This window comes from Gopherus flavomarginatus, chromosome 1 (assembly GCF_025201925.1).
Source record: "Gopherus flavomarginatus isolate rGopFla2 chromosome 1, rGopFla2.mat.asm, whole genome shotgun sequence".
Lineage (NCBI taxonomy): Eukaryota > Metazoa > Chordata > Testudines > Testudinidae > Gopherus > Gopherus flavomarginatus.
The window spans coordinates 317,452,013-317,583,213 of NC_066617.1; the positions used below are offsets into that span (position 1 = coordinate 317,452,013).

A 131,201-nucleotide genomic window follows, 5' to 3' on the forward strand; every position below is an offset into this window, starting at 1 on the left:
CCCTGATTCATGACAACACTTAAGCACATAGCATTGGAAGTGACCCCCCCTTGGTCACTGAATCCAGTCCCCCGCTATCACAGGCAATTCGAACATATAATTCTGCTGATAAACTTATCAAGCTCCATCTTAAACTAGTTAGTGGGGTTGCCCCCACTACTCCTATTGGGAAGCTGTTCCAGAACCTCACTCTCTGGTTGTCAGAAACTTTCTTCTCATTTCTAGCCTAAATTTACTCATGGCCACTTTATGCCCATTTGTTCTTGTGCCAACATTGACCTTTTGCTTAAATAGATTTTCTCCCACACACCTTACATTTAAGCACACGTTTAAATCTCAGTAAAATCAACAGGACTTAAGTATAAGTTTTAGTGCTCTGCTGAATTAGGGACATTTTGATGAATTGGCCATATGGGGCACGTATACTCTGCAGCTGGGACTGAGTCTCCCAGCCTCAGTAGACAGACTTGCGCTAGCTCGGCTGGAGCCGGAGCACTAAGAATAGCCATGTGGATGTTGCAGTTCTTGCGGAGACTTGAGTGAGCCACCCAAGATCGGAGCTAGGAGATTGGGTAGGCTTGAGAACCCATGCTGCCCCCTGAGCCACCACAGCCACACGGCTAGTTTTAGTGCACTAGCTGGAGCTGAGCTAGCGTGAGTCTGTCTGCTAGGGCTGAAAGGCACACTTCCAGCTGCAGTGTAGACATATTCACATAGGCCACATGCCATGGGGTGCTGAGCTCGAGTGGCAACTATTACAAAGAAGCAGATTTGTAGTGGAGGGTCAGAAAGAATCTATTAAAAGTTATGGTCTACGCAACTCTACTCCTTTTTATTCCGTAGTCTCCAGCATTGCTTATAGTTTGAGGCTGTAGAATTTTTTTGAAAATTTCAGGCCTTTTTATTTGTGATATTCCTGCTGTTACGACTCTATAGTGAATCAGAGCAAATATTTAATGTTGTTCCCTTATCCATAGCATATATTGTTGTGGAACCTAATGAACCCTTTTACTTCATTAGCATCAGCTTATTCAATGTTCCAGACTAATTGAGTGTGATTTTCCAAGAAGAAAAAGAACATGTTCTGCACCACAGAAATCCCACCTGTTTACTTTACCCATGGCATTTTTTGGGTGCACTTACTGGTAGGCAAAATACTGCATCTGACTTCTGCTATTTTGTCAATCCACATTTGTTCCCTTAACTAAGAGCCATGTCATTTGGTGTTTAAGGTGTTTTGCTTGTATTTTTTTATTTAATTTTTTCATGAATTGTTTGAGCAAAATTCTGCTCTCACATTTGCGCTGAAACTTTCATTTCCTATATTTTTATTTTCTAATCAGCAGGTAGTTACACACACAGGAGCTGAGCTTTTTGCCCTCTGCTTGCACTGACAGTAAATGCAGAAGTACATGATTGGCCACAGTGGAAGACAGAACCAAGGGAGACAAGCAAAAGGCTGTGGTGATGGTGAGGGGCCTGTCATCCCAATTCCTCATCATGATGGAGACTGCAGAAACTATCGTTCTCCCTCACCAGCCCAGTCTCCACAGGTCTATACAAGCAGTGCTGGCACTTTGTTTGCTGATTGCCTCATTCTCTCTTGCTGTCAACACACAAACCTACTGCCTGCCACTCGGCAGCCTCATTGCTGCTGACTCCCCTTTCCCAACTTTATTCTTACGTTGATACCCTAATTGAGCTCAGAGGCCCATTGTGAGGGGCAGTGTATAAAGAGAGGCAAAATACACAGCTCCATCTTCAAAGAGTGAAGAGTCTGAACAAGGACAAAGACATAGCAGCTGGGTATAGAACATAAGAGGTTGAGGGTGTGGGGCTACCAAAGGGGTGATGACAGGAAATAAAGGTTACTCACCTGTACCTAGAGTTCTTTGAGGTGGACTCTGCATGTTCACACTCCTGGGATGTACCAGCAGCACAACTCTGAAGGTGAAACAGTTTGTAGTAGAGTTCATCGGAGTGCTCTTGTGTCCTCTCCTCCTACACCTCTTCTCCCTGTGCCTGCATGTTCTGAGGATGAGGCTATACACGAAGTGTGGTGCTTGGATTGCCTCCATTCCAAGATTAGAATCAAGATTCAGAATAAAATGGTGAAAAAAAAATCCTTCCATCTTGCTTTTTACACAAAAATCTGTCCCTTCGGTGGGGTGACTCTGGACTCTCATGTTGGCAGAACCTTCCTTCCACCAGAAAGATTCCTGAACATTCAGTCAGCTGTGCTCAGACTTCAGAAGAACTCCAACCAGACAGTCATGTTCTTCCTCAGACCAATAGGCCTCTTGGCCTCAGCTGCATACATAACCCCCTATACTTGACTCAGAGTGAGGACTCAGCAACACTGGCTAGCCAAACACTATCAGCCATGTTCAGACAGCATGGTCTTGAAAGTGACTCTCCCCAGAGAAGTGCTCCAGTCCCTTCATGGTGGATATGGTGTCTAAACATCCTGAAAGAAGTAATATTAACCCCCCCGCCATCTCCATCAGCAACTACCACCTCTAACACTTCCAACATGGAACAGGGCCCACTTCAGTGACCTAACAATTCACGGTCACTGGAATCACAGGGCAAAGAAGCCACATAAGCAACATAGCAGACCACTCACTGGGTTCTCAGATCTTTCCTTCCTCACTTGAAAAGCAAGGTACTCTAAGTAGTTATGGACAACAAAACACCACTCTACAACATGAAAGGGCATCTACTGTCATAACAGAAGTTGGCAGCACCAAGGACTTGGACTGACATCAGGAATTAGTAGACTTGTTACAGTATGACCTGTGATGCCAAGAAACTCTTGATGCCAACTGGAAAAGGGTTCACTGTCTTGTGACAGCAACTCTTACCATGCCTGACAAACTCACCTGTCAGTCATAGTATTGATCTATTAAGAATGTTGTGTGAGATGTTAAATGATAGCTAGGATCATGCTGGTCATTAATACCATTATGAAATGTATGCATTGATTATATTTAAAACATTAGGTCTTTAAATTGAAAATACGTCCTTATAGTTTGTATGAAGGTGTTACTCCCCAACAGAGGTAAAAAACTGGTGTTGCCAGACAGGAGGATGTATTTTCAGATGCCTGCCTAGGGTCATATGTAGATTAAGCATTGTAAAGCCAACACAGTGGAAGCCCTATTTACATGTGAAACTCAACATGAAAAACAGATTGATGGGGGGATTTGAAACAAACAGTATGGGATGACACCTTTGAGCCCAGAAGGGGAACGACAGTGGTCATCCTGTCTTTGGGAGAGAAAACAATTAGTTTTGGAAATATGAGAAGCAAAAAGACATTTTTCCATCCTTCACAGAGAAAGCAAGTTTTTTGCATTAATGAAAGTTGTATCCTGGCCTCATGGGGTAATGATGCTGAGATATTGCTTGAGGTGAGAAGTTGCTTTAGACCAGGATTTTAGTCTGTTAAGGTTAGACTCTAAGAAGCATGTTATACCTTTTGTTTTACATGTAACCTGTTGGTCTTCTTATCTTTGCACATTATGAAATGGTTACTTACTGGAATGGTGGTTCTTCAAGATGTGATGCAGACCTGTATTCCACTTTGGTGTGCATGCACCCAGTGCACTGGAGCTGGATAATTTTGCCTATCAGGACCCATGAGAACAGTGCTCAAACCTCATGGCCATAGCCCCTCCACTGGCTATATGAGGTGGTGCCTTGACCCCCCCCCCCCAGTACTTTTGCACCAAATGTCAAAGAGTGAAGACTCCAATGCAGAGGCGACGAAGGGTGGGTAGTGGAATTCACATCTGCATCACATCTCAAAAAGTCTACAGTTACAGTAAGGAACTGTTTCTTCTTTCAGTAGATGCAGCCGTGTATTCCACATAGGTGATCAACAAGCAGTACCCGCAGGAGGAGGTGCCTGGAGTCTACTTCAACAAGAATTGCAGGACTGCTCTACCAAAGTTTGCATCTTCTCTGGATGCCACGGTAACAGGCTGGACTTGCCCCTCAGTAACCAATTGTGCAGGTCTGGGAAGATATGAATTCCCCTCTTTCTGAGGTACGCTGTCAATACAACCACACATTTAGTAAAAACCTAGAGAGCAGAGAACAGATACTGATAATATCAGTGTACCATGATAAAGCGGAGAAACACTCTGTGGCTTTGGAGAATTGTTACATGAAAATAAGTGTCCAGAAGGTCCAGAGAAGCATATCAGTCATTCTGATTTAATGTATTTTATATTTTTGCTGAGGTTTCAGAGATCAAGAAGAGGTCTCACCCCTCATGTAGATTTGGGAAACTGAAAGCACTGAGAATAAATTCCTTAGCCTCAGTGGGAATAGAAGCCATCAAAAGGTGCATAATATACATGCATAAGTACAACATAGGGATTATCTGAGTGCTTTGCTGTGGGTGGCACTGAAGCTGGAGTACTCGAAAGAACCTTTACAGGCTCCAAAAATGCACAGTTAATAAGAAGAGCTACTGTTCCCATGACAGACAGCTGGAGAATATCCAGTAGTTTGTGAATATTCTCCTGCAGGAGCTCTTCCTGGATGCCTAAGGTAACAGCCATGTGCCACAAAAGGTTCTGGTAGGCCTTGAAGTCCCCTGGCACCGGGGGTGAAGAGGAGCCTGTTACTGTTGAATCATCAGGGGATGACAATGAAGTGATCAACTGCACTAGCGATGGGTCCTGGCCCTGAACGGTTAGACCTGGATGGGACAACTCCAGAAGTCCAAAGAGGGGAAGCTCCTGAACTTGTGGTGGATCAACAGCCACAGCCACTGATGTGCCTGGTGATCTTGATCTGGAACAGGATGATGAGTGAGATGGAGGAGCATGCCACTGATTCCAGGGAGGCCACTGGGGATACAAGTAGGACATTGATGGCCACTAGGCCCAGGGCACCTTGGCACCAATTGGGCAATGAAGAGCAGGAGGAGGACCCCAGCCTGGATCCCAAGGAGCCTCGGGTCTCTGGGGGAAGTGGTGGAGCTAGATCCAATGGCACAACCAACTGGTCTGACTCACCTGCTATTCAGTAGGAAAGAGGTACTGGTGCCAATGATGGAACTTGCACCTTCAGTGCCAAATACACCACAGTTGTATCTGGTGCCAGGAGTGGGGCTGGTACCAAGGTCAGTGGTGGTGCCACCGCAGCAGATGGTGCTGAGGTAGAAGACGGGATCTGCCACCATGACAGCATCAGTGCCCAGGAGTGTTCTGATGCCAAGGAGGTCCTCAGTGCTGGGCCTGGCAGCACTCTCAACTCTGCAGTCTGTGGCAGGGGGAACCAGGCTGTGTTGCCAATGGATCCTGAGATTCTGTGACATGCCCAGACAGTGCCAGTGAGATCATGGATGCCGTAACCCCAGCAAAGTCCTGGATGAATGGGGAGTCCAGAATCAAGGGATAGAGTAGATCTGTTGCTGCCTGGTATGATGCTGGCATGGAGACAGCTGGTGGCAGCATCAATGTTGTCAGTACCGGATTCAACAGACACTCCAAGGCCGGAACCGGAGTCAACAGTATGGGCTCCTGAATGTTTCTATGCCAGGAGTAGGCAACTTGCGGCACGTGACCTGAATTTCAGTGGCACTCATGCTGCCTGGGTCTTGGCACCATTGCATTTTAATTTAATTTTAAATGAAGCTTCTAAAACATTAAAAAAAACTTATTTACTTTACATACAACAATAGTTTAGTTATATTTTATAGACTTATAGAAAGAGACCTTCTAAAAACGTTAAAATGTATTACTGATGTGTGAAACCCTAAATTAGTTCTGCTAACAGAGACAGACACCTGTGTGGTTCCATTGTCTCTGGAACTAGGATCCAATGGCTTAGAATCTCTCGGTACTGAAGGTTTTGTTTTTACTCCAGGAGTGGATGACAGTACCTTCTGCAAACTTCCATTTCAAGTTTACCAGCTTCTGCAGTGCCAAATGTAGCCTCTAGGGGTTCCCACTAAGGGACTACAACTATATTTGGTACCAGAGCCCTCTGACACCATTTCTCACTTCCCAGCATGGTTGGAGTCAGGAGTGGGGACAGAATTGACTATTAGAAATTCCTGCAACGGCCAATAGGAAGGCTTCTGCATGGGGTGATCTGGAAAAACAATTGCTGGGCCAATAATGAAACAGGGCTGCTCAGCACCGTAGTGGGAGGGGACAGGCTGACTCAGAGACAGGAGTCTCTGATTAATTCCCCCTACCTCTCCACAGAGGGCATCTTGGAACTGCTGTAGGATCTAGTTCCTGGGCCCGTTTGTTCCAGCACTGCAGAGACCAGGGTCAAGAGGGGCAGAGATCCAACACCGTGCCAGTGACTGAGAGCCAGCTGAGACTCCAGGACTCCAGACTAGGAATCCAAGAGAGGATCCTACCTCACTCAAGGGCAAAGACATACTCAGGGGACCCTTTTTGTTTAAGCTGGCCAATGTTCACTGAAGCACTCAACTCAACCTCAGAGTACCATCTGCCTGCCTGGAAAGGTGCCAGGGAGGGAGCTGGGGGTTGCAAAGTTTTGTGAGAATGTTGGGAGGTGTGTAACTGGTAAATTTGTTAATGTTTAGTACTTATTAGTTAACCCTACCCTTTTCCTTCCCTAGATCCTATTTTCATGCTCCTAGTAAAGTCCTCCTTGTTGTACTGTTATGTTGGGTGCGGTATTCCTTTGGTGAGTTTGTTTCATGTACTATATTGTGCCCTATTGTACTGGGCTTTATACGCCTTGTCAGTAGCAGTGACATTAATGTTCCCCAGGGGCAGCACCCCCGTGTCTCAGGCAGAGTGAGGAATCATTGTACAAGGAGCACCACATGACAGGAAAAGGAATCAGGACTCAACCCGCACAAGGAGAGGGGAGAAGCCACTTCGACTAGCAGACAACAGGGAGGAGGCTTGAGAGGGGCTGCGTTCAATTTCCTGTGGGAATAGGGGCTGACGCTGGCCTCCCAGTACAAACAGAGCTGGTGGGGTTTGGCTGCTAGAGAATCCTGTGGTACTAAGGCTTGGGGGTGGGTTTTGACACTTGTTACAAGCTCTTTGGGAAAAGATGCTGCAGATCATTCACCATAAGGAGTGCCCGCTTCCCCCAAGCAAGTTAGCCGCTGCCTAGGAGCATCTTAAGTGGGGAACACAGCAGAAGAGCCACACCTCTTAAATCCTGGCTTTTTCCTGCACCACAGGATCCATCAGCCCATGCCAAGATGAGGGAACTAATAAAATAAATCATTTATTTTACACAAAATGAAAAATCTAAAATAATCCAAAGTAATGGAAAGTACTGAGGTTTTGAAGAGGTTGGATTGACCCCAGAATGTCTGCTACCCTGGCTGGAAAGCACTGAGACAGCCGGAGCACCCTGCCCCGTGAGGAGGGATAGGAAGGGATAGGAAGGGGAATGGCACCACTCCAACTGGCACTGCTACAAACAGTTCCACCATCAGAGCTGCACTGCCAGTGCCTTCCTGGAGTGAGAATGTGTAGCAGCTACTTGAAACAGAGTGTAGAAATGTAAGTGTAAGAAAAAGGGCAAGGTATGTTTGGAGTACCAACGTCTTGGAGAGTGATTTCCCGGTCTTAAAACTAGGGTCTGAGGGAAATAAATCTCTAGGAGCCACAAAAGAAGAAACGGGAGGAGAGATCTCAGCCAGAACAGGGACTAAAAATCAAACTGAAAAAACAAAATAAAACAAAACCCAAAACTACTTATATCCTCTTCTGATTCTTCTTTTCCCACTTTGACTCCTCTGATCCCAGAAAGTGAGCTCATTTCCTACTTATCCCGCCAGTTGATTGTACTTCTGTAGAGTCAAGGATCTGTGCAGCTTCAGCTGGAGAAGTTGCTCCACCTCCCATTGTGAGCAGGACCTGCTCCTGTTGAGGGCTGAATATGCTGGCAGCAAAGGACTGAGGAAGCACTGAGACTGTGCTCTTTTTTCCTCCTTTTGCCTTCTCCATGACTCCTGGAATTTGTCTGCATGTAGTGGGGCAAAAAATCAAATAGGGAGGAGAAACCAGGGTCCACCTAGCTGCTGATCAAACCAGAAAAAAGGTGTAGTTTTAAAATAATACAGCTCAGGAACTAAGGACATGAAAATAGATCTGCCTTGTCTGTATGATTTAAATTGACATAAGGCTGCATTTAAGTGCAGAAAATGTTTGGAGCTGAATACTGATTTGCAAAGCACAATGAATATCCTTCACAAACTTTAAAACCCCCGTATTTTCCATTCATGAGCATCTTTTATTCTATTCTAAACCCCAGAAACAGACTAATTGGCTTAACAAGTGCAACAAATGGCTTTCTGTCGACAAAAAGAATCCTGTGAAATGCACATTACAGTCAAAAAGAATTAAATTACACTATTTTACTGAAAATGGATAAAGATTACTTTGATAAATCACGACTAATGTTATCTTTGGCAGATTAAGAACTTTGTGCATATCTGTGTGGGTTCTATAAATAGCGTGTTCTGAATGTCTTCTCCCTAAATATAGTTAGTGATCCTGCCTAGAGGCATTTTCCTCTAATTTGACAATACCACATCTGTGAACTAGCTAGCAATGAAAACTTTACTGACTGCACGTTAAACACGCACCAGATTAATGGTGTTTTTACTCAACCACTTTACATTAATGACACCTCATGTCTTCCAACCATACCTTGCTTGATCATTTAAGTTTCCTTTAAAACTTCAACAAAGCAGCTAAAAATAAAATGTATTTGAGAGAGGTTCACCTCCCAAATGCACATTAAATTCCTGTATGGGGTCTGTATTGTTCATGGGTCAGACCCTGAGCTGTGGCCAAGGAACACTTCCTGCAGCTCAGAGAGTGTATGCACAAGCATGTGCAAAGGTGCTCTTTGTATATCCTACCTACCTTTGGGAGGCTCGGCACCAGTCTGCTCCCCTAGTCCTGGAAAACTGCATCTTTGCTGCTGGCCCCACTGGGGCTGTTCAACTATCTGAGGATCACCAAGGTACAGGGGAGGCCCTGGCCATACTACCCCAGCCAAACCTCTGGTGTGAGGGGCCACTAAACTGGCTCCATCCCTGCAGGGATGCAACGGTAATCTTCAAATAGCTGGACAAACCAACTGAAGGGAAGATTTTCATGCTAGAGCTGCGCTAAACTGCTGTACCTAGGCTGAGTACCTGACCCAATGTATTGGTTTAGCACCAATCTGCTCCTGCATAATAAATAAGCAATGAGGTGAAAATTCTAATTACAAAGTGGACACTGAGGTCCAACTGAGAAAGCATTTAAGCCTGTGCTTCATATTAAAATATATTTTTCAGTCCCACTGATTTCAATGGGATTTATGCACATGCTGAAGTTCTATCTTGAATGGGGCACATAAAAGGAGAAATTTGATTGCCATAAAGGATCCAACATAGATCTGGTTGGAGAAATTCCAAAACTTTTTTTTGCATTGACATTTGCTGATTCATTGAAATCTAAATTTTTTGCAGAGACTGATTTTGATGAAGTGCTGACACAACTCAGGCACAGATTCTAAATTTGAATGAAACTAAACGTCCACTGTTGGGGTTCGCCCCTCTCTGAGGCGGCTGGGAGCCAGGCCGCCTCACTACGAGTCCAGTGTACCGGCAAATTAGCCTGGTGGGGTAGGGAACAGCCAGGAGCTCAGGCCCTCAGGCAGGGGCTGAGCAAACAGTTCAGTAAATTAAGCCCAGGCCCTAGGTCAGGGCGGGGCAGAAAACCAGGGCTGAGCAATCAGTTCAGTAGTTTAAGAAGCCCAGGCTCCTGGGCTTGAGTGCCGGGGTGAGGGGGACACTGCAACCCATGAGTGGGGTGGCAGGGGGGGCGCAGGCCCGCCCACTCCTCTGTGTCCCAGCCTGGGGCCCTAACAGCGGCAGGCAGCCTGCTGCTGTGTCAGTGGGGATCCTGGCCGCAACACACTGACATTGGCTCTGGGTGTGCTGCAGCCAGACTAGGGTTGACTGCCCCCAGGCTACTTCCGACTTCCCCCTGTACCAGGACCTGTATCTCAGCGGCGTCTTCCACAGCGTCCCACACCATGGGCTCCTCAGGATACTGAGCGAGGGGTAAACTGGGCAGCTTCTCGGGTCCCTTTGTACCGGTCGGCGTCCAGTCTCCGCAGGTATGGCCAGTCCTCGGGTCAGTCTCCCCAGCAGGAGCTAGGACATCAGCGTCTGGCCTCTCCGGCAGCCAGGCAGCTTCTGAGCCCTGGGGCTGGGCTTTTATACTTCCTGCCCTGTGCCTTGACCTCTGAGGGGTGGGCGCAGCTCCAGTGACTCGGCTCACTTTGGCATCCATAAGGGCTTGTCCCTCTCTGGGGTGGCTGGGAGCCAGGCTGCCTCACTACAGAAACCAAATTTCAAAGTATCAAAATCCTTTGTGAAATGGAATTACCTTTCTCCACCCAGCTGTAATCCATCAGTACATGCTTCCAGTTCAAACATCCTGCTCAAGATTCATTCATTAATTACAACACGAAAAGTTTTCTAAGTATCTCAACAGTCAAAGGGGTCCCATTGCCAGCTCTGCCACTGACTTACTGTGTGAGCTTGTGCAAATCATTTAACCCTTCTATACTTTACTTACCCATACACAGAAAGGGTATGACCTGCTCTGACATTTATTTATGACTTGCCTTTATGTTGCTGTATGACAAGGCTAAGAAAGTTGGGGTTTGTTCATTTGTTAACCAGTAAAAGCAACACTGGAAGAATTACAGTTATACAATGCAACTGGATAGTCTTTTATATTAGTGTTTTATAATATGGGCTCTGAAAATCCTTTTGATTAGCTAAACACAGTGTATCTGTGATGGTATTCAGCCCACTGTCGTCACTAGTTAGAATTGCTGTATTTCTACAAAACAAATGCTTCTTGGGCAGCGATTTCCCTCATTACAAGTGGGGGACAGTAGCTTTCAAACAGCTCCACACCCATGTCTGCACCATCTTTTAGTCATAAAAATAAGTTTTACCCCTTTATTTATTCTCAAAATGTTCCACCTTTTTTCTCACAGGAAAAATGACTCAGCAAGGCAAGCAGAGAGGTTAAAAAAGGCAGTAATTTTTAAATTGGAAAAGATGAGCGGTCCTGAAAGTCTTTTTTTATTTTTTAAAAATTAAGCTTTTGAAATAACAATTAAGCATTCTTTTGAGAGCAAATGCAGGGATAGAATCATAAATTGCATAGAAGTAGAGCTGGTCAGGAAATTTTTACCCAAAGGCTTTTTCATTGGAAAATGTCAATTTATCAAAACAAAAACTTTTTATTGAAAGTAACACATTCAACAAAACTTTCTTCAGGAAGAAATGGACAGAATTTCTAGTCAGGGAGCCCCATTCCTCCCAGCAGCCCACTGGTTAGATCACACAGCTGTGATGCAAGAGAGTCAGGTTCAAGTCCCTGCTCTGCCTGATTCAAGACCAGTGACTTCAACCTGTCTCTCCCACATCCCAGGTGAGTATTCTATTCAATGAGTTATTGCCTAGTCTGGGGTGGGTTTCTTGCTCTCATTTTGACCTAAAATTCTATCATGGTCCAGTGCTGGGACTTGAACCTGAGGCTCTCACATCCCAAGTGAGTGAGTGCACCTCTTCCTTTCCCATTCCCCCTGGCCGACAAGATCTAAAGCTCCCGATTTAGTTCTGGAACTGAAATAAACATCAAGACCATGACATTTTTAATGAAATGGAATTTTTGTTTTCTGACCAGTCCTACACAGAACAGAACATTAAAAAAAATTAGATCCTGCTCAAAAAGTCCACAAAAACATGCACCATAGGGGTGTGTGTGTGTGTGTGTGTGTGTGGAAAATAGATCTCTTTTAGCTAGTGTTTATAAATAAAAAGGAGTGTATTTTACATATTTTTGGCATAATACAAAAAAAATCTTAGAAAGATATAGGAAAAAAAACCATCACAAGACATAAAAGATGTCAAAGAATCAGAGAATCAAAGTTACATCAGAAATGTCAACTCCTTGAATGTGAAGAACTGATTCAGAAATTCTATTGCAGGGGACTGTCATAGTACAACAGGAAAAACAGAACTTTAAAAATTGGGGAGGAGGGAGCTAAGGGGAGAGGAGACAACTTCTCTTCTGTCCTTTGGGGAGGAGGGGGAAGGTGACAACAGCCAGCTAAAGCAGGACAGGATAGAAACTGCCTGAACCTGAAGCACTGAAAGCATTTCTACTGAACTTTCATGTTTTTCTCTAGTCTTTTATCCCTGACTCCGAAGGTGAGGACTGGCTGGCACAGCTGGGTGGCGCGGGGTGAAACACTGCGGTGAGGATTCCATTAAGCTTACGTTATATTTGTTGTTGTTGCTGGGGTACTGTGATGTAGGAGTAAACAAAATGAGTCTTCATTTCTGAGTGTACTTTTTAATAGATCGTCCAGGGCTCCCAGAGTTTGGGATAGTAGCGAGGTTGTGGTAGATAATTTAAAAAAAAAATTCTTGGTGGGAAATCAGAAATTAAAATCACATTGCTATTTTGTTTGTTCTCCTGTCTACATAGCACCATATACCACACCAATATGGGCCCATATATAAAGATAAGATCTTAAGACAAGATTTTCCATAGAGGACTCTACTATTTACCACTTAGTGTAGCACCGAAGTGATAGGTCCAATATCACATCATCTTAGACCTTAAAAATCACATCCTAAACATCTTGTTTTCCTTTCCCCACGTAAACTGTAACATGATTTCAGCAGACAATCTCAGACTACTAAAATTCAGGATTAATACTTTATAACATTTGAAAGTTGACATTCCAAGCATTCAGAAAGTATAAAGCAACTGTTTCTACCACTGTCACTTGGAGAAAACAGCAGCTAAATTCACAACTGAACTGAGGTAAAACTAAGCAAGATGGCAATCCAGATGATATAACGAGCTTTTGAAATAACTTGCCAAAACAAATTGAGATGTGTAACATCACTAAGCAGCTGGGATTGCCAGCTTTCTAAGAGCATAGAATATTTATTTCTTGTTCAGTTATTTCATGAGACATTGGCCTGTAAAACTCTTACTAGTTCCTCAATCTAGTGTTATTTTGGCACTGCCACAAGAGTCAATATGGCATGTCACAGATTTTTCAGTCTCTGATTAATCTAGACCTAGAACAGGGGTGGGCAAACTTTTTGGCCTGAGGGCTACATTGGGGTTGCCCCAACTGTATGGAGGGCTAGGTAGGGAAGGCTGTGCCTCCCCAGACAGCCTGGCCCCGCCCCCTCCCACTTCATAGACTCATAGACTCATAGACTCTAGGACTGGAAGGGACCTCGAGAGGTCATCGAGTCCAGTCCCCTGCCCTCATGGCAGGACCAAATACTGTCTAGACCATCCCTGATAGACATTTATCTAACCTACTCTTAAATATCTCCAGAGATGGAGATTCCACAACTTCCCTAGGCAATCTATTCCAGTGTTTAACTACCCTGACAGTTAGGAACTTTTTCCTAATGTCCAACCTAAATCTCCCTTGCTGCAGTTTAAGCCCATTGCTTCTTGTTCTATCATTGGAGGCTAAGGTGAACAAGTTTTCTCCCTCCTCCTGATGACACCCTTTTAGATACCTGAAAACTGCTATCATGTCCCCTCTCAGTCTTCTCTTTTCCAAACTAAACAAACCCAATTCCTTCAGCCTTCCTTCATAGGTCATGTTCTCAAGACCTTTAATCATTCTTGTTGCTCTTCTCTGGACCCTCTCCAATTTCTCCACATCTTTCTTGAAATGCGGTGCCCAGAACTGGACACAATACTCCAGTTGGGGCCTAACCAGCGCAGAGTAAAGCGGAAGAATGACTTCTCGTGTCTTGTTTACAACACACCTGTTAATGCATCCCAGAATCACGTTTGCTTTTTTTGCAACAGTATCACACTGTTGACTCATATTAAGCTTGTGGTCCACTATGACCCCTAGATCTCTTTCTGCCATACTCCTTCCTAGACAGTCTCCTCCCATTCTGTATGTGTGAAACTGATTGTTCCTTCCTAAGTGGAGCACTTTGCATTTATCTTTATTGAACTTCATCCTGTTTACCTCAGACCATTTCTCCAACTTGTCCAGATCATTTTGAATTTTGACCCTGTCCTCCAAAGCAGTTGCAATCCCTCCCAGTTTGGTATCATCTGCAAACTTAATAAGCGTACTTTCTATGCCAACATCTAAATCGTTGATGAAGATATTGAACAGAACCGGTCCCAAAACAGAACCCTGCGGAACCCCACTTGTTATACCTTTCCAGCAGGATTGGGAGCCATTAACAACTACTCTCTGAGTACGGTTATCCAGCCAGTTATGCACCCACCTTATAGTAGCCCCATCTAAATTGTACTTTCCTAGCTTATCTATAAGAATATCATGCGAGACTGTATCAAATGCCTTACTGAAGTCTAGATATATCACATCCACCGCTTCTCCCTTATCCACAAGGCTCGTTATCCTATCAAAGAATGTTATCAGATTAGTTTGACATGATTTGTTCTTTACAAATCCATGCTGGCTATTCCCGATCACCTTACCACCTTCCAAGTGTTTGCAGATGATTTCTTTGATTACCTGCTCCATTATCTTCCCTGGCACAGAAGTTAAACTAACTGGTCTGTAGTTTCCTGGGTTGTTTTTATTTCCCTTTTTATAGATGGGCACTATATTTGCCCCCTTCCAGTCTTCTGGAATCTCCCCCGTCTCCCATGATTTCCCAAAGATAATAGCTAGAGGCTCAGATACCTCTTCTATTAACTCCTTCAGTATTCTAGGATGCATTTCATCAGGCCCTGGTGACTTGCAGGCATCTAACTTTTCTAAGTGATTTTTTACTTGCTCTTTGCTTATTTTCTCTTCTAAATCAACCCTCTTCCCGTAAGCATTCACTATACTAGACATTCCTTCAGACTTCTCAGTGAAGACCGAAACAAAGAAGTCATTAAGCATCTCTGCCATTTCCAAGTCTCCCGTTACTGTTACCCCCTCCTCATTGAGCAGTGGGCCTACCCTGTCCTTAGTCTTCCTCTTGCTTCGAATGTATTGATAAAAAGTCTTCTTGTTTCCCTTTATTCCCATAGCTAGTTTGAGTTCATTTTGTGCTTTTGCTTTTCTAATCTTGCCTCTGCATTCCTGTGTTATTTGCCTATATTCATCCTTCGTGATCTGCCCTAGTTTCCATTTTTTATATGACGCCTTTTTATTTTGTAGGTCACGCAAGATCTCAAGGGTAAGCCAAGGTGGTCTTTTGCCACATTTTCTATCTTTCCTAACCATTGGAATAACTTGCTTTTGGGCCCTTAATAGCGTCCCTTTGAAAAACTGCCAACTTTCCTCAGTTGTTTTTCCCCTCAGTCTTAATTCCCATGGGACCTTGCCTATCAGCTCTCTGAGCTTACCAAAATCCGCCTTCCTGAAATCCATTGTCTCTATTCTGCTGTACTCCCTTCTACCCTTCCTTAGAATTGCAAATTCTATGATTTCATGATCACTTTCACCCAAGCTTCCTTCTACTTTCAAATTCTCAACAAGTTCCTCCCTATTTGTTAAAATCAAGTCTAGAACAGCTTCCCCCCTAGTAGCTTTTTCAACTTTCTGAAATAAAAAGTTGTCTGCAATGCAGTCCAGGAACTTATTGGATAGTCTGTGCCCCGCGGTGTTATTGTCCCAACATATATCTGGATAGTTGAAGTCCCCCATCACCACCAAATCTTGGGCTTTGGATGATTTTGTTAGTTGTTTGAAAAAAGCCTCATCCACCTCTTCCGCCTGATTAGGTGGCCTGTAGTAGACTCCCAGCACGACATCACCTGTGTTTTTTACCCCTTTTAGCCTAACCCAGAGACTCTCCACCCTTCCGTCTCCTATGTCCATCTCCACCTCAGTCCAAGTGTGTACATTTTTAATATATAAGGCAACACCTCCTCCCTTTTTCCCCTGTCTATCCTTCCTGAGCAAACTATACCCATCCACACCAACATTCCAGTCGTGTGTATTATCCCACCAAGTTTCAGTAATGCCAATTATGTCATAGTTGTATTTGTTTATTAGCACTTCCAGTTCTTCCTGCTTATTACCCATACTTCTTGCATTTGTATAAAGGCATCTAAGATACTTGATTGTGTTAAAGTGTTCTATTGTGTAAAGAAAAATCCCACCCCGATTGCCCCCCTCAGAACTCTCAACCCATCCAACCCCCCCTGCTCCTTGTCCCGACTGCCCCCATCCAATGCCCCCTGCTCTCTGACTGCCCTCCTGACCCCATCCACATCCCCACCCCGACAGGCCCCCTCGGGACTCCCACTTCCAACCCTCCGTTCCCCCACCCCTAACTGCTCGCTCCTCCCTGACTGCCCCCAGGACCTCCGGCTCCCTTACCCAACCCCCCCCCCCCACTCCCCACCCTCTTACCAGCAGCAGGAGCTCACAGCTGCAACACCCAGCCAGAGCCAGCTGCGCTCCCCACACTGCCCAGTGGGGGAGCATGGCCCGCATGGTGGGGAAGCTGCAGGGGAGGGGCCGGGGACTAGACTTCCTGGCCAGGAGCTCAGGGGCTGGGCAGGACGGGCCCACAGGCCGGATGTGGTGCATTATTTTCATGTGGGATAAAATATAGAATCATAGGACTGGAAGGGACCTCAAGAGGTCATCTAGTCCAGTCCCCTGCACTCATGGCAGGACTAATTATTACCTAGACCATCCCAAACAGGTGTTTGTCTAACCTGCTCTTAAAAACCTTCAATGATGGAGATTCCACAACCTCCCTCAGCAATTTATTCCTGTGCTTAACCACTCTTGACAGTTAGGAAGTTTTTCCTAATGTCTAACCTAAATGTACATATCAAGGTGGCTTGAGCTGGCCTCATGTTACGTGAAGTAACAGTTGCGCAGTACAGGAGAGCTGGATTCAGAAGCCTGTGTGTGAACAGATGGCTAGTTTCTACATTTGCACTTTCTATGGGCCAATTTGCAGAGTGGTATATTTGGTTCAGTTCTAAACATGGTGCTTATCCACTTTTTCAGGACTGAAGGTGTCAGGTTACAATAGCAGGATTTATTTTCTTGTTGGCAAATTGGTGGCTCTCCAGGTTAGAGATGAAGTATCCTAGACTCCCATGTGGAGGAAGAATACACTATTGTACAAATATCAAGAAAGGTGTAACGTGCCATCATGCGCGCACACACACACACAAAGATGAGTAAACACTTATTTCCTGCTAACATGCCACCAACCTATCCCTACATGTGCACAATTTGGCATTGAAAATACATTTTTTTCTTCTAAATTCAGCTCAATTGTATTTGCTTTTACGTTGGTTCTGTTTTGTCCACTGAATCATCTTGAAGTAATTACTTTTTTTTAAAATTCACTGGCTTCCTCAACTTGATTTTGATAGTCATTAATAATATGAGTGCATCCACACCTGTTCAAACTGAAAGCAGTTGTGCAATGGGAGCATTGAAAACTGAAAGCTGTATTTAAAGAACAGATTTCAATATGCACAGATTCCAAAAAGTTTGTTTGTGAAACATCGACATTATGTATCAGGTACAGTTTTTGAAACCCAAGGCCTAAAGCATAGGCATACAAATTCTGAAAATCTAGCCCTAAATCTCTATGGCTAAAAGTAAGCTGCTTCTAAAAAACCCAACACTTTAACACAGTACCCTATGTAATTTCAGCACAACATGGTATATAGGAAATGCACCATTATAGCCTACAAGTAGCAATATGTAAACCTGCTTATTAACAATATCTGGACCATATATTTAACTCTACAAGAAATATAAACATGGCTCCTGCTACTATTAGACACTATTATGAAAGCAGTTTTTATTTTACTTTACACACACACACACACACGAAAGCAAAACCTATGTGAAAGTGTCAGGACACCTGAAGAAAAGCTCCGTGTAAGCTTATAAGCTTGTGTCTCACACCAACACAAGTTGATCCGATAAAAGATTTTACCTCAACCACCTTGTCTTTCTAATATCGTGGGACCAACATGGCTACAACACTGCACACAATGATAAGTGAAAGTTAGTCCTTTTCCCCACCAGTAATCCTATTTGTTACAATACTTATGGGACTGCTTACAGGAGTAAGCGCTAATGTTGAGTAGTAGGTGTCTGCAGGTTTTGGCCCTTTGCAAGGACAACACTGCTTCACATTTTCTGATGCATATGTGTTACAGGATCAACACGGGCAGTTTTTTCCTTATAGACTTTTATTTTACAAATCGGAAACTGCAAATAAAAAGCTCATCTAGTCTTTTTTTCCTTTCAGAGAATAAGAGGAAAAATCAGGCATCACCACCAAGGAAGACATAATCAGTTACTCTTAAGCTTTTATTGACTAATTTTTCTCAACTATGATCCTTTGTTGTTCATCTCTATTGATCAAACCAAAATTAGCAATTGATTTTTATTTTTTAAAGTAACAACTTTATGACCATTACATTACTAACAGGAAAGGATGAAAGGGTTAGTTGAGGCACATCATGGAGAAGTCTCAGCATGGATTCAAGTATAGGAAATAACTTCTCTCAAATCCTTTCGCAAGCTATTGACTGCTTATTGAAGTTTGTGGTCAGTTTCTGTGACCGGAGAAAACATTCGTTTAGTCTTTCCTAAACTTCAAAGCCGAAAAATTGTTTAGTTTCATGTGTGTTATCACAAGCCCATGTTTATTGTCCTCTTACTATTTGTTATGCAATTCCCATAATTTAACACATTAATTAAACAATAGTATACAGCACATTATACAGCTTCAACAAAACTGTTTCCATACAAATCATGGTAATGTAAAGATCAAACAATTTAAGATGGCTCACCTGGTAACAGAGGAATGAGAAGTACTGAAGAATTGTTTTCCTTGGGAGCGTCTCAATTCAAATATATTTTATGAATTGGGGCTGGGTTCTCCATATGAAGCTTTTTCCAGGCTTGCTGGATTTCTTTCCTTGCATGATGTTAAGAGTTCAAAATGATACCATACTTTTTAAACTCTCCCTTTAAATTATTTAAAGACTCAAAACACCCATAACATTCATGTTTATAACAGATCAGAGTCATTATTCTAAGAGATCTAGGACACGTATTTTCTAGTTCTTTTATATTATGCCAGTATACTATACGTTAGAAAAGTAAGATGATCACTGTCCTGTGACATTACCACTGCAGTGGATTTCTAACATATAGTTGGACTGGACTATTTTTCTAGGATTACATTCTGAGTTGCTGTTCTTCTCTGCCACTGGTTCTTTTACAGACATATACTGGCTGTCAGTGTGGCCGCTGATCAGCACATAACTGGTATGGAGGTATATAAATCTCTACAGGTGCCTGTCACAGATTTGGTCAGGTGGCCCCTGCAGGCCATCTACTGCACTGCTATGAAGGGACTCCAAGCCTCTAGATGCCTCGGTCCCTCCATGGTTTAAGCCTTCCTTGAGTCTCAGCAATTCTGCCCAGCATCTTGTCCTCCCTTGGCCTTTCTGGCACATTTCCTGGGCAATGCTTGTCTGCTACCCCTACAGTTTCTCAGCCCATGTGTCGTAGGCCTTCAGGACCAGCCCTGACCCCCAAGATACTCCAGTTTCTTAAACACACCCTGTCTCAGACTCTCATGGAAAAATGTGAGCCTTCTAGTTTACAGTATAATTCTCTCAGGAGGTACGTGTAATTGTGAAGCATATAACCCAGATGTGTTGCCCAGAGTCTAACACAATTCTCTTGTACTTAATCAGGCACAAGAGAGTATGCATCAGTTAGAATACAAACATCCTAGCTACAATGCCCCTCGCTAGTTCACCCTGCCCCTGGGAGGCTACCTGGGCTCAGGAAGGCAGCCTTATGCAGGCTGTTACATGCTGAGTGGCTTCTCCCTCATGGAGTCTTCCTCCCCAGGCTCTCCTTCAGCATCCCTCAACTGCACCCTCTCTGTTCCGGTGTGTTTCCCCATTTAAATCCCTGTTTCTTTGTTCTGTATTTGGTAGCTTTCCACTGCTCCAAAAACATCCCTCAGAGAAGACTGGTGTTCTTTAATGATAGCGCTTTGACCACACAAAGGTTATGCTAAAACGTGACTGCATCCTGAACGTTAACTATTCCGCACTGTACTCAGTCTGCAGTGTGCACTTGCAGTATGTCTTGTCAGTGACAGTGAATCCATACTCGTACAGGCTTACAACACAGTAATGGTCATGATACAATGTCATATCATCCAGAATTCATACACTGTACAGTCCTGAACTCATCACAATGCACATCCCATACATTTAAAATACATAATACAAAATTCTATGTGAATGGTAGCTCATTCCACCTAAGTATGCACCAGTTTAAACTGAAGCACCTGAAACAACCCGCTGTCCACCTTCTACACAAAATCTTGGAGGAAAAGAAAACATGGAAACTGAGGTCTCCCAAAAGAAGATTTCCCACCTATGCCTCCTTCTTCCATAGTATAAAGATCACTTATCGGTAACCTCTGATTTTCTGGGCAGGCTTTCTTGAATGAAGCAAATATTCTCAATTTATAATAATGTTTTCACTGTCTCTTAACAGGTCAGTTGGAAATCCAGTAAAATTTCTATTATATATTTTACTCTCCTTCTGGAAGCACAGATCATCTGTAAAAATCCTACACTGGTCACCAGTAACTTATTTAACAAAGGTAAGTAGTTCATATCAATTTGTTCTGCAAGTACTCTCCGTGCTAAATACAGGAAATACCCAGTGATACCATCTGCTTGCAAAGACAAAATGTAATGGTGACTACTATACAAAACAGTTAATTTTCCAGTAGTTTTGTTTTGTTTAATGATTTCTATTGTGTAAAGAAAAATCATTTAATCAAACACAAATGGCTAATTACTTCAGCTTCCAGAACAAGAGAAAAATGCATTATGGCCAACTAAAAACTATATCCCCAGTAGGTTTTACAGAATCATGCAAGAGTTGTTGGGATATCCGCAGGGTTTCTACAGAATTTTACATCCAGCCCACATTGTGAATGACATCACAGACTGCATGAATGTGCAGACTGTGTGCACCATGTGTACATGTTCAGGAAAAAGTATTGTAATTGAAATACAGTAGATTAAGTTTAATAGCAACCAGGATATTAACAACTCCTGGTTAATAGCATCATTTTGCCAGGAGCCAATCCCGTTTTATTGACTTTAATGTTCATGGGATTCAGAGATTATTAATAAGCAGTGTGCCCTTGCCAACATTTTTCAGAGGAAAAGGACCATCTGCAAGCAGGTTTGCATGGCTGCAGCCAGAGAAGGAAGTGCTGAATGTGCTTGCCCAGGCTGAAGTCCAGAAACATGCTCGGGGCCATTGATCAGACCATTCCAGCACTTCCTTCTGGAGCTGCAGCCCTGGAAACCTGCTTGTGCACAGGACTGCACAGGAGGTAAGGGGCTGTGGTCTGGCAGTGGAGGCTGTGAACAGGGCAGTAGCGGGGAAGGGGACTACAGCATGAATGCTGCAGTTGCATGACACCCAGGGGCGGCTCTAGCCATTTCGCCGCCCCAAGCACGGCGGTATGCTGCGGGAGGCACTCTGCCGGTCACCAGTCCCGTGGCTCCGGTGGACCTCCCGCAGACATGCTTAGGAGGGTCTGCTGGTCCCGCGGCTCTGGTGGACCTCCCGCAGGCATGCCTGCGGATGCTCCACTGGAGCCGCGGGACCAGTGGACCCTCCACAGGCACGTCTGCGGGAGGTCCACTGGAGCCGCCTGCCGCCCTCCCGGCGACTGGCAGAGCGCCCTCCGCGGCATGCTGCCCCAAGCACATGCTTGGCATGCTGGGGTCTGGAGCCGCCCCTGATGGTACCTCTGCCTGTGCTGCATCCTGCCAGGGAACTGCATGTGGGAAAGTGCTGGGATGTGCTGATCCCCAACCCCTGGAGAGAGCAGGGAGAGGTATGGTACAGCCCCACAGCACCACATAGAAAGCCCTGGCATCCAGGCTGCAGCCTTCTCCCCGCTGCTGCCTTGCCTACAGGCAGTTTTGCAGGGCTGCAGCCACGGAAGGCATTTCTTGTCCTGGCTGTTGCCTAGCAAACCTGCCTTCTGCTTATTAGCAACTGCTGGATAATAGCAACTATTTGCTGGCAACTGAGGGAGTGCTAGTAAGTGGAACCTACTGTATTTCCTGTTCTTACTGGAAATACGTTACACATTTTTAACTGCCTAAAGGTTTGCATTATTTCCCGTTAACAATAGAATATAATTCACAGTTAAGTTACTAACCTTCTAAATTCTCCTTTACGTTTGCAAGTTAATTATTTGTTCTCTAAATTTAGATTTTTTTGGTATGGGCCCCAGTGGCATCAAGAAAAGCATCAGAACCAATAAACAAAACTGATTTTTTTTTACCTTGTTCCAGAGACATGAAACAGTGGGCTTTAAAGAATCTTAGTATGCCACAGTGCCAAATATTTTGAAATGACATACAGGATGTAAACCGAATTTACTTCTAGATATTCAGAAGTATACCAACTATATCCAAATTATGTACTATTAGGAGGGAAACTCTTTTGTTCTGTGTTTATACGGCACCTAGCACAATGGGGTCTTGGTCCATGACTAGTGCTCTTAGATGCTATGACAATACAAACAATATGCGTACTTGCAATAGGCTATTGAATAAAGCACCTAGTAATAGAATGGAAGAAAAAAACGAGGAAACAGCAATTAAGAGAGTATTGGCTAGTTCACGAATGATGTCAGAAGACAGAGTGTTTTAACAACTTATTCAAAGGATTAGGTGTAGTAAGTAAGAGACTATAATTTTTCATTTCTGACCAGAAAAGTTGTCATGATCCTTCATTTCCTTTCCAAGGATAAGTTAAAAGTAATAATCTATATTCTATTTTCTTGTTCTTGTCTATAGCAAGAACTCAACACAAAGTGTAAAGAAATGGCCAGACTTCTGTTAGACATATTAAACAAAACTCCATCACTGCTCTTCAAGGTAACTGTATGGTTATAATCAAAATTCAAAAATATAAAAACAGACTGCAAATATTGAAGGCTTTAATATTGAGGGAATGTAATGTTAAGTAACATTACAGTAAGTGTTCTGCAACATAATTTGGAAAATAAGTTTATGAAAGAAGTGACTGAACTTGATGAGGAGATCTGTGTAGTATTGTTTCCGGATCCTTATACTCGTTGGCTGGATTCATCACAGCTGCATATATATCACTGTAGGCTCTGCAGACCAGTTCTGTGGACTGTTTTATTATCTGCTCTCTAAAAAACGAAAAAGTCATGTGAACACAGTGTACAGTAAAGTTACGATCAAGATATTAAATCTATAACACAATGTATGTGGAAGATTTTTTGTTTCAACAGTGAAAATAATCAGCTTAGAGTTTATGACACAAACTTTTTTTGCGTCTGTGTACTGTACACACAAGACCACATATGTGATTTTGATAAGCATGGAATAAGCCTCTTTATTTCTGCAACATGAAAAATTGCAAAGAATGGTATAAACTGCATTTAATTTGCATACATGATCTTTTTACCTGCAATTTGCTGGGACGACTAATAGAATGTTAATCCTAACAAGCGGTTTTTCCTCAGCTACTATTTTTTTTAAATAAAAAGAATCTACTACCAAAATGTGTTCCTCCTCTTGTGATATCCTACCTCACAACATGGCTCAAATATGAGCAGGCATTGAAAGTTTCCCAGTTCTGTCCAGTGTGGTGTTATATTTTACTTTGGACCAAAAACAGTATTAAAATTCTGTCATCTTGTTAATTGTCAGGGCTAGAAATGAACATTACTGGAAGTAGGAGAGTTGGAGACTAAAATCATAACATTCTGATTTCCAAAATTTTTTTTAGCATTTTAAACAATGAATTAGTGGGTTTTTTTCATTCTACCTGTACATTCAGTTTGCTTTAGTTACAATAGCAACTTGTCTATAATTATGCATATCTACAGTACATAGCGAGATGTAGATCAACTGTACAGTAATTGTAACTTCTGCTATGTAGGTTCACAAACACTGGGAATTCTCAATGATATCAGGATGATCATGGGTCATATTCACATCTGGTGCAACAGGCAGTAACTCCAGAGAAGACAGCAGACTTATACCCAATAATGCCTTGTCTCAATTTGGCACCAGGTCAGCTGGACTACTGGGATTTGAGAAGTTAACAGAATCTCAAGACGTATGATTGTAAGTCTCCAACTATTTTTCAACAAAATGTCCTGCTTTTAAATATTTGAACACTAAGCAACAGGATTTGTAGCAAATGGGATTAGCAGAAATAAATTATTATTAAACTGTATTTTCTTTTGATACACTACTAAGAATCAGGCCTTTGGATTTCCTAAATTTCTTGACTATTACAATACATGAAAATGGATCAGACAATAGCAAATCCAGAAATCCTGCAAGTACAGGAATACATTCACATTTTCTGGGTATACAGATACCAACTCTCTTCTTAGCACATCCTAAAAATGTTAAACTGCTGATGTGTGAAAATCTTTTAAGCAAATATTTTATGCAGCTACTCATCTGGAGCTGGCAAACTGAACTAGATAAGATAATATTCAGTTAAAATAATTTGATGGAAAACCAGTTTATCAAAAATATTTGTATTAAGTAATGAACTGCATCAACAGTTGAGCCTTTTCAACAACTGGTGTCAGTAGTGCATTTGTCATTCGGATTTCAGATGTCATAACATAATACAATTTTTATCAATACAAACGGCATTTTCTAAAAAAGCATCTTATTTCAATTTTCAGTTTCTGTTTTCCTACTCAAACGAAAATGGAGCCATATTATTATAGCCATAATTAAAATATTAATACCTAGCTTTCAAACAATTAAAGGCATTCTCTTTATTTGGAAACAAGTACAACAGGATACACTATAAGTATTTTTCCTGGTTATAGCGTTTAAATGTTACAAATAAATGATCAGAATGAATCTGTAATATGGCTAATCTCTTGCTACAAGCACATGTCGTGCTTTATAGAGACAAACAATCAGCTCTCAGCTCCCTACAGGACAGAGCAAGTATTCAGCATGCTGGTGTGGGGCAGATTTATACCCCAGCTTGCCATCAACTTAGGCTACGTCTACACTACAGCATAAAATCGAAACTACTAAAACCGGTTTTATAAAACCGATATTATAAAATCGATTTTATGCGTCCACACTAGAGCACATTAATTCGGTGGTGTGCGTCCATGGTCCTAGGCTACCGTCGATTTCCGGAGCGGTGCACTCTGCGTAGCTACATTAAAGGAATGAGACCATAACTTCGATTTCCGTCCACACTAACCCTAAATCGATATAGTAATATCGATTTTAGGGTTACTCCTCTCGTTGGGGAGGAGTACAGAAATCAATTTTAAGAGCCCTTAAAATCGATTTAAAGTGCCTTGTAGTGTGGACGGGTACAGAGTTAAATCGATTTAACGCTGTTTAAATCGATTTAACTGTGTAGTGTGGACCAGGCCTTAGTGTTTGCACAGACACATCTGGAGTCTCGTATACTACCCTATAATTTGTTGTATTAACAATAAATTTTAAAAAATACATGTATTTTGTACCCAGTTTCCACATTAGCTATTCTCTGTACAGTCTTCCTGATGCCCTGACATCATCAGGTCTGTCCAGCTATGCTAGCTGTGCTCCACAATCCTCTCTTTTCTATCAAGAGAAATCTTCTGCTAGTGAAGGCAGGGGGCTGGACTCAATAACCTTTTGAGGTCCCGTTCAGTTCTAGGAGATAGGTATATCTCCAATTATTATTATTATTTTAAGAGTGCCACATGTATGTCTAGTGAGATCTGCTTGGCAGCCTATATGAAATCTGAGATCACTGAGGTTGTCTCCTGACCCTGTCTGCCAGTGCTGTGGTGCTGTTCCTCTGACTCTGGTGTCAGCTCCCATCATGAAATTCCTCTGTTGCACAGAGCGGAAGTAAGGCACTCTATCCAACATACACAATTTTCTCCAGGAACTGAGGGTGACAGCTATGGCAGGAGCAATCTAGCTGAGACTAGAGAGAGTAGGAATGTCTGTGGATAGAACATCTCGCTGCACTTCCCCTAAGTCTCCTTGTTTCTCCAGGAGATTCCAACTGTCAACTGGGATCCCATGAGAGGGCACCTATATTTATAAGTCTGTGTGACCTCAGCCTGCCTCCTTTTTGGCCCTCTCCAAATACAGGCCAAGCAGGTGGTGAGTAGTGAAAACTGCTGCTGACTCATTGGGAACTGCACACACAATTAGGCTGTACTAAAGCATCCTATTATTTTTGTTACTTAGCCTCTAATAAAAAGGCCATTGAGCTGATGTGCATAGAGACTGAAATACTTTACCACCCTTAGAGGTGGTCACTCTGTAAAACGGAGGCACCTTAGCTTGCATTGCCACATGCCAGGTCTCTTAAAAAAACACATCAGGCAGGCAGAACTCCTGTGATACCAAACAAGGAAGAGCGAGCACTAATCAGCAGGCTTCACCAACACTGATAGCAGCAAGGAAGCAGGAGAGGGAAATGCTAATGGTTCTTAAATTTTATGGTGGCAAAAATATTTTTTCAGTCATATATACAACCACTTTAGTGACAAGACAGTATCCTGTGTAATGAATACATACAAATGGACAGTTAACATTGCTGATACTGCTGACTTCTGTAGTATTAAAATAATAAATTTAATGTCATATTAACAGTTTTTCATATGATACTATATAATCAGTGTAATTTTCACAAAGTGCCAAAAATAGTGGCAAGAGACCTTTTGATCACTGTAGCATATCTAATTTTTTGAACGCAAGTGTTATACAATGTCTTCGTGAACTTCACATTTAATTGGAAAGAAATTCTTGGCATATTCTAGCCTTAAGGTTGAGTATTCCCGTATTTGTCATATTTTAAAATATATTCATGAAAACAAGAGGAGAGATACAAAATAAAATCCTCACTTTAATACTTCAAAGTAGAAGTCACAAAATTCTGCAAAAAAATAACTGCAGCACCACATTAAATGGGACAGGAATATCAATATTCTACAGTACAGTGCAACAAAGCTGTAGGATTCTATAAAGTAGATATAGAAATTGGAATAAAATAAAAATGTTCTATGGGGAATTACATATTTCATATATCTTTGGAAGGCTTATAAAACAACAAACAATTTCCAACAGAGATGAGAAACCAATAATGATACAGGGAATATGTTCTAAATAGATTACTGTGATTCATAGGCTTGCCAAAACCAGAAGGGATCATTGTGATAATCCAGTCTGCCCTCCACTATAACATAGGCCATAGAACTTCCCCAAAATACCTAGAGCATATCTTTTACAAAAATCATCCAATCTTGATTTAAAAATTGTCAGTGATGGAGAATCCATCACAACCCTTGACAAATTGTTCCAATGGTTAACTACTCTCACCATTAAAAAATGTATGCCTTATTTCCAATCTGTATTTGTCATGTCAGTGTATTATTCATGGACTCTGGAGTAGATACTTTAGAAAGTTATAGAATTACCCCTTACTAACTACTTTCTCAAGAAAGTGCAACCAAAACAAATTAAAGTAGAATCTAAAAGCATATCTGAATAGCATTTACAATTGAATAATTCCACTTCTAACATACTCTGCTATATTCCACTCAAGTCTGTACCTTTTCAATGTGCAAAAGTACAGAACAAAGGAATTCACTCAAAACACTTACTTCACAGTAGCACTTAAAAGAAAGTTGAGTTGTGGCATTAACAGATTATCAGGAGCAGACAGGTAACGATCAAACTGAACCTAGAAGAAGTAATAAAAAGTAAGAGCTTGACAACGTACTCCACACCAAAGCACCAAGAACATGATACAGACCTCTACATGCAAATTTCCTCTAAAAATACAGTCCTCCTCTGAAAAGTGACTATAAGAAGGTGCCGTTTTAATACTCAGCCAATTAGCTCTCTCTCTCTCTCTCACACACACACACACACACACACACACGTTAGTTGTATTAGCCCTACAGATACAACACAGCTATGAGAGAATGAACTGATTTTTTTTTCTTGCTAATTAGCCAACAACATTATTAACTATGGTACATTTGCAGAAACACTTTTCCAATCCCACTGAACACAACTGAGTTGCACTGGTGTTAATTAACAGCACAATCTGAGGGAAAAAAAAGGGCTATGCAGACATAACTGAGGGCACATTTTAGTCTGCAGAATCTTTATTAATAGCTACAATGCATGAATCAAAACATGCAGCATGTCCTACACAACCCCGTTTGAGTTTTTTAAGGTTAGAACTCAGGGAAAAAAATTCTTTTTTCACTTATGAACTCAGCAAGTTTCATATGGAAATCACTGAATCCAAGTAGCTGTGGAACTCTAAAATGCCAGTTGCATAGATAGTCACCTTTTCAGCGAACTGTACTTTAAAGGTTTACCGAGAAGATTGACAGTTCATTTATAGCTAGCTGTTGAACTGTGAGATTGCATCTGTGTCATTTAACTTTTGCATGCTGTTTAAGATGAAAAGCATTAACTGATCATTTGTTTTTAAATCTACAGTGTAATGAAACTTACCACCACCCAAAACCAAAAATCAACTGCAAAATACGCTCAGTACCTAACTTTTGAGCTTCACCGAACTACTTGCATAAAATGAAAGCTTTACTTTTCCCTATCATTTATAACTATAATTCCTGTATTTCAAAGCACTCAGGCAAAAGAAATCCCAGTGATTAGAACTCATTAGAATTAATATTTGCTCTCAGCAATTCAAAATGTTTCACAGTGTAACATTATTGTAAGCAAAATTTTGTTTCTCAAGACTTAGAAACTTGATAGTCTTCCCACCAGTTCACAAATAATTTTATATTTGAACTACTTCAGTAGATCAAAGGCCCACTATTAGAAACAATGAAAATATTCCAAAACACAATTTATTGGATTTTTAAATTTCAATATGAGTGTTTCAAAAAGAGTGTGATGGCTTCTATTATGTGATGCAAGATTACTGTAGTTCAACAAGTTACGACTAGGGCAGTCAAGTGATTAAAAAAATTAATCACGATTAATCGCACTGTTAAACAATAATAGAACACCATTTATTTAAATATTTTTGGATATTTTCTACATTTTCAAATATACTGATTTTAATTACAACACAGAATATAAAGTGAACAGTGCACACTTTATATTTTTATTACAAATATTTGCACTGTAAAAAACAAAAGAAATAGTATTTTTCAATTCACCTACTCAAGGACTGTAGTGCAATCTTTGTCATGAAAGTTGAACTTAAAAATGTAGAATTATGTACAAAAAATAACTGCACTCAAAAATAAAACAATTTAAAAACTTCAGAACCTACAAGTTCATTCAGTCCTACTTCTTGTTCAGCCAATCGCTCAAACAAGTTTGTTTACATTTGCAGGAGATAATGCTGCCCACGTCTTGTTTACATCACCTGAAAGTAAGAACAGGTGTTCACATGGCACTGTTGTAACTGGCATCATAAGACATTTATGTGCCAGATGCACTAAAGATTCATATGTCCCTTCAGGCTTCAAACACCATTCCAGAAGACATGCGTCCATGCCGATGACAGGTTCTGCTCGATAATGATCCAAAGTGGTGTGGACCAATGCATGTTTATTTTCATTATCTGAATCAGATGCCACAAGCAGAAGGTTGATTTTCTTTTTTGGTGGTTCGGGTTCTGAAGTTACCGCATCAGACTGCTGCTCTTGACTCTTCTGAAAGCATGTTCCACACCTCTTCCCTCTCAGATTTTGGAAGAGGCTTCAGATTCTTAAATCTTGGGTCGAGTGCTGTGTCCATCTTTAGAAATCTCACATTGGTACCTTCTTTGTGTTTTGTCAAATCTGCAGTGAAAGCATTCTTAAAATGAACAACATGTGCTGCGTAATCATCCAAGACTGCTATAATATCAAATATTATGGCAGAATGCGGGTAAAACAGAGCAGGAGACATGAAATTCTCTCCCAAGCAGTTCAGTCACAAATATAATTAACAATTTTTTTTAAAACGAGGGTCATCAGCATGGAAGCATGTCCTCTGGAATGATGTCTGAAGCATGAAGGGGCATACAAATGTTTAGCATATGTGGCACATAAATACCTTGCAATACTGGCTACAAACATGTCATATGAAAGCCTGTTCTCACTTTCTGGTTACATAGTAAATAAGAAGTGGGCAGCATTACCTCCTGTAAATGTATACAAACTTGTTGTTCTGAGTGATTGGCTGAACAAGAAGTAGGACTGAGTGGACTTGGGGCTCTAAAGTTTTACAATCTTTTGTTTTTGAGTGCAGTTATGTAACAAAAAATCTACATTTGTAAATTGCATTACAGTACTTGTATGAGGTGAATTGAAAAATACTATTTTTTATCATTTTTACATTGCAAATATTTGTAATAAAAATAATATAAAGTGAGCACTGTATACTTTGTATTCTGTGTTGTAATTGAAATCAATTTATTTGAAAATGTAGAAAAACATCTAAAAATATTTAATACATTTCAATTGGTATTCTATTATTTAACAGTCCAATTAAAATGTGATTAATTGCAATTAATTTTTGAGTTAATCATGTGAGTTAACTGCGATTAATTGATAGCCCTAGTTATGAGCCAACACAAAATTACAAAATTTCTTTGTGACATGATTGCTATGGGAAACAGCTGAAAAATATTTTGAATTCTTATAGTCTTTGAATTAGTTTTGCAATAACACACATTACCTCTGTATCAAAATACCCTATTTTATTCTTGAAAAATTTCTGAATAAGATAAATGTTCATTTTTCTTTTCCAAACAGTATAACTGATTTATTAAGACCTACAGCTAGACAAAAACATAGTTAAAGGGTCACAGGATGAAAATCAAATGCACAATTTGGCTTAATTCTATTAGAAGTTCCTTCTGTCATAGTACTTATCTGCAACTTTAATTCAGTATATTGTGCATGGTTTTTAGAACTTTATTTACCTCTTATACTTTGTTGAATGGATTGAAAAATGTTTATAGAAGAAATACAAATATTAAACTCCAAAAACAAAACAGATTTTAGATAAATATTTTTGTCTTATAACTTGGACAGTATTCCTTTAAAAGTCATAGCAACACCACAGCTCAACATGAAATTGCAAAAACCTCACCATTGCAGCCTTCAGTGACACTGAATCCAAGCTAGGCAAATTTGCCAGGGACCCCTAAAAATAGGTAATCAAATAAAGCAGCCTTTTAAACAAGTGGATATAATGTGAAAATAATCCTAGATTAAGATTTTATTGTAATCCAACACTAGATTGTAAACTCTTTGGGGCAGGGACCATGTCTGACTACCTGTTATGACTGTCAACAACTACACCTGTAGGTACAGGAAAACAGTAATAATATTAAGTAATACATTCACTAAAACAGGCCATTTATCATTTCCTATCACTTCTTTAAATTGAAAATAACTAAAACTGAGCTCCTCATCTGTCCTCCGAACCACCTCCTCCTCCCTTTTCATTACCACAGACATCACTACAGTCTCCACCATTTTGCTGGATTATAAATTGTTTCATGGAATCAGTATAATCTAGAACAGAGTTTGAAAATAGACTTAGAATAGGAATTGGTCTCTGTTGACCAAACAATCAAATTTAGCATCTTAATGTGGATTGCCACGTTTAAAAATGCTTGTTTAACATTATTTCCCCATTATAGATTCATAGACTCTAGGACTGGAACGCAAGGTCATCGAGTCTAGTTGATGTTGGGGCATTCACACACACACACACACACACACACACACACGAGCAATCTCTCTACTGGTTTAGGAAACAAGAACCCTAAATCTAGGTATCCTCCTCTACAGAACAATACACTACCCTCTCTCCAACACACATGCTTAATTTATCACCTTTAATCATGAGAACCTATTCGGAGAATTTTGAGTTCACTGAAGTTAGAAGACATAGGACAAAAATCTAGCTGAAGAGAAAAAGGAACTTAATAATACCTGTAGTATAACAAATAAGCTACATAAAAAGATGAGTGGACAGGAGCTAAGATTGCAGGTTTTCAAGAGATAGTAAAAACTTAATTTTGTCACACTAGTTCTGACCGTTTTGAAGTTAGGATAGGCACAACAGAAAACAGATAGCTTTTCAACAGTTTCAGGCAAAACAAAGTACTCCATTGGCTGCTGAAAAAGTAAATTCTTACTTGCTCTGGTTTGTGCTGCTGCACAGATTTGTATATGCAACTTAGACCGGTTCTAGTTAACACACAGGACGCTTGTTCATTTATTAGCGTATCCAAGTGTGCTTCAATCTGAAATTTGAAGGGGAAGAAATACTTAAAAGAAACATTAAATAAAAGTTGTTCTTAAATTACAAAGTGACAGTTTAGTAGTCATCCAGAAAATCAACTCAGAATAAAAGGAGAATCAGCACCTAAGAACTCAAATCTCATGCACTACAGAAAATCAAGAATAAAAAGTGACAATGTGGTTTATACCTTTTAAAAGATTTAATTTGCAAAGCCAATTTGGATCTTGATTATTTTTCATTACCAGGGAACTCAGTGAAGCAAGATGTTTTGACAAAAGCTGAGGTCTCAATCCTGCAGTGAGCTCCACACAAGCAGACCCTGTGCACAGATGAAACCCCACTAACTTCAGCGGGGCTTGACTTGGACACATGGGTCTGCCCACATTGTAATACTGTGGCCTAAATGCTCAAATCTGAAAAATCCATAGTCATAAAAGACAAATACTAATGCTTTAAAATTAAAACTTCAAAAAGTTTTAGTAAAATATCAAAACTAGAATGATATAATGCATTGCAACTATATGAAAGAAATAATCAAATTCTCGTTGAAAATGCTGAAGAGTGCAAGACAAGATCAAACAAAAAATAAAATGAAACCATTAAGATTTCATGAAGAGAATAAAATTGAAACTTAAACCATGTTAGGCAATCAATACAGGATTCAAAAGGCATAATTTAATTTATTTTAAAGAAAGAGAAAGTTAGCTACAAGCACCTATTCAAAAATTAGGCAATGAAGAGCTGTACAACTGTCAGCTCTGCTTTTATCATCTTCAGAAAAAGCTCCCTTATTACCTCTGAGACATCAAAAATGCCATATATTCATAAAATCATTTAACAATTTTTGTACAACTACAACTTTGCTAGAGATTAAAAACAAAGAACCCAAATCCAGTCAATTCAACCCAAAGGAGCAGCAATTTTCTTCTTCAGGTTTGAGTGGCCTTACAAAGATGTGAAGAAATATATTTTTAATACATAATCCTTCATTTTCTTTATTGCTCTCCTGGTCTACATAAGAAACAAGAACTTCTATTATAGCATGAAGAGTCCAATTTAATTTAATAGATATAGCAGATACAGAACCTTTATTAGGTATCCTACAAAACTTTGATATCTCAAGAGAAGAATCATCATTTTCTAATGAATGTATGGAAACTAGAATATTATAAAATACATCTTTCCCTCCTGACCTTTAAGGAAAGCCTACTATTTCAATATGGTGATTTCAATAATTTTCAAAAGGTCTCGATTTTCCTATTCAGTAAATTATTCTTGATGAATATCCCCAATAAATGTTTCCGTTCTACATTAGTCTGTCTCAAAATCAGTAACCTTCTTTTGCATGACCTCAAGACATCCCTTCCAATTTAGTTCTGTGAAATGTTTACAGAATCTGTGTTAGTAGCAAATGTTTCCCACCTAGTCTCTAGATTTTGAATCGCAGAATAAATGGATTCCAGAAGTATCTTAAAAACACCACATTAGTAGTTTGGTTTTAGACAATCTGAATTTTTTGTATTAGTTAAATGGCCAGCTTCAAGTGCCAGAGGTTCTATTGCTAATGACATAGTGGTGATAATAAAGAAGGGTAAGAGATAACCTCCACAACCCTCTGAAATATTACACGAGAGTCACTAATGAAAAACTTGTTCAGAGAAACTCCTTGTACTTGTGTTTCCTGTTGGGAAACACTTTAAAGAACAAAATCAGCACATGGGATGCAATGCAAAGTTGCTGGCATAAGTAATCTATACATCTGAAGATGGACTGTGCCAAATATGCCCCAAAATTAACTATCCAAAAAGCATATATTTTAATGTCTTGGTGAACTGTGGATAGTGTTAACATTACTTATTAACTTTAAAATATTACAATATGTAAAATATTGTTTTAGCATGTTACGTAAAAACAAGCACTAGGGGAAAAAACTTAACATCTAATCCTCTCATGGATATATCCCCATGTTCAGGGAAAGAGAATTTGATTATTCATAATCATAGTTTAAGGCCAGAAAAGATCACCAGATTGTCTAGTCTGACTGCCTGTATATCACAGGCCACCAGCACCTGCTCACTAAACTAAAAAATCAAAATTAGATCAAAATATTACAGCCTACAGAAGACTAGACTATTTTACACCACAGACACAGAATAGGAGGGACTGAGGTGCACCAGTGCCCAATTTCCCCCACAGGGAAATGATTAAGTGAGCTATACTCACATAGTCCTGGCAAATGATCCACATCCATATGCTGCAGAAGATGATGAAAACCCCTCAAGTCACTGCCAATCTGACCTGGGGAAAAACTGACCCTACATATGGCAACCAGTTAAATCCTGAGCACGTGAGCAAGAATCAGCCAGCCAAGCACCTGAAAGAGAGAACGCCTGGTGCCAGCTCAGAGCCCTGGTTCTCCCTGTCCAATGTCCAGCCATGGTCACGGTACAGAGATACAAAAAATTTCACTGGCTGATAATCATACTTAATTCATTACTCCTGGGGGAACTGTATGCCAAAAAGTTAAAAATTCTGCATCAAAAAATTAAAAATCTGTGCACAATATTTTAAAATTCTGCATATTTTATTTGTCAAAATATCACAATATAATCACACCAGTTTCAATAATTTTGGTAATTTATTTCAAAATACCCATCAGCAAATATGTCTAACAATACAGACAACAAAAAAGATTCAGACATTTTTTTTTTTTTTGACAAATAGATTCCTTAGTAGGCATATTAATACAGAACTCTTAGGGCTTGATTACATTACCCACTGGATTGACAGGCAGCGATTGATCTGCCGGGGGTCGATTTATCGCATCTAGTCTAGATGCGATAAATTGACTGCCAAGGGATCTCCCGTTGACTCTGGTACTCCACCGGAGCGAGAGGTGCAGGTGGAGTCAAGGGGAAGCGTCAGCTGTTGACTTACCACAGTGAAGACACCACAGTAAGTAGATCTAAGTACATCTATTTCAGCTGTGTTATTCACATAGCTGAAATTGCGTAAATTATATCAATCCTCCCCCCCGGCCCCAAGTGTAGACCAGGCCTTAGTAATAATTCATTTAACTACAATACAGAACCGTATTACCTGCACCCCTCAAAAGCAGTGGAAAGGCTTGAGGGAGTCAGAGGCAACTGAAGAGCAGAGGGAGAGGGAAGCAAATTGCTGGGAAGGAGCCTGGGTGTGAATTTGGAGGGTTAGTGGGTATGGGTAAGAGAAGTAAGAAATGGGTATTTGGGGGGGGGGGGGGACAGGGAGGGATTGCTAGGGAGCTTCCTTCATGCAGACCCTGGCTGACCCCTAGCCTCTCTCATTTAGTCAGCCACATATGTCCCTGTCCCCATGTGTTCCTGCACCACATGTTCTTGCACCCCCTGTCCACATCTCTCCACCCCCCCTCAGACATCCCCCCTCCATCCCCTCCCTGTCCCATGTATCTTTGTGCCCCCACTCAGTCGCCTCCCTTCTCCCATGTGGCCCTGCACTCCTTCCTTTCCCCTGTAGCCCTGAGCCTTCAGTCCCATTCAGCCTCTGCCCCAGTCTGTCCTGCCCCACTAGCCCTTATGAGCCTGTCTGACCCCCTGGCAGCCCCACGCTGTCTGTCTCCCCATAGCCCCTGTCTCCTGAATTGGCTTGACAGGTGCTGTGAAGAAATTACTGCAGGCTCCCTTTCTTCCCTAGCTGGCTGGAAGTGAGCAAAAGGCGGAACTGCAGCAACTTTCTGGCAAAGTTATTTTCTGCAAAAAAATTAAAAATATGCATGGTGCATTATGCATGCATGCAGTGGTGCAGAATTCCCCCAGGAGTAGAACATTAGGGATGTTGCATATTGGTGTTTACACTTCCATTTGTTTTAACTATCTCAGATCATTTGTCTTAAAAAATGAGTGACTAGAATAAAAAATACCTTCACTTATATTGGTTTACTTTCAGATAAAAAAACCATAGGTCAAAATTTTCCAACCTGGGTGCCTGAAACGTGGCTCCTAAAATCAATATTTAGGTGCCTAAATAAAAGAAGTATAAATGTTCAAAGATACTATGTACTTTCAGCTATCACTGATCTCAGTGAAAGCGGGGCTGCTCAGCACCTATGAAAATAATGCCTCATTTAGGTGCCCGCATCCGGATTTAGAAGCCTAACTTTAGGCACCCATGTTTGAAAATGTTGGTTATGTCTGCTATTCACAGCTATAAAACAATATGCAATAACCTTTCTACTTATTGTTGATGCTTACCTGAAATTGTAACATTTCCAGACGTTTGTCAGTGAATTCAAAGAGAGCCAGGGTAGTCTTCATCATATAAAGTGAATTTACCATGAAGGTTGCCATGTCAGCTGTGCCTAAATTACTAGCAGACACAGTGCATAGCTGTAATAATGGATCTAGCACACAAGACAGAACCTAAAAGGGAAATATGAACAAGAGGGAAAAATGTTTCATGAGACTTTAGACTTGTGGGGTACTGACCATTTTGCCTTTATCATCTATTTATTTCCCAAAACAACATTTAAAAAAAAAGAGAGGTCCCCTGTTGAGATCTAGTGAAAAACAGCTCTTGACCAGCCGGTGATCAGCTACTAGACTAGTAGTGTGGTATAAGAACCCGAAAGGAACAAATTTTACCCTAGCAGGAGATGGAGCAACTCAGAAGAGAAGATTGGTGGTTCATAGAATCATAAAAATGTACAGAGTGGGAGTGGCCTCAAGAGGTCTTCTAGTCCATCCGCCCACACTGGGGCAGGACCAAGCATATGGGCATAGCGTGTATATATAATTTTTAAAAAATAACTATCAATAGGATAATAGAATGTGGATATTGTAATAGGACATTCCATGCTGTCATAACTATCCATTTTATTAGCCACAGTCTTATCAGTATTAAAATTGGAGGGGGGGGGGCGGGCGGGCGGAAGTCTATAAACAATTGCAGACAAAAGCCATACGAACATAAGAATGGCCATACTGGGTCAGACCAAAGGTCATCTAGCGCGGTATCCTGTCTTCCAACAGTGGCCAATGCCAGGTGCCCCAGAGGGAATGAACAGAACAGGTAATCATCAAGTGATCCATCCCCTGTCACCCATTCCCAGCTTCTGGCAAACCAAATTCATGCCTCTTTAGTATTTTTTAAATTGAGCCCAAATTATGTGCATATTTCTCTGTGTTCAAATGAACTCTACAAACTATACCTGTACAAAGTCAGCTTGACGAGCATCCAACGGCACAACAGATGAGTCATGGGATGCCAGAACCTCACGTAGCAATGTGAGTGTTTGATTCAGTGCAGAGCTTGGGCCAAGATCCGGTGGTGGGAGTTCAACCTAGACAACAGATAATTTATTCCCTACTTGTGTTATATTCACAGGAAATAATAAGCAGTATGTATCCATGTTACTAGGTACCAATCAGCTACCGGTAATGTCACACACAGTCAAGCAGAGATGGAGTTCAATATTTTGACACTGGACAGATCTATAACTTGTTCTAAAATATACTTGCCTATGACTCCCGGCGTTACAATATCACTTATTACTTACTGACAATAAACAAACCAACCTTCCCCTAACATCTCAGTCATATCTAGCATTAAACTTAGTATTCAGCAACGTGCTTCATGAATGCTTCAGAAATTGGCAAAATTAAAATCTGTAGTGGCTTGTAAAATGGAGAGGAAAAGTAATATAAACTTCTTAAGTCCTTTTATTGAAGTTCGGAGTGCTGGAAGCGAGTCAATAGTCCATCATGCTATTTATACAGCTCTTCATAATGGACAAATAATTTAGATACCTTGTACAGTTTCCAGGGAAGAAAGGTAATCAGAGGAACAGAGGCTATCAAGTGGACAAAATTCTGCAATAAGAGCGCTACAAATCCCCCACAGAAGCTGAGATAACACAACTTTCTTGAATAAATTCAGAACCAAAAAGGGGGACTATTCTGGTTAAGAAAGAACAATTCTCCTCTCCCTTGGATCTTGTACATAAGCTTTCATAATCTGTACATTTAGGAAACACTTAAGGTACTGTGAATATCTACCTGCTATTGGTAACAGACTGAACAAACAGAAAATTTAGATCACATTCTTCTTGACAGAGTATAACCCAAATGTTTTTCCACTTTAGCTTTCCAACTGAAATTATAATGAAATGTATAGGGATTCTATGAACTTACTAATGGAAACCTAAACTACATTCACGGGACTCATCCATCTTTCAATTTAATCTTGATTTTCTGACAGCTTTTAACAGAATACTTTTCTGGTGATAAGGGACCACCACCAGTAATGGTATTAGTGTGGACCAGTTCAGACCACATCACAAAACTATTCCATTTAAAAATGCAAGCCTTTCTAGTAGATGGCTTTGGAAAGACCAGGAGAGGACATGGGCCATCTACTCGGAGATGATATGTCTAAGGACCTCTATACTGGATGTGTGCCATGGAAACTACAAGACCCATTGAGGTAATGGAATTCTGTATTCAAATTCCATCTCAATGTTGGCAGGTAGCTCTGGAGCTTCCCACTGTTTGAGTGGAGAGATTTCAATCTCTAATCTGGAAAATGAGTTTGAGGATGAGCCATACATACAGAGCTCTTACTTATTCCAAACGTCTGCTCTGTAATGTTGAAACTTTAGAGTCATTTATTTGAACTCAGTAATTTCAGCATCTTGATAGTGACCTAATAGATAAGGGAAGACATATACTGTACTAAAAAGTATAATAGTGTTATCTGAAATTCAAGGGGCAATGTGTCCAAACAGAAATTCAAGCACATGTTTCCACTGATAGGTCCCAGACAAGCGTTCCAGTACAAGGCTGCATTGTCTACCACAGGGCTTGTAGATATGGGAGCAATGAAGAGTCAAAGCACCTCTCATGAGCTAACCAGGCCAGAAATATTGATGCTGTCTTGAGACATCAAGAAACATCCCAACTAGCTGCTAATGACATTGTGCTTGACCCACACCACTTATCTACCTACAATCTTGGAGCCACATGAGATTCTAATGCTGATATCCTGAGGGCTCTGAGCAGTCATGTTATTCTGGTACTAAACCACGAGAATAGCAGAGGAAGAATCCAAAATTGCTAGACTTTTGATCTGCCTGCACAGAGCAGAGGCATAAAGAAGGATACATAGGGACTGAATAACTCTGACTATGGTTCTAAACTGTTCCACCAGCACTGATACACTGAATTCAAGAAGGCATGGAGAAGACAGATGCTGAACAGTTTCTTCAGGATAGGGACCCTGTGGAAGTGCAAGAAAGGTCCCCTGGCAACACATTATTCTGACAGTGCTAACGCGCTGAACCCAGGAGATGCTGGGAAAGTCCTTGTTGCTCAATCAATCTGTTGGCTCTGACATACAAAAGCCAAGGTGGCATGGGAAAGATTCCCTGACACTGAGCTCCTGTATAGACTCTTGTCCTTAGGAGGCATTCTTTGGTATTGAGTGGGGATGGAAAGACCAACACTACTGATGCACTGCGGAGAAGATCCCTTGCTACTAAACTTTGCCATAGGTGTCAATGCTTCAAGCCTAGTCTGGGGAATCAAGACAACTTCCCAGTGCCTATACTTGCCACAGGTCAAGATTTACTTATCCTCAGGCACCAAGCTGAGGATCTGTGGGGGGGGAGAGTTAGCTCAGTGGTTTGAACATTGGCCTACTAAACCCAGGGTTGAGAGTTCAATCCTTGAGGGGGCCACTTAGGGATCTGGGGCAAAATCAGCACTTGGTCCTGCTAGTGAAGGCAGGGGGCTAGACTCAATGACCTTTCAGGGTCCCTTCCAGTTCTAGGAGATAATAATAATAATGGAGATATACCTATTTTTTTTTAAATGTGTTACCGATGTACAATACTACAGCTCCTGAGAAGCCAAATCAGAAGCCTGAAAAGAAGCAGGAAAGAAATAGAAAAAAGATTCCAGCACAAACTGAAACTGTGTTGGTTGAACCTGATGGGAACTTTTATTGGCTGACCACAGAACTGGAGTCTCAGAGACACTGGAAGTATGCTCACCAGTGCAGTGCTCTTGAACAAGCCCACATGTGCCACTGTAACAGGGTGCTGGCCAAAAGGCACTGACCCAGCCCGTTAGCTCAGAGCCTGCCAGCTCAGCTCCCAGTAAGGGGAAGTGATTGGAGCTTACAGGGTGTGGCTGATTAAAGCGCTAAAAGAGAATCACCTGTGAGCTTGATGGGAGGTGGGGGGAAGGCCTATAAAGCTAGCAGGAAGGAAGCGGAAGAGAAAGAGGAGGAACAGGAAAGTGAGGGCCTGTTGCTCCCAGCGGCTACCTGATTGATACTGAACTGTATATAGCTGTATATAGGTGGTGGCGGGAAAAGACAGGGAAATAAAAAGGCACTGGTGTGATAAAGAGTGGTCTCCAGCTAATTTGTACCCGGAGCGGTAAAGGGTCCGTTTACAGCTACATAGGATCAAAAATCTTTAGAGCTAGGGCTTTTCCATCATAACTTATACTGAATTTATGAGGACCAAAGAGCGAGAATCCTGAACTCATGGTATCTTGAGAAAAAACACACTTTGGCAGCTCTATGTACTAGTGACACTTTTTACTTACTAATATAATGTGGGGCACATCAGTACTCAAGATGAAGAATTGCTCAAATGTGATTCTCTTCTTTCCACAGACTACTAGACATAGAATGTAGATCTATCAAAGCAGACAGCACTGCATTCATATTGTGAGACTCGACATTTCAGTTTAATCTAGAAGTCATTCTGCATTATTTCCCTCACTACAGCAAAAATACATTTCCAATTCAGCATTAGCAAGTGGTGTAAAAGAGCCTTAAGACAAATTTACAGAGCACAGGCAGGAATAAATGGTCTAATCATCTGGAATTCAGCATGTGAACAATAACTAACAAAAATTGAAAGGTCCTTTAGAAAGAAAGCAGTTCCAGGAATCTAAATAGCAACTTATTTAAAATCTCCAGATAAATAGTTTAAGACTTCCTGACAACTACAAATAAATTAAGCTATCAAGGGACTATTATAATCAAAATTATATTTTAACCACATCAGATTTATTTCTAGTTCTGACACAAAAACAGTCTAAATTAAAAAAGGGTTCATTTGGATTACAAAAAATAAGTTTAGTAATTACTTACTGGTATTCCTAAAACATTTTTAAAGTGATTTTTAATTGCTTTATAAATTAATTTTATTTCATTTATATACTTGATGGATATTCAATATCCTCTGAAACAGGCGTAACAATAAAGAGACTTATCTTATAGTAAGTAGTTCCTTTAAAGTAATTAATTCAAGGAATAATGAAGAAATAGAGGAAATTGTTAAACAATCTAGAAACAACAAAACAATAAGCACATTTTATTTTTACAAACAAATATTCTCAAGTGGGCATGCCAGGTGATGTGCGCTGAATCCTTAGCAAATGGCATACTGTAAGCTCAACAGACTGCTGTCTAGTGCTATCATCTTCCCTGAAAACCACAATGTTCTCAGAAACAGTTTCCGTGTGCTGATACATGCACATAAGCACAGTCCAAGGAACTGGTAAAAAGGCAGAGATGCTCCCCTACACACTTCGGTTTTGAAGTACATTAAAAAGGGATGATTAAAAACATAATCCTGTGATTTCCTCCAAATTTAAAAAAAAAAAAAAAAAAAAAAAGATATTTGCCACTAACTTAAAATCAACAAAAGGCTCCAGTATAAATGCTTAGCTGATTGTCTGCATTTTTAAACTTTTGCAGAGGTAATGAAAATTAGTTACAACTAAACAAAGCACTTTATGGAAATTATATTGAGTATATAGTTATGTCATCAATTTTGCATTTTTTTAAATGAATGTAGAATTGATTTGAATCACAGGAAATGCTACACTGGATCAGACCAGTGGTCCATGTATGATATGCATGTCGTATTCATTTAAATGGAATATATGGGCCAAAGGTGTTAACATTATCCAGTCACTGTACAACATTAAATTGTTAAACAAGGTAGAGAGTTTGGTATACAGAGACCTCGGCTCTCTTTAATGCCATGGCAAACACTCCCTTAAAACACCTTTTAACTTCGTATTAAAAAAAAAAAGGGCAGGGGGCGGGGAGGGAACCAGTTAGAGCATTTTAAATTTAAATAATTAGGTAAGGCTTTCATTTAACATCCCTTATCCTTTAGCTGGAATTTTTAGAAAGAAACCCCTCCTCGTTGACGGTCTCACATAGTAACAAAGATGGTAATATCCATCCTTTTGGTGAAAAGAGAAGCAGCAGCTAGCTGAGATGGATTGGAGCTGCTGCTGCTGTTAAAGTCTCATCTCATTTCATTCCAGATGGTGTTTGGGATTCAGCTGGAGCACAGAGATTGTGATATCATCTGAGTCCCTCTTTCTGGCCCAGTTTGGTCAGGACATCTCTCAGGATATGGGTGACGAAGGCCCAGAGCCCCAGGAGATGGTGGGAGAAACAGCCATGGTGGCGACGCTCCCTCCAATAGCCAATTTCTCTCCTGAAGTCTCTTTCTTTCAGGATCCACAAAGGGAATGGTGAGAAATATATTCCACCCCCTCAACATTTTGTCCACCAATTAGGCCCAGTTTGACACGCCAATTTTGGTTCACTGATTTCTGGACCACACTTTCCTTGTTTACCAAGCATGGTCTTAACACAGTTCTTAAGTTATATCAGTAGGCCTTTTTGTTTGGACTAATACAGTCTGTCTCCCTTTGTCTTTTCCCATAAATATCTTATGAACCTTTACATACAGTTGAGCCCACAATTAGGGTAAATTACTGTGCCCAATTATCACAACAGGAAACCAAACCAGATGCCTCAGAGGAATATGAAAAACACCCTGTAGGGACAATTATGGAATAACTTGTTCCTCCTCACATGAGACATTTAGCAGTTGGTTTAACCCCATTAACCATTTAACACTTATAATTCCTTTAACCCTTAAAAATATTGTATTTGTATATATTACCATATGAATATTTTATCAATTTTTAGACTTAAGTTTATTGAATATCTTATTGTAGTATCATGAGAGAGTAGAGTTTTTATACTATATTCTCAATAATAGTAGAACTTCCTATGCCATTCATTATTTTGTATACCTCTGTTATAACACCCTTATTTCCTCTGTAAATAGTGCCCGTCCTCTTGCATTTGAAAGTATTTTCATATTCCTTGGCATTTTCTTTGCCTCTCACAATGCCCCTCTATTTCTGCTATATCACTTTTTGAGATGAGATACATAGAATACTGTGTTAAATTTTAGTTAAGGGAACACTAATGATTTATATATTGGAATTATAATATTTTCAGTACTATTTTCTACCCCACTATTTACACATACTAACATTTTGTTTGCTTTTTGGACTATTATCACCGCCCACTGAGCAGAGATCTTCATTCAGCCCAGGTCTTTAAACTGAGTTTACAGTTATTATAGAACCCAATAAGATGTATGAATAGCACAAGCTATTCCTTCTAATGTGCATTATCTTGCATAGGTCAATATTGATTTTCAATCAACATCCTACTGCCCATTCACCTAGCTTTGTTAAGTTTTTCTCAAATTCCTGATAACCTTCTCCAGTCTTAACTAAATGAAACAATCTTTTCATTTACAAGTTTTGCCACCTTACTCATTTTCCCATCACTGATAAGTATATTTAATACCACCGATCCTAGAACCTATCTTTGGGATACCCACTCAACATTGTCTTGCTGAAAACTGATAATTTATGCCTATATTCTATCTGACTTGATCCTGTAGTAACACAATTCTGAATTTGTGATATAAGCACTTTATACCATAAGATTATGACTCCTTTACAGAAATCACTCGAAGAGAAGATAAGGGCTATGACGAAGAAAGTACTCATCAAACACTAGCCAGTAAGATGGTGGGCAGTTTCATCTGTCAAGGAATGAAAATAAAGCCCCAAATATTAGTCCTTTTAAGGCCCCTTTCCATAGGGCTTGCTTGTTATCCACTAAATAAAGGTGAAACTCAAAAGTAAATCAACTGATATATCTTGATACCCATTCAGAGATAGTCTTTGAATGGAGATGTGAGCTTCCGTCATCCTTTCTAAGAAGAAGATAAAGAGTCTAAGGGAGGCTCTAAATGGATCAGTACTGTCAATATAGAATGCCAGGTCTCCTCTCACATCCAGGGTATGAAGACTGGCTTTTTCCTGTGAAGTCTGAAATTGTGGTAAAAACCAGGTAATTGACTGCCTTGATGGATATCGAAGTCTCCAGAGAATTTAGAGATGAAGTGAGGATGGGGACACAGAGTCACAAAGACAAAAATCTTCAGCTGGTAGGTGAATGGCCACCAGGTGGACTTTAAACACACCTCAAAGAAAAACCTACAGTTTTAAAATTGAACTAGTTGTTGCCATGGATTTGAGGGGTGTGTATACCCAGAATGTGATCAAGTTAATTGCAACCATATAATGTGCATTCAGCCACTCTAAATTAATGAAATAGAACACCACATAGTTAAGGGTTAATTTGGAGACAGGCTTTCAGAAGCCAGGTTAAATCTAGCTGGCAGTTTCTGCTACTCAGAGTGGAGGAGGGGGAAGACAAGTAAACAACTGAGACCAAAAACCATGGTGGTTTGAAAACCTTGAATCTGATATTAAAATTTATTGAAAGTTAGAAAAGTGATGATCCAGTAGGTGTCATTATGACTTATGTGTTTTGCAGAAGTTAGTTATAAAAGATTAGCTAATACAGTATACTTGGGAGCAGTCCTCTGAAGCCATCTTGAGACACATTTTTCCTGACACCTTTTCTCCCTGGTTGGTGAGCAACTGGCCACTGCGAACCTGCTGTTAATTACTCAATACTGTTCCAGATATTAGGTAAATATCTGGGAAATTTGGAGTATGGTGAGAAAAAAGTTACTCCGAGCGCTTGGCTACCACACAGTACTGCTTGTCAGCCCTCCTGTATGTAGGTAAGAGAGTAGTTGGTGTTTGCAAAATAGTATGGGCAGGTAACAAGAAGGCATCATTAGCAGCAGGGCTATCTTGCCTTGAGGAGAGATATGCAAGATATGTACCATCGATTGTTGAGATTCCTGTATCTCCTCTGAGGGATCTGCAAAGTCTCAGCCAGTCTCTTTATCAGTTCCTGAAAGATGTTGCAATTATTAGCATAGGATGCAGGAGGAGGCATAACAATCTCATCTGGGGAGGAAGAGGATTTGTTTGAAGGGTGTGTCGCCTCCTCTGCCCTTAGCTCCTGTTCTTCCAAAGAGTCTCCCTAGGGAAGAGAGTCCCATCTACTGGTGCCTACTCATCTTAATGGTGGTTCTTATGTGGGGACATCCGATAGAACTGGTCACTGTAGGGATCCCCAGGTTCCAAAAAACACACTGTGGAGGAGCATAGGCAAAGAGGAAGGAATCTCAAGGTACTGCTGCCAGGGAGTGTGGATTGGACAATGACTAGTATTTAGAGTCTCATCATCTTGATATGCCATGAACGGAGGCTGGAATGGGAAGAATTCCACCACCTCAACAGAAATTTCCAAGTCAGAGGAAGTGCCATCCCCTGTATCCAAGGGAAGAGCTAGGGGTGTTGGTACTAGTGGCCATGTCAGTATTGGAGGCCAAGTGAGTAAGTACTAGCATCTGCATCAATACCGGTGGCTGACTTTGTGTGTGAAGGTGCAGAGGTACGGGAGGATATGTCAGTGCATGCATACATGTTGATACCGGCAGCAGATGCCTCTCTGATACTTGTAGTAGAGGGGATTCAGGTCTTTCCAACACCTGGAGAATCTCATGGAAGAGAAACATGGTCAGTACTGGTGATCCTGGGCACTGTTTCTCAGGATGGGATGTGTTGAGCAGTACCAGAGATGATACGGATTGTATATTCCTCAGGTCTCAAGGAGCAATTCATAAGGAGTAGCTTTCAATCTGTCCTCCCTCATCTTTTTGGCTCTACTTTTGAATCTAAAGCAGACCTTACATTCAATGGGATGCTGGACTCTGAGGCAGCTGGAATGATCCTTGCTGAGGCGAAAGGACCAGGGACAGATCTGGTATGGTTTGAAGCTCATAGTTTTGGGCATAACCCATGTAAGATAGGCTGCAAACAAAAGAGAGGCTGTGGGGGAGAAGGCCATGACTACAAATGTGGGGGGGAATCCTCATGAAAGTACAAACCTATGCTATAAAAGAGAGAAGAAAACTACAAGCTAAATAAAAAAGGACAAAATACTAAAAAAGTAAAGAAGAAAATAGGCAAGCTAAGGAGCTAGCTTGTTAGTCCTGCTTTGAGCAGGGGATTGGACTACATGACCTTCTGAGGTCTCTTCCAACCCTAATATTCTATTATTCTAGGTAGCAGACACTGCAACACTCTCTCTCAAGCTACACAGGTGGCTGAGAAGGAACTGGAGTGGTGGTGCGTCTGTCCCTACCTATATACCCTCGATCTGGAGCATGAGGGTGTATAGTGCGCAGGTGTGGACCTGCAGAAGCTGCTAACAAAAAGTCTGATCGGAAATGCACACACATCTATAAGTGGGCAACTGGTAGGGACAATAACGTTAATAATTTACTGTGTGTTACAGAGTGCATGGAAACATGAAATGTCAATTTTAAGATAATGAATCAAAATGTAAACAACAATTTTTACTCCAATAGTCTCCTTATATTAAGGAAAAACTGGAGAATTTGTTTTAAAATATGAAAAGCTTATAATTCTGAAACAAACCTTTTCCATTAGTTTACTTGCATGTAGGCTCAGACTATTGAAGAATATCTTTTTGCTTAATAAATGCATTTCTTCAATTGTGGTTAACAACGTAGCTGCACTGTTGCCCAAAATACCACTGAACAAAAAAAGAAAATATTTTGTTAAATCCAAGAAAAAAATAAAACAGATCCAGATATTTTAGTCAAGGTTCAAGAATATGACACCAAGTCTAAAAGTTGGAAATGCAGAGTGAACTGTCATAGGAAACAGCTTTCCCTATTAACTAATTCTAATAATAATTTGTAAGATAGGATGATTTGTGAGAACAAGCACCTCTAGCCAAGATAATTAACAATTAGATACTATCTCAGCTATAACATATGCATAACTTAAATTAAGTAATATATTCCACTAAAAAAATATTGGAATTACAGCTTTGTTGAAAAGGAAACTACCTAAGCATCCAATTCAGGTTTTGCCTTAATGAGTTTTTGTTTGAATATTTAAAGCCAACAAGGAAGAGAAAATGCTAAATTTTCAGTTATACAGCAAAACATAGTACATAATGAAACTAATATTTTATTTTTTCAAGATAGGCTAAAAATATTTACCTATCCAATATGCTACTGTCTTTTTAAATAAGTGGGGGAAAAAATACTCAACTTTATTTCTGCTATAGAGAATAAAATCCAAACGAGAAAGATGTGTTGATAATGTCATTTCATCTCCACTACTTTCCAGATAAATATGTCTCTTCACACACAAAATTGTACTCTATAACACTTTAAAAATGTACATGCTTGGCTACTGGAAGTGTAAAATTAGTTTATTAGTTTTACTACAACTGTGTTATACCCATTATGCCATGACACTTTTCTACAAGCTTCTTGCATAGGAGTTTGTCGTCTAAATTAAAAGTGATTCTAAGTTACAGACTACCTTGGGTAAAAACGATCATATCTGAATGAGACTAATGTGACACTCTTAAAAAAAATAACAGCTTGGTTTTCAAAGCACTATCAGCCCAAGTCACCAAAGTCTCAAATTAGACCTTGCTATAGTAATTAGATATCAGTTTCCCTCTATTTTTGACAAAAACATTTGGCTAGTAGGATCAGTACTATAATCTTTGACCTTTAAACAATGCCTATAGTTAAGGCTGCCAAACACTCCCCATTATAAGATTGTTTTCAGTTGCTTGTAACTACTAAATCTTAACTGTTTGGGCTTAAAACAAAAAAAAAAAAAAAAAAAAAAAAGAGAATTCTTCTTGTCTTCCTCATCCACTTTTGGAAAGTTTTAGCAAAAATGGTTCTGCCAATTTGAGAACAAGACTAGGGGAAAATAAGCTGTTTAATTTATTTAAAAAAATTCTTACAACTGTTTTACTGAGAAATTGTACTGCCTCATGCTTTAGAGTAGGGATTTGAAATTTGGCAGTCAGGTTGACTATGTTAGAGATGTGCCTTTTACTGTTCTCATGTACATATTCAGAGACTTGTAAAGCGTTTAAACTGAAGCTAAGGTTTCAAGAGGTAACTTTAAATTCTGGCATTTCCTAACTTTGGAGTGTTTAATTTTGCAACCTTAATATTCTTTTAATGTAGTTTTTTGTGTGCACTTTAATATCTACAATGCTACAGAGTGATAAAGTATGTCTATGTGTTGAAATTTTTTTCCATTTACAGACAGATTTCTATTACAATAATTGATTACTACTTCAGGTCAGGGCTGTGTCTTTCTCTTTGTTCTGTACACTGCTGAGCGCAGTCAGAACTCAAACAACCTCCCCACAAAACAAAACAAAGCAAAACAGAGGGAGTGCTTTTTACTGTACCAGAATTGGTGCACGTTCAAACAGGAAAGTTACTTAACATGTTTAGTAATTCTGTATACCTGATTGTATGGTGATAGAACTTGAGAAGATTAGATATTTTGTATAATAAAACTGCTCCTGGTTCAGCAACGATCACCTGCTCAATTCTGACCTGTGGAACAAAAAATAATCATTTTTATTTATAGGCCTATTCTGAAAATCAGCCTCTACGCTTTTACATGCATTAGGGATATTCAAGGACAAAAACTTTGCAAGCAGCATAAGAACATCACATTGTCTGCTTATATTGCAGGATTCCTCTTGAACAGGGCATTTTTTTGCAGCAAGCTGAAGGGCAGAAAACAAGCAGTTGTATGCCACTTCTTAAGAATGGCCCTGTTTCCCATAGAGTTTTGTATGCAACTTGTTGCTGGAAATTTCTATATAATGAGATCATTTTGTGGATTAGCATCAGTACATACTGGAATTCCACCCAGCCCTGAATAGCAAGAACAGCTGCAAAATCCCTAAATTACAACAGATCATCAATGGCAGCACTCAGCAGAGATGCAGAATAATCAGAACTGATATATCAGGGAGCTTATTTAGGTTTATTTTACCTGATTTAATCTCACCTCTGAGTCATGACCTCTAGCCAGTACTTTATCTTGAAAAGAGTTGCTAACAGTAGATAAACTGATATATTCGACGCTAATACATGCATTTATTGACATGCTGACTGGGCCAAGAAATGCTGGATTACACAGCAAAACAAGCCTGACTTCTTTCGCCTCCATGGCACATGCAGCCTCCACACAATCATAAGAGGGCTGCCCCACAATCACTTTTTAGGCATTTATGAAGCAACCATGGTCAGTGACTATTATAGCACTATTCCTCAAGTGCTTATATGTGACAAGTTCATCTACATATTGCTAACCATTCATCATCCTTCCAAATTATTCGTCTGCTGCTCAGTGTGGCATCCCAGGGTCAGATTCACAAAGAAAATTAGTCATGGTGACACTGAGCGTTGCCATGCCTAAATTTTAGGCGCCTAGAAAGTCACTGGGATTCACAAAGCCTGAGGTTTGGCACTTAGGCTCCCCATTCATTGAATGGGGAAAGATAGATGCATCAAAATGGGATATACAAAAGCCAGCACCCTAGGCAGCTCCTCACCTAGGCTAGTCAATGGGAGGTGTTAGGATATAGATATTCAGGCCTGTCTGCAAAGGCCTATACTTTAAGAATTTAGGTGTATTCTTATCACTTAGCTAGTTATAGAGGTATAAAAGAGAGAATCAAAATCACTGTCTGTGTAATGGCCTTCTCTTACTGTGACAGGCTAAGGCCTTCAGCTAAGATGTAGTTAGGCAGCCATAAGCTGGGAAGTGTATGGTCACATCCTCACATTCCAAACTAGTCACATTGAAATAAGGTGCTATTGGACTGTTAGGAATACAATCCTGTCCTGATATTCCTATCACCTCCGGAGAAAGGGAAGAGCCTAGAAGATAGCATCCTGTCTGGCAAGAACTCACTTATCAATAGACACAGCTGGAAAACCCTTATGTCTGTATAAATGTAGTTGTGAAATCCTCACTTCTGTATTGTTTTGTATGTTTATCTGCATGGTCTCTGTCTGGTTCTGTAATTGTGTCAGTCTACTGTATAATTAATTTGTTGGGTGTAAACCAATTAATGTGGTGGGATATAATTGGTTAAATAACCATGTTACAATATGTTAGGATTGGTTAGTTAAATTTCAGTAAAATGATTGGTTAAGGAATAGCTAAGCAAAACGCAGGTTTTACTATATAGTCTGCAGTCAATCAGGAGGGGGAGCGGGAAATGGGAACAGAGGAACAGGGACTGGGGGAACTGGGATCATATTTTGCTAAAAGGGAAAATGGGAACAGGGGATGGGAACAGGAACAGGGACACAGGCAAGGGTCTGTGGTGTCAGAGCTGGGAAGGGGGACACTAAGGAAGGAAACTGGAATCATGCTTGCTGGAAGTTCACCCCAATAAACATCGAATTGTTTGCGCCTTTGGACTTCGCGTATTGCTGCTCTCTGTTCATGCGAAAAGGACCAGGGAAGTAAGAGGGTGAAGGAGTAAGCCCCCTAACAGGAGGTGCAAAGCGAAGGGCATATATTAAACTTCACCCCTCTTGGGGATAGGTGCCTCAAGTTGGGCTGCAAGGAGGCATTTTCCTCTGCCCGGGATTCTCAGCTGCAAAACCTCTCTTGGTGTTAGGTAGCTATGCATTTTAGCAAGAACCCGAGGGGAGGCCCTCCCTTCTAACTTAATGTCCAGTGGTCAGGGCATTCACGAGGGATGTTGGAGTCCCGAGTTCAAATTACTGGACCGGGGGATTTGATTTTGGGTCTCCCACATCCCAGGTGATACCTTAACTACTGGGCTAAAAGTTATAAGGGAGCTCCTTCTCCCCATTCAGGCAAGTTTTCCAGGGTGACATCTATCACCATCACACTTTCTGATTTTTTTTTTTTTTTTTGTTTTGGTTGTGTGTTTTGGGAGGACAGACAGGATGCTAGGAATTCTATATTCAATTGTCTTTAGTAGAATATCAAAACCTTTTAAAATCAGAAGGAAAATAATATTTTTTGATTTTTAACCACAGTCTCCTCTACAATGAAATGGGAGAGTTAATCACTTACTCAGATCAAATTTTTCAACCTTAATTCCTATCCAGGTGCCTAAATAAAAGTGGCCTTATTTTTCCAGTCCCACTGAAGCAAAGAGAGTTGCATATTTTCAGCCATTCTGAAAATCAGGCTACTTTTTATTAGGGTTGTCAAACAATTAAAAAAATAATTTTCAGAATTAATCATGAGATTAAACAAAATAATCACAATTAATCAGTTTTAATTGTACTGTTAAATAATAGAATTTAAATTTATCTTTATGTCTTCCTACATTTTCCAATGTATTGATTTCAATTGCAACACAGAATACAAAGTATACAGTGCTCACTTTATTTTTATTAAAAATATTTGCATCGTAAAAAGATAACAAAAGATAGTATTTTTCAATTAACCTCATACAAGTACTGTAGTGCAATCTCTTTATCGTGAAATCACAACTTATAAATGTAGAGTTAAAAAAAACAAACCTGCCCTCACAGACTTTAGAACCGACAGGTCCATTCAGTCCTACTTCTTGTTCAGCCAATTGCTGAGCGATTGCACTAAAAATTGCTAAAGAAATTGCTAAAGAATTTGAACTACAGTACTTGTATGAGGTAAACTGAAAAATACTATCTTTCATTTATCTTTTTTACAGTGAAATATTTGTAATAAAAATATAAAGTGAGCATTTTACACTTTGTGTGTTGTAACTGAAATCAATATTTAAAAATTTAGAAAACATCCAAAATATTTGTAATAAATTTAAATTGATATTCTATTGTTTAACAGTGCAATTAAATCTGTGATTAGTTGCAACTTTTAAAAAAATCTAGTTAATTTGTTTTGCGTTAATCGCTTGAGTTAACTGCGATTATTTGACAGCCCTACTTTTTATTTTAACTCACTTATTTTAGGCACCTAAGCTTGAAAATTGTGACCTTTAAGATCTCGAAGCACAAGTAAAATATCTTTAAGAAATGGGGACAAAATTCTATTCCATATAACCAAACTATTTCTTCAAATGTTCGGAAATTACAAGGAAAGAGACATCTTTATAAACAAGGCTAAACCATAAAAAGAAAATCATATAAAATCCTTTATATATTAAGATGTAATCAGAGAAGAAAAGCAAGTCTATCTTAAAAGAAGTGTTACATTAACATCTAACTTTCAAATGCTTAGGGAAAGGAGGGTGCTGCAGTATATCGTGAGAAGCAAGCTGTAAAATGTTATGGTGTTTATATGATTAATGGTGCTTTCTCCTTTGTCTTTTCTTGCGCGCACACACACACACACACACACACACACACACACTCCCCCCCTCCCTCTTACTTTCTGATCCTTTCAATTTTTCACCTCTCCAGTCAAGGACATGGGGATATTTCAGCCACAACCTGCTTTTTAATATGTAGATTACCAGACATTTTACAGAATTAGTCAGCTAGTCAGATAGTATAAAATTCCTTAAAATATCCTAATTTTTCTACTTTAAAAAAATGATTTATAGATTATATGGAAGCATGCCTTATTAGTAGATTACTAATTTTAAATTAATTAGCCTGAATTTATTTATTTGTGCTGAGTCTAAATTATAATAAGTACGGCAATGTCATGTATCTGATTTGCAGGTTTTTCATAATACTTAATGAACAGAGTTCATTTCTATTATATGCAATGAGGTAGAATGATGATTTGAAAAAAGATGGAGTCCTCTAATCTCTCATTTGTTGCACAATTACATGTTTATTAGGAATCTCAATTAAATGTGTTCTTAATCCAGTGTTTCACCCAGTATTTTGCACTCAAAGCTAAAGACGCAGTATTGTAAATCACTTTAACTCCAAGTTCAGAAATTTCCTTTCTTTGCCTTTCTAGAAAGAAAAAGGAGGCTTTTATGACTAGTCCCAAATCTGAACACTGGATCTGAGCACCCTTGAACTTTGGAAGACATCCGATATGGATCAGAATGCCTTAGAACCATACATAAAATGGGAAGATCTTTTTTAAATACAGATGTGCTATAAAAACTTAAATTTAATAAAATCTAGGGCCCTACCAAATTCACGGTCCATTTTGGTCAATTTCACGGTCATAGGATTTAAAAAATCATAAATGTAATGGTTTCAGATATTACCATCTGAAATTTCTCGGTTTTGTAATTGTAGGGGTCCTGACCCAAAAAAGGAGTGGGGGAGGAGGGGCATGACAAGATTATTGTAGTGGGTGTTGCAATACTGCTACCCTTACTTCTGTGCCGCTGCTGCGGTGGTGCTGCTGTCAGAGCTGGGTGGTCTGAGAGTGGCAGCAGTTCTGCCCAGTTCTGAAGGCAGAGCCACCACCAGCAGCAGCAGCGCAGAAGGAAAGATGGTATGATATGATATTGCCACCCTTACTTCTGCGCTACTGCCTTCAGAGCTGGGCCCTCGGTCAGCAGCCACCAATCTCTGGCCATCCAGCTCTGAAGGCAGCAGTGCAGAAGTAAGGGTGGCATGGTATGGTATTGCCATCCTTACTTTTGCACTGCTGCTGGTGGGGCACTGCCTTTAGAGCCGGGTGCCCAGTCAGCAGCTACTGTGCTCTGGCCGTCCAGCTCTGAAACCCAGGCAGAAATGAGCATGGCAATACCACACCCCGACTAAAATAACCTAGTGACCCCACCTGTAACTCCCTTTTAGGTCAGGATCCTCAATATAAGAAACACTGGTCTCCCTTGTGAAATTTGTATAGTATAGGGTAAACACACAAAAGGCCAGATTTTATGGGAGGCAGACCAGATTTCATGGTCCATGACGCGTTTTTCATGGCTGTGAATTTGGTAGGGCCCTAATAAAATCCCTCAATATTCAAGTTATGTATGTACCACTCTTGATAATACACTGTTACTGTCTTCAGCTGAGATATGACAAAAAGCATTTTGTAATAAAAACATAATACAGCTTTAATGAGCAGTAGGAACACACAAAACACACACAAACAAAATAGTTCACCTTCAGAGGTCTGCAGACACCTTCTGTGATGTGACCAACTATTTCTTGTACATTTTCTTCCACACCTACAGTTAAAAGAAAACACACAGTAAGCATTATACAAATTTATTTTAGTTTCTTTTCTTCCACAATTTTGCTATTTTTATCTTAAGTCATACCTCTTCACTAAAAGCAATTTACATGCACCCTGGACTTTCTTGCTAAATATCATATGCGTAAGATACATATGCACTATGTTTTAACCACACTTACTTCCCTGCCATAGCATACCATAAACACATACCTGTTCATTGGGACCTTAGCTAGTTCAAGTGATTAGTGCAAACACATCCTTCCTCACAAAATAAACCAACAAACTATTGTCCTGTCTTCTTGCCATGAAACAGAAAAACAGTATTGTCATAAATTTTTCCAACTAGAAATACCTGCCCTACAGGTCTCAATATAATACTGTCTCAAAATATATCATCAGAGACAGTAAATCTCTAATTATAATTTAAAACCTATCAACAGGAGTTCAACCTCAGATGAGGCCCATGAGGTAAACTGTAACTAAGTGTGGTTAAGCCACGTGATAAAATCAGGTGACACTAGACCACATTACCTCCCTATTTCACACCAAAACAGATTATCTGTCAGCTGCAAAATGAAGACACGAATAGTGAACACAGTAATCCTTGGGAAGCAGGATCAGAGACAAGCCACGTCATTTTATATTAACGTTAAAGAAGTTGTTTATGCAGAAGCAACTAAAACAAGGCAACTACACTGAATTAAGAGTTTCAAATGCCATAAATTGGTAAATCAATAGTCATTCAGAAATTTAACATGTATAAACATTGTCAATAAGGAAAGTCAGCTAACATAAGAGACATGCACCTATTTTGTAACTACTATTATCTAAAAGAGATGTTCCTGATTCTGCATTATCCCTTTTAACAGAGTTTACCTGTAAGGCTATCATTTTAGTGCACATCAAAACAATAAATCCTTGCCCACATACACAATAGTAGATTAAAAACAGGTTAAAAATGAAAAATCTATATCTTAATGCATATGGGTTACATTTTAAGTTGCAGAAAAGTAAAAATTCAGGTAGTAATACTTTACACACAGCAACAAAGATTTGTTCATACTACACAGGGCTTTGGAGCGGAGCCTGGAGCTGGAGAGCGGAGCAGTAGCACAGAGCAGTGGAGCTGCAGGTTTTTGCCCAGAGCCGGAGCGGAGCCGGAGCACAGAAAAATCTTGACTGCTCCCCTTTTTTTTTTTTCATTTTCAATGCAAAATAAATGGACTGCATCCGATGAAGTGGGTATTCACTCACGAAAGCTCATGCTCCAAAACGTTTGTTACTCTATAAGGTGCCACAGGATTCTTTGCTGCTTTTACAGATCCAGATTAACACGGCTACCCCTCTGATACAATCCAAAATAAATGATATTTAGCAAGAAAGTCCTAAAGGTGTCAAAAAGTTTCAGATTGTATAACAATTGATATTAACATCTACTTTACCACTTTACATAATATGTCACAGTTATTCTCACTTTGGCTGAAATCAAGATGTAATGTACAGACACAAAATTACAAAGTTTTTTGGAGATATGTTTTATTAAAGAATCAGATAATTATCAGACATTCGGCAAGACTGCAGACTGCTCCCACCCTTGTGCCAAGCTTAGGCGAGTGTGTACTCACGTAGATTAGTATGTGTTGATACTTCTTTTGTAAGGGTTGATCAACGAGACGCGATAAGTGCTGCGATTATGGAAAAGTGTGACGCAAGACGCAACATTTAAGATATCACAAACAGGTATATTGCAAAAAAAAATAATATTTTTGTTTATTGCTATATTAAAGATAAGCAAGAGATATTAATCACTTAAGCTCATTTCTCACACAGGCTCCCGTTACCGGTACATTTGTTCATTTGTACATGCTCCTGTATCACTCTGGCGGACTTATTTTATGTCATCTGTTCAACAGTATGTTGGTAGTGTTGTCTGTAATTTTAAATTTACTGAAAAAAAAGTTATGTGCAGCAGGCATATGAATATACAGTAAACATTTTGGCATGAATTAGGAGTGATTTTTGTGATATATCCAGAGTGATTGGAAAATGTCCAACACAACTTTGGGGGTGAATCCTTAGGTCATTTTAAGAAAAAAACATTTCTGTGAACATGTGTCCTAAAATTCTTCCTCAGGGAGCTACAGTCACTTGAAGGAAGTGATGAAAAGTTAATTTCTGATTAATATCTCAAAAACGCTTTAATACAAAGTAATGATATTATGTCTGTGTCTTAGTGTTAGTATGTGCTACCATATTACATTATCCAAAATTATTTAAACCATAGGTGTTCCGAACTGGCAGTTGGTCATTTTTATTTCATATATCAAGAAAGGCTTGTCGATGACTGCCCCTGGCTACAAGCAGTAATATTATGTTCCATAATAAGTTAATAATTTTTGGTTATTTATTATCACGTTTAAAATTTATGGTTCCAAAGTTGAAAAATAAGTAATGAGTAACATTGTTTCTATCATTCTAACCATCTAAGCAGATTAAAATGTTTAACGTTTTCTCGGAAATGGTTAATTATACAAAATAAATTAAGAGTACCATTTTAATGTATGTTTTAGCATTAAATCATATTCAAGGGTCGTATCCTGTTAAATAGTCAAAGATTTTAAAAAATATTAAATAAAGTTGGCCCAGTCCCCCCAGTTCATGACGCCTGTAGTTTAAATGGTTTTATTTGAATGATGTTGTACGATAGAACGTTGGAAATAAACTTTAACGGGAAAGCGGATTCAAACTGCAAGCACAGTCCTTTTAGTAAAGAGAGCAAATTTTCAGAAATATATTTTTCCTTCATCAGGCTGGAAACATTATACAAGATCGAGCAAATAACAGGTTCTCTCTTGTATAATCTATTCAGGCTGATGAAGCAAAAAAAAATATTTCCGAAAATCTGCTCTCTTTACTAAAAGGACTGTGCTTGCAATTTGAATCCGCTTTCCCATTGAAGTTTATTTTCAACCTTGTAACGTGTAGCCTCGTTACTTCCCAACAATTAATGTTGTAGAACAGTGATAGCACGTACTAATGCTATGGCACGTACCAAATTTCATTGATATATCTATATTAAAGCATTTTTGAGATATTAATTAAAAACTTGGAAAATATTTCAAATATTTTTACTGCAAAATTTCATAAGAAAAACTAACTTGCAGTTTATAAATAAAAATGTATATTAATTATGTATATTAAAAATACTTCTTACTTCATTAAACCTGCAAGAAACATGTTAAAATATTAAAATATACTTTAATAATAATTTTGTGTAAAAAGAAAATGCGATCATTTTTGTCCAGAAAATCCAAAATAAATTCAAAGTACCTTAAGTGGTTAGGATATCACAAGCAGGTACATTATAAAAAAATGTAATGCTTTTGTTCATTGCTTTTCGAAGATCATAAGAAACGTTTGGATGCGGTAGCTGCACAAGAAGATCTGGCTATGGTTTCAACAAAAAAATCAAATCTGCCCTCCATGACTGATAGTCGATTTACGGAAAAGGATCTCAACGACATCTTTACTTTTGAATTTGAAAAGCCCAAATTTGGGCTTTGGGGAAAAGGAAAGAAGAAATCGGCACTGTGCAAGGTGGAAAAGGAAGTGAATGGCAAGCTTAGACCATGTAGCTTTAAGAAAAGTGAAACAAGTGCTGTGAAAAGTTTCAACCTTTGGTGGCATGTAAAACATAACCATTCTGAAAACTATGTGGCTCTGGTTACAAAAAAAGACCAGGAAGACGAGGCAAAACAGAAAGCTGACATGGCTAAAAGGACTTTCATCTGAGTCCTTGAAAACTCCTAGAGAAAAGATTTTTTTGCAGAGCTTCATCTGAAAAGAAACCCAAAATTGAGCAAACAAAGCTTGACTCATATTCGAAGTCCTCAAATGTTACAGTCACCATGGATGCCAATACTTTTCGTGAAGGGCTGATGGAAATGGTTTGCTTGAGTTCAACACCTCACTACCTTCAGGCTAAAGAATAAAGGATTCCAAAAAATTACAGGTGAAATGGGTCGGCAGCTTTGTTTTTCGATGGGGCATGATGCAGTTAATCACTTAGTTGTCAGCACATCTGAGTCTGGTCACAAAGAGCTCAAGTAAGCTTTGGCTCAAAAACTGTGCTACCTCAAAATGGATGCGGCAACCCATGGAAACAGAAATTTCCTTGCAATCAATGCTCAGTACTATGAAGAAGGAAAAAGATAAAGCTGTGGTAAAAACCTTGGACATACTCGACACTGAAGGGCGCCACAATTCTTGATATGTGAAAAGTCAAGTAAAAGCTATTTTAGAAAAATTTGGGATCAGTGAAATGCAAGTGCTGAGCATTTGCGTTGACAATCCAGCAAACATGATCTGTGCCATCAAAAATTTCAGTGAGGACAATGAAACCATTTCTACCTCCGAGAACAGGGATGTGGACAGAACTGAAGCTATTCTGCCTGAGGAAGGAACTAAAGGAATGGATGAAATTGAATTCAACATGGATGCTACTGCGCAATGGGTTAATGACCCTAGTCTCATACTTCCAACATGGCTTCATGAGGATGACTCAACAAGCCCAACTGATGAGGTGTGGTATTCACACTCTTTAGTTGGCAATCTGGGATGGACTGAACAAAGAACATGCAAAGAAATTTCTGGCAAAAATTCGACAAGTCGTTGTCAATCTACGAACCCCAAGTATTCAAAGTGTTCTGCTTGATCTACATGGGGTAACTCAATCATTGGATACTGTGACTCGCTGGGGTTCAACATTTGCGATGATTGATTGGCTTCTTGTTTTTCAATTTTACTGGGAACAAGTGGCTGCTGCTGGAACAAGAGAACTCAAGTTAACAAAAGCTGAATGGGACGAAGTGAAGACCTGCGAGACCTCTTGGCAAAGCCAAACCAAACAACTGTGGATCTTCAAGCTGTCAATGTAACCCCAGGAGTTTTAATGAAGGAATGGCGAAAACTGTCAAAACTCTTGAAAGAAAATGGTGGACAAATTGCAGAAGGAACTCTATCCTTCATGCAGAAACGTGAAGAGAAGCTTTTTGACAATATTCATTTCCTTGCTGGCGTTACTTTGACCCACGGTACCGGATTCTTCTTACTTCACAGGAAATACAAAAGGCAAAAGGAAGGGCTCCTTGATATTGCTCGACAACTCGAAAAACAAAACCTATTGCTACATTTGAACTCGGTGAAAGAGGTTGAAGAAAACGAACACAACAAAAAGAAGTCAACAACTGAATTTGTGGTTTCGGAAAGTTCACATCCTTCAGAAATAGCAGGCTGTTCTAAAACTTCAGTCTCCATTCTGAACTCATTCGAGAGTCCATCTCTGAGACGTCTTCAACCATCACAAGGAAATGGAGATAATTCAAGCATCAGTTCTTCAGAAGATGATGACTTCAAAAAGGAACTGGATTAACAAGAAAGACGCCGGCGAGTTTCTGCAATTCATAATTGTTATAAAGTATTATTTGAGAGAAACTTTCTGGAAGATTGAGAGGTGATGGAGTCTATTGGTAGGCTAAAGGTTAAGTTTTTGAGGCCATTCACAGCTACCCACACCGCATTCATGCTGCCTGTATAACTGCTTTGAGCATGCCAACAACTCAAGCTAGTGGAGAGCGACTTTTTTCGGCTTTAAAGTTAATTCTAAATGATTTGCGGCAGGCTATGAAAGACGACTTGATTCCTGCAATAATTTTTTATGGAATGAATTATGAATGATTCTAGCTTGTAAACATTTAAAATATTTTTATTCAGACTTTTAAAACAATGTTTTTTCAAAATTACAGTATGCACTTTTATTTAGTAAAAAATTAATTTGAGTCGGATCGCGGAGCGGAGTCAGAGCAGAGCTGGAGCAGTCATTATTGATGCCAGAGCGGAGCTGGAGCAGAGCAATTAAAAAATTTGACTGCTCCAAATCCCTGATACTGCATGCACATACACACATTAAATGCAAAAACAATCTACATTAATTTGGCAATTTTCATTTAATAAAAATAAACCTGCCAGCTCCGTTAATTGCACAATAGTTTGCATTTTTTCCCCCCAAAGTCACAGAGCTTTAGAAGGCACCAGCATAGTGGCAGAAAGCAGATGTGAGTAACAGGCAGGAACATATCAAGTATCTTTCTCCCCCTCAGTTTTGGATGCTTTACAGTGGAGTCCCTTTAACTTCACAGGATGGGGAGTCTCTGCTGCTTCCCTTTAGCAGAATTCTTGAGATTCTCCCCTTCCTGTGGAGCTCAGAAACTCTGCAGGAGAGGAAAGTCTTTGCTATTTCTCTCTGCTGGAGCAACTTAGCTCCATGGAAGGAGAGATAATCTGCCTCTTTTCTGGCTCTACAACGTGAGGGGTAAAATTTCTTTGCACTTGCTATTAGCCCTTTCAAAATTTAAAACAGCACAGTTATTCGACTAAATTAAAAGTTAGAGCTTGAAATGCAAAGCTTTTAAATGGTTTTAAACTATTTTTAACCATGTGATTATGTGCTATTTGACTATTTTTCTTCAAAAACAAAAGGGCAGTTTTCTTAAAAACGTGAGCTTGGACTTTTCACATTTTTCTTCAAATGTGTCACTTGAGCCTTGAACAGTTTTTCCTCCATCAACACCAAACTTCCATCCTCCTCACTCCCCTTCCCCCGCATTCTGTAGGGAGGGCAGGACCTATGGCCTTGTGTTTGCAGACTAAAGGAAGCTTTCAGGTGATTCATACATTTTCCTTTTCTTCATTGCTGATGGATTCATAGATCCTACATGGGGCTTACTAAGAAGTGTGAATTTCGGGAGGCAGACATTGAAGTTAACAACTATTTAACTAAAAAAATTATTTATGATAGAATTTGGTTGTGGCATCTTACTGAGCTACCTCACTGTACAACACCAGTCACCTGAAGGCTACATCAGTTGAGGGTTATATAATGATCTTGTATTACCTTAGTTGACATACTCAATGGTGACCAAGTAGCAGCTTTCCATATTTATTTATACAAGGAATATAATCTCTTCACTCAGGATGTAGCTACTGCTTGTGGCCTGATCCAGTTCCCACCTAAGCCTTCCAGTTGATTTCAATAGGAGCTGGAATAGGCCCTTAGTGAGTAGTCTCACCTAACAGGCTTATGGATGATTTGGAGTCCTTTCCTCATATCCTGCTTGAAAATTCTCCTGCAGTTTATCAGTTTAACATCTCTGTGCACGATGTTCTCTCCAGAATGCTTGGAATTTGGAGAGAATGACGAGTGACCTATTTTTGTGATAAATGTAATTTTACTTTGAGCTTGAATGCTGGGTTTGCCTTAAGACTACGTTATTGGAGTGCAGCTTTCCCCAGGAGACTCCCAGTTTTGGATAGCCTGTCATGGGTTCTCAGTTAGGTTCCTGATTCTCTCAGAAAACTAAACAGGAATTGTGGTCAGACACTCTTCCCATGCACACTCCTTGCCTCTTACAGTTGATATGGGTACTTCTACCTTTTCATGTTCTCTGTACGTATAAATATCTTCTTACTGTATGTTCCCTTCTATGCATCCAATGATGTAGCCCACGAAAGCTAATGCTCAAATAAATTTGTTAGTCTCTATGATGCCACAAGTACTCCTGTTCTTTTTGCTGATACAGGCTAACACAGTTGCTACTCAAACTCCTAGACTTCATATCGTCAGATACATTGGTCCAGTCTATAGCTAAGGGTGGTTATGGCTATAGATACTAGCAGTGTGTGTGGTAAAGCAGCTAACCCCCAATTCCTACTATATAACCTCAGAAGGGAGCATTTAAGTAGAGAGCCTTACACTCCCAGTATAAAGTGATTTCAGAGTGGGAAGTGAGGCTGTGGGGAGAGGAGTGACTGTAAGGCACAGCCTGCAGCAAAAGCAGAGCATGGAGATGGACTCTGAGATTCCAGCTTTCAGAGAGCTCTTCCTAAGAGAGTGTCTCCTGCCAAAAGAAGTGGAAGCATAGGGCTCCCGTGGCACATGTAAAATTAATGGAATTGACATGTCTTTTCCTCTTCCACACCCCACAGCAGTGTCTGGACTTCTTGCTCCCCCTTCTTTAGTGTTTGGAGTTTGTAATGGGACACCCCATCAGATTGTCAGTAAATAAATATATTAAACACAGTACAAAAACTTTAACTTTTATAGTGTGCCTATAACTGGAGCAGAACAACTGATAATGTGGTGAGAGTTGGGGATAGTTGAAAATGTTTAAACATTTTCAAAGGACAAAATATACATAACCACAAAATAGGACAAAATTTCCACACTTCTCAATCTTTGGCCTTATTGCGGTTTGACGGAAACTGGGAGCTCTTCCAACACCCTTCTTGCTGATGTGACTTCTATTAGGAATGCCACTTTCTATTTCCAAAAGTATAGCAAAACAAGGGTGCGTTAAACAAATCAGATTAAATTTAAATCCCAGGGCAGGGCCCTGTGAACCAGTTAAGGTTCAAGTAGCTGTTCATATGTCAGTATGACAAGAACTTGGCTTTCACTGGTAATTCTCAATACCTGTTATAGGTGAGGCACGTACGCTCAACTGTAACAAGCCCCTGGTTGTAGCTACGGAGGTAGATAACACTGGCGTCTTCTACAGGGATTACCACTGTACTGCTGACAACAGGTGCAAATCTGCCTCAAAAGCTGCAAGCAGGCTGAAGACTCAATGCAGGCTCTGTGGACTAGTTGATGCAGAAGAATTTGAAAATGATGGAGTTGCATAGGTGTAACCAGGGGTCCTATTTGGCATTTGGACCATTTTAACGGTACAAGATGGAAGGAAGCCAGACTTGCCTCATTGGCTGAGCAGAAGCATGCAGTGCAGGCTGTTAGAAAAATATTTGTTTACTAGAAAAAGTAAATCTGATACCAAAATCCCCAAGATACAAGCAGGGTACACTACAATGGCATTTTTACAAAGTTCCTTTTCAGAAATGCACTGGAGTTCTGAAGTCTAGCATGAAAAGTTCCCTTCTAAATCTAAATATATTGAGAGGGCAGGAAAATGCACACATTAGTGAACTCTGAAATATTCTCTTTGATTAATGGTTTTCTTCCTAGCAAATTGAACTATTACATTTTCTGAAGTCATTTACAATACCATTTATCCTCAGTGGAGCAACTGAAGTCCACTCTAGGAGTTTTGTTGTAGTTTTCTGGCATATTGCTCACCACTAACTTCAGTTTCTACAGATTTGCAAAATATGCATTAAAATCTAATAATACCTTGAGTAGTTACAAGCTTTAACATAGCTTCCAGATGTTCTTTTTCAGAAGCAGTAGCTTGATGCAGCCATGCCAACATGTCTCCTACATATCTAAATAAAAACAAGAATTGCTACATAAAGGATTTATTGTATAAATGACAAAAAGATTATGTAATGCATAGTTTCACTACTATCCTACCTCAAAGGATCATGGGAGTGCATTTCTATAGGTCGGGGAGTACCGCCTGGACCTCCTCTGGTAAGAGCATCAATAAAACCACGGACTACTGCACTTCTTCTAGCTGTTCCAAACTCATCCAGGGTGTACCTGTAATTGAAACATGAAGATCGTCAGAAAAAAATATTTTATCCCTGACAATTTACATTAGCCTAATTTAAGAGCACTGTACTGGTGCCCATTCATTTGGGTATATATAAGGTTGCGTCAATGTTTCCAATATACAAAGTCCAAATTTTGAGGTTTGTGATTTAGCTGTAAAAATCTGATTCACTATGACCCTCTCTTTGCATTTTTTTTTTCTTTTTAAGAAAACTAAAACCTTCTTTATGGCTTGGACCTCTGGCCAGATCACAATAAGTTATTAAAGTCTCACAGGACTGGCTGACGGTATCATTCCCAACAGTCCTCCAACTCACTTTCCCAGTAGCTAGTAAGGGAACCCCGCCCACCCAATATTCTTGGTTCCAGCCCAGGGACCCTTGATCCAGCAGCCATGGTCTGCTCCATCCAAAACCTTATTGCCCTTTTCCTGGGCCTTTCCCTATTCCACCTCTATCAGGCTTCCCTGTCCCTCCTCCTCTGTGTAAACCTTTCCCTCAGGGCCAGCACCCCAGGGCTTCAATTCTCCCCATGTTTTCTTCTTTCCCTCTCTAAACCCAGAGAGTTACTATAGGCCTTCATGCTGCAGCCCTTTTTCTGCTACATGTTTCCTGGCTTTATATTAGCCTGCCTGCTCCTGCTCAGCTGGGCTTCATTCTCAATCAGTGCTTGCTTATCAAGCCTGACTCGTCCTCAGATGTGGCCTATCGGGTTACTTACCCCTTCTGGGCCACATTAACTCTTTCCGGGTTAGTGTGGGGGAACACCCCATTACACACACCCCTTTAAATACTTTATTAATAGAGTCCCAAATGAATCATTCCATTATTTTGCCCAGGATTGATGTCAGGCTGACTGGCGTATAATCACCATATTATCCCATTTACTCTTTTAAAATACTGGCACAAATATTTTCCTTTCAGTCTCTGGGGACCTCCCCAGTGTTCCAACACTTATTGAAAACCAACATTCATGATCCAGAGGGCTCCTTAACCAGCTCTTTAAAATTTGTGGATGCTAACTATCCAGACCTGATGATTTTAAAACATTTTACTGTAGTAGCTGCTGTTGTTCAGCCTCCTTAGTTACTTAGTATCAGAATATGGTATGACTACTTTATCTAGCTTTTTCCCAAATACAGAACACTTCTGCCTTTGCTGCATTATTATTGACATTTCTACCATTTTCAACTAGTAACAGACCAATATCACTGTTAATTCTTTTTGTATACATAAATTCCTCCTTATGGGTCCTTATCTCTACTGGATATAGAATTTTTCCTTGTATTCTTTTGTTTCTCATAATAATTTTTTACAATTCCTAGCTTCTGGTTTATATTGATTACTACACATTTCCTCTTTATTCATTTTATTAATTTTATTTTGTATATCTACTTTTACTTCCCCTCTAAGCTTGAGAACACTGAAAGCAAATGCAATCTTCTCTCTCTGCAAAGAGGAAAAGGTAATCATATATTATCAGAATGTTCTAAATAGGAGCGTTACTGCCCCCAGCTTCCAAATGCTGAGGAAAGCTCTACCGCATTTTCAATAAATTTTGTGAATGTTTTAAAGGATCACTGGACAGAATCACATTCTGTATGACATAAGGTAAAGAGGATTTGTGGTAGTCATGTACCAATAAGTACTTTTAAAAAAAATATACACTGAGATTGCAAGGGTATTTGCTTTTTAAATAATTTTCTTTTTGCACACAGTTCATTCACAATGTATTGTTCTTCTGCATCAGTGGTGAGGTTACTGTGCTGAAGGGATCAATAAGAAAAGTTTTATTTATCTTGACTATAAATTGCTAGTTACTTTTTTGCGAACAATACGCACATTGATAGGTACTTAAATTTCTGCATAATCCATTATATTTTACCCCCAAATTAAGTCTGCTTGCCATCCACTGGTAAAAAACATTTAACAAAACAAATGCTACTGCTTGATGAATCAGGTGAAAGGTATATTTTTAAATGAATTTTGGTATTTAGGAAGAGCATCTGATTAAAGCACTAGAGAGCTAACGTCAACTCATTACCCATAACACAGGGACAGCAGTGCCAGTGCCCCTTCCTCCCTCTCCCCCCCAAAATAGCACAATACCATAGGTGTTTTGCACAAACCAAATTGATTCTTTTTTCCAAACAAGCAATGATATTATAGAGTATCAGAGATTTGGCAAATGACTAGATCTTGTAATTTTGTTCTCACCAGTTTCGAGAACTGTAACATAACACTGATAATTATGTTTGCAAGAGGAAATAGAAAATTATACTTTTCTTTTTACCCACAATAGAATACAATATAATTATGACATAATTCTGCATTGTATAAAAAATTCAGCAAAAACTAATTATTATCTGTACTTGAAATGGTGTATTTACTACAGCTTTATAATAAGTATTCTTTATGGAGAAGGAAAATAGTATTTGGATTCTTTTAGCTTCTATTCCAACAATAGACCAAATTCCCAGTGGAGCTATAATTGCAGATGTGGGAGGGAAGAGAGTGGAGAAAACCTTGAGAAATCAGCAGGGAAATGTTCCTTCTTGCTGTGGCTGCTCACGCATCATCTACAAAAGCCCCAGTTTTCAAATTTGTCTTTATTCTAGTTGGGAAGAGGAAGTGAAGACCCAGATGATGCATTTATTTCAGTTGCACTGGACTGACTGCAGTTCCAGGAAGTATGTTAGTAGTGCTGTTAAGTTTTGTTTATTAAGTTTGACAAGACAAAACCCAAAATATTAAAAGAAAAACTGCAGATTTTTCTACTGTTGTTCTACTATTTTCCTAACTTTTGTTTGTCTGAGGAAGACTCTGAATTAAATGTACGAGCAAATTTTTTGGGAAGACAGCTAGCTTTCAGTTTGAACAACAGCACTGCTTAAATCTCTGAAAAAATCTCATCAAGGAAGACAATACCAGGTTTGAACACTTTTGAAGTGTGGTTCCACTACTGGATTGTGTGCAAGAATAGCTGGGATTTTTTGGTTTTGTTTTTAAATGGAAAAAAAAAGAGTAAAAGTATAATCTTCAATTCAAATCACTGTAACATAGTAACACTTTATGTACATTTCCTCCTTTTTTGGCATCACTCTGGCCTCACAATTAATCAAAAATACAATACAAAGTCTAAAATTTTTAAGTGTCTCTCAAACTTAAAAATTATATGAACACTAATGAGAAATTAAGTCTAAAATACTGAGCATGTTTCCAAAATACATTGATTTTACAAACTAATTTGAACACAGTTTTTCATTGCAACCTGTGTGTCATAAAATATTATGACTAACATTATTGCCATTCTTAAAACTTTTAAACAAAATGATGATCATTTCCTAACCAATCAAAGCACAGTTAGCTCAAAGTAGCACGCACCAGGTAACTGCCCTTGAGCTAGCTTTGCTCCAGTGACCATACTTCAAAACCACACTCAAGTTACAGAGTGATTTGATTAACAGCACAAATGATTAGCTGCAGAGGAGTTGTGGTATCTCAAGCTGTTGCATCTCCACCACATTGCCAGCCTAAGTTTCAACCTCCTTCCCAAACTAGTTAGCTCATGCTTAATGCACAACTTCATTTGTGGGAAAATTTCAGTTATAACTCAACCTGACTTTGCTATGAAGATTTGATCTCACTCAGAAAAAAAAAAAAATTGAACATACTTTAAATGTTATTCCTAATTAGTTAGAAACTTTACGGCCAGTAACTTATATCACAAACTACCACCCCTGCTCTTTTTGTGGAAGCCTACCATTAGCTCTAGCAAAGATTTACGGGATGTCTTCACTAGCAACGTTAAAGCACTGCCACTTTGTAGTCATGGCACCAGCGCTGGGAGAGAGCTCTTCCAGTGCTATAAAAAACCCACCTCTACGAGGGGAATAGCTCCCAGTGCTGGTGCACTGTCTACACTGGCACTTTACAGCGCTGAAACTTGCAGCACTCCAGGGGGTGTTTTTTCACACCCCTGAGCGAGAAAGTTGCAGCACTGTAAAGTGTCAGTGTAGACAAGCATTTAGAGACCTTTAATTGAAGCAGGCATTAGCATTTAATCTCTGAGATTTTAAAAAGCACCAACAGGGTGTTTCATTAGTGTTTACCTTTTCATTTATGGGAAATAATTTCTTTTGCACTCCTTGTTTTGCAGTAAGAACAGAAATCTGACTTGACCACAAAGAACCTTCAAAAGATATCTGAAATCTCCTTCCCACCGACAGTAGTAGTAGCACTACCAAAAATCAGAAACTTTCTATAAAGGTTAACACATCATTGCACTTCCCAAGGTTTTGAAGTAGGAATATTTAAACACAACATAGTATTTATTGTAGAAGTATTGTACAGTATGACCCTAATCAAATATAGTGAGCAATATTGTGGCTTACCCTAAACTTGTCTGAAAAGGGCACTGGGGAGAGATTTAAGGAATCTCTGTCTCATCCCCAGAAGGAGATGAAAATTAATTTTAAATAGAAATAAAAATTATTTCGTTTCAAATTACTTCTACATATAATTACTGAAAATTAACTCTGCATTCAAGTCACAACACACGAGTTTGATGTTCAGCATGATTATTTTCTTTCAATTCTGCCACACATAATATCGCTCATAAGGCCCTAATTCAGCAAAGCACAGAAGCCCCTACCTAACTTTAAGCACTTAAACAGTCATATTGAAGTCAAAATGAGTAATCGTGTGCTAAAAATTTGACACACAAGTATTTTGCTCTATCCAGGCTAAATGCAGCACAATGCATAACAGACTAACATGACCAGCTAAAGCAAAAACAAAGACAGTTCTGATAGTGCCACCTTGTGGTTTATTTGTCTTTGTTATCAGCAAACTGGATTTAGGTTTAAACGTCATTAGAAAATTCTGATCAAGAATTAAGCATTCACTATAGAAGATAACTAGTTACTCTTTAGCTTGCGCAGTGCATTTACTGTAGTGCAGGAAATTAAGAAATAAAGTTTTCTTGATGTCAATAGAACAGTTACACATACAATATTCTTTCTTTATAAAACGCAGATATTCATATTTTAAAAGTTAAAGTTATGTTATTAAAGTAGAAAGATGAAGCATTCAAAAGACAGAAAAAACACAGAATTAACTTTATTCATGTTGGCAGCAAAGGCTAAACAGACCAGTAGAGGAGGAGATGTGGGCAAGACAGAAACCTGGAGAATACACAATTCCCCTGATCCCCCATTAGTACTAGTGAAGAGATGTACTTGTGCATTTTGGATCAAGTCTTTTAAATCCTGACTGAGGCCTCCAACAATGCAGGAAATGAGGCTGTCAGATGATTTCCATTTTAAACCATATACAGTAGTTTGTACTTCAACATTAACTTTCTAAGCAATGCACTGAACTGGAAGACCTAATATCTTCAAGTGCCTTCTTTATATGAAAAGAAAGCATGTAGGGCATATATATAAATACATTGCTTTTAACAGACTACTATAATTTACATAATAGGAAATATTCTCAGTATTGGTAGAAATTAGATAAAAATTAAGTAGGCTTTGGCAAACTTTTACTTTCCACAAGTAAATGGACTAATTAGATGCCTTGAATTCTGACAAAGGAAACCTAGACTAGCCCCATTAAAACAAAACAAAAAAAACTTAAAAGAGAGCACACACATTCACATTTAAATTGGATGAAAGCATAGTTAGTGTAACATTTTATTTGAAATAAAACCCAAATATGTTTGCAGAAGACCAGCAGTGAGACTTCTTGTACAGTGTTTGCACAAAGAATATACCAAAAGTTTAGAGACACTGAAACATGCCTTTCTTAAAGTTTTCATAGAATTATAGGATATCAGTGTTGGAAGGGATGTCAGGAGGTCATCTAGTCCAACCCCCTGCTCAAAGCAGGACCAATCCCCAGACAGATTTTTGCCCCAAATGGCCCTCTCAAGGATTGAACTCACAACCCTGGGTTTAGCAGGCAAATGCTCAAACCACTGAGCTATTCCTCCCCCCCAAAATACATGGAGATATACTTATCTCATAGAACTGGATGGGACCTTGAAGGGGCATTGAGTCCAGCCCCCTGCCTTCACTAGCAGGACCAAGTACTGATTTTGCCCCAGATCCTTAAGTGGCCCCCTCAAGGACTGATCTCACAACCCTGGGTTTAGCAGGCCAATGCTCAAACCACTGAGCTCCTCCCCCCAGACTAATCATCATGTTCAATATCATTGTTTATAACGTTACAGACTCGGAATGGATCTATTTGCTAAGAGAAAAAAAAGATACTCTTACATGTGTTAGAAATAATCATGAACATTTACTTACTTATACAGAACAGGTCTATCTTGCAGGGCTTCCATAGCCTGGGTGAGAACTGGAGAAATGTCACATGATTCTTGTGTCAAAGTCCTGCACTCACCTATAAAATAGCAATACAAGATCAGGTAAACCTATATTATTTAGACAGTAAAGGTGTTGTAACATCTCTTATGTCCCAGAAAGATATTAGGCTACAAGTAGAGTCTCTTCATTTTACAATATCACTTTCAGAATATGTAACAGGTTGCCCATGTCTGTATCACTATAATTTCTCCATGAGCAGTGTTTTTGTATATGAGTGATGTGGGTCTCACTTCTTAACAAACGATTTTTAAAAACAGTGTAATATGAGACTTATTGAATACAGATTTGTGCATGCCATCAAGTTCATATTTTTAAACGAGTACAATTGTATAAAAATTTAAATGAAGAGCATTACATGGTTTTAAAAGACTGCACATTTTACCTTAATTTTAAATGAAGCAGTGCCTATAACGAGGTAACCAGACACTCTTATACTGCAAGGAACAAGCTAGCTTAAAATGGAATAAAGCCACCTACAGGCAAAATTCTGACACTGGCCATTGATTTTGAGTGCTCTCACCGGCAGGCACTGGTGGGGAATCAGAGCCAGACCTGCTGCTGGCCTCTTCCGGGGCGCAATGTGGTATCAGAACAGGTAGGGACTAGCCTGCCTTAGCTGGGTAGCACTGCCGACAAGACTTTTAATGGCTGGTCGGTGGGGCTGACCAGAGCTGTTGCGACCCAGTGCCTTACATTCTTTGAAAACCACTGCTCTACAGTGTAGTGTCTTAGATTTCCTTCTGATTTAGTCAAAGAAAGGGTTCTAGCTAAGCTTACCCCCCATTTTAAAAGAATTGAAAAGTAGATCACCCTAATATTCAATAAATCTAAATCTTCTAGAAACAAAAATAAAGGTGTAACCCTACTTTGAGCCCATCTGTAAAGTCGCTCATAGGAAGTCTCTTGGAGCAAAGCCATCTGTTCCATAATTTCTAGGCTACAAAATAAAAATATTTTATTAGATGTTTATAGAAGCATCTAAAATGTAATGTAAAAGTTAGCATTATAACGAATGAAAATTTCAAAATGAATTACAGTTATATTATGTGTACATTTTGTTCATATTTGCAGCGCCTTTTGTCATCATTTGAAAGAACAAATAAGGCATCTCCACATAATTACTGTTTTAACTATTAAATGACTACTTTGCAGTTATTCAGATTAAACTCACCCTGTTCTCTGTTGGTTTGTACGGAGAAGAATCTTGACATCATTATGAATTTGCTTTACTCTTCCTAATGCCTTGAAAAAATCCTTTAAAAAAATGAATTTCATGATTTAAAGCATTTCCAGTTTTTAAATGAAGAAAAATAAACTTAACAACAATACTAAAATGCTATACTTGACTTCTAATATCAAATGTTTGTCAGTACAACCTTAGCATTTTTGGATGAAGTGGCATTTGCAACTGAGCAGAACATCTCTTGCACAGCGCGCACATGCTCACAGCAGCCTTGTGGCAACCACAGAAACTACATACATGGGAAAGTAACACTGGAATGACTTTTGTGCAATGAACATTGTGTCCCTTTTGAAACAGAGCAAACAGACTGCCTGCTTTTGCTCTTCTGTTCAGATTTTCTCTAGTGGTAAAAATGGCAACAGCCAGCAGCACATTTGGAACACAAGCAAATGTTCCATGGATCACAATCATGAAACCTCTGCTCTACACACATTCCACTTAGTGACCTCTGTCATATCTACAGTTTTGGCAAACATTTCTTACATCTACTGTCTGACCTCTCCCACATTGGGTTCAATTTCACATCTCCAGCAGTCTCAGTTGCTTCTCTGTTTGGAGAATCATAGAATAGAATCACAGCATATCAGGCTTGGAAAGGACCTCAGGAGGTCATCTAGTCCAACCCCCTGCTCAAAGCAGGACCAATTCCCAGACAGATTTTTGCCCCAGATCCTTAAATGGCCCCCTCAAGGATTGAACTCACAATCCTGGGTTTAACAGGCCAATGCTCAAACCACAGAGCTCTCTGACCCCCCCCCCCGCCATCGCAAATCAAACGTGATAAAAACTGAACTTATCATTCCTCCCTATCCCTCTTTTTTCTCCATTAATTCTTGTTCAAATATAAATGGAATAATAATCCACCAAGGAAACTAAGTATTTGCAGTGGACAAAATAAAATCCACAGTTTAATTATAAATCATTCTGCATATAAAAATAAAAGCCAAAAATATACAATACACAATCAACAGTTAAAAAGAATCCCACAATAGTCACTTTGTTGTATTTGATGTTATCATTAAGGATGCACCATATTTCCACTACAGTCCCTGATTTGGAGGATGCATAACTAACACGGTAGAAAAATATAGGTTTTCTTTCATTTAAAAAAAAATGAAAAGGCAAAGTTAGTCTTTGATTAATTTTGACATACGACGTCTCCCCAGAGAAAATACCTGAAATTTGTAACAACTTCAAAGGTGTTTTTAATAGTTTAAAAATGTCACTGTCTTTAATTCTGAAAAAGTACAGAATCATTGGGCACGTGTGTCAATTTTTTATTTCCTAAGGAGTTCATAATACTTTGCAGTGCATCATGTCAGCCTGCACAGTAAACTTTGGCCAAAATGAGTTTAGACAACATCTTAAAAATTACTCTACAGATATTTTCAAATTAAAGAGGCTGGTATTTTAAAGTTTTTAAGGCATGAGTGTGGGAGGAGGGATTTGAGAACAGCTTTGCAAATTCAAACACTGTAAGCTACATAACAAAAATAGTAAATTTCTGACAGAAAAGAATAAAAGCAAAGAAATCAAGGCTAACATGCATCATAAATTCTCTGCTAGCATAGCACAATAGTTGTCTTGTAGCTTTCTGAATTAACCCTATTGTGCTTAATTATTGGAGGACATACATGAGGTCATTATGGTCCACTAGGCATCCACTATATTTTTACACAGGAAATCTAATTTTAAAAATTGTTTTGTTTACTTGAAGCAATCATTGATTGTATAATCAACTACAGTATTTTCTTATCACCTGCGTTAAAGGTAAGAATCAAATAAAACTATCTTCTGATACAGTTTTACCAACTGTGTTTTTCAATTCTGAGGAATGTATTCTCAATATTTTTTTTTTCAAACACACTAGAATTATCTACAGTCCAGGTCCATACTAGACTTGTAGCTAGCTGATTGTGCATCAAGTCTGCTGCTTCAGTACCCCAACTGCAATACTATTCCCACAATTTCTGCAGTCTTAGGTAGATTAAAAAGAATGCACAACAAAAGAATGTTCCCTGCTCTGCCCTGAGCCAAACGTTGAGTAAATTTACTCAGTTATGTGGGTGCTCATGTCCCCTACTCTTATCGATCCCTACCTACACAAAGAGAAGAGAACAACAAGAAAGGAGTTTCATGGATTCATAGCCCATACTCCATTTAGACAGGGTAGGGAGAAATGATCTTCCAGCTATTGCTGGAGAGCTCACCAGGAGGAAATATACATTTTCTCCCAGGAAGGCAAGGAGGAAGACAGCAGAGAACCCCCTTTTTCATAGGTGTGGTGTAGTGAGAAAGGTTAGGATTTGGATTTAGTTTAGTTTCTGTCAGAGTCTGAACTTCAGCAACTTCACCCAGGAATGGGTGAGAGAATCTTTTAGGACTTGATCTTGTGAGTTACTGCACTTCCTCAACTGCAATTGGATTAGAAGGCATGCAGCATCTTGCAGGGTTGCCTCCTACATTCAAGGAGGAGCAGGAGCATAGATATAACTGCAGAAATAAAGGTTAGGGCCTAATCCAAAATTCATTGAAGGCAATTAAAAAAAAAACACATCTCAATGAGATTTGGATTAGGCCCTTGAGAAGTAAACATTTGAGAAAACTGTTTTATGAAAATGTCTGTATTTTGAATTTACTGTTTTCTATCAACTGAAATGTTTCTTTCAAGGTAACATTTGGTGCTTTATTAAGTACATGGCAATTACTCAAGTGCATAATCATTTAACATGCTTTCATTTGTGCTTTTGTAAGTGTTGTTTATGGGTATCTGCTCCATGTCTTTAATAATGCTCTCACTGCTAACAGGATGTCTGTGGAAATGAGATACTGAGTCTCAGCAGGTATTCTGTATTTCAATGAAAGTTTCCATGTAACTAAAATAATAAAAGCTATTAAATACACTTAATTCTCTGCATATTTTAATTGCTTTCGCCATAGAACAATGTGCTTTGTTAAGCAAAAACATATCAATGTTTAAAAACTTAGTTTAGAAGGTGACTAAAAATAAGTGAGTCAGCACCTAATATTTCAAACAACAACAAATGAAACAATGAGGGAAAGTCCTACTTTAAATCAACTTAAACAATTTATATATTGCCGAAGCCAAGCAAAATATATACACACACAATAGTGGTGCTACATAATCTGAAAGTACCATGAACTGTTAAGATTCTTTACTTGGTCAAGACAGAGTTTTAACAAACTAAAAATATAGAATTTGAGGCTTTAAAAAAATATCTTTTCACAGTGGAGGAGAAATACAACATTAAAATATCATTTTATTGCCCCTCACCAGTCATTAATCAGAACAGAATTTTTACTGTGATTATTTTTACTCATGATATCCAGACACTTACAGACATCAGTCTATTAAGATATGAATTCATTCGATATAAAAGGAAAGTAATGATGTGATAGGAAAGTCTATATATGCTGCTATAATGGTATTGTTGTGTTTTAACTCAGTACAAAACTTATAATGTATTTTGAGTTACCTCGGTAATTGGGCCATCTCTTGTGCCTCGAAGAAGGTTCATTTCATCTGGAGTCAGCTGGAATTTTTCTATGAAAGCACCAGCAACTTGCGCTTTCATTTCTAGTCTTTGACTGTAATAAAAGTGCCAAGGACATTAGTTTTTTTATATTACCATCTCCAACTTATTTTGTATCTACTGATTTTTGAAAATATTAGTATTTTAAACATCAATGCTCTCTTTATTTCTAATAGTGCAATCTTGCCCTCAGATACTTAAATTGCATCACCATATACCAGATATAATTACTTACTAAGCTCACACACATTTTCATAGATTTTACTCAGCAATGTGAGCCCATGTATTTGAAAGTAGGAACAAGTTACTAAAACAGTCAGTTAGCTGCCTTCACCACTTAACTAAGCTGCCTTCACTTAACGGCTGATCTGAGTTCCTCCAGCTCTAAAGAAATTTTTGGTTACTTTCTGGTTAAAAGTTGATAGCCACAAATAAGACAGTTCAGCCTAAATCTATCTTCTACTAAGATTTTTAAGTTATTTTTATAAATGTTCTTAACTGGACCCTGTTTACTTATACTGGCTTACATTTTCACAAATGACCGATGATTCTTGAAACTCAATTTTGAGGTGCTCTCCTTATGTGGCGTGATTTACAGAAGTATTGAGGCCCACACTCTCCGAAAATAAAGTCCATGTAAAGTTGTCTCAGGCTGATCCCTTAAAAACCGAAGCACTCAAAATCAAGTCACTTTTGAATTTTTGGCCAGTAATTATTACAATCTTAAAGGCTTGGACATTTGAAAGGAACAGTCATACTACAATATGCTAATGTAGTTGCTCTGGAGAGAATTATCTTTCAAAAGAAAATACAAAAATCATTGTGTGAAAGCAGCCACCATTAGTTACCAATGAAATGGAAAAAAGAAACAGTCCTCTCCTCTCAGGGTTCACTAGCCACATTAATAATCTTTTTATTCATATCCCTCAATCAATCTGCAACCATCCACCCACTGAAACTTCACTCCTTCCAAATGACCTCATTTTGTATGATCATCTCTCCACAGTGGTCACCAGGATCAGGAGTGATGCTCCTCCCAAAACAATGCTTTAAATCCACTCTAACCCCAATATGTCCTTGGTGATTGTCTGCCAGAACAAACTGACCCACTTTGAATTCTCACAATAATCAAATAATTTCAGTAAAACACAGCCTAATTCAGTAAAACCCTAGGACTGGGGTTGAACTTGTCAAATATCAGTGTTATACCTTGCATGCAGCAAAATATGCAAGAGCCTCTAGGTGGCAGCAATGTTTTATCTATATCTTATACAATTTAATTTGATTATAAAGAGGAAAATGATTAAAACAAGAATCCTATCAATTTGTGTGTTAATTAAAACCCTGTTGCTTACTCGTCGTTATGTTAACCAAATTGACATTCAACTGATAACGTGCTTTTAAAGTAGTTAAAAACCACTCTTTCTATATTACACATCCTTTTTCCACCTCATAGTTAGACCAAAGGTCCATCTGACCCAATATCCTGTCTACCAACACTGGCCAATGCCAGATGCCCCAGAGGGAGTGAACCTAACAGGTAATGATCAAGTGATCTCTCTCCTGCCATCCATCTCCATCCTCTGACAAACAGAGTCTAGGGACACCATTCCTTACCCTACCCTGGCTAATAGCCATTAATGGACTTAACCTCCATGAATTTATCCAGTTCTCTTTTAAAAGCTGCTATAGTCCTAGCCACATATCATACCTGTTTTTATTATTCATTCTTAGTCCATTTGTAACAAGCCTAATTCAAAAAGCCTAAATCACTGGATTTTGACTAATGAATTCTAAAGCATCACTTTTCTTGCTTTGTCTATTTGTAAAATGCAATTATAGATGGAAATATCTGTGTTGGGTTGTGGTGTACTGTGAAATTGATGTTTACCGACATTTATCAATAAAAATTGAATCCTTCCAAGCCTATTTATGTTGACCAGTACTTTATTATGAAAGTAGCTCCACTGATTTCAACATGAATAAGGGTGACAGAATCTGACTCCTAGGCAGCAGGAGACTGGAAAATCAACCAACGTCTCCCACATGGCAGTATACAGCATTAATATAAAGCCACTTACACTTGAAATTTTTTTTAAAGTAGTATATTTTCTTGAACAGCATGCATGTGAACTTTGTAGTTAAAATAAATTGTGGAATTTAATATAATAGTTTCAAGAGCCATCAATTCAGCAGAAAGAAAGCACAACTGAAGATACTGCTAATGTGTGTGTTAGTGAATTGCTAACACACACGAGGCGGAAGTGCTGTGCAATTTACAGAGTATGTACAACAAAAAAAAATTAGAGAGGAGCATCTCTTACATATACAACATAATAAAGAGATTTGTCTAGTACCTGGCACAGTTTTTCAGGCCCTATTATTTTATCTGACATAGTGGAGATCATTTTAAAATTGTGTGCTGAGCATGTACATTATAGCAGAGGATATGCAGATACTGTGCTGCTATGCAAAAGACAATGGTTCCTTTCAAAAGTCAACTCTGCATAAAAGAACAAAACTAACGTATCATGGGAACATACCACCAATGCAAAAAGGGGGAAGTACCAAACACTGTTGCACTTTAAGCTTTCAGGGAGAAACTAGTGAAGAGCCATTTCCCAGTTAATAGTTACCATGGAAACAGAATACTTCTGTGAGAGCACTCAAACTGCTGGGAAAATTATGCACTTCATGTACTTTTCCCTTGAACCAAACACAAAAGTGCTCTGTTTGTTAGGATTATCACCTTGACTCCTCAATGAATGAGGTGGGGGAGAGTGCCTTTTCTGAGGTTCAGTTTTATATTGCTACTGAACATTTCCTGGCAGTCTGTTAGTCTCCTTCATATGAAGAGTCACGGCAGCACATTCTGACCCCTTGAGAAATTAATTTCAGTTTAGTAGTGCACTAAGGATTCATCATATTTTAAAGCTTTGAAAATTGGTAAGTGCAAGGAAACCAACCGCAAACATGCACTTCAGTGGCAAACAGGAAAACAAATGTTGTAAATACAGAGTGGTAATGTACCATTAATGTTTGTGTTATATATATTTTACCTAATTAAGCACACATTTTAATACAAGAGGTTAGAACCATCAGTTGCTGAATGTCTTCACGTAGTAAGTCATAGGATATAATAAAGAAAAACTATACAACAATAAAAATTTAAAATCATACTAAATATCCTCAGTGCAAGCTAGGGTTGCCAACTTTCTAATTTGCACAAAACTGAACACCTTTGCCCCAGGGTTTCTTTTCCACCAGGCATTCAGGCCAAAAACTGGACATCTGACAATTCTAATGCAAGATGACAGACAAGGTGGGTGAAGTAATATCTTTTACTGGGCCAACTTCTGCTGGTGAGAGACAAGCTTTTGAATTTACACAGAGCTCTGTGTTAACTCAAAAGCTTGTCTCTATCACTGAAAGAAGTTGATCCAATAAAATACGTTACCTCACCCACCTAGTGTGGGTAATATCTGGGACCATCACGACTACAATATTACATTAATACAAAATGGTCAGGCCTACCTTACAATATTAAAGATCTGCACAAGCACTGGCATAAAAAGACTAACTTTCCACCATAAAATCTTTTAGGGGAAATGAAGCAAGCTAAAATCACAAGCAATACTTTAGGTGCCAGATGATATTAACAGTCCTGAAATGGTACAAAACTTCTTTTATGTACTATGGTAAACAAATTCTAGGATTACTAAATATTACAACTAAGCAAGTTATTCATTGTGAAGAAATTCACTAAATTTAATCTATTTTTCTGTTCATGAGGCAATCTTGATTTCAGTGAATAAATTCTCTTTTGAAAGCATTCACGTAACTCAACCAAACACCAGCTTTACTCGAAAGCTAATTTGCATGAAACAATTTCATTGGTTGAATAAGGGAAACTGCACAGATGGTGCATTACCTGGCCCAAATGATACACTCAGTAACACACAACACAACCATACACATTAAACTCAAATACACACAGCCTCTCAACACAGCACACGTTCCTCATTTGCCACTTGCACAAGTCCACAGAATTCTCCCAGCACAACATAACCCACCAACAACTCCACACAACCCACAACATCACTCTAAAGCAGAGGAGGGCAAACTTTTTGGCCCAAAGGCCACATCTGGATGGGGAAATTGTATGCAGGGCCACGGATGTAGGGCTGGGGCAGGGGGCTGGAGTGTGGGAGGGACTCAGGGCAGGGGTTGGGGTGCAGGAGGGGGTGCAAGGCAGGCAGTTGGGGTGCAGGAGGCATGCAGCAGGGGGCTCAAGACAAGGGCTTAGGGCGCTCAGGGCAGAGAGTTCGGGTGCGGGGTGCGAGAGGAGTTCAGGGAGCAGGCTCTGGGATGGCAGCGGCATGGAGCAGGGCTAAGGCAAGCTCTCTGTTTGCTCCGGCCCGGGTTACCTCGAGCGGCTCTGGGATGGCAGCGGCATGGAGCGGGGCTAAGGCAAGCTCTCTGTCTGCTCTGGCCCTGCAGCACTCCTGGAAGTGGCCAGCATGTCCAGCAATGGCTCGTGGGGGGTAGGGTGGGGCAGGCTGCTCCGCCACACGCTGTCCTCGCCTGCAGGTACCACCCCCCAAAGCTCCCATTGGCCACGGTTCCCCGTTCCTGGCCAATGGGAGCTGCAGGAGGTGGTACCTGCAGGCAAGAGCAGCACATGGAGACCTCTGTCCCCTCCTCCCCAAGGGACATGGTGCAGGCCGCTTCCAGGAGCAGCGCGGGGCTAGGGCAGGCAGGAAGCCTGCCTTAACCCCACTGCACCAGAGCTGGCAATCCTGCAGGCCAGACTGAAAGCCTTGACAGGCTTTCCAGCCCATGGGCCGTAGTTTGCCCTCCCCTGCTCTAAAGCCTAGAATCTCTGTTGAATCAATGTGAAGAAATGAAAACAACTACAAGCACGGTTGAGAGCTCTGTTTGTTTAGAATATTACCAGGTTCAATCATCAGTGGAATCTGTGGTCTGCTACAATTCAGTTTTTAAGTTCTAAGCCATTTGCTGCTTTCTTGCATATGTGAATTGATGAATTATACCCATGCAACATGGGATTTCAACTACTATTATTCAATTAAATAGCCATGAAACAACCAAACAGCCATCCAGAATTCAAAAGAAAGCTCACAAAAATCAGTTTTTCAGTATTTCACAACGTGATCTCCAAAAGACGGTTGATACACACAAATGAGAAAGTTGTTTTACATCAAATAACTTTCGTTCCTTGTCAGGATGAACCTCTTTTTGTAGGCCACATTATTAAATACAACTCTGAGCCTGATTCTTGTTTATACTAAGGCAATGTTTGGGCCGTGTCAAGGAGCTTAAAATGTGCATATATGCTCATTGTAATGCCTTTTTACACTCTTACAGTGATGTAAAATAAGGATCAGAACCATAGGTTTTAATGCATTCATGATTTCTCTCATGATGAAAGGTTAATGTTCCAACCAGCATGAACCTGCACTAATTTTCCCATTAAGAACTCACCTGTTCATCTTCAAGAATCATAGAAATGTGGGGCTGGAAGGGACCTTGAGAGGTCCCTGAATGGTGGGGCAGGACCAAGTATACCTACACCATCCTTCACAGGTGTTTGTAAGTATAACCCAGGGGTTGGCAACCTATGGCACGCGTGCCAAAGACGGCACGCAAGCTGATTTTCAGTGGCACTCACACTGCCCAAGTCCTGGCCACTGGTCCAGGGGGCTCTGCATTTTAATTTAATTTTAAATGAAGCTTCTTAAACATTATTCACTTTATATACAACAATAGTTTAATTATATATTATAGACTTATAGAAAGAGACCTTCTAAAAACGTTAAAATGTATTACCAGCATGCAAAATCTTAAATTAGAATGAATAAATGAAGACTCGGCCACCATTTCTGAAAGGTTGCCGACCCCTGGTATAAACTATTCTTAGAGAATGATTCTTACAGACTGATTCAGACTCAGCTCAGTTCTAATACAGTATTATACTTTACACACACAAAAATTCCCAATAGATAGCTAATGTTCAATTGCAGTGCAGGTGGTCCATAGCTAGCACTGTCTGGAATACATGAATTTCCTATGGTAGATCGATGGCCCAAATTGCATCCGTTATACCATTTTTTATAATGGCAAAACTCCAATGACCTCAGTGGAATTATTCCTGCTTAATGCCTCATTACTTACGCTTTATATATTGGTATAAGTGAGAGGAGAATCAGGCTCCAGGTCTTAACTTTTCCCTCTCAAAATTAATTTGTATTGAAGTTTAGGCAATCAGTCAGTTAATCTTCCACATGAAATGTTCTTCACAGAAACAAAGTGTAATTCCAGCAAGACTGAAAAGGTCAGGACACAAAGTATATCTCATTAGTACAAACCACCACTTTCTTTTCTCCATGGATACAGATGAAAGCATATTTCTCAAACCTGCCACAAACATTGCTGAACTTCCTGAAGTCCTTCTAAATCAATTACTAATGGGAAAGTAATCTATAAAAAAAATTCCAACATATCAATAGGATTCTCAGCTAAGGGAGTACTATAGAATGTGCAAGATTACTGTAGCAGAATGCACGTTGATTGAAAACACTGTTCCCAGTGAAAGGCTTTCAAGCCTGTTTTTCCGAGAACTGTGGGTGCTCTCTCCATGCTCACTCTTCTTTCCTTTATAAATAGTGTAAACACTAGTAATGCATTTAAGACAACCATAAAAATAATTTATAAAATATAGTTAAAGGTTATTTATTTAATGTTTATTAATGTTTCATCTTGTTTAATTTACTTAATACTACAGGAAACAAATGCTCCAGAATCAATATAACTAACATAGCTACATGTTCCAATAACAGAATAGGTTCTTTTTTTGGATTCATTTTTATTAAAACAAATACAAATGAAAGATTGCTACAAAGAAATAAATGTATTGTTCTCAATTTACCTAGTTTTAATGGCATGCTCATACAAGCAGTTTCAGATTTAAAATAACAAAATGCATTTTAAAAATAATGACCGACAGCAGATAATACACCTCTTATAACAGCATGAAAACTGAGGGGGAGAGTCCAAAAAAGTCTAAGGTATTTAGGAGCACAAGCCGAATTGAAAGTTCCTAAATTCCTTAACGAGACAAGAAGGGTGAGGAAATATCTTTTATTGGACCAGCTCCTGGAAGAGACAAGCTTTTGAGCTACACAGAGCTCTTCTTTAGGTCTGGGAAAAGTACCAAGGGCAAGTCTACATTGAAAATGCTACAGCGGTGCAGCTGCGCCACTGCAGCGCTTCAGTGAAAATTCTACTATGCTGATGGGAGAGCTTATCCTGTTAGCATAGTTAATCCACCTCCATGAGAGGCGAGAAGTCCTCCTGTCAACATAGCATTGTCTACACCGTCGGATAGGTCGGTATAACTGCATCACTGTTTAAATAGCTCTTCAGTCTATAGTAGCTCAGTTCTTGCTAATTCTTGATTTTGGTGAAAAACTACTTGCTACTCTTTTTTCATCCTATGTATAATGCTTTATAAATATATGAGAGAGGTCAGTGGCGTGGATATGCTTGTCACTCTCAAGATGTTTGGCAATTTGCCATCAGGATGACTGGCATATACATCAGAATTACAAATTCACTGCAAGTGAAATCAAATAATAACCCACAGCAGAACTAAGCAGGATACATAAATAATTGTCCATTTTCTGCTACTGCATAGGACTTGCTCTCTCCCATGATGGCTGTGTATCTTGGATTCCGTTACACTGTTTATATCCAACAGACTTACTCGGAAAGTTCAGCTGTGAATTAATGTCAAGATTAGATATAGATGGAACATATAATAAATCCCAATACACTTCACAGTTGAGACTGAATTAAGATACACAGAATCTTAAAACAAAAATGAGACAGGTAAAGAACAGTTTGTCCCCACAAACTTTCACCACTGCATCCCAGAAGGACCTAAGAGCAACCACATCTAGAGGAGGTTAGGTCAGTATACAATAAAGGAGGATGGAATAGTCTCCATTATTATGCTTTTTAAGGTCTTCTTTACAATAAAAACTGCCAACATTCAATTATTATTAATGGAAATTTAAATATCTTTTCAGTAGACTTTCACTGTCATACGTTCATTTTTATTTCCAAGCACTACTCTTTTTGTGGTTTTTCTTAAATCATGACTCTCTTGAAAAGTGGCTGTAAAACTGGCATTGTGGGATTCCATTTTATCTTTTCAATTACTTCACTACCTAAGAAACTGCTAGCCCTGCCAAATCAATGTGCGATATGAAAGTCAAGCTGGGAACTTTCAGGTTGCTCATTACAACCAGTAATAAGAGATTCTGCAGTTGGAACTTAAAAGTCAAGCTGGGAACTTTCAGGTTGCTCATTACAATCAGTAATAAGAGATTCTGCAGTTGGAACTTAAAAGTTTTGTTAATGATACATGGACCAGAAAAGAATCCTGCTCACTCTACCATAGCTCACTCTACCTTGGCTTTGCAGTACTACAAAGAGTAAAAAGCTGTGAAATCTTACTTTAAAACCACTACAACAACTAGTTACTATGTAAAATTCTTACTGAACAATCTGGTAACTTTTCTGAACACAACTGCATTCTGTACCCAGGTATGCATTGATAAGATATGCTTTTTAAAAAAACTAAACTACAGTACATGCTTAGTTCATCTTTTATTTGTTTCAAGGTAAAAATCAGATCGGCAAGATTTACAAGACATCTACGTGGTAAATGTGGCTCTCTTATAGAAACATTTAATATTTGTATTGAGTCGCAAATAATTTTAACATAATTATTTCAAAATATACATCCACCTTGGTAGTGAAAATAAATTTAAGCTGTCACTGATTCTAGCCATTCTTAAACAAGAATTAAATGTTCAATGATTCATAACAAATCTGTAGATAGAAATTCTAGACAAAAGCAACATAAAGCCCTGAGACAAGAAAAAGTCAATCAGCTCATTATGACTCATTACTTTCAATATTTTGTTTCTCCCAAGAAAGCAATCGTTTCCTAACTGATCTCAGCAGCTCAGCCTGAACAATCTTGCCCAATAGGCATTATGTATATTACTCTACTTAGCAGAGCACTTGAATTTTTATGTCCAGTGTAATAAAATGTGTATTTGGGCTGACAAAGAATTAAATGTAGTATTTAAACACTCATTTTATCCTTTTAAACTATTTTCATAATTACAGCACTACTTTAGTCTTCTGGATCACACATTCTTTTTCCTTATCTTATTCTGATGGTGCTCACTAGGTACTACAGTCTCTCCACCTTTCCAGTAATTCATTTTGCCGGATAAAATTTTGATACAGCACAGACCAGTAACAGCATTCCCGCCAAAAAGGGAAAAAACAAACAAACAAACAAAAACAAACTTACCAACTTGTTTCAGATACATGCCTCATATTCAAACCATGCTACAGTGAACACTTAAATGGAATATAAGCTTTTCATAATACCTATCTAACGAATTATAAAAGTTCTGTGAAAAAAAGAAAAAAAGGTAGTATACCTGTAGCCCACTTATTTCAAAGTGATTTCTAGGGTAAGAATAATAGACAATGCTGTGCAATACTGCACTGAAAGATCCTATGTCACAAAATCATCATAATTGGTAATGTATTTTATCCGACCAAAAAATGGGGTATGTGTGTGTGCGCGTGTGTGTGTGTAAAAACTGCGGGCAGAATTGAGCCCAGTTATTTTAACTACTGAAATCTCAGACCCTGTCATGGTATAATTCCCCACTCTGAACCTTAGCATCCAAAAGATGGGGCACCAGCATGAATTCCTTTAAGCTTAATTATCAGCTTAGAACCTGTAGCGCTGCCACCAACCAGGAATTCCAGTGCCTGGTACACTCTGGTCCCCCCAAGACCTTGCCCAGGGAACCCCAAAACCCAGACCCTCTGGATCTTACCACAAGGAAAGTAAACCCTTTCCTTCACCGTTGCCTCTCCCAGGCTTCCCCTCCCTGGGTTACCCTGGAAGATCACTGTGATTCAAACTCCTTGAATCTTGAAACAGAGAGGAAAATCCACCTTCCCCCCTTCTTTTCTCTCCCCCTCCCAGACTCTCCCTGAGAGAGAAAATTAACCTCTCTCTCTCCTTTCCCTCCTTTCTCTCCACCAATTCCCTGGTGGATCCAGACCCAGCCCCCTGGGGACTCACCAGAATAAAAAAAAATCAGGTTCTTGAACAAGAAAAGCTTTAAATTAAAGAGGGAAAAACAGTAAAAATTATCTTTGTAAATTTAAGATGGAATATGTTACAGGGTCTTTCAGCTAGACACTGGGAATACCCTCCCAGCCTAAGTATACAAGCACAAATTAAAATCCTTTCAGCAAAATACAAATTTGAACTCCTTCCAGCCAAATACACATTTGCAAATAAAGAAAAAAAACCATAAGCCTAACTCGCTTTATCTACCTAGTACTCACTATTCTGAACTTATAAGAGACTGTAACAGAGAGATTGGAGAGAAACCTGGTTGCACGTCTGGTCACTCTCAGAACCCAGAGAGAACCATCACCAAAAACTAACAGCACACACAAAAACTTCCCTCCCTCAAGATTTGAAAGTATCCTGTCCCCTCATTGGTCCTCTGGTCAGGTGACAGCCAGGCTCACTGATCTTGTTAACCCTTTACAGGCAAAAGAGATCTGAAGTACTTCTGTTCTATTAAACCCTATTATCTGTTTATGACAGACGCAAAAATGTATTTCTGTTGATTAACAGACAATGTAAGACAGCTAAGGTTAATGTTAACCCACAGATGCATCAAATTTCAGAATTTTACTATTAAAACAAATACAGAGCCCTTCATGGAGAAACAAGCTATTATATATGTACGCAAGTGCTTACTATCTCTAAAAAAAATTCTACATTAAAATAATGTCCAAAGGCTTCTTACGCATATAAAAAAGTAAGGAATTTCTTTCTATATTGCAATTTTATTCCGTGCCTACCTGGTTTATCTAGGCATTACAACTCATTTCATGCCTCACAGTATTCACCACTGTTCTGAGGCCCCCAAGAAAACCATCTGAGCTGCAACTGCTAGAAAATATTTAAATAAAATGAAAAGGATACATAGCTAAACAAGTACCTGAAGAGAATTACTACAGTAGCAGGTTTAGATTGGCCCACAATAACAGATCTAGGAAAGCCTCCGTAGAACCCAGGACCCAGGCAGTGCCATGCTAATGTAAGGTATAAATATGTTCCTAAATCTTCACCACTGTGAGCTGATAAAAGGACTTGTCCACATTATGGGCTAGATTTTCAAAAGAGCTCAACATCCTACAACTTCCATTGTCCTCACTGCTATGGCCAAGCTTGTAGGATCAGAAGAAGCCCCTAAAGGAAAAGAGCCAACTTCTTTGTTTAGGATTATTTTATGGTAATCCAGAGGAGGACCCTTTGTTTACAGTATCAGAGGGGTAGCCGTGTTAGTCTGGATCTGTAAAAGCAGCAGAGAGTCCTGTGGCACCTTACAGACTAACAGACGTTTTGGAGCATGAGCTTTCGTGGGTGAATACCCACTTCGTCTATAAGGTGCCACAGGACTCTTTGCTGCCTTCGTTTACAGTCTCCATCAATTTCCTCAAGTCCTTCTATAAGTCAAAAAGTAAGTTATCAATAAGTGGCATGGTCAGCTCGAAAACCTTCAAAGTTTGTCTGACTAACCAGGAATTGAGTCAAGTGACCTGTGTACAGCATATGAGGCAACTATACTTCAAGTAAAAAGAAAGGATCAACAACCAACCTATAGAACATAACTGAATAACCTTGCAGGGTCCCTGCACTGGGCCACTATCTTTGGCAGCTACCTTGGAAGAGATCAATGGGAATAATCTGCAAGATGGAAGCACTAAATGAAGTGTCAGAGGACTTAAAAGACTCCTCTCACACTCTGTTTTTCTTGCCCACTGGCTACCCTGGGGAAATGGCCTACCCTTTCTAAGATAGTGTGATTCGTGCAAAACATGAGCAGCTACCTTTAAAGGAGAGCATTACGACCTGTTGCCTTGTCTACACTACAGAGTTGCAGCGCTGGTGAGGGGGTTACAGCGCTGCAACTTAGGATGTGTACACACTTGCACAGCACGGCCAGCGCTGCAACTCTCTGTTTGCAGTGCTGGCTGTACACCCGGTTGAGCCTCGGGTGTAGAGGATCCAGCGCTGGTGATCCAGCGCTGGTCAGCAAGTGTAGACACCCACCAGCATTTTTATTGACCTCCGTGGCATAAGCAGGTATCCCAGCATACCTTAGAAGCCTCTCTGGTAATCATGCAAACTCCACTGCCCTGGGCTCACCTGACCCCTCCTTTAAATGCCCCGGGAATTTTAAAAATCCCCTTCCTGTTTGCTCAGCCAGGTGTGGAGTGCAATTAAGCAATCAATCACTCAGCGACCATGCCTCCACGCACCAAACGAGCCCCAGCATGGACCAATGCAGAGCTGCAGGACCTCATAAGTGTTTGGGGAGAGGAGGCTGTGCAAGCACAGCTGCGCTCCAGAAGGAGAAATTATGATACCTATGGGCAGATATCGCAGTCCTTGATGAGAAGGGGCCATGAACGGGACGCGTTGCAGTGCAGGGTCAAAATTAAAGAGCTGAGGAGTGCTTACTGCAAAGCTCATGAGGGAAATCGCCGCTCAGGAGCTGCCCCCACGACCTGCCGTTTTTACCAGGAGCTGGATGCCATACTTGGGTGTGACCCCACTGCCAATCCTAGGAGCACGATGGAGAGTTCAGAGCAGGGAGAAGTGGGGGAGATTGTAGAGGACGGCGACAGTGAGGCTACTGGCGTGGAGGGAGACACTCCGGAGTCCCAGTACACATGCAGCCAGGAGCTCTTCTCAAGCCAGGAGGAGGCTAGCCAGTCGCAGCAGCTGGAAGTTGATGGTGAGGAAGAAGCTGAGGATCGTGCTCGGGGTAAGTAGATTTTTATGTTTTGGGAGAGGAGGGTTTTGGTTATGGCTGCCTGCCTGCATGCCTAAACGTGGAATAGCCCATTGATTTGCTCTATCACGTCTCTGTAATCTGCCTCGGTAATCTCTTGAAAAGTTTCAGCAAGAGCGTTTGCAATTTGCTTTCTCAAGTTGATCGGGAGAGCCACCGTGGTCCCTGTCCCGGTCAGGCTAACTCGTCCGATCCACTGTGCAGCGAGGGGTGGGGAGACCATGGCTGCACACAGGCAAGCTGCATAAGGGCCAGGGCGGTATCCACATTCCTGTAGAAGACCCTCCCTCTCTTCCCAGGTAACACGCAGCAGTGATATGTCTGACAGTAGGAAACCCTGTTGAGAGTTTAGGGATACTTGAGTGCAGGGCGCCAGGTTCGCGTTTCCCCAGCCCATGGCGCTCTGTTGTTAACCCCCCCCTCCCAGCACGTAGCCAGCCACGCGGTGCGCTCCGGTGTTCCCCACCCCCCTCCAAGCAGGCATCCAGCACCGCGGTGTGCTCCAGTGTTATGCACCCCCCTCCAAGCAGGCAGCCAGCACCGCGGTGCGCTCCGGTGTTTCCCACTCCCCCTCCAAGCAGGCATCCAGCACCACGGTGTGCTCTGGTGTTCCCCACCCCCCCTCCAAGCAGGCATCCAGCTCCGCGGTGTGCTCCGGTGTTCCCCACCCCCCTCCAAGCAGGCATCCAGCTCCGCGGTGTGCTCCGGTGTTCCCCACCACCTCTCCGGAGCACACCGCGGTGCTGGATGCCTGCTTGGATGGGGGTGCATAACACCGGAGCACACCACGTGGATGCTTACATGCTGGGAGGGGGGGTGGGGAACACCGGAGCACACCGCGGTGCTGGATGCCTGCTTGGTGTTCCCCACCCCCCCTCCCAGCATGTAAGCATCCACGTGGTGTGCTCCGGTGTTATGCACCCCCATCCAAGCAGGCATCCAGCACCGCGGTGTGCTCCGGTGTTCCCCACCCCCCCTCCAAGCAGGCATCCAGCACCGCGGTGTGCTCCGGTGTTCCCCACCCCCCCTCCAAGCAGGCATCCAGCTTCGCGGTGTGCTCCGGTGTTCCCCACCCCCCCTCCAAGCAGGCATCCAGCTTCGCGGTGTGCTCCGGTGTTCCCCACCCCCCCTCCAAGCAGGTAGCCTCTGTGTATTACATGGTTCTATCTCTCTTTTTTCTAGTGACCTTGACTACTGCAGCCGGATCACCGGCCTCACGTAGGTTGCAGAACTTGAGACGGAATCCTAGAAAATCAAAAGAAGAATTGATCAAATCTGTTATGAGCCACTACAACAGAGAAAGTAGGAAGACACAGGAATGGAGAGAGAAGATGTATGAATGGAGAAAGAGTGTACATGAATGGAGGCAAACAGAAAGCAGGAGAAAGGAATTGTCTGCCAAAAAAACCACAAAGCAGATGATAAGCCTCCTGGCTCGCCAAACTGAGTCTTTCGAGTCTCTTGTTGCCATGCAGACAAATATGTACCGTTGTAACCCACAGCCCTCCCAAAGCCCTCTTCCTTGTTCCCCAGTATTTCCACAAAACAACTTTCTCCAGCAGCCAGTTCCTTATTATCCCCAGCTGCCCCCAACACCTGTACGATCACCTACCAGCCCTGATAACTATAATTCTTACCCTGTTCACTCCACCCCCATTATTCTGCAGCATAGTAATCCTGAAGTGCAGCAGACATTGAATAGTGATCAAAATAGGACATATTCAAACCTGTGAATGTACAGTCCACCACCCCAACCCCCTTGCCTGTTATGTACTGTATGTTGAATAAAGGTTTTCTTTCTTTTTCACTACGTTATATTATTGCTGGAAGTGGTAAATATTATACACCAAGGTAAAGCAAAGCACAACAAATGCATCAAACATTACTGTTGGCTCTCAGCATCAAACTGCTCCCTTAAAGCATCCCTAATCCTTGAAGCCCTTTCCTGGGCCTCCCTATTAGCCCTGCTCTCTGGCTGAGCAAACTCATCCTCTAGGCGTCGAACCTCGGAGGTCCATTCCTCACTGAATCTTTCACCCTTCCCTTCACAAATATTATGGAGGGTACAGCACGCGGATATAACCGCGGTGATGCTGCTTTCCACCAAATTTAGCTTCCCATAAAGACAGCGCCAGCGTGCTTTCAAACAGCCAAAAGCACACTCCACAGTCATTCTGCTCCGGCTCAGCCTGTAGTTGAACTGGTCCTTGCTCCTGTCAAGCTTCCCCGTATATGGTTTCATGAGCCAGGGCATTAAGGGGTAAGCGGGGTCTCCAAAGATCACAGTGGGCATTTCGACGTCCCTTACTGTGATCTTGCGGTCTGGGAAAAAAGTCCCGGCCCTCAGCCTCCTGAACAGGGAACTGTTCCTAAAGATGTGTGCATCGTGCACCTTTCCAGGCCATCCTGAGTAAATGTCAGTGAAACGCCCACGGTGATCCACAAGCGCTTGCAGAACCACGGAGAAATACCCCTTGCGATTAACGTACTCTGATGCCAGGTGGGGTGGTGACAGAATAGGAATATGCGTCCCATCTATTGCCCCTCCACAGTTAGGGAACCCCATTTCTGCAAAGCCATCCACAATGTCCTGCACGTTCCCAAGAGTCACGGTTCTTCTTAGCAGGGTGCGATTAATGGCTGTGCAAACTTGCATCAGCACCATTCCAACGGTAGACTTTCCCACTCCAAACTGGTTCGCCACCGATCTGAAGCAGTCTGGAGTTGCCAGCTTCCAGATTGCAATAGCCACCCGCTTCTCCACTGGCAGGGCAGTTCTCAATCTCGTGTCCCTGCGCCGCAGGGTAGAGGCAAGCTCAGCACAAAGTGCCATGAAAGTGGCTTTTCTCATCCGAAAGTTCTGCAGCCACTGCTCGTCATCCCAGGATTGCAGGACGATGTGATCCCACCACTGAGTGCTGATTTCCCGAGCCCAAACGCGCCGGTCCACGGAGCTGAGCACGTCTGTTACTGCCACAAGCAATTTACTGTCTTCACAGTGAGGCGATTCAATATCATCGTCTGACTCCTCACTCTCACTCTCACTCTCACACTCTTTTTGCAGCTGAAGGAATAGCTCCACTGCCATGCGTGATGTGCTGGCAACATTCATCAATAAGGTCGTCAGCTGCTCAGGCTCCATTTATAACAAAAATCGCAGAAAAAGCGCTGTAGAATCACAATGCCGCCAAACTGCTCGGAATGTGTAGCAAAGCACCACGGGGCGTTGGAACAGGAAGCGGAAAGACACTCACACTTCCTTCCCCTTCCCACAAGCCACAGCGCCGAAATGGGACGAGGTGCTCTGTGGGATAGCTGCCCACAATGCACCACTCCCAACAGCGCTGCAAGTGCTGTAAATGTGGCCACACTGCAGCGCTGGTTGCTGTAAGTGTGGCCACTCTGCAGCGCTGGCCCTATACAGCAGTACTAACACAGCTGTAACTACCAGCGCTGCAAAACTGTAAGTGTAGACATGGCCTGTGATTTGTGTGAGAGGAGACAAATGGAGAGGTCTGTGTGTCTGTGAGGTAATTATAATGTAAAGTAAGGGGGGGCGGGGGAAGGTCTTGGCATTATTTCAATGCTTCAAACAAATGTTCTGTTTGTATTTGTGAGACCCAATTGAAAAAGGTCTCCATCCCCCATTCCACAGTCTGAGTACTTTTATTTGTTTTAGTTTTAAAGTGAACCTAACTGCCAGACAATTTCAAACTCAATACTAATTACAACACCTATTAACGAAATGTTCTTTTAAGTGAGAGCTGAACAGGCATGTGGTAAGCCTTACTGAGTTCTTACCTGTCATTTATTGAAAATATTCTTAAGAATGTAATAAAATTATATCATTGTTCAGAGTCAGTGCTAATCTATTTAAGAATCTTACCACTCATGTAAGAGGGAAATGTAAGAGGAAAAATTACGTGGGCAAATAACTTGCAACATCATTTACAAGCACAAGTGACAGTGATTATATGCAAACACTATTTAGGTACAGAAGTCGAGGGCAAATGGATTTTCCCTATATCCATCACTTATTTTTTGGTACAAATGATATAGTTCACAAAAAATGAGCATGCATTATCAATTATTGGGTGCACCAAAAGATACCAGGTTGAGGATACCTTTGAAAACTAGGCCCTTCATATTCATTCCACTGACTTCCTGTTCTCTCACACATCAAGATTAAACTTCTATTTTCCCCTTAAAGGCCTTCAACTGCCTCACACTCTGCCCTGCCTGTATATCTACTTTAGTCCCTTATCACAGTTCCCTGCTTCCCAATAATGTCAGCCTCTCCCACAAGCATTTTTGTATTCTTCTTGTCACACTATCCCCTATGCTTGGAGTGCCACACAAGCCAAGTCCACTCAGTCACTAAGTTTCAACGAAATCATTCAAAACTCACTTAAATTCATAAAATCACAGAAATGGAGGGTTGGAAGGAAGCACAGGAGATCATCTAGTCCAGCCTACCACAGTGAAGCAGGACTATGTATACTTAGACCATCCCTGATCAGTATTTATCTAACCTGTTCTTAAAAACCTTCAATGGTAGCGATTCCACAATCTCCCTTGGAAGCCTATTCCAGCGGTTACCTATCCTTATAATTAGAAAGCTTTCCTATTATCTTTCAGAATATCTTTTCCAAGTATCTAACCTAAATTGTCCTTGCTGCAGATGAAGCCTTCTTGCCATACCTTCAGTGGACATAGAAAACAATTGATCACTGTCCTATTTATAACAAATCTGTGCATATTCAAAGACAGTTATCAGGTTCCTCGCCTCAGGCTTCTCTTCTCAATTGTCCCACATTGTTGGCTCATATTCAATTTGTGATCCACTAAAACCCCCAGATTCTTTTCACCAGTACTTCTCCCCACCCAATATTCCCCATTTTGTAGCTCTGCATTTGATTTTTTCTCTTCCTAAGTGCAGTACTTCGCACTTGTCTTTATTGAATTTCAATCTTGTTGATTTCAGACAAATTCTCCATACTCAATATTAATACGTAGGATATCAACTGCTTCCTCCTATTCACTAGGCCAATAACACCAGCAAAAAAGGCAATTAGGTTGGTTTGGCATTTGTTCTCGACAAATCCATGTTAGCTATTCCTTATCACCCTACTAGCCGTTCAGTGCTTACAAATTCATTGTTTGATAATTTCTTCCAGTATTTTTCTAGGTATCAAAGTTAAATGTCACAGTTCAGGGCAATGGCTCCTGTATTCTCCCTTTGTGGTCCATGGAGAGCACTCACTTTAGGCTTTTGGCTCCTCAACAATTACCTCTTTTGGGCAAAGACCTGTGTTCCTCTCCCTCCTAACTGAAGTTTCTCCAAGCTGCACAGTTCCCTGGCGACACTGCATTATTCTCAGCAAGCAAAACTGCAAGAACAGGCCAGTGCCTGCATTTTGTTTCCTTTTTGAAGGCTACCAACAATGTAATGGCACACCGCCATAAGGTACCACAAATATTCTTCTAAGCAAGCACATTTATTCTTAAGGTAGAAGAATAACAGAGGAAATATATTAAAAATTATTAAAAAACCCTACACACATACTAAAAATCAACAAACTTTGCAAAAGGGCTATGAGGGTGAGAAACTGTTTTAGCCAAAGGATTGTAGACTGTTAAGTTTTAGTCATTAAAAAGTGTGTTATATTCTGGTTTTATTTGTAACCATACTCTATTTCTCTTATCCTTGCTTAATATCACTTGAATCTCTACTCTTATTAATAAATTTATAATGAAACAAAGTAAGTTTATCTCAGGTGTGCATCCTCAGCTGAGCCAACAGGCTGGTGTGTATATTGTCTCTATGGAGACAGTGGAATAGGTAATTTCTGTGAGTGTCCAATGACAAGAGCTAGATATGGCAGGGGAATGCTCTCCAAGGGAGTTCAGGAACTAAAGTGAACCAAGTGTTACCTGAAAGCTGAAGTAAGGGCTGAAAAGGTCCTGAGGTGTTTGTTGGGCTAGCTAACAGTCTGGAGTATCAAGGTGCTGACACAGTTTAATAGCAGCAAACCTCTCTCGCTGAGGCAGAGGGGTAACAAGGTGATTTACAGTTCTGAACACCCCAAGAAAGCATCACAGTTTTACCTCTCAATTCCCTGAGTTTGTTAAAATCTGTATTTTTGACGTCCATTGCCTTTATTCTGCTGCCCTCACTCCCTTTCCTTAGGATCATGAAATCTATCATTTCATGATCACTTTCACCCAATCGCCTTCTACCTTCAGATTTGCAATTAATTCCCGTAAGTCAGAAATTCCTGCAGAACTACATTCAACTACAAGCATCTATTTGTTATTAAAATATATTTTATATCCACCAAAAAGATAACCGCATCTCAGTTTTAACCAATTCACATATTCATCATTCAAACTAATGAATTATCAACATTACCTACCTTTTACTCAATTACTTATTCAAAGGGTGAAATTTGTATCAAGATTTTGGAAAAACTTTAATCTACACAACATCCTACATCTTACTTTAAATCTATGTTTAAATTACAGTACAGCCCCACATTTACACTGTTATAAGGCACAATCCAGCTCCCAGTAAAACCCATGATACACTCCCATTGACTTATTTGGAAGCAGAATCAGGTCCACTCTAGTTCATAATTTATGTTCTAAGTAATTATTTCCCGTGAAAGTAATCTCCAGTGATCTATAAATATTTTTCAGAGGAAGAATACACAAGAGCAAACAGTTTCATTCTCCTTAAGATGACAATAAGGACTAAAGCTGTAACAAGATATGTCCTAACCACAAAACGTAAAAAGTACATAAAGCTATGATGGGCCATGATGAGTCCCAGGAGTAAAATCAAAGAAAAGATCAGAATACAAATCTTCCTTTTCACTGGTACTGAGTATCTAATGGAGTATAAGGGGAAATTATTCATTTTAATTCATATTAAAGAGCAATTTTGTATTTCAGAATGGAAAATATGGCAAAATAGACCTGTATTGTGATTTTTTTTTGTACCAACATACTTTTCTCCCCTGCAGACTTAACACAGCACAATACTAACCCACTGGATGAGTTTTCAACAACAAAAAAAACAACCTACAATGGGAGACTGAGCACTGAGATCTAGGTGACGTTTGGTTAAGAAGTTATTTGTCTAAAATTTGTAAATGGGAATAGATTTTTGGGGGATGGGAGGATCTATTTAATGATGAGAACAAATTTTAAAGCCTGGCTTTGTGAGTGACAGTTGCTTCCAGTAAAGCTAATAAGAGTCGTGAGTACTTTTGAAAATTTGGGCCTGATTTGTCCAATGTCACACAGTAAGTCAGTGGCAGAGACGGAATAGAATTGAAGTCTCCTGACCGCTCTCTCTACTTTATTAATGTTCCCAGATTTTTCAGACTTTATATTTATAAATTTGAGGAACTTGCTTGATAGACACAGATACTCTCCTTTTTGAATTTGTGAATCATCTTTCCCTTATATACCAACCAAGTATTTCTTTGCAAGGTGGAGAGGTCTCATTTAACAACAGCTTAAGCAGAATCAAGTCATGGCACTTCCTATCAAAACAGTGCAAGAATCCTAGTTCTATAGGAACAAGTGTAGACAGAAGAGTTATAGCGGGAATTAACAGAAATTATAGCAGGACCACTCTGAAACAAAAGTCCATATAGAACTGTAAGACATCCACACCAATGTCAAAAAAGCTTTATCACAATCAGTGTTAAGACAAATATCAGATATTAGAAGTCAAGCATTCTAAGTGTTCACAAATATACAAATACAATAAATAAGTTAAAATGTCAACGTGTATTTAGAAGTTTTATTTTATTGAACTGATGATGTACTATGTACTATGTACAAGCCTGCGAGTTTGTCATGGGGGTCAGGATTCTGTAACTTTCCACAACCTCCGTGACTTTTGCAGTGGCTGATGCACCTGGCTCAGAGGAGCTCAGGCAGCCCCTGTGCCAGGTGCACTGGCTAATGCTGGGGCAGTCTAGGGCCCTTGAGCCACCCCCCCCCCAAAAAAAAACACCTCCCCCCAGCAGAACAGATTTGGTGTGGAAAGGGGTTGGGGCACGGGACAGGGTGAGGCGGGCTCTGGGTGGCATTTACCTGGGCTGCAGGTAGGAACCCTGCCGGCTCCGCCAATCCCCCCTCCAGCACCAGTGGAGGTTCAAGGCCGTGCACCACCACCTGCGCCCCCCCCCCCCCCCAGCATCCAAGCTGTCCTCCACCAGCACCCGTGGGGCCCCTGGGCAGCCCCCGAAGTTTTAATCACCGGTATTTTTAGTAAAAATCATGGACAGGTAACGGACCATGAATTTTTGTTTATTGCCTGTGACCTGTGACTTTTAGTAAAAATACCTGTGACTAAAACGTAACCTTAACTATGTACCATGAACTGATATATTATGTATTATTGCAGTAAATGTTACATACCAGCTAAACATCAGATAAAGTGCATTATTGCTCATCATACTATACCACAGTAAGTTGTTCTTTTCTACTGGAAACACTAATTTTTAATAACAACAAGCAGCAGTTTGTTAAAGAGCTTCATGTCATCTTATCTAAACTAGGACCCAATTCTGCTGCCTTTATTTAAGCTGAGTTTCAGTTGAGACCACTTGCAAAAAAAGGTACTTCTTAAAACAAGGATGGCAGAATCCAGTTTTAAAAACAATCCACAACATTATATAAAGTATAACTAAGGTAGCATACATACTTTTCTGCTTGTAGCTTTGTCGTCTTCACCATCAAATCCTGAGTCTGTTCCTTCGCTGCCTAGAATATAATTTGAATCACTGTAGCTATATAAAGTTAACATACAGTACCAAACTAATTCCATTTCTACTGTTTTTAAATATACTTTTAAAAGCCCTTGTGATGGAGTAGGGGTTGTCTGTGTGGGGAATGGGAGAGCAGGGGAGGACTTTAGGGGATGGACCACACCGGAGCCTGTAACCTGAGCTAGGTAAGGGAGGGGAAAGGTCAACACCTTTGCCCGGGGAGGGGGACAAAGGAAGGGTGTGGCAGGAGGGAAGCAGTTTGAGTTTGGGCTTGGGGCTGTGTGGGCGGAATTCAGGGTATCCTAGCTAGGATCCAAGCACCCTGAAAGCCCAGAAGAACTCAATGGAGGGGTCCTGACTTGTGCCTGCAAGCTCTGCTGTAACCTGTGTTCCTGTTGTCCAATAAACCTTCTGTTTTACTGGCTGGCCAAGAGTCACTGTGGGTCCCAGGAAGAGGGGTGCAGGACTGGACTCCCCACACTCCATGACAACTGGTAGCGGCGGGAGATACTGCACCCCGTGGACGACGCTTCCTGTAGTAAGTGACTGGGGAGCAGTAAAACGAAGGGGTGATTAACCCCTGGGAGTGTGTGCCCAGTGAGAAGGACTTTGCAGTAACAGGGTCCCCCGGGGGATTACAGCGAGCGGTCCCAGGGGCGGAGGAGTCTACAGTTCGACCCTGGCAGAGAGGTGGTGACCTCAAGAAGGGCTGGTGCACTAGGGGTCCCCCTGGAAACCGTGGGGAGTGGCGAGCACCCCGGTCTGTGAGTGCCCAGCAGGAAGATGTATGCCAAGCGGCGCAAGTGCGACCTGCTGGAGCTGTGCAAGCAGTGAGGGCTGCGCCCAGGGAGGCTCAGCAAGGACCAGCTGATTGCCCAGCTGGAGGAGGGAGATCGCTTGAATGAACTGATCCCTGTCTCTGAGGGAAGCAGCCGGGCAGATGCAGCGCAGGCACCAGCGTCTGTCCCCGCTGGGACTGGTCAGCCGACGGACGAGGGCTTCTCGAGACCCCCCCCTTCCTAGGCCTAGGGGAAGGGCGAGGAGGAGCCCAGTGAATACCGAGGGCACCGTGACCCCCCCCGGCCAGCAGGGGAGCCTCCCGGCGAAGCTCACTCCCCAGCAGGGGATCCTCCCGGCGACGCTCGGCATCCGTGGAGCGGCTGGAATATAAAAGGGAGCTGAAATGGGAGGAGTTCGAGTTAAAGAGGCGAGAGCTGGAGGAGAAGGTGAAACAGCGTAAACATGAAGAGAACCAGCATAAACATGAGGAGAACCAGCGCCAGCGTGAGTGGGAGGAGAAGGAGAACCAGCGTAAACATGAGCGGGAGGAGAAGGAGAAACAGCGTAAACATGAGCTGGACCTGGCCCAGCTGAGGAGCAGTGAGGCCCCGGCTGCGGTGAGTGAGGGGGGACCCAAGCCTACAAAGAGCTTTGATAAGCACTTGCTGCCCCGGCATAAGGAGGGGGAGGACATAGATACCTCCCTGACGGCCTTTGAGAATGCCTGCGAGCTGCACAGGGTTGACCCTGCAGACAAGATCACAGTTCTCACCCCCTTACTGGACTCCACAGCCACGGAGGTATACAGCCGACTGAAAGGGGCGGAGGCAGGGGACTACGAACTGTTCAAACAGGCCCTGCTCCGCGAGTTTGGGCTGACTCCTGAGATGTACCAGAAAAAGTTCTGGAGCCAGCGTAAAACCCGTGAGTCACATACCTACAACTGGTCAACCGGACGCAGGGGTATGCCCGCAAGTGGACAGCTGGGGCCCAAACTAAAGAGGACCTGCTTGACCTATTCATACTGGAGCACCTGTACCAGCAGTGCCCGTCCGACTTGAGGCTGTGGTTGATGGACCAGAAGCCGGAGAACCCACAGCACGCAGGCCAGCTGGCCGACCAATTTGTGGACAGTCGGGCAGAAGATGGCAGGGAGGAGTCTCGAAGGAGCAGGCCTGCCTCAACGCAGAGAGAGAGTCATCATGGGACCTCCCAAAGGGGGCCTATGGAGAACCCCCCTAAGAGGGGAACATCCAGCTTCAGGTCCCTCCGACCCACTCAAGGGGACCCACGAGACATGGGCTGCTATCGCTGTGGCCAACAAGGCCACATACGGGCCCAGTGCCCCAAGCTCAGGGAAAGACCAAGCAGACCCAACCCGCAGAGGGTGGACTGGGTAAAAACCCAATCGGAGGAGGGGCTACATTCCCAGGAAAGTGGGGCTGGCAACATACCACCTGTGAAGGAGGGAGGAGGTCCCCAGGTCAGCTCCTCTGGGGGGCTGGATGCTCCAGGCTCCGGGTTTTTGGTTTACCGGGTGGGCACGGGGCTGCCCCTCCGGAAAGAGTGCATTGTTTCCCTGGAGGTAGATGGGAGAAAGATCACTGGGTACTGGGACACGGGAGCAGACGTGACGCTGGCCCGGCCCGAGGTGGTGGCCTCAGATCGGATGGTGCCCGACACCTACCTGACCCTGATGGGCGTGGGCGGGACCCCATTCAAGGTGCCCGTGGCGAGGGTACACCTGAAGTGGGGGGCCAAGGAGGGCCCCAAGGATGTGGGAGTACACCCATATTTGCCCACAGACGTCTTAATGGGAGGGGACCTCGAGAACTGGCCTAGTAACACCCAGAGTGCCCTGGTCGTGACTCAGAGTCGGCAAAGGGCACTGCACTCCAACAACGGGGAAGGTACTCGACCCGAGGTGCAGGACCCTAACCCAGGGGGCGGGGAACGCCCAGGGGCACGGTTCAGAGAGGCTGTGGCCTCAGACCCAGCCAGCAAGAGAGAGCCGGTCCCCATCCCTGTCCCAGCTGCTGAGTTCCAGGCCGAGTTGCAGAAAGATCCATCCTTGCGGAAGCCCAGGGACCGGGCTGACCTTAGTGCGGTACAGACCATGAGGAGAGTTTGCAAGGAGAGGTTCCTGTGGGAGAAGGGGTTCCTGTACTGAGAATGGGCTCCCCCAGGGGAAGTAGAGTCATGGGGGATCAGGAGGCAGCTGGTGGTTCCCCAGAAGTTTCGCCACAAGCTGCTGTACCTGGCCTATGACATCCCTCTCACAGGGCAGCAGGGAATCCAGCGCACCAGGCAGAGGCTGCTACAGAACTTTTACTGGCCTGGGGTCTTTACCCAGGTCCGACAGTACTGCCAATCCTGTGACCCCTGCCAGAGGGTGGGGAAGGCCCGGGACAAGGGGAAAGCGGCTTTGAGGCCTTTACTCATCATAGAAGAACCTTTCCAGAAGGTGGCCATGGACATAGTGGGACCCCTCAGCAAGATGACCCGGTCAGGGAAGAAATACATCCTGGTGGTGGTGGATTTTGCCACTCGCTACCCCGAGGCAGTGGCTTTGTCCTGTATCGAAGCAGACAGTGGCAGATGCGCTGCTGACAATTTTCAGCTGGGTGGGGTTCCCCAAGGAGGTCTTAACGGATCAGGGGTCCAACTTCATGTCGGCCCTGCTCCGGTCCTTATGGCAGAAATGTGGGGTCCAGCACAACTGGGCCTCAGCGTATCACCCCCAGTCTAACGGGCTGGTGGAAAGGTTCAACGGGACGCTGAAGATGATGCTAAAAACATTTATGAACCAGCATCCGCAGGATTGGGACAAGTACTTACCTCACTTGCTGTTTGCGTACAGGGAGGTACCCCAGGAATCTACCGGGTTTTCACCTTTCAAACTGTTGTATGGAAGGCGGGTAAGGGGGCCCCTAGACCTGATGAGGGACGAATGGGAGGGGAAGGCCGCTCCCGAGGGAGAGTCAGTGGTGGAGTGTGTCCTGACCTTCCGGAAAGACTGGCCGAGCTCATGGGCCTGGCCAGGGAGAATCTGGCCCGAGCCCAGAGGAGGCACAAGGTCTGGTATGACTGCACAGCACGGGCCCGTGTCTTCGCCATTGGGGATCAGGTGATGGTTCTCATCCCCGTGAGGAGAAAAACTCCAGGCCGCCTGGGAAGGGCCCTTCAAGGTTATCAAGCAACTGAATGAGGTAAACTATGTGGTGGAGCTGTCAAACCGGGCACATCACCGTCGGGTGTACCATGTGAACATGATGAAACCATACTATGACAGGGGGAATGTGGTGTTGGCCGTGTGTGGACATTGGGAGGGGCAGGGAGATGACCCCTTAGTGGATCTATTCCCTGGGACAAAAGCTGGTTCCTCCCTGGAGGCAATTCCCCTCTCTGATCAGCTGACCCCGGGCCAGCACGCTGAGACCAGAGGGGTGCTGCATCTATATCGACAGCTGTTTTCCAACCAGCCTGGATGCACTAATTTGACTGTCCACCGGGTGGAGACCAGGTCACATCCCCCTATAAGATGCTCCCTTTTTCGGGTCACTGGTAAAACTGCCCAGGATCTTGAAAGAGAGGTCAAGGACACGCTGGCTTTGGGGGTGATCCAGCCGTCTTCCAGCCCTTGGGCCTCGTCAGTGGCGCTGGTCCCCAAGAAGGATGGGTCAATCCGGTTCTGTGTGGACTATCGAAAGCTCAATGCCATTACCGTATCTGATGCCTACCCCATGCCCAGGTCTGACTAGCTCCTAGCCAAGCTGGGAGGTGCTCGGTACCTCACCACTATGGATCTTACAAAGGGCTACTGGCAAGTGCCGCTGGACGTAGATACCAGGCTGAAATCGGCCTTTATCACCCCTCTGGGGCTCTACGAGTTTCTGACCCTGCCCTTCGGCCTCAAGGGAGCACCAGCCACCTTCCAGCGCCTGGTAGATCAGCTACTGAGGGGGATGGAGAGTTTTGCCGTGGTGTATATTGACAACATCTGCGTCTTCAGCCAGACCTGGGAGAACCACATGTCCCAGGTTAAACAAGTCCTGGACCGACTCCGAAAGACTGGGTTAACCGTAAAGGCTGAGAAGTGTAAGGTGGGGATGGTTGAAGTATCTTACCTGGGCCATCGGGTGGGGAGCGGCTGCCTGAAGCCGGAACCAGCCAAGGTGGAGGTGATCAGAAACTGGCCTGCTCCCCAAACCAAAAAGCAGGTCCAAGCCTTTATTGGGATGGTGGTGTACTATCGAAGGTTCGTGCCCCACTTTAGTGCCATAGCCGGCCCCATCACCGAACTGTGCAAAAAGGGGAAGCCAGACAAGGTGATCTGGACTGAGCAGTGCCAGGAGGCTTTCCGGGCGCTGAAGGAGGCTCTGGTTAGTGGCCCAGTTCTGGCAAACCCAGATTTTGACAAACCCTTTATGGTGTTCACCGACGCCTCAGACACGGGACTGGGGGCGGTGTTAATGCAGGAGGATGAAAAGGGGGAGAGACACTCCATCGTGTACCTGAGTAAGAAGCTGCTACCCCGGGAGCAAAAGTACGCGGCCATCGAGAAGGAATGCCTGGCCATGGTGTGGACCCTTAAGAAGCTAGAGCCATATCTCTTTGGGCGACACTTCACCGTGTATACCGACCACTCTCCCCTGACCTGGCTGCACCAGATGAAAGGAGCCAACGCCAAGCTCCTAAGGTGGAGCCTGCTCCTGCAGGACTATGACATGGACGTGGTCCATGTGAAGGGAAGTGCCAACCTGATAGCGGACGCGTTGTCCCGGAGAGGGGGACCTGAACTTCCCCAGGTCACTGGGCAGAGTGACCCTGCTCAGTTCAGTCTCGAAGGGGGGAGAGATGTGATGGAGTAGGGGCTGTCTGTGTGGGGAATGGGAGAGCAGGGGAGGACTTTAGGGGATGGACCACACCGGAGCCTGTAACCTGAGCTAGGTAAGGGAGGGGAAAGGTCAACACCTTTGCCCGAGAAGGGGGACAAAGGAAGGGTGTGGCAGGAGGGAAGCAGTTTGAGTTTGGGCTTGGGGCCGTGTGGGCGGAATTCAGGGTATCCTAGCTAGGATCCAAGCACCCTGAAAGCCCAGAAGGACTCGATGGAGGGGTCCTGACTTGTGCCTGCAAGCTCTGCTGTAATCTGTGTTCCTGTTGTCCAATAAACCTTCTGTTTTACTGGCTGGCCGAGAGTCACTGTGGGTCCCAGGAAGAGGGGTGCAGGACTGGACTCCTCACACTCCGTGACAGCCCTCTAACTACAAGCCATTTAAACAAAGTACTCTTTGAAGGAGAACCACCTTGTTATAATAACCATTAATCAATTATTTCCTAGTTTTCATTATTTAGGTATTATTAGGCATAAAAAAGGAATTCCATTTAAAATTCTTGACCTGTGCTACAGATATAATACATATTATATAATACATATTATAATTAGTTTCAATTATTTTATTTGGTCCTTCAGGTTCCAAATACTTTGTGCTACAAATGAGTCGGACATGCTCATCTGAATGCAAAAGGGCTGAGATATCTATTTAGCCCTGTTCTCTGGGCAGCCTTTAAGCATAGTACATCTAGCATAGGCTCTGGTTGCTGGGCAGTGACAACGCAATAGGTCCGTTAGGGCTAGCTCCCCAGGTGACAGCCAACTGCACCAGAGTTGTGGCTCTCCAGTGTCAAAACAAAAGCACAGGAATGTGACTTTGAGCCATGAGGTAATGAGCTCTCTTTTATTACTGTTCGTTTATCTGTGCTCCCTCTAGAAACTGTGGATATCATTCCAGTGACAGAGGAAACCTGAAAGCAAGATTTAGGCTGAATATCACAAATAACTTCCTAATAGCAAGATGTGTTAAGCTGCGGAACAGTCTCCCAACAGATGTAGTGGAAAAAGAACTAGAAAGATATACGATAGGAAACAATCACGTAATCACAGAATCATAGAAATGTGGGGCTGGAAGGGATCTCAAGAGGTCATCTAGTCCAGTTCCCTGCTCTGAGGCAGGACCAAGTAAATTTAAACAATCCTTGATAAGTTTTTGTCTAACTTGTTCTTACAAACATCCAGTGTCAGGGATTCTATAACTTCCCTTGGAAGCCTATTCCAAAGGTTAGCTATCCTTATAGTTAAAAATCTCTTGTATCCTAAAATCTAACCTAAATTGCCCTTGCAGCAGATTAAGCCTTCTTGTCAGACTTTCAGTGGACATGGGGAGCAAATATCAGTCTTCCTTAACAGCCATTTGCATATCTGAAGACAGTTATAAAGTTTCCCCCTCAGTCTTCTCTTCTCAACTGCATCACACTGTGATCCACTATAACCCACAGATCCCTTTCAGCATTACTACACCCTAGCCAGTTATTCCCTATTTTGTAACCATGCATTTGATTTTTAATTCCTAAATGCTGTACTTTGCATTTGTCTTTATTGAATTTCACCTTGTTGAATTCAAACCAATTCTCCAATTTGTAAACATCATTTTGAATTCTAATCCTATCCCTCCAAAATGTATGCAACCCCTCCCAGGAAGATGTCATCTGCAAATTTTAAAAGCATACCCCAAATCCTATCCACCACACCCCCGTACCCTGACAGGCACTCGCTGGCATCCTGTTCCACTCCACCAGCTCCCAGCTGCAGCGCTTTGCTTCCCACCAACGGTGAGGGTGAGAAGGTTCACTCATTGCCCACTCCCAGGCTTGCAGCCTCCCTTTCAATTCAGTTACTAGCTACATTGAATTCCTGGCCCAGATCATGATAGCAAAGTCAATATATGAAAAAGGTCACACTTCTGGCCAGGGGAAAAAAGGCAATCCTGGTCACTCCTGTTGTAAGATGGGCCTAAACAGCTGGAGATCCAACAGTATCCAGTTATTTCCAACTTGAGTAAAAACGGAAGACACATTCAATTAAAAGGGAAAATATATTCTTTGCCATATCTTCTGTTTGCATCCTTTCCATATTATGCAGCTTGAGCTCCAGCTAGCTTTTATCTGTCCCCCATGATCTACTGTACAGTGGCTAAGGCATTTGACAGCATTGTCTGTGTTTGATGGAAGTGATCTAGAGCTGGGTAGAACATTGTTGCTCATGAATTTATTAATCCTCATAATAGTTCCATACGCACATTACGGAGGAACAGGTAGTTTTATTATACTGTATAATACACTTTTAGATTCAAAGTTAAAGTACAGCATTCTTCATATAGTCAGTTTTTCACCCTATTAAAAAACTGATGGATATCTTGATACTCTGAAAGAAACATATTCCCATAACTGAAATGGAAGTAGTGATAGATAACTCCCCCGAAAGTAGCTGAATGCATTTTCTTTAGAGCTAGAAACACACTGATTACTATACTAAGATAACAGTTACATAGCAGCATTAATATTCTAGAGTTGCCTTAATAGCGCTGTTAATGGAAAAAACTTCTTTGGTTACTGTGTTAACAGAAAGCAGTTAAGTAATCTGCCAAGATGCAGCAGGGAAAGATAGGGAAAAAACAGACATCTATTCCTACAGTACCTGCAAACGAATGGTCATGTCCTGACAGCAGTTGCTCATTGCCTGGACATCTTCATTTATACTTTCAAGCTCCTAAGAACAGAATAAGACTGGTAGTTTATTTGTATTGTGATGTATTTTTTTGTAATGGTTATGCTACATGAGGGGTCAGCAACCTCTGGCACACGGCTCGCCAGGGTAAGCACCCTGGTAGGCTGGGCCAGTTTGTTTACCTGCTGCGACGGCAGGTTCCGCTGATCGCGGCTCCCACTGACCTCCATTCGCTGTTCCAGGCCAACAGGGGTGGCGGGAAACCACAGCCACCACATACCTGGCCCACACCGCTTCCTGCAGCTCCCACTGGCCTGGGACGGCGAACCGTGGCCAGTGGGAGCTGTGATCAGCCATAGCTGCCAATGTGGCAGGTAAACAAACTGGCCTGGCCCGCCACGGTGCTTACCCTGATGAGCTGCGTGCCAGAGGTAGCCAACCCCTGTGCTACATCAAGTCTACAATTTGAATCTATCTACAGAAGTTTTCAAAATGTTGGCATGCATGATTTATCTATGTTTCAACAACAGTTCCCCTTCCCCACCCTCTCAGAAGTATAAGTTATCTAGTCCAGTTTTCTTCTTGGGTGCACTTTTCCTAAATTTGTTTAATTTCACTCAGTGATAATACTAGTGAGCTTTTTAGGATTAAAGAACAGCAGATAATATTGCCATTTTATCTGATAAGAAGCAGTGCACACGATCTTCCACGATGCATCAGCATCTGTACAGAGTGTTCAGTATACTGCCATTCTGTACTACTAAGCAAAATATAAAAGGACCAATAAATTGCTACAGAAGAAAACTTGCCACTGCTTTGGTTCTTCAGTGCCAGTCTATCATACCAATAAAAACTAAATCTGGATACCACAGAACATTTAGCTGGTTTATTTATAAGGGAAAAACAGTTAGCTTTGGAAGTTTAGCATCTCTTTGTTTCTTGTTAGTCTGACATTACAACCAAACAAATTTCAAATTGTAGTACTGAGACAATTCAGTAAAGAGCATCTGTTTTGCTTGATTTTAGTGAAATCACTTTATGATCACATCCAGTTACTGAGGGCTCTATCCAACCATATATTTACATGTACTGAGTCAAGTCATCTCCAGGAAGGTTTTAGCTCCAGTGTATTTATGTTCATAAGTCAAAGTGATGAACACCTTACACATGAGAAAAATGGTTGAACTATAGAAGAGGCTGAAACAATACTACTATGATGGTAAATTTGCTTTGGAAAAGAAAAAATTCTTTGAGGCTTAGTATTCATGTAATCAATACTAGAGAGACAAGGTGATAACATCTTTTACTGGACCAACTTCTATTGGTGAAAGAGATGAGTTTTCAAGCTTACAGAGTTTTTTTTTCAGATCAATTCTACATGTTTTAAGATGATTTGTTAACAAAAACGTTACCTCCTTAACTTGCTTGAAAATGCAGACAAATTCTTCATTTATGGCTAAGCTACGGCGCTCAATGTCTCCACGTAAGTTTCTTCTGGTGCGCAAACTGTTTTCGACAAAAAAGGTTGAAAGAGCCTTGAGAGCTTCCAGCATTTCCTGTACAATATAAGAAAATTAACTAAAAACTTCTGTTCTGAAATACATAAGAACGGCCGTACTGGGTCAGACCAAATGTCCATCTAGCCCAGTATCCTGTCTATCGACAGTGGCCAACGCCAGGTGCCCCAGAGGGAGTGAACCTAACAGGTAATGATCAGGTGATCTCTCCCTGCCTCCGTGATACAAGACATTGATGTTGAGTATTCTTTAACCATCTAAAGTTAACACATTTTAAAAAAAAATTAGAACAAACTCCTCAAGCAGTTCAATTATCTCTATTTTAATTTTTTTTCAAATTCTCATGTGTGACGTGGTGCACAATCACTTTCAACCACTATATTAATAACTGATATGAATGTTCCATGCACAATCAAAATTTAGATTAACACAAATAATTAACTGTAAGGTGTTCTTCAGTGTGAATTTCCTTATGGTAAGAAAAGAGTGGGTGATACCTGATGTTAATTTAAACACAAAATACATGAATTTTAATGTCCAAGTAATAAAGTCTTAGAAAATAAGGTAGAGACAGAAACACATAATATAGATAGTATTTATTGCTATTCTGATTGCAGTTATGGGATATCACAACTGTCTGCTGAATATTTTCTGTTCCAAATCGCTGACCACATTCCAATACCTCATTAAAACTACTCTGGCCAATATCCCATAACATACGATTCCAATGAAAAGTGTAAATGTATACTTTGAAAAGTCTGCTTCCATAGCTGAAGTTTGTTGAAGGACTCTTGGACAAGCACCTTTACCACCACAACTAGATAGGATGCTTGTACATAACCTAGGTGCTTTTATATAGCCTAGTGAACATATTTTACCATCAATATTGCAGGTTTTACTCCCAGACGACCAGACACCTACCCATGGGTTGCAGGCCTGAGCCACACTTGGGTTTTTACACTCCAGTGGGAAGATGATGAAGGATAAGAGAAGAGCGTAAGGGTGTCTAGGGCAGCCAGCATCACCCATTCACTCCAACATGAAGCCACCGCTACCCGCAGGCTGGCTCGGTAACCCGCCAGGCCCAGTGTGGTGGGTCAGGGTATGGACAACTGTGAACACCGGCTTTGGGGCTGCATGAGAGCATCTCAGCAAGCACCGATCACCAGACCGCGCTGGAGATCAGTCAAGGAGGGTTCACACCTCTCCCCTGGGAGGCTCAGGGGCCACAGGGCGTAGAGCATCGACCCCAGGCACCTTAGCCCCCCGCATTCTCTCCTGCTCTCCACCCTCGCCAGGGCATCTCCCCATCCCCCTGCTCTAGTGCTCCCCCCAACTCGCATGGGCAGCCTGCTCCCCCCGGCCCGGGCAGCCCCCACCCCCCACACGCGCCCCCTCCGGCCTGGGCAGCCCGCTGCTCTCAGGACCTAACTCCCCCGCGCCCCGCTCTCACCTTGTCATTGTCCAGCCGCGTCTCCAGGACCTTGTGGAGCTTACGGGACAGCGGGTTGCTACTAGGGGGCGCGGTCCCGGTGCTGCCGAGGAGCCCCTGAGCGGAGCCCGACAGCGGAGCCACCACCTCGCCCCGGCTCTCCGCCATCTTCCCCTCCCCCGGCGGAACCGACCTGGCCGCGCCCCTCCAGCCACCTCACCCACCCGCCGGGGAGCGGCCCGAAAACAGTCCCCCCAGGAACCGACCCCGAGCAACTTGATTCCGCTGTCTAGACCCGTGGGGGACAGTATGTGCTGGGACACCAGGGGCGAAAGGCGCCGCACGGGGGTTGGGTCGGGGCTCCGTGGGGAAGCGGTGGGGGAGGGGATGACAAGGGCTCCATGGCGACGTATGGGGGTTGGGGCCGGGGCTCGGTGGGGGCGGGGCGCCATGGCGGCGCGCGGAAGCAGTGGGAGCTCTGTTGACGCCCCCCAGGTGGCGTCACTCGCCCAGGGAGTGCGCCTGGGTCGGGGGCTCTGGGGTCTGCCCAGGTCACGCAGGGCCTAGCACGTGGGTCTTTAACGCTTTTACGCCCAAGATCACTTTTTGAATTTAAGGACAATCTAGGATCTACCCCACTCCACTCACTCCATCCCCCCTCCCTCCACTGCTCGCTCTCCTCCACCCTCACTCACTTTCACCAGGCTGGGGTTCAGGAGGGGGTGCGGGCTCTGGGGTGAGCCAGGGGGGTGGGTCGAGGTGCATGATGGGGTGAGGAGTGCAAGCTGTGGGAGGGAGTTTGGGTGCAGGAGGGGGCTCTGGGCTAGGGCAGAGAGTTGGGGTGCAGGAGGGAATACAGGGAGCTGGCTTGGAGGGAGTCAAGGCTGGGGCAGGATAGTGTGGGCTCTGGGAGGGGGTATGGGGTGCTAACTAGGAGGAGACTCGGGTGGTTTGGGGTGCTTGCACTGGGAGGGGGCTCAGGGATGGGGTTTGGTATGCAAGAGGGGGTTTGGGGTACAGGAGAGGGTAGGGGTGCTGGCTCTGGGGGGGGGCTTGAGGTGTGGCCTCCTGCAAGGTAGCACTTATCAACAGCAGCTCCCAGTTGGTGCTGCAGCATGGCTGTCACTAAGGCAAGCTCCCTGCCTACCCTGAGCCCACACTGCTCCCGGAAGGAGCCAACATGCCTCTGCGGCCCCTGGGATGGGGGGTGGCACGTGGCTCTGCGTATGCGCCTCTGCAAGTGCGCCTCCGCAGCTCCCATTGACCACTGCTCCCCGTTCCTGGCTAATGGGAGCTGGGGAGGCAGTGCTTGCGGAGAGGGGCAGTGCACGGACGGAGACCCCTGCCCCTTCTCTCCTCCCCCCCAACTGGCCGCTTCTGGGTGTGGTGTGGGGCTGGGGCAGGCAGGGAGCCGACTTGGTGACCACTGGCCTAGGGAGGCTGAGCACAGATTTGGCGACTGCACACGAAGCCCCTCACCCAGCGGGTGGCTCTTGGGAGCCTGAGGGTGCTGTTTGGACGTAGTGAGCCCAGGATGGTAGCCCGCGCTCTGTGATGCTGCAGAGAGGGGCTTTGGGCCGCCTTTGCAAACATATTTCGGTGCCCGACAAAGCTTCTAGGCCCCTAATAGGATTTTACCCAGGTGCCTACCTCCTCTGGGGGCTCAACAGAGGTAGGTGCTCAAGTCTCAGGTTTAGGCACCTAAATCCCAATTTTGGCTTCACTGTGAACCATAGAACTCCTGCTGACCCCTGTAGGTACCTGAATTCACTTAGCACCAGAGTTTTCAGGGTACACATTTTTCTGACTCTGGGCATGTACAGTGCTGCCTCCTACATGTCTAGACGCCTGTCTCCTGTCTCAGCCCTGCAGCAACCCAAATCAGGGCAGAGAGGCATTTGGGTGCTTATCTTGCATGGGGGGCGTGATCCTGTTGGTAGCCTCTGAACACACTTAGTGGATCAGGTCAAAATCTGGTGGCCTGAGGAAGAGTGGTGGTGCTACTTTAGTTAGAGCATTGAGCTGGGATATGCGAGAACTAGATTCAATCCCCCATCTCTGGCAAAGAAAGGACTTGAACTGAGGTTTCCCATTCAGGAGAATGCTCTAAGCACTGAACTATAGGATACTGCTCCCTCAGACTGTTGAAGCTGTTCCGCTGTGAAAAATAAAAGAGTGGAGCAGGGGGATTGAACCCTGAGTATGCCATCTCCCAGTGGGTACCCTAACTACTGGACTGCAGTTTCTCTTGCCTAATGATTGTTGCCCTGTTGATATATCATTAAATTGTCATTGGGCCAGTCATGGATCATTAATCAGAAATAGGTGCTGTCATGTTGTCTCCAGTGGCTCACAAGTGTGAGAATCTGCCCTGAGGTATTCAATCAAAAATAGGGCAAACACCCCAAATTGGCAGTGTGTTGTATAATTAGATTTTACCAACCGATAAGAAGTGTGAACTCCAGGATTCTTATATCAGTCTCACCACAGAGTCACAGATGGCTCTCCGGTCTATCTTGTCGCGCAGGCAAGTTGGACTTAGTGATAAATGGTTACTTGCATCAAAAATCATGACATATTCAGGTTGCTTCCAGTCCCAAGAGACCAATCATTTCTCCCAGATCAGGTAGTACTCTAGGTCTTACACCAAAGACGTAACCTGTAGCCAGTCCTGTAATAAAATATCTAAAGGTTTATTAACTAACATACTTCTAACACTTCCTGTAACAGTTGCCAGTGGAGAACTCAGCTTCTCCTTGCTGAAGTTAATAAAAACACATCTACGCTCCACAATGACACAGGCAAGGCTGGTCGGCCTTGCAACCATCTCAACAGAGCATGAGCTGGCCCAGACTGTGGACCTTCAGGAAGCTGTTCAAATCTTTGCAACCGAGAAGGCATAGAAATCACCACTTTGATTATTCAAACAGATAAAAATGCCAGTGTTTACTATGCAGACAAGAAAAGTTAAATTTGCTGTTCAGGCATTTAAAAATTAAGTGTTACTTAAAATTTTTGAACAAGTCATTTTAAGTTGTTAGTTCTCCTTTACTGGGGAACAGGAAGAAGGCAGAATTGAGACCTTTCAAAGATTTGGCCCAAGCAAGGGGGCATGGGGACATCATTTAAGCTCCCCGCCTCAGGTACCAAAATGTGGGCTGGCCCTGCTCGCAGGTCATGTTTTCTAGACCTTTAATTATTTTTGTCGCTCTTCTCTTGATTCTCTTCAGTTTGTCCACATCCTTCCTGAAATGTGATGCCCGAAGTGGACAAAATACTTCAGAGTTGAGGCCTAATCAGCGCAGAGTAGAGCAGAAGAATTACTTCTCATGTCTTGCTTACAACACCCCTGCTAATACATCCCAGAATGATGTTTGGTTTTTTTGCAACAGTGTTATACTATTAACTCATATTTAGCTTGTGGTCCACTATGAGCCCTAGATCCCTTTCCACAGTAGCCCTTCCTAGGCAGTCATTTCCCTTTTTGTATGCGTGCAACTGATTGTTCCTTCCTAAGTGGAGTATTTTGCATTTGTCCTTACTGAATTTCATCCTATTTACTTCAGACCATTTCTCCAGTTTGTCTAGATCATTTTGAATTTTAATCCTATCCTACAAAGCACTTGCAACCCCTCCCAGCTTGATATTGTCTGCAAACTTTATAAATGTACTCACTATGCGATTATCTAAATCATTGGGGAAGATACTGAACAGAACGGAACCCAGAACTGATACCTGTGGGATCCCACTCATTATGTTCTTCCAGCATGACTGTGAACCACTGATAACTACTCTCTGGGAACGGTTTTCCAACCAGTTTTGCAACCACTTATAGTACCTCCATATAAGTTGCATTTCTCTAGTTTGTTTATGAGAAGGTCATGGAAGACAGTATCAAAAGCTTTACTAAAGTCAAGATATACCACATCTACCGCTTCCCCACATCCACAAGGCTTGTTACCTCATCAAAGAAAGCTATCAGGTTGGTTTGACATATGTTTTTGACAAATCCATGCTAACTGTCACTTATCACCTTATTATCTTCTAGATGTTTGCAGACTGATTGCTTAAGTATTTGCTCCATTATCTTTCTAGGTACAGAAGTTAAACTGACTGGTCTGTAATTCCCCAGATTGTCTTTATTTCCCTTTTTATAGATGGGCACTATATTTTCCCTTTTCCAGTCTTCTGGAATCTCTCCAGTCTTCCATGACTTTTCAAAGATAATTGCTAATGGGTCAGATATCTCCTCAGTCAGCACCTCTGGCACTCCAGCCAGGGAGTGGGATTGGGGGCTTGCGCCACTCTGCTTGTGCCATGGCTCCACGCGACTCCCAGAAGAAATGGCATGTCCCCCCTCTGGCTCCTATGTGCAGGGGCAGCCAAGGGGCTCCGCACGCTGCCGCCAGCACCAGCTCTGCAGCTCCAATTGGTCAGGATCCATGGCCAATGGGAGCTGCAGGGGTGGCACCTGTGGATGGGGCAGTGTGCAGAGCTGCCTGGCCGGTGCCACACCTCCGTGTAGGAACCAGGGGGAACATGTCCCTGCTTCTGGGAGCTCCTTGAGGTAAGCGCCACTTGAAGCCTGCACCCCTAACCTCCTCCCACACCCCAACCCCCTTCCCCAGACCTGATCCCCCTACCACCCTCTGAACCCCCTCTGTCCCAGCCCAGAGCACCCTCCTGCACCTCAGACCCCTCATCCCCAGCTGCACCCCAGAGTCTGCATCCCCAGCCAGAGCCCTCACCCTCTCCCACATCCCAACCCTCTGCCCCAGCCCCTCTTGCATCCTGAACTCATTTCTGGCCCCACTCCAGAGCCTGTACCCCCTCCCACACTCCACACCCCCAATTTTGTGAGCATTCATGGCCTGCCATACAATTTCCGTACCCAGATGTGGCCCTCAAGCCAAAAAGTTTGCCCACCCCTGGTTTAGAATCCGCAAGTGATTTTCATTGGTTGTGACCATTTGGTAAATGCAGTGACTCAGAACAGCTTCTTCCAAACAAAGTATTATTTATTTATCTATAGGAATGTAGCTGTGATGGGTGGGTGTCCCCATCCCAGGTGGGTTCCCCAACCTCCTACCTGACCATGATTTGTGTTACTTACAGAGTCCTCCCCCTGTCTGTGGCATACAAAGGATTCTCAAAACAATGCATACAAAAAGGTCCTTTTCCCTCTCCTTCCCCTGAGAGAGGGGTAGTCAGAATAAGAAAGACAGACAAAGGTGGTCAGTCTCTAAGGCCAATTCTACACTACAGGCCTGTATTGGTATAACCATGTTGCCCAGCGATGTAGTTATACCGACCTAACTGTCCCATGCAGACAGCGCTATGTCAGCAGAAGAACTGACACTTCTTGGGGAGCTGGATTAACTACGCCGATGGGAGAAGCTCTCCCATTGGTGTAGGGGTGTCTTCACTAAAGTGCTACAGCATTGCAGCTGTGCCACTGTACGTGAAGAGAAGCCCGTAGGCAGTCTTTTTGGTCACTCCTTTGGGGTTTGGCTTACATGCAGGTATAGCAATATTTAATTAGAGTTAGAGTCTTCCTCGAGCCCCTCCTTTGGGTCACCCCATCCCTGGTTCATACAGTTGCAGCTGTCTTCCTCTTTGTGGATCTGTTCTTGTAGCCAGCAGTCTTCTCCGTAGGCATCACCCCTTCGTGTGGCAGGCTTTCCCTTTTTAAGCTGCTTCTCTGCAGGCAGAACAAGTCTTATAGTTGAGCCTGGTTGGTGCTGGCTGAGCCCAGAAAAGCACATTTAGCCTGCTCTCTACTACAATGAGGATGAGCCCCCTTGCAGTGTCATTTCAGAAAAAAAGGTTAAAACAGCAAAAGACATACATGCATATGTCTTACCTAAAGCTTAGCATTTCTCTTAAAGTTTTAGGCAGTCCTAGCTTCTCCCTGCTTTGGGGACTGAAGTTCCAGTCTGTTTCTCTGCATCCCCCTGTTCCTCCAGGATCCCCTTTTGATGCCCCTCAAAATTCCTTTGCCTGGCCTAGCTCTTCTAAACCTAGTCAAACCAGTTTATGCACCACATGTGAGGGGCAGACCTCTGTCTGCATTGTCTGTTAAATAGGAATGAGTGAGGTTACTAAAGCCCCCTGGAGATGAGGTGAGCTCCAGCAAGAATTACCCCTCTGAATCCATGTAGCAAACAGCATAGTCACAATAAAAAAAGAGAGATACATTGTCCTAGCAATCTTTCCCAAATCTGAACCTTAGAGTCCAGAAAATGAGATACTATCATGAATTTCCCTAAGCTTAATTACCAGCTTAGATTTGATAGGCTGCCACCAATCAGGAATTTTTAGGGCCTGATACCCTCTGGTCCCCCCAAAACCTTCCCAGGGGACCCCAAGACCCAGATTCCTTGAGTCTCACAACAAAGGGAAATAAGCCATTCCCTCCCCCCTCCCTTCTTCCTCCCAGCTCCTTCCCACCCTGGGAACACTAGGAGATCGCCTGATTCAACTTTTTGAATCACCACACCGAGAGGAGTGTTACCTTCCCCCTCACCCAGAGGCAATACAAGCTGCGTGAATATAACACAAAGAGAAAATTTATCCTTCCCTTCTCCCCACCAATTCCCTTGAACCTTAACTAGGAGAAAAAAATTAAACAAGTCTTAAAAGCAAAACTTTTAATAAGAAAGAAAGAAAAAGTAAAAAGTTTATCTCTGCACTTTAGATGGTAAAAAGTTACAGGGTCTTTCAACTATAAACAATAGAAAGAAACTTTCTCCAGCAGAAACACAATTTAAGCTACTTCCAGCAAGTACACATATGTAAATGAAAAAAAAACAAATTAAAAGACTATGACCGCCTTTTCTTACTCACAATTCTGAATAGATAAGAGACTGTAGCAGGGATATTGACAGAAACCTGGTTGCACCTCTAGTCCCGTCCAGGACCCAGAGAGAACAAAGCCAAACCCAAAACCCACAAACAAAGGCTTCCCTCCCACGAGATTTGAAAGTATCTTGTCTTCTGATTGGTCCTCTGGTCAGGTGTTTGAGGTCCCTGTTTGTTAACAGGTAAGAGAGACATTAACCCTTAACTATCTGTTTATGACATACATAATATTCATAAAAATAATACAGATAATTCCCATGTTCTTCACAGTAACTTGATATGAAAAATAACAGACAAAATACTTAGGGCCAGATGATAACCTAAGTAACCTTATGCGGGGATGAGGAGGAATTGCACAATCTCTCCTAGAGGGGGCCAATTTTTGTCAGCATGAGCACAGGAAACATCATTCCCTACACCTCTAACTCTAAGGAAGCCCTTTCCAAATGTCTGAAGCTCTGTTGTTGTAGGGTAACATGCAGCAAAGCAGAAAGTGGGCAAGGCCAAGGGGATGCCCCCTCTCCAGGAAATAATGTCACAGTGGGAAATAATGCAGATTACATTTCTCTAAAGATGTGACCTCTACTCTTTCACTTGGAATTTTAGTCTGTAATTCATTAGCACTCACCAACAGGAAATGTTTCCTAATATGCAGCCTGTCATGGTATAATTCCCCACTCTGAACCTTAGCGTCCAAAAGATGGGGTACCAGCATGAATTCCTCTAAGCTTAATTACCAGCTTAGTACTTGTAGCGCTGCCACCAACCAGGAATTCCAGTGCCTGCTACACTCTGGTCCCCCCAAAACCTTGCCCGGGGACCCCCCAAGACCCAGTCCCTCTGAATCTTAACACAAGGAAAGTAAACCCTTTCCCTCACCGTTGCCTCTCCCAGGCTTCCCCTCCCTGGGTTACCCTGGAAGATTACTGTGATTCAAACTCCTTGAATCTTGAACAGAGAGGAAAATCCACTTTCCCCCCTCCTTCTCTCTCCCCCTCCCAGACTCCCCCTGAGAGAGAAAGTAATCCTAACACAGAGAGAAATTAACCTTTCTCTCCCCCTTCCCTCCTTTCTCCCCACCAAGTCCCTGGTGAATCCAGACCCCTTCCCCTGGGGTCTCACACCAGAATAAAAAAAACAATCAGGTTCTTAAACAAGAAAAGCTTTTAATTAAAGAAAGAAAAAACAGTAAAAATTATCTTTGTAGATTTAAGATGGAATATGTTACAGGGTCTTTCAGCTATAGACACTGGGAATACCCTCCCAGCCTAAGTATACAAGTACAAATTAAAATCCTTCCAGCCAAATACACCTTTGAACTCCTTCCAACCAAATACACCTTTGCAAATAAAGAAAACAAACATAAGCCTAACTCGCCTTATCTACCTAGTAGTACTCTCTATTCTGAACTTATAAGAGCATGTATCGGAGAGATTGGAGAGAAACCTGGTTGCACGTCTGGTCCCTCTGAGCCGCCAGAGTGAACAACAACCAAATTCTAACAGCACACACAAAAACTTCCCTCCCTCCAGATTTGAAAGTATTCTGTCCCCTGATTGGTCCTCTGGTCAGGTGACAGCCAGACTCACTGAACTTGTTAACCCTTTACAGTCAAAAGAAATATAAAGTATTTTTGTTCTAACTCCTACTATCTATGACACAGCCAAAGTATCTTTCCTTTTCTTAATCAGTTATATTACTTAAATGTACACAACCTCCTACAAACAATTCTCCTTCCTCCTTAGAGTTTAGTACAACCTTCAAATGCTTATTAATTTTGACCAGTGCTTCTCTCTGCCTCCAACACTCTTCTGAAGCAGCTTGTGCCATGTCATAACTAATTATAAACAGCATCCTGTTTTAGATGAGGCCTTCGTTGAGGAATTATTTAAGCTTAGTACGAATGTGGACACCAGGCCCGGCTCCAGGGGTCTGGCCGCCGCAAGCAGCCCCCACCCCCACCCCCAAAAAAGCGCCGTGGTCGTGATCTGTGGCAATTCAGCTGGAGTCCTTTGCTCCGAGTGGGAGTGAGGGACCCTCCACCGAATTGCCGCCAAATACGTGAAAGTGCCGCCCCTCTCCAGAGTTGCCACCCCAAGCACCTGCTTGATAAGCTGGTGCCTGGAGCCGGCCTTGGTGGACACAAGACCAAATGGATATAAACTGGACGCTAGGAAATTTAGACTTGAAATTAGATGAAGGTTTCTAACGATTAGTGGAGTGAAGTTCTAGAACAGCCTTCCAAGGGGAGTAGTGGGGGCAAAAGACATATCTGGCTTTAAGACTAAGCTTGATAAGTTTATGGAGGGAATGGTATGATGGGATAGCCTAATTTTGGCAATTGATCTTTGATTATCAGCAGGTAAGTATGCCCAGTGGTCTGTGATGGGATGTTAGATGGGATGGGATCTGAGTTACTACAGAGAAGTCTTTCTTCGGTGCTGGCTGGTGAGTCTTGCCCACATGCTCAGGGTTTAACTGATCACCATATTTGGGGTCGGGAAGGAATTTTCCTCCAGGGCAGATTGGCAGAGGTCCTGGAGGTTTTTCGCCTTCCTCTGCAGCATGGGGCACGGGTCACTTGCTGGAGGATTCTTTGCAGCTTGAGTCTTCAAACCACAATTTGAGGACTTAAATAATTCAGACATAGGTTAGGGGTTTGTTATTGAAGTGGATGGGTGAGATTCTGTGGCCTGCATTGTGCAGGAGGTCAGACTAGATGATCATAATGGTCCCTTCTGACCTTAAAGTGTATGAGTCTATAATTCATAGACTCATAGATAATAAGTCCAGAAGGGACCACTGTGATCATTTAGTCTGACCTCCAGTATAACACAGGCTGTAGGAATTTCCTGAGTTAATTACTGTTTGAACTAGAGCAGAGCTTTTAAAAAAAACCCATCCATTCTTGATTTAAAAATTGCCATACATGGAGAATCCCCACAACCCTTGATAAGTTGTTCCAGTGGTTAATTACCCTCACTGTTAAACATTTTGTGCCCTATTTCCAGTCTGATGTAGTGCAGACTCTGTTGCCTGCCCCTCCTCTCCCTCTGATGCCAGTAAAGCTCCTCTGTGGGAATTCCTACAAGCAACCCAATGTAAATTAATTCTGTCTGATCCCCACTCACACCCAGTGATTGCAGTCCCCCGGGGGAGGACTTGGGAATAGCTATGTTCCCATGAGAGTGAAGGATTGATGATTGCATGGAGGCACATGGCCTCCATGTAGATATTCCTGACCTCTACTGGATTTCTGTGGATTTCTCAGTGATTTTTGCCCCTTTCCATGGCAAGCCCCAACCCTCTCAAAGGAAGATTAACAAGGAACCACCACAAGTTAACCATTCCGTTTTCATAAATGAACTGCATAAAGGGGCTGCACATTTTGTTCTTTCCCTAGTTGTAATTTAAAAATAATAAAGATAGAAGAAACAGTAAGGCAGGGCCAGTGTGATGAGTGTGCATTCCATGCTGTGATTGCCAGGGGAGGGCTAGCCTAGTTAGATGAAGGCCCACAGATGGGAACCTCGATAAAGCTAGGCCTGCTCTGGGGAGTTAATTAACACACTAAGAAGGGAGGGTGTCTGGAAGGGACGGAATAAAGGAGCTGTGTGGAGAGGACTTGCTCAACATGCTTGATATGTTTGGACTAACCTTAAAGGCACAGGGTCTTGTTTTGTTTTCTCATCATAAAGCAATGCTAGATTAAGACGTGCACTATGGGACTGGAGCTAGGCTCCCTCAGTCACATGATGAGATCAGAATCTCATCTTTCGTTAAAAAATGGTGATTCTCTTCCTCATGGCTGCAAAGAAACTTTGAAATTGTGGCCTGAGTATAACTAATGCCTGTCTGAGTCTGCAAACAGCCTGAATCAATAGCTCTAAGGGATGTGAAATGCCCCAGGCCATTTGTCTCAACTCTGAAACCCTCTGCTGTCCCAAGAAGGGGCAGGGCCACAGCACAAGGATGAGTTTATGAGGGGCTAGGGGCACGTGGATTGTGCCTTGTGCCCTGTATTGCCTTTCTTTGACCTTATAATAGTCCAGGTGTTTGAACTGTATCCAGGCATGAGAATCCTTCCTTGATCAGCCTGGCTTGTACTGGTCCATCACATAGAGAAACAAAGGCAAGATGCGTGTCGCTTCCTGCTAGGATCTAATTTGGCCCCTCTTATGCTGTGTGATATCTGCTCATGCAAGTGGCACCATTGGGCCTGATTCTCGCCTCACAATCATGTAACCCTGAGTAGCTCTAATGAAGTCAGAGGATCTGCACCACTATAATACAGCTGTACATGGGAGGAGAATCAAGCCTGTTGACCACACAGGGATCGATAGTGTGAGCCAGTATTATGCAACTTGAGAAAAGCTTTCCAAATCACACCTATAATTAGCAATGTTGTTTTCACTGTCTGTGCTTCATGCCACACACAGCTTAGAACTACACTGCAGCACTATCAGCTTAATGCTTTAGTAATTCCTCTTTGAGCTTTGTGTATATTGAAACTATATACACATACCACATTCTTGAAGAACTTGTTCATAATTCTTCAGGCATATTTGCCAGGAAATTGGGGTGGGGGCATAACTGTTATGATGAGTTATTAAACATAAATGTTTGATAGTCAGCAAATATTACAAGTTGTATGAACAAAAGGTTTAGGTCTAATGATAAGCAAGAGAGTTCTTTACCCCGAGGACAGTTATTCACTTTTATTTGATGCCTGGTGCATAAATGAGCAAGTTTATACAATAAAAGTAATATAAATTGAGTGGTAGTTGTATATGTTAATATGAGTGAAAGGTACAGACATACATCACACTAGGAAAAATTCTACCAGTGTAGGAACAACCCATGGAAGGGGTCTGCCTGAAACTCCATGAGTTGAAGCAGTCTCTTCTACTCATTTCATGAGGAGTGAGACAGTTGCACCCCTATGTCACCATAGAACAGCCCAGAGGTGTGTCTCCTGAGCCAGTAGATCCTGAGATCTGTGCCTCTTCATCCATGGTAACCTAGCCTTTGCATATGTGCTCCCATTGGCCACCTATCCTATGCCTGCACAAAGCCTTTTCTGAAAGGACAGCAGATATGGAGTCTAGGGGCAGGTCTACACTACAGATACCTCTGTAGAGCTTAAGTGAAGATGTTTGTACGCCAATGGGAGAGAGCTCTCCTGTCAGCATAGTTAATCCACCTCTCCAGAGGCAGTAGCATGTCAATGGGAGAAGTTCTTCCGTTGACATAGCATTGTCTACACGGGTGCAAGGGAGCACGGTTATGTCGATATAACTATGTCACTCAGCGGGATGGATTTTCACACTGCTATAGGTCTGCAGTATAGACCAGACCTAAGGTAATGGTGCTTCTGGCTGTGCTAGAATAAACATAGATAGATGCTTGGACATCTGCTTCCTCAGAAAGGGAGTATACTGCAGAGCACAAATGCTCCACGTCTCCAGCCTTGCCCTGTATCAAACGCTGCCCAGATGGAGTTCTGGCCAAGGGGCTTCTGCGAGCTTCCCCGGAGGAAGAACATGTGATCTAGAATTGCTGTTTGCTTCTTCCAAGACTGCTACACAAGTTGTGCCCTTTGTGGCTTCCTTCTGTATATTGAAATGGAAGGGGCCATTGTGCCAACACGGATGTTTGGATGTGTGGATGTTTTTACACAGAATAAAGCGCGCATGTCCTGCAAAGTCTTACTTATTCCTATATACAGGGCTCAGTTGTTCCATTTATGAAAAGCATTGAATTGGAGCAGGACTTCTGTGTATGTGTGTGCAGAACCACTCAGTCCCAAAGAGTGCTGGAGAGGGATTGTGCCCAAGGAGGTTCAATCCCCCCACTCAGTCCACCCTCACCTCACAATTCTAGTATATAGGGGGAATGAGCAAAATGCACTACCCTGGGGATAATGCAGCCTGCTTCCCTGGGCATGCTGGGCCAGCTCACTGCAGCAGGTGATGGGTCTATTGCTCTGCATCTGTCCCCTTTGACAGATTTCTGCCCCCAGCTGAGCATAGAGAAAGCAGATTTTGTGCTTCCTTGAACAAAGGGATTGCATTATGGGGTGTGCACAGGAATAAAAATTTGGCCGCTTTTGGAGGGGCACTTTCTGTGGCCCCCATAGCAGAAGGAGCTGGCTCTCCTCACCACCCGCCATGGCCAGAGGAGCTCCTCCCCACCCACTGTGGCTGGTGGAGCTGGCTCTCCCTTCCTCCTCCCATGCCCCAGCCCAGTTCTGTGCCCTTGCTTGCCCCCTTGTGCATGCCCCTAAATACATAAGGTGTGTGGGGGGGTCCACAATATACACAGCATGTGTGTACATTACACTCTCATTGTCTTACCATGTAGTTATATAATGTAAATGAATCTTCCCTACAAAGAGCTAAAGATATTTTCTCACATTCTTGTGTAGAGGAGTCTGTATATAAATCTCATCTCAAGCATTGAGGACAGGAAATATATCCCTTGATATGGGGGCGAGGGGTTGGTTTGTTTTTAAATTTAGAGGGGAAGTGCATTCAAACCTAGAAGGTTGGACCTGTGACAATGGATAATACTGGACTGCTAGAGTCCAGTAAAGTTGTGTTTGACCCTTTTTTGCTGACAAGTTGCAAACTGTTTTCAAAACTGATTTCCTGCAAATTACAAAACTTAATCCAATGTCTGTTCAATTCAGTGGGAATCCTTCCACTGACTTTAATGGGCATTGGATGGAGCCATGTTCAATATTGAATATTGGTGCATGGTTTCATGATCACACTTAATTGTCTAATTTTCTGCAGGCTGTGACCAAGGTTATGCAGGTTGGTGTTTTGTTTGTATTTTCCCTGTTTGCTGTACTACATGCCTCCATACTGACACATGGTTGCAAGGGAAGGCAAAGCCTCCCCATGCTATGGAAGGCGTGAGCTCTGAAGGCATCAAAACCTCACAAAGCGTGTATGTTATTGAAAGTTTATTTCATTTGAATGATAGAATATGGATCAAATAGTGAAGGCTCGAACAGCAGCTCATCTCCTTGGTGGTCTTGGGGCATTTTTAGGCTATTGTTTTGAATGTTATTCTTGAAGTGGAACTGCAATTAATCAGGTGGTTCTTGGCTTTAAGGCTAAGAGAAGCAATTGAACCTCTAAAACATTTTTAGTTCACCGTATTTTTTTTCTATGTGAACTACTCACATCAAGAAAAACTGCAAGCTCAGAGTCCATCTTGTCCATGAGGACTCAGTAGCAGCCATTTAAAGTTAGTACAATCAAGCAAGTGCATTGAACATTTTCAAATTTCATCTTTACTTTTTGATTGCTTCTTCAAATGGCTTCAGTACATCTGACCTGTACTGCAATCCCCTCTCTTTATAGAGCCAGCTTCCCTGAGCTGGCTCTGCAGCTTCTCATTCCCCAACTTCAAGCCTGCCAGTTGGTCTGCAGCCATTCTAGGACCCTTTGCATCCCTCCTCAACTCCGGCTCTTCCCCCTTCCTCTTCTACTGAACCCTTGACTGCTCTGTGTTCCCCTAACATCCAGACATCCTCTGCATCCAAACTCCACTTCACAAACCTCAAGGTGCCACTAATTTCACAATTCCCACTTCCCAGCCAAAATTCTGTTTCAGCTTCAGAATGAAGGCATTTAAACCACATACAGACACAGATGTAGGTCTGTGAGCAAAAAGATCTTATTTAAAAAAACCATGCAACAACCACAACCAACATTCCAAAATTAAAATGGATAGTGATAGCAGCCAAAATAAACAAAGTTTAAAAGTATTAAATTGATGGATGAGTTGACAGAATCAAGACACACCAAAAAGTCAGAAGGAATGAACATCTGAACCACAACTGTGAGATAAGTCTAAGTCCTTGCCAAGTCTGATTCATGCAGGCTGACCTACGAACATCTAAGAAACCACTGTGATGGTCTCAATAGGTTCCATCACTCATTGTTTTGTGAGGCATCTGCTTTTGCCTTCAGATGCCCTTCATGGGTGGATTTGTTAAATAGTTTTATCGATCAGACAAAAGGCAATTAAATATTATATACTGGCAGGAAACTTGGAAGGTTTTTTTGTTTTTGTCTTCCACTAGAGAATTGAGCAAGGATTGTCAAGAAAGTATATTCCAATCTCCTGCAACTGAACGGGCTGTTTGTATGAGGTGCCTTGGCTAGTTTTATAGCCTTCTTTTAGGCATCTGTAGCAAAGTGAGACTCACCGATGCAGAACCTCCTGCTGGTTATCCTGGGGATTAGCTCTTGTCCAGCCCAGAGCACCCTCTGCTGGCTGGTGTCTCACCTGCCTTAGGGCCCCCATTCCCCTCCTGGCTCCCCAGCTCCTCTTGCCTTTCCCCAGCCCTGCTCCCTGTACTCTGAGCCCTAGATGGCATGGCTGATGTGGTTAAGTCCTATGATGGCTCATTCACCTGCACATCTACCAGTGTGATATATGCCACCATGTACCAGCAGTGCCCCTCTGCCATGTACATTGGCCAAACTGGACAATCGCTACACAAAAGAATAAATGGACACAAATCTGACCTCAGGAATCATAACATTCAAAAATCAGAAGGATAGCATTTCAATCTCTCTGGTCACTCAAAACAGACCTCAAAGTGGCAATTCTTCAACAAAACACAAAAAAACCCTTCAAAAACAGACTCCAACATGAAGCTGCAGAACTGGAATTTGCAAACTAGATACCATCGGATTAGGCCTGAATAAAGACTGGGAGTGATTGGGGCATTACAAAACCTAAACTTAATTTCCCCAATACTAATTTCTCCCTACTGTTACTCACACCTTCTTGTCAACTGTCTGTAACGGGCCACTCTCTTACCACTTCAAAAGTTATTTCTCCTCCCCTGGTATCCTGCTGTTAATTGATTTATCTCTTTAGACTAACCTCACATTTGGTTAGCCAACTCACATCCTTTCATGTATTTATACCTGCTCCTGTATCTTTTACTTCATACATCTGATAAAGTGGGTTCTATCCCACAAAAGCTTACGCCCAAATAAATGTGTTAGTCTCTAAGGTGCCACAAGGACTTTTTTTTTTTTTTTTTTTTTTGCTGATACAGACTAACATGGCTACCACTGAAACAAATGTCAGAGTCAGCCTTTGAATAAAATTCTTGTGTGTTTGCTTCTTTGCTGAAAAGCGTTTTCCCCCATTCAGCTAGTTTGGATGTAGATTGTGGGGAACAGCAATTGGGAGCTCATGGTCCGAAGATGTCAGGGGCGGTGTTGATTTCACAAAGCAATCACCTGGCACGAATGGAAGGCAGTTAGTTGACATTGTGCAATTTGTCTGAGCACCAAATTTCTTTAGCAAAGCTATAGATGGCAGCAAAGTGGTGTCTAGCAAGTAGAATTTTCTATTGATTTCCTCATCCCACTTCCTTATTTTGGCAGAAGCAGACAGAAAAATAACTCTTAAATCAGCACTGAACAGATGAAAGGGTATAAAAATCACACAAGCACTCGGCATAGAATTGCCAGCAGTCCCATATTATAACAGATGTCACTTTTTAAAATAAAAAATCACCTCTCCTATACTCAATTAGTACTGAACATCTTTTATCTCTCGTTTCAACCAGGGGCATAGTGCTGCCAGAGGGCTCTGAAATCCAGGCATCCCATACTGATTTAGAGTGCTGACAGAGGGACAGCTAGGCCAAATCTGAGTGGTGTTGCAACCTGGTGTGGGGTCATGCCACCACTCAAATATGGCTGTGCCACCCTTCCATCATGCATGGCCTGTATTTTTGAAAGACAACATAGGCAATCCTAACTCCGTATACTACAAATAGAAATCTGATCTGACATGCAGAAAATGGGCATGTGGTTTATGGATTACACCCTTTCAAATGACCAGACCCAGCAAATAAGATAATAGTATTTTGCAATACTAACAGCTTGTGAGGCTCAATCTGTGCTTGTCAAGTACTTCAACATTCCTGTGAGGTAGATATCTATCAGATGCTTCAAAAGCCTGAGTGTCCAGACAAGTAGAAATTTGCACTGGATCAGGAACAGAGTGACCGGAGCCAATGACTCCTCACTCCTCTGGGCAAGCCAGAGAGCAGAATAGCCCAGAGGCTGACCTCTTAAGTGGTGAGGAGCAGGAGCCTGATGGAGGTGCATGCAGGCGGGTGCATGATAGTGAGGAGAAGGGAATCTGTTGAGTGGGAGACAAGGGATCAATGGGGATCAATTTTAAAATGAGGAATACAAGAGGGAGAGAGAGATCTTTTGGGGAGGAGGGTAAGAGATAGAGTGACCAGAGGTCTCAATTTTATATGGACAGTCCCGATTTTGGAATCTTTTTCTTATATAGGCTCCTATTACTCCCCACCCCCATCCCGATTTTTCACATTTGCTGTCTGGTCACTCTAGTAAGAGATAGATGTAGAGACAGAGGGTAAAGGAGAGGAAGTAGAGAAAAAGAACACAACGTAGAGAAAGAAAGAGAAAAAGATACAAACGGAGGGAGAGAGAAGAAAACAAGGGAACAGCACTCTTCGAACAAGGCAGAGAAGTTACGACATGATCTCTCACAGAAAACAGAGGGAGTGAAGCCAGGGAGGGGAAAGGTTGAACAACAAAAGCACAAGGCACACAATAAGTCACTTTTTCTTTAAAGTTTATTAAGTAGAAAGTTGGTTGACAGTGCTACGGTTGCATACAATCCACAGGCCCTCTTGCTCTCACATGTAGGGAAGAGTAGTATCTGCAGAGACCTAGTTATGGCTTCCTGCCCCTCAGCTACACAGCTCCTGGGGAAGTTAGGGCAGCAGACTGCATAGTTGACCTTATGGCAGAGGAGGATCATGCCCCCTCACCACAGTCTTCCCCCAAAATGAACCTGATGTGCCCCTTCCTTTCCTCACAAGCCTTCTACCAGCAGAGAGTTCCCCTGCACAAGGGGAATTTTCTACCAACTGTCTCCAGCATTTTAAGGCTACTTTGTTTCATGAGCAGCTGGGAAAATCTGGCCCATAGTTAACTCTTTTATTTCTTTAAACTTCAGGGCACTGGGGTTTTTTGAGGGCCCAATGGCATAGAAATTCTTCACCTGTACTAGTCGTCATAGTCTTCCAGCTAACAGGTCAATTTTTCAAGTTCTGGTAAGTATTGTCTCCATTTCACAAATCGGCAAAGTGAGGCACAGAGGTTAAATGTCTTGCTAAAGGTCACAGCATCAATCTGTTGCAGTTTTGGGAACAAGACACAAGAGCTTGTGCTCGCCATTAGTCATGTGACAAAGCACCATGTTGCACGATCCAGTTTATGAAGAATGCCAAGTTCTCTGGGGCTTGTAGTTAAACTTGTGCTCTCTCACTTGAAGATTTATGGTCGTGTCTCGGAATCAGCAACATGAAAAATCAAATATATAATGCTGATCCAACCACCTGGCCCAGGAGCTGGAAAGCACCTGTATGTTATGGCTGACTGAAAACATAACAGATAACAAGACAGTACATAATCCAGCTCATACCAAACCCATGAAAGGCCAGATCCTGTTTGCCTCATTCTAGCAAAATGCCCCTTGACATCAGGGACATACAGTGCCAGCAAAGTGAACAGGATTCTTTCTAAAGTATATTTGGCATTAGATTTCTAGCAAACAGTGGCAGTTGAGTTAACTATCAATGTTGTAATGCAGACTATATCGGTGAAATCCTGACCCCATCAAAGTCAATGGGAATTCACCCTGTTACCTTAAAAAGGAGGATGCATTTTGGTTCAGTGGACAGGATCCAAATTTTGGAGTCAAGACAACTAGATTCTGTTCCTGGCCCTTCCACTGACAGCCTGTATGACTTTGGGAATGACACTTTACCTCCTTGTACCTCAGTTTCTCCATCAGTAAATTGAGATTATAATGCTCAGCCTCCTTTGTAAAGCTAACTGGGTATATAGCTAAAAATGCTACATAAGAGATTATTATTACTATTTATTATTATTGTGACAGTGTAACGTTTAAGAAATTTTGCAGAAAGAGTAGATTTAGGATACTAATAATATATGACATACTATTAATGGATATATTTTAGACTTAAAATTCTAATCTATGTTTGCACAGTGCCTAGCATAATGGGGTCCTGATCTCACTTAGGGTTCCTAGTAGCAACAAAAGCAACAATACTATTTAAATTGCTATGCAGTTTCTTTTTCTCATCTGATCTGTATAGGATTATATATGTCAGGTAATAAGAGATCAAAAGTAAATCAAATATATTTTATAACATACTGAGATCTGGTGCGGGGTCTGACAAACCACTTGAGCTTGAATTTGAAATATGAATGGAAAAATTCCTTTTACGGGTATAAGTTAACAGCCCACGTTTTAAAACACTTTGAAGACATTCACTAACCAACAGCTCCCGTTAGTGTAAAGCAACATGTTGATATCCTTGTCATAAACAGATAGCTAAGGGTTAAGGTTCTTTTACCTGTAAAGGGTTAACACAGGGAACCTGAAACACCTGACCAGAGGGCCAATCAGGAAACAAGACTTTTTCAAATCTGGGTGGAGGGAAGTTTTGGGTGTGAGTTCTTTGTTCTTTGTCTTGTGTCTGTGCCCTCTCCACTCTGAGAGTGATCTCTCTCTATCTCCAAGCTTTCTAATCTTCTGTTTCCAAGTTGTAAGTACAAAGATCATAAGACAATAGGTTTATATTGTTTTTTTGTATTTACATGTGTGTAGTTGCTGGAGTGTTTTGAAGTGTATTCTTTTTGGATAAGGCTGTTTATTCATTTTTTCCCTTTAAGCAATTCACCCTGTATATTGCCACCTTGATCAGAGACTATATATTAATGTCCCTTTTCACTCTTTTTATATAAAGCTTTCTTTTTAAGACCTGTTGGAGTTTTTCTTTAATGGGGACTCCAAGGAATTGAGTCTGCAGCTCACCAGGGAATTGGTGGGAGGAAGAAGTCAAGGGGAAAATCTGTTTGTGTTAGATTTACTAAGCCTGACTTTGCATACCCTCTGGGTGAGAGAGAGAGATTAGCTCTCTTGGTACTTGTGTTTCCAGGACTGGAAGCAGGGAATCTCCTAGGGTCGTCCAGGGAGGGGAGCCTGGGAGGAAGTAACCAGGAAACAAGGGGAGGGGGTTATTTCCCTTTGTTGTAGGACTCAAGGCATCTGAGTCTGGGGGTCCCCCAGGGAAGGTTTTGGGGAGACCACAGTGAGCTAGGCACTGTATAATTCCTGGCTGGTGGCAGCTTTACCAGGTCCAAGCTGGTAACTAAGCTTGGAGGTTTTCATGCTAACACCCATATTTTGGACGCTAAGGTCCAGATCTGGGAAGAAGTGTTATGACATCCTACAATGGGAAAACTGTTTCAAAATAACTGTTCATATAGATGGTCCTAACTATGTCAAATACACTAAAAGCTATGAATGCAACTCAGGTTACTTTAATTCAATGAGACCATGTTGACATAACAAGTCATACACATATTGCCAAAGACAAAGAAAAACTCAGACTCCTCAGACATCTGTCGGGGTGGATACAACCCACCCAGGATGGGACTACCTAATTATGGGATTTGATTCCCTGTGTCCATTGGTCATTACTGTCCATTTCTGATCTGATGGCAGGATGCTATGTATGGGTGCAATATCATCTCCCTCATTTCTCTCAGACACTGTTTTTCTGTTGGTCTTTTTGGCTATTTTATGATTCCTGATAATTTGAGGAAATATGTTTCTTGTCCTGTCTCTCATCTGGGATACTGGAAAGAAAGTGCCCCTTTGTCTCAATCTTTCCTCTGTCCCACTGAGCTGCCCAGTGGCTCCTCTCTGTATTTAGACTGCACTTGGTGCCTCCCAGTTTCCATCTTTAGTTTGTGGTCACTGATTCTGTGTTTGGTGAGAGTCTGCCATAGTGTTGCACATTTCATTGGGGTGAGGTATCTGCTAGCATGACAGTGCTGTGCAAGGATCTGTAGTAATTTAGTTAGTTGCTTACGTTGGTGTATTATGCAACATCAGCTGATTTGAGAACAACTGTATGTTCTTAGTGATTAAAGAAACTCTCATAGCATCTCCAGGGCCAGTATTAATAATGAGAATTTCTAGTCCCAAAAGATGGATCTGAAACTTTCCTATGTATTGCAAAATAGCAAGCTCCATATTGTTCAGTTTGCATTGTCCCAAAATGTCATAGTTCTGTTTATACAACACACATCACTGTCAGCTTTACTTAAACAATGACATTTTTGAAGTTCAGTTGTGCATACATAATATGTGTCTTGGAAAAAGTGAAGGTCAAGGTGAACAAATTGGCAGTCTTTGATTTCTTACTATTTCAATAAAAGCAGCAAAACACATGCATCTGATGAAGTGGGTATTCACCCACAAAAGCTCACGCTCCAATACGTCTGTTAGTCTATAAGGTTCCACAGGACTCTTTGCTGCTTTTACAGATCCAGACTAACATGGCTACCCCTCTGATACTATTTCAATGTTAATTTTAGATGTTTAGATTGCCCTGCTTGTCCCTTTCCCATGACCCTTTACATGAAGAAGCCGTGTCCTCTAATAAGGCAGGTGTAAGCAACATCATCAAGGAGCAAAACCAGCCACAACAACTGAGGTAGCAGCTGCTTCAAATATCAGCAGCCCTAGGGATTGGGGTAAAGAGCCTGTACTTCCTCTACCTGTATTAGAAAATTTGGTGGGTGAAGGATGGAGCAAAGAGCATCTGTCCCCCTCCTTCACTGCCCTGCCTCATTGCTGTGGGAAGCTGTAGGCAGGAAATATTGGAATTCAAATCCACTTATGGATGTTTCCATATTCAAATCCACCCTGGTGTTTCCTTGCATTGATCATAACAAATAAAGCTGGATGTTGTGTTTCTGCAATGCCATAAGGGAAAGTATTCATAACTAGGTAAAATATTACCCCAGCAGTGCCAGTAGATACATGACACCATCACCCAAATGCATATCAGTTTGGGTAATAATATCATACACTTGAAAGTTACACAGGTTAGAACTGCCAAAAGGCTAATTTAACTTGTGCACCCGACTTCAAAACACCTTTCCAGTTTTTCATTCAAAAATCAGTGGCACTGCCTACTTCACAGCTGCTTTCCCATTTTTTTCTTCTTCACTGTCTCCTTTTTTAACTTGTGCCTCCAAGTCTTCCCATCTCCTTCTTCCCATTCAAATCCACATATCAGAGGGAGACATCTCACTTTGTGTCAGGTAACCCGTGCTGCTGAATAACAATATTTGCATACATTCTTCTTCTGTATGATGGAATTTAGGCACAATTCTTATTAGAGATAATAATAATGTTACCCCTCCTTTTGACCTGAGTGGTTAGCCAAATTTGGAGTGCGTTGTTCCACTTAGGAGGAGAAATGGATGAAAGAGTCAGGTATTTCTGTGATGCAATCTTGTTTATTTACAAAGATTATACATAACATGTGGTTTCTTCCTGAAAACAGGAAGACTCAAACAGCAGGGAGACAGTTCCTTTGCTCACTGATCCAAACATACCTTTCCAGCTAGCTATCTTAAATGCTTTCCCTTTCATTGCCTTTCCAGCCAGCTATCTTAATGAGAGGGGGGTAATCAAACCCAACAGCTCCAACGAGGTTTAACCCAAATTCACAAAATTATATATGAGTATCAGCACAACGGTATAAGACTATAGAGCTTGAGTCTGATCCATTGAAGTTAATGGTTGTTGACTTCAATGAAGTAGGTCCATAGAACTCAGTCCTGAAAAATGCTGAGTGTATGGTCCCAATCCAGTAAAGCATGTGAACTCAACTGGACTACTCACATGCTTAAAGTTAAGTGTGTG

At 41.8% G+C, this 131,201-nt stretch overlaps 2 protein-coding genes across 3 annotated transcripts; one reads left to right on the forward strand and one right to left on the reverse strand.

The window, feature by feature from the left end:
* Positions 1 to 23,045: 23,045 nt before the first annotated feature.
* Positions 23,046 to 108,724, reverse strand: COG6 (component of oligomeric golgi complex 6). Of its 2 annotated transcripts, XM_050948676.1 has the most exons (19): positions 108,525 to 108,723; positions 106,967 to 107,110; positions 105,525 to 105,596; positions 97,147 to 97,205; positions 75,367 to 75,478; positions 71,798 to 71,880; positions 71,493 to 71,563; positions 70,549 to 70,642; positions 64,095 to 64,223; positions 63,915 to 64,006; positions 54,598 to 54,662; positions 49,034 to 49,125; positions 47,156 to 47,273; positions 37,594 to 37,725; positions 36,638 to 36,805; positions 32,281 to 32,388; positions 31,224 to 31,277; positions 27,755 to 27,834; positions 23,046 to 23,281 (listed from the first exon to the last, which is right to left on the reverse strand). In XM_050948676.1, exons 1-19 carry the CDS (start codon positions 108,669 to 108,671, stop codon positions 23,134 to 23,136), a joined length of 1,968 nt encoding a protein of 655 aa, XP_050804633.1. In that variant the 5' UTR covers positions 108,672 to 108,723; the 3' UTR covers positions 23,046 to 23,133. The 2 variants fall into 2 exon arrangements, with proteins under 2 accessions (XP_050804633.1, XP_050804642.1); XM_050948685.1 differs by lacking the exon at positions 31,224 to 31,277 and having other exon boundaries at positions 108,525 to 108,724.
* LOC127049557 (zinc finger and SCAN domain-containing protein 29-like) lies at positions 87,490 to 90,208 on the forward strand. Its single transcript, XM_050950483.1, has 2 exons — positions 87,490 to 88,397; positions 89,607 to 90,208. Exons 1-2 carry the CDS (start codon positions 87,875 to 87,877, stop codon positions 90,155 to 90,157), a joined length of 1,074 nt encoding a protein of 357 aa, XP_050806440.1. The 5' UTR covers positions 87,490 to 87,874; the 3' UTR covers positions 90,158 to 90,208.
* Positions 108,725 to 131,201: the final 22,477 nt, after the last annotated feature.

Coding starts and splice junctions, on each gene's coding strand:
- LOC127049557 (XM_050950483.1), top strand. CDS start 87,875: ATGCCTCCACGCACCAAACGAGCCCCAGCATGGACCAATGCAGAGCTG. Junction 88,398..89,606: donor AGCTGAGGATCGTGCTCGGG/GTAAGTAGATTT, acceptor TCTTTTTTCTAG/TGACCTTGACTACTGCAGCC.
- COG6 (XM_050948676.1), bottom strand. CDS start 108,671: ATGGCGGAGAGCCGGGGCGAGGTGGTGGCTCCGCTGTCGGGCTCCGCT. Junction 36,806..37,593: donor GTCAAGCTGACTTTGTACAG/GTATAGTTTGTA, acceptor TTTCCCTTTTAG/GTTCTGTCTTGTGTGCTAGA. Junction 31,278..32,280: donor AGCAGCACAAACCAGAGCAA/GTAAGAATTTAC, acceptor ACCTATTTTTAG/GGGTCCCTGGCAAATTTGCC.